Source organism: Dromiciops gliroides, chromosome 4 (assembly GCF_019393635.1).
Source record: "Dromiciops gliroides isolate mDroGli1 chromosome 4, mDroGli1.pri, whole genome shotgun sequence".
Taxonomy (NCBI): Eukaryota; Metazoa; Chordata; class Mammalia; order Microbiotheria; family Microbiotheriidae; genus Dromiciops; species Dromiciops gliroides.
The window spans coordinates 38,163,747-38,307,925 of NC_057864.1; the positions used below are offsets into that span (position 1 = coordinate 38,163,747).

General features: G+C 41.0%; 1 protein-coding gene and 1 pseudogene across 1 annotated transcript; both read right to left on the reverse strand.

Annotated features, from left to right (window-relative positions):
- Positions 1-4,900: 4,900 nt before the first annotated feature.
- On the reverse strand, positions 4,901-105,448 carry LRRC8C (leucine rich repeat containing 8 VRAC subunit C). Its single transcript, XM_043962638.1, has 3 exons — positions 105,137-105,448; positions 42,340-42,481; positions 4,901-12,606 (listed from the first exon to the last, which is right to left on the reverse strand). The coding sequence occupies exons 2-3, from the start codon at positions 42,475-42,477 to the stop codon at positions 10,333-10,335; spliced, it is 2,412 nt and encodes an 803-aa protein (XP_043818573.1). The 5' UTR covers positions 42,478-42,481; positions 105,137-105,448; the 3' UTR covers positions 4,901-10,332.
- Positions 105,449-129,180: 23,732 nt separating this feature from the next.
- LOC122752809 lies at positions 129,181-129,558 on the reverse strand (annotated as a pseudogene).
- Between the last annotated feature and the right edge of the window lie 14,621 nt (positions 129,559-144,179).

A 144,179-nucleotide genomic window follows, 5' to 3' on the forward strand; every position in this document is an offset into this window, starting at 1 on the left:
CAAGAGGAGGGGCAGTGAAGAATTCCAGGGGTCAAGGAATACACAAATTTGATACACAAATCAGAAGGCATCCTTGGTGATAAGCAGTTCAGTTCAAGGCCTTATTAGGAGAAATCTTCATAAGAAGATCTCTCAAAGATAAGGTTGTCTCCTAAAAGACCATAAACAGGATATATCCATAATTTCATATCCTGAAGTCAGATAAGTCTTTGTTTCAAAGCTGATATGAGCTTAATTGGCTTCAGAGTTACTGATTCTGTGCATGTCCAGATCCGTTTACTCTGGGTCACAGGAAAGGATTCTTGGTATGTTAGCCAATGCAGCCAGTCCTTATAGAGTTGTTCTAGTTACCTAGGTAATTGGAGGACTCAAGCAAATCAAGGTATCCATTTTCACTCCCCCCACCCCATGATAAAGAAAAGTCCTTCCTTATAACAAATAAGCATAGTTGTGCAAAACACTTTATACATTTGGCTTCATCTGAAAATGTATGTCTCCTACTTTACCTATAGTTCATTTCCAAGAGCTGGGAAGCATGACTGAATGGCATCAATCTTTTAGAGACCAGGTGTTCAATGAGTACAAGCCAGCAACACTCTCCATTACAGCAAAAAAAAAAAAAAATCAAAATTTAATTGGGAAATACTTAAAATAAATAAAAATACAATAAAATCTAGATAGAATTATTTTTGAAAACTAAGTCAATATGCAACATGAAGGGATGATGGGTGACCTTCCATTTCTTTTTGTTTGATACTGCTATTCTAGAGTCATAAATGATCATTGTGTCGATCATGGTTTTTAAGTCATTCACAATTGCTTTTCCTTTAGAAGATTGAAGTCATTGTATAAGTGGATTTGTTTCCATGTTTATTGATATATTTTACTTTTATTTCACTTACATTTCCCAAATTATCCTTGCTCTTATCCCTGTGGGGAATGGGTGGTAGGTGGAGAAACCAGTTGAGCAAAACCAACCAACTTAATAAAGAAGTAATAACACAGCATAATAATATACAACAAGCACTTACTTGTAGCTTGAATAACAAATTGAAAAAGTGTGACATTAGTTTTAGTGTTCCACACCCATAGTGTCCTACTTTTGCAAAAAAGGGAGGGAAGTGACTTCATCCTCTTCTTTGGAACCAAGCTTGATCATTACAATTTCATAGCATTCAGTTTCAATTGTTTTATAATTCTTATTCTTTCCTTTGACATTGCTATAGTTGTTGGGCATTTTGTTTTCCTGATTTTGTCTACTTCACTTTGCATTAGTTCATCTAAATCTTTCCACAATTCTCTGAATTCACTATTCAGAATTTCTTACACCATAGCAATATATTATTTATGTGATACTTTTCTCAGCCATTCTTCAATCAAAGGACATATGTTTAGTTTTCAGGTTTTTTGCTAGTAAAAAAAGTGCTGCTTTAAATATTTTGGTGTCTATGAGACCTTTTTAAAAAATTGGCCTCTCTGAGGCATAATATACCCTACCAATAGAATATTTGTATCAATAAGTATGGACATTTTAGTCACTGTGTTTTTAAGAATAATTTCAAATTGCTTTTCTCTAGAATGTATTATTAAAGATATGACTAATTATATCTAGGAAAGAAAAGAGTGTTTTAAAAGAACTAGCATGTCTTCAAGAACGGGTCAGACTAGACTAAATTTCCATTTTTTTGACAGTTACTCAGCTGTGAGATCAAAGGAATGGGGTGTGTGTATGTGCATGCACACATCTATCTATCTATCTATCTATCTATCTATCTATCTATCTATCTATCTATCTATCTATCTATCTATCTATCTATCTATCTATCTATCTATCTATCTTCCTGAGTTCAAATCTGACCTCAGATACTTTCTAGCTGTGCAGCCCTAGGCAAGTTACTTAGCTCCATTTGCCCCAGTTTTCTCATCTGTAAAATGAGCTGGAGAAGGAAATAGCAAACCACTCCAGTCTTGTTGCCAAGAAAACCCCAAATGAGGTCACAAAGAGTTGGACACTACTGGAAATGACACCAACATACTTGAATTTTGGTAAGGTGTTTGATGAAGTTTCTCATGAGATCCTTATGGAAAAGATGGAGATAGGTGGGCTAGATAATAGTACAATTAGATGGAACTGGTCATGGTTCTATGCGAGACTCAAAGAATAGCTATTAATAGCTTAATATCAACTTGGAAGATTCCCAGTAGAATACCCCAGAGAGCTGCACTTGAACAGTGCTGTGGAACCTCTTCAATCAATGGTTTGCATTAAAGATGTGGATAGTATACTCATCATTTTTCCAGATGAATCAGAGCTGGGAGGATAGCTAACACATTGGATGATGGAGTCAGGATTCAAAAAGTTTTTTTAAAAAATAAACTTAGGACTTTGGACTGAATAGAATAAGATAAAAACAGAATAAGGATAAACATAAAGTATTATATTTGGGTTTTAAAAAATTTAACTTCACTAGTGCAAGTAACATGGAGAAGTTTGTCTGAAAAACATCTTGGGGGCAAGGAGATGCTTAGAGGAATTTTCTGATCAGCCTAGGTAGCTTACAAGGAGGCAAGACTTTGTTTGGGGCTGTGTCTTCCTTCGAAAGGTTCAGACATACCACTTGGCACCTCATGGAAGATGCGTTTCAGTGACTATGTTCAGTGGCTAGGACTTTTGTTAGAATTCCTGTTGTAGGAGAAGCCAACCCTCAGGGCTAATCTAGAAAAGGTACTCATTGCCAAAGACTTCTTTGAGGGGATATTTACTGAATTTTTTTCCCTGAAGAATAAGTACAAAACACAAAACAAATTGGGGGATCCCAGGACATTAGAACCATAGGATATATAATGGGCTAAGAAATTTGAATTCATGTGAGCAAAGGTTTTTGTTTTTGTTTTTACTAAGTTTCAAAAAAATTTTAATGAGGACCCTACCAGCTAAGAACACCAAACATCTGTGAAACAGCTGGTGAGCTTCTTAGTTAGAATTCATTTGGAAATGCAATCTGTACACCATTATAACCACATCAGCAACCAAAGAAACTTCTACTCTTGGTAGACAATTAGAGATAACAAAAATGTTTTCCCATTGTGAGTAACAGGCAGATAAATATAGGTGTAAATAAATGAGTACATATGGCCTATTTAGACCTCTTTGTTCTTTCCTCTTATTTGTAGGAATAGATACAGTGGAAATGAGTGAACCTGAACTCCAAAAATCCTCTTCAAAACCCCTCCACAAACACCAGAGCCAATAACCATTGTGCTGGGGCAGAAATGCACTGGTGTTTTGAGTCCTCATCCATGTGATCCCAGGGGCCAGTTCCTGAACCTGGGGACCAAGCCACCTGGGATCAAGCCCAGGAGAGGCAGTGGTTGAAGCATCCATACTCTCAGTCACATGACAGCCAAGGGAATAGGAACCATGTAGACTGAATGGTGGAAATTACTGAACTCCAACCTCCCTCAATAGAGAACTGGGGACTTTCAGGGCAGCTTGATCCCAGAATCCAGTCTTCTAGAAAGAAAAAGGGGATGTCCCGTGCAACATCTTGTGCAGCTTTGTCTCTCTGGCAACCACTAAGATGAGAATTCTGGGATCCAATCTTCTCCAGAGAGAAGGGCAATTCCCAGGCATCACCAGCTTCTTAGAGAGGATAATCACACACATGTTTCTTCCCACTCTGCCTCCCCAACCCTTGCTCCATGAAAAGCAAGAGAGTAAAGTAAAAATATAATTAAGCAAAAGACAGATATTCTGCCCCCCAACTATTACTGTAAATGATTAAGATAGTACAGACCTGAGGATAAAGAGGGTAGCCTCTCTTGTTTATTACTGTTCTGTGAAAGTTCAAGCCCTCGACATAATATATTAAGGCTCAGTGAGTGCCTAGAGCAAACTGGAATTCGCCAGAATGTTGAGAATTGCCTTGATAGCAATCCTCTTATTCCCCCTTTTGGGGAAATCCAAGTCCTCAGAGTTGTATCATAATAAGGCTGGATGCTTGTATTGGGCTCTGGGGAGGATCTAGAGAGGGAGGATCATGATATTGATGGCTTTTTATATGTTTTCTGCATTTCGGTGTGAGTCATAGAATTCTTTTGCCAGCATATGCACTGTTACCTTGAATGCTTGTGTGGGATCTAGACACCTTTACCAATATCTGGGGTATATGAGTGTTCAAGGAAGACTATCGCCTCTGGTGTGAGGGATGCTGGGCCCTTTTCAGGACTGCTTTCCAACTTTGGTGTCTACCTGTTATCCAATTCTCACCTGTGGATCCAAGAAAGAAGCTCTAGCATGTGTAGTGACCACATCATGGTAAAACCATTTTGGCAGACTCAGCTAAACCAGACTGAGGGCAACCAACAGGACTCAAACCCATAGGTGAGTTGCGAGTATGTAAAGACTTCCTGGGTGGAATAGGCAGATGGGAACAATTTGGTCCAATAGTCCACACAGGCGAGAGAAGCAGGCAACCCTTAAAGCTCGGTTAGACATAGACGATGCCAAGGTCACCCACTGCATCCTGAACCATTGCCAGTCACCTTGACTTCTGTCTCACCACTTGTTGGGTGTTCTGTAGTGAGGATTGTGTTTTCAGATCTCTAACTCTGAAATCCTGTGATTCCATACACCCAGGTCTCTTCTAGGATGCTTCACACTCTATCATATTGCCTCTTGCTATGAACATTCCAAAATGGTCCCCCATGTTCCAGTCATAAGTGGTTGTTTCCTCCTCAATTACCTTGCATTTACTTAAAGTACTTACTCATACTACCCTTCCCCTCTCACCACCTTTGGGAACTACAAATGCAGAAGACATAAACCTCCCCCATCTCCCCCCCCCCCAAAAAAAGACAGATCTCCATTTGAAATTAGAAAAAAGTTTTATTTCACTTACGTTGTTGGAACTGTACTGCAATATAATACAACACGGCCAATGATATTAAGACACTTTTTGCCATAGGTTTAAGATGTTTCTCCATCGTGTCAACTTTCCAACTTTTCTTGACAGTCTTAGAGATCTTTTTAGAATTTGACAATATGAACACACACTGATGTCTGGAGAATGCAAAGAAAGATAGAGCTCACCCAATATAGCACTTCAACAACAAAAATATCCCCTTCAAGGAGAGATTGAGTGGGAAAAGATGGATATAGAGGAAGCAGGAGGATTCATAGGATGTTACTTATCAAATAGTTGCCAGTCAAATAAAACCAAGACCACACTATCTCTATTCTTTTACAGAAATTTGCCATAAAAGTCATAAAATATGTTTTTACTTCCAAGCATTATCATTGATAAACTTTACTGGGAAGACCAAGGGCTAGTAGACACTTGGTGCCTAAGAACTATTAGGGAAAAGGGATAATGATGCTGGGCAAATATGGTATGCTTAAGTTTCCAGAGTCAGTTAGTCAGTAAATATTTATGAAGCACCTACTATATGTCAGGCACTGTGCTAAGTGCTGGGGATAAAAAGATGCAGAAGACAGTCCCTGCCCTCAAGGAGCTCACAACCTAAAGAGGTACTCACCTTCCACCAGTGAGCTTTATCCAGTCCAGAAGAACCAAAGGGAGATTCAGTCTATGGTTGCTCAACAGTTCTTCCCTAGTTTCTCTGAGTGGAAAGTAATTCTCAGTACCAAGGACTGTAGGTCCTCCGGGATACTGTTAATTTGGCAATCCCATTATGGATCGTTAATCTGAGAGGTCAAATTTTACCATTGATAAGATCATAATGAACTTTAAATGGGGCCTCAAAAAGTATGCATTTATGCTGAAATACATTCTGTTAACAACTTTGGAGTACTGGTAAAATTCTTTGCAATGATGTATGGTTTAGTTGGTTCATATCAGTAGATCCTTAGTGGTCACTTCATTTCAGTAGAATGTAAGCTCCTTGAGGTCAGCGAATGTTTCATTCTTGTCTTATTTTTGCCTTGTACAGTATCTGATGCGTAGTGCTTGTTAATAAATGGTTGTTGAATTGAATGAGTGCTTGATGGGTAATAGGGAGATCTATTTAGGAGAGATCATTTCCATGGAAGGAAGTTATTTAAAAGACTGTATTTCCTTACCTTAAATTTTGGCAAGTGAAGTATAGTAATACTTATCTGGTGAACTTTTTTAGGTGGTGGAAGAAAGTGTTGCTAAAAGGACATCCATAAATCAGTCAAGCTATTTCTGATTCTTTCATATTAGTAATAATGACAAATCCTAAGGGTAAGACAAGGGCCAAATGGTCCTTTTACATTTGTCTCATCCCAAGAAATCCACAGACTTAGTCATAGACTCTTGCTGCCCTAAGGGTCCCTAGAGGCCATTTAATCTATGAACAAGACTCTCGCCTTGACACCATTCCCAACAAGTGGTCTTCCACGAAGGAGGAGAAGTCCACTCACTCACTACTTATTGAGGTGACCCATTATGGTTTTGGAGACCTGATTGTGGGAAAGTTTTTTCCTTACTTACACAAAACCTAAATTTGTCCCCAAGCAGCTTCTACCCATTGCCCCTAGTCCTGTCCTTTGGGGTCAGGTAGAATTGGTCTAATCTCTCTTGAATGACAGTCCTTCAAATTCTTGAAGGCAGCTATGATGTCTCTCTGTGGGCATCTCTTTTCTGAGCTAAGCCTTCTTGGATATTTCATACCCCCTCCCCTCAGGTTAGCTAGGGCCCCAACACAAGAGGTATGAAAAAAGGTCACTTTTTTGGGATCTTTTTCTGGTCAGACTCAGTGTGGAGACGTCCCTCCCCACCCACAGGCACCTATCAGCAACTAATCTTAATTTATCATCTTAGAGTTTCCTGGAGGCACTGAGATGTTGAAGTGGCTTGCCTGTAGCTGCCAAGCTGGGGCAAAGGAAGGACTTGAATGAAGATCTTCCTTGCTCCAAAGCTGGCCCTCTATGTTCATAGTTCATAGATCTAGCACTGGGTTGTCATGACCTCCAAGAACCTCTAGTGCAATCCCCATATGTTCCAGATGATGTTACTGAGACCAAGGGAGCTGAAATGATTTGTCCCAGGATGTCCAGGCATTAAAGCCAGAGGCATCATTTGAATGCAAGTTCTCTAACAGCACAGCCAGGGTTCTTTCCATTAAACCACACTTCCTATCTAGGAATTAGCAGAGGAGATATTTATAACATTTTTTCCCTTTAGAATGAGTGTATAATAGCATGAATTGTGAGGACAAGTTTAGATTAGCACCATAGGTGAGTTAATGGGCAAGGAACTGTGCCATGGATAACAGGTGTGAAAATCGTGTTTATGTGAGTGAAGAGCTTTACTAATTATCCCCGCAAATCTTGTAGTCAGAGTCCATGGGATTAAGAACACCAAATTTCTGCAGAGCCAATGGTGAGCCAATTCACAGACAGGCTTCACTTAGAAATGCAGCCTGTGTGCCATTCTAATCAGTTCATCAATGAAAGGAATGTCTCCTCTTAAAGCACTACTCTATATCATAAAAATGTTTTGCCATTTTGAGGATCAAGGAGGTTTGAACAGCTGAAAAGATAGGGTGCCTGTATATTTACATAGGTAGCCTCTTATAGGTCCTACTGAGAGGAAATACAATTTATTATTCACTTCTAACAAGAGCACTTTAAAAATGCTGAAAATGGGGGCATAAATAGACCCCAAAGATGACTAAAGTGGCCTTAGGAAAGCCAAGCTACTTGTTTACCTGAGTTTTATTTAATAAAGGCCAAACTTTTTTTTAATTAACAAATGTGAACTGGGAAGTTAGAAAGCTAAAAAAGAGAAAATCAGGAAATATCTAAGTCTGTGTATTATATGTCCTCGGGTGGGACAGTTGCCTCCCCCGCCTCCATAGAAATGTCTAAGCATTTACTTTTCAAGCCAAAGATGAAAGGCTTTATGTAGTTTCATTTTAAAAACTAGTTTAAGGATTACTATTATTATGATGATTATGATTATTATCAGACTCATTTTGGCAGATAAGGGAGATGCTCCCTTACAAATGAAAAATAAGCTAGGCTGATTTGGCATTGCAGTTCTGCCAAAATTGGTGTAATAGAAATGTCTCACGCATACAGCAGGGACTTAATAAATGCTTATAGACCTAGAAAGCTGAATTGTTCTCTTAAATAAGCTTTGAAGCTTGATGGCACTTTTTTTTTTTGAAAGGGCTGCACATAAAATCAAACCTATGTCTATAATTCAGAAAAATACAGCCCATCCTTCCCAGGTTCCACTGAGGTCTTGATTTCTGGAATAGGGTTGGTTTGTTCTTCTCAGTGGCAAAACAAAACAAAACAAAAACAAAAGAAGACTTCTCCTGAAGTTTAAAAACATTCAAATCACAGAGTACAGCACATTTCTAAATACAACATATAAAATTCACAACCAGTGTCTACAGGGACTTCAACATTCTGAAAATGAATGGTTAATTGGGGAGAAAATGTAAACACAAGACCACTTCAATCACACAGGGTTTTTAACTCTCACTCCCAGCCTCACCTAAGTGAACTAGCCAGTTGGAGCTCAAAAACACTGAATGTTCAGCAGGCTTTGTAACACCACTTTGGTTATATCATTAGATGAATAGAACAATGCAAAATGTTTCTCCAATATGGCACCCAAGTGGAAAGTGGAAACAATGATACATATGCATGTTGAACAGTTCCTATTGATGCAGTCTACAGCACATTAACACTAAACCACTGACTTATTTGTTGAACAACTAGTTTTTAAAACAAGGCTTTTGAGGCCATCCATCACTTTCCTCTTTGACTTTGATGAAGGAGAAGTTCTATTGGACTAATGAGTGCTCAGTGCAATAAGAATTTGGTACTATGACAAAAGTCTCATGACCAATCACGATATATGCAAACACTATTTTTGTATCTTCTTATCACAAAGCTTAAGAGTCCATCGACACTTTTCACACAGAGATCCAAATATTTCTGCATTGCTAAGTGCAAGAATAGATAGGACCAATATTGACCATCAGGCAAAATCTGCTAAGTGAAAACCACTTAACAATTTATATTCACACTTAAAAGAAAAAAGTAATAGACTCATTTAGGACATGACCCTACTTAAAGTCAAGCATAGCAGATAGATTTCTTGTTCCTGAAAAACCAGCAGCTGTCAGTATGTTCACAGGAAAGAAAGGTTTAGAGGGAAATTGATTAATATATAAACAGAATGTTTTATAACCTTTCATTTATTTGGGGGCAACTGGCAAAACTTAAATAAATTACAATGGCCATACTGCCCAAAAGGAAGGAAAAAACAGTCGAGTTCACTGGCTATTGAGCATAGTAGGTCAAATGTCCTACCTAATGCACCCACATATTAAGATTTTACAGATGATTGAGTTACTGAAAAAGCAGGCTTCTAATTTCATGATTTTTAATTCCATTACCAGTTAGTATATTTAAAAAAAATGGAATCTATCAAAGGTTGTTTACCAGTGCCACACAGCAGTATCAAGATCCAAATGATAAACAAACCACTGAGAATTTCATTTGAAAATCTGATTTCTAAAAATAATTTTCAAAAAGTGCAAATCCATTCAACCCTATGACACCAGTAACTGAAGATAGCTTTCCTCTTTCACTAACAACCCTTTACCATTCAAAGGCAGTAATTGCAATTCTCCTGCAATCCCACCACCAACACTGTTTGGGGTTGCAGGGGGTGGTGAGAACTTAATGGCAACTTTATATCTGTGCACCTCTTGCTACTGGGCTCACTGACTTCAGTTTCATCTGAGGAGAAAGAGAACCAATGAATTTGGTTCTTAATTCTTTCTAATTCTTTATTCTTTTTTTCCAATTCTTTAAAGAAAGAGAATCAATGAATCCTATTAATGGAAAAGCCAGATGGTAAGAGGAAAATGACCTGCATTCCTTGCAAGACTACTTGATACATCAAACAACCGAAAGACCTTGGACCTATTATTTGCTCTCAGCCAAATACCTTCATCTATTGCAAATAATCCACAACATGGTGCATTTCTGAACTGCCTCCTTTCCTTGAGAATAAACTGAACTTAGAACAAAAGCAAAAATTAAAAAAAAAAACAACAAACAGCAGATGGAACTGTTTTTGCCAGTACAAAACAATAATAAAGGGACATTATTTTCCAGGACAAATAAAATTTTAAAATATTAACATTGAAAAAATACAAGTAAATTTTTATTAAAAATATAGGTACTCCTTACTTCAAATCTGTCTGTACATTTTGTTTTGTGTGAAAAAGAAAAAAAAATAGTAAAGGCATTAGACTACCTAATTATTTATAATGTATTTGGTAGAAGCATGTTTCAGTCAGACTTTGAAGAAAAATAAGTTATTCCGCTTTCATTTGCTCCCGAATATCAGAAGGGAGCGTTTCAAACAGTGCATCTTCCACAACAAAGCCAGATCGCTTCAGGGCCCGGCAGTCACCAAGTTCTGGAGGGAGGACCTCAAATTGATTGCCTTTGACCTCCAAAGAGGTGAGGAATGCCAAGTTCCCGATTTTGGGTGAAAGGACTGATAAGTTATTTTTCCCAATCTTCAAAGTCTTCAGTTTCTTACAGAAATACAGTTCATCGGGGAGGCTCTCCACTTTGTTAGAAGTGATGGAAAAATACTGTAAACTCTGCAGCACTCCTATTTCCGGCGGGATAAACCGAATGTCATTGAAAGACAGATCTAAGTGTCTGATTTTGTTGCATAGGAAGAGGTGAGAAGGCAGCACCTCTATTTTATTGTAACTAAAAGTTAGGCGCTCCAGGCTGGTGAGCTTCTTGATATGCTCAGGGATGTAGGTGATGCTGTTATGCCACAGTTTGAGGACTGTCAACTTCCGCAGATGTTGAAAGCTCATGATTTCTTCTATGGACTTGAGGTTGTTTTCCTTCAAGTCTAGCTCCTGGAGGCTGAGCAGGCTGAAGATGGCATGGGGGATCCGCTCCAGATCACAGTGGACCAGCTCCAGCTCCGTCAAGTTGATCATTTTCTTTAGGTTGTTGAGCATGACGAGCTTGGTACCATTGTTGTGGATGAACATCTTCTGTAGGTGGCTGGAAACATCCACGACCGCTTGAGGGATTTTGGAGATGTTGCTTTTGAGTAAGAGGACTTTCAGGTTTTTGAGTTCCCGCAGGGATTCGAGAGTGATGTTCCTGGAGATGTCATGACCCAGAGAGCCATACAGGTAGAGCTCTTCCAGGTTCCTGAGGCTGTACATCCAAGGGGGCAACTCCCGCAAGTCGTCGAATTTGACACTCAAGATCTTCAGGTTTTCCTTCAGGAAGCTCAAAGCAGCGCTGTGGATTTTGACAGAGCACTGGTGTAACGAGAGCTCTTGGAGATTGCTGAGTTGGGCGATGGTGGCTGGGATCATGACATTCTGGATGATTTCAAGTTTCAAAGACTGCAGTTCGGTGATATCAAAAACGGTGTCTGGGAGGCCGGAGAGCATGATCAAGGGCAACTCCAGGCGGTTCTGGGCATTCATCTGTAGCTTCTGCCTCAGTTTATCCACTGTCCACTCATTATTTAGGTTCAATTGTTTCAATTTGTTTTCACTGACTTCGGACAGGAACACGGCAAACCTCTTAGAGTAGAGAGGGTCATATTGATCGATCATGTGCAGCAGAAAAGCAAAGTCATTTTTTACATCTGGTATATCATCAATTCCCGTCTCCTGCCTGACATACTCGAAAGAATATTCCTTTAGGGACCGGTAGAACAGCCAATATAAAGTGTAAAGGCACGTTAGTCCGTAGATGCTTACAAAACATAAATAGCAAAAGGAAAGTTTTGAGAATAAGTGTGCCATGGTGTGATTGCAGGAGAAGTGTTTATAGCCAGTCATGTCCTGAATGTCAATGTCACAGCTGACTGTAAACTGGACTTTGGGAACCAGGGCGCTATTGTACCCAATGATGATCAGGAATTTGATCACTTTGAGGACAGTCTGCCGGACGTACATGCTGTAAAGGATGTCACCCTCCTCAACGTGCATCCTGAACTTCTTTACTTTTTCAAATAGGGCCTTGGCTTGCTCACCTTCCTTCTTATCCAGAGCCCCAGCAGAAGTCTTGTCAACCACAAACTTCTCAGGTATGGACTTCAATGATTGAGATTTGACCAAGGTGTTATCGGGAGCTGTCTGGGAGGGATACGATGCTTTTTGTAAGTTATTTTTCCTGTTGTCCTTTTCTTCAGAATCCTCCCCAGACACCTCAGATAAAGCCCTGGTGGTCCAAGGAGAGTCGAAACACTTCCCCAGGATGGAAATGAAGTGTTCTATCTTTGAACTGGAGCCAGGGAACTTGAACCAAAAGTTACTGCAAAGCATGAAGATGAGGGTGTGAATGAGGACGAGGTAAGGAAAGTACTTGGCATACCAGTGGAGGGCCTTCTCATAGCATATCTGGTTTATAAAACTGTACTGCTGAAGGTCCAAGTCAGTCTTTCGTCCCTTCATTTCCACAGTTGCAGGGCTGGTAGATGGTTGCGGTGGAGGCAGTGGTGTTGTTGTGTCCATGCTGTGAGATGTGTTGGGAAGGGAAGAGTGGTTCTGGGATGGCTGCGTGGTTTTGGGGAGGCAGATTATCTTGTCTTGCATAACCTGAAACATAGAAAGGATATTCTCAAATCATACTGCCCCACGGACTTGTCTGTATTGATAAAGCTGGGAAATTATCACACAAAACTCCTTAAAGGATCATAGATCTGGGCTGGGAAGGAATCTTGGAAGATATCAGATACAACCACCTCGTTTTGCAGATGGAGAAACTGAGATATAGAGTGGTTAGGTAACTTGACTAGAGTACCAAAAACCATGTGTCTGAGCTGGCATTTGAAACCATCCTGACTCCAACTCTAGGATGCCATCCACCATACCACCATTGTCTCTATTATCCAGCTACTTTTCTGTGACTCCCTGGAGGAGTTTATTCACTTCCATCTCCCATATTTACTCTCCACTTACCTGTGTGAGAAAAGGAAATGCTGGACCCTGATCATTACTGAAATACAGTATCTCATAGCTGTGCAGGGACCCTCAGAGGCTGGAAAGACAACATACCCAACAAGCAGCCATCTATTCCTTATTATTATCATTATTATTATTTTGGTGAGGCAGTTGGGGTTAATTGAATTGCCCAGGGTCACACAGCTAGTAAGTATTAAGTGTCTGAGGCTGGATTTGAACTCAGGTCCTCCTGAATCCAGGGCCGGTGCTCTATCCACTGCGCCACCTAACTGCCCCCATCCATTCCTTATTGAACATTTAGAGGGAGGAGGAACCTCTAATCCGCCAAGGCAGGTCATTATACAGGTGAATAGCTCCAGTTGTCAGGAAGTTGTTGTTCCTTAAAGCAACACTAAATTGGCTCCTTTGCATTTTATGTTTAAATTATAGCACAAAACAACCAAGTCCTTTGGCAAAGAAGTAAGCATCAGGAGCCTTTGTGTGGGAGGGTAGCTCCATCTCGGGTCTTTTAGCCACATGCCTCTTGCTCTCTAACTGGAAGCTCAGTATGTTTAATGCTTCTGGGTACTTTAGGAGGCTGAATGCCCCCATTCCTTGAATGTCTCCCTTATCCCCACCCTCCTGGCTTCCTTCGAGTCCTAGCCAAAAATTCCACCTTCTACAAGAAGACCTTCCCAAACCCACTAAAAGCTGGTACCTTCCCTGTACTGACTATCTCCAACTAATCCTCTATATATCTTTTTTTAAATTTTATTTTTACATTTTTAAAAATTTTTGCAGGGCAATAAGGGTTAAGTGACTTGGCCAGGGTCACACAGCTAGTTAAGTGTCAAGTGTCTGAGGTTGGATTTGAACTCAGATCCTCCTGAATCCAAGGCCAGTGCTTTATCCACTGCGCCACCTAGCTGCCCCTAAATGTTTAGTTTGCTTTAGCAGGTCATTTTGGGGGGGGGGCGGGGCAATGGGGGTTAAGTGACTTGCCCAAGGTCACACAGCTAGTGTCAAGTGTCTGAGGCCAGATTTGAACTCATGAACTCCTGAGTCCAGGGCCAGTGTTTTATCCACTGTGCCACCTAGCCGCCCCTATATATCTTATTTGTGCATGGTTGTTTTATTGTTGTTTCCCCTATAAGACTGTGAACTCCTTGAGGGCAAGGCTTTTTTTTTAACCCTTTCTTTGTATCCCTAGAGTTTAGCATAATGCCTAGCACACAGTAGGCTTAATAAATGATTGTTGCTTGCTGGTGGGTCAGCACATAGAGCACGGTGAGTTGGGACAAAGGACCCAAGACTCACAGAGGAGATAGCTGAAAGAGATGATTTCTCCATCAAAGACAGGCCAGTTAGGAAGACCTGGCTAATGGAATGTGATTTAGTCAGAACGAGGAAGGAGAGGATGGCGAGAACCAGTGTGACAACTCATCATTTTCCTTTCACTTACAGTAATTTTATAAATACAAAATATGTGATGATATTATAATTTACCCATTTCCATTCATTTGATCCATGACTGTTGTCTATGTATGTGTAAACATGTATGTCTACAAGGTGTGTGTGTGTGTGGGGGGGTTCCCCTCTGATTTCCTCCCATCTTTTTTCAGCACTGCTGATTTAATAAATGTGGAGAGCTTCTGGTGATGAAGCTCCCTTTCCTAACTGTTCTATAATTTAAGATCTTTGCTGCCTGGAACAGTAAGATAGAGGGCAACCTGCCCAGGGTCACATAGCCAGTGCGTGCCCTAGGTGGAATTTGAACTCAGGTCATCCTGACATCCTTAAGAAACACCTAGATGGCTCCATGGGTAGAATGTTGGGCCTGGAGTATGGAAGACTTGAGTTCCAATCCAGCCTTAGGGACATTTACTAGCTATGTGATCCTAGGCAACACTTAACCTCTGTTTGCCTTAATCCACCAGAGAAGGAAATGGCAAACCACTCCAGTATCTTTGTCAGGAAAACCCCATATGGGCTCATGAAGAGTTGGACACAACTGAATAACAACATCCTGACTCCAAAGCTGCCTTCCTATCTGCTAGGTCCCCCTTGCCCTGTCTCCTTTCCCCCCTTTTCCTCCCTCCAGCCTCCCCCTTTAAAAAACTTCTCCTACACTTTTAAATAAATCTCTAGAATACAGCCCATTAAAGGAATAACTTTTTTTTTTGACAGTCCCTGATAAGAACACATGTGCTATCTACTCCATACATTTTAAAAGGAAGCACTAGCTTCAAAACAGGCTACACAGGAAACACACAAGGGATAGGGAGAGCTCACAGTAGACAATGGGAGAGGTAAAAGGAAATACTTGTCATAGTTCTTAAAGTTTAATGCCAATATTGAGCACCAAATAAAGAGTATTGGGGCCCAGTTTTCTTTAATCTCCTTTTGCCTAATCTCCTGCTTAGTCTCCATATTAACTCCATTCTATTTCCTTTGCCACTGATTTGTCTAGCTAGGCCTTAGTTGTTAGCAATCTGCTTTTCTACTCCTCCCCTCTGCCCATGTCTGCTTCTCTTGATCTAAATTTGGGGTGTGGGAATGCCAGACTGGGCCAGGTTCTCTATTCCCTTCCCCACCCCTCCACCCTCTCTCAGCCATAGCTCATGCCAGTTCATTCTCATTTTACTGGCCACAACCTGGAAGTGTCTCCACCAACCAGCTCTAGTCAAAGAAGACTTTTCTCTAAAGGACCTCAAAGCCAGCCCCTACTTTAGCTTTCCGACCTCAAGCTACCTCAGCCTTACTCCAGAGGGTATCCAAACAAGCATTTCTTGCCTTTCCTCTTGTTTTCTATTTAGGCAAATGTGTCTGAATCAGATTTGACTTGTTGGACCCTCTGGGTTGATTTAGTTTTTGATGTTGAAATCTCTCTTTACAGCTAGGCCTCAGGTCCTAAGGCCTGGACCACTCAGTGTCTTTGGGCCTTGGGCCCCCACAACTTGCTCATAACATGACTTTCCATTCTGGACTGAATTTATCTCTTTTTAATTCTAAAACCCCTTGTGGTCCCACCCTCACTCTTCATTGTACAAGTTCAGTTGAAAGCAACACCCTGGGGCCAATGGACAGCCTTCTCCCTATTTGTAGTGCCCAACTTCAAATGCTTCCCTGCTTATATATTTTTTAAAATAATAAACATTTTTATTTATAGTTTTGGGTTCTAATTTTTTTATTCCAAGGTGGGGGTAGGAATAGGGACGGGACCTGAGATTTCACTGGTTTAGGGGACTTGTGGATGAAGAAACTCCAGCTACCAGTGGAGCTTGGTATCATATTTGTAAACATTTTTATTTATAGTTTTGGGTTCCAATTTTTATTCCTCTTTCCCTCTTTGTAATTGGAAGCCTTTTTTTTTTTTTTTTTGCCGGGGCAATGAGGGTTAAGTGACTTGCCCAGGGTCACACAGCTAGTAAGTGTCAAGTATCTGAGTCTGGATTTGAACTCAGGTCCTCCTGAATCTAGGGCCAGTGCTTTATCCACTGCGCCACCTAGCTGCCCCCTGGGAGTCTTATAGTTGCTCATATTACTGAGAGTTTTGGTGGTTTGCCGAGGTTTATGTGGTCAGTATATGTTGCTGAGACAGAACTTGAACCTAGGTCTTTCTGATTCCAAGGCCAGCTGTCTGTCCACTAGTCCACACTGCCTCTCTCACACTTCTTCTTCTTCTTTTTTAAACCTTAATTTTTTATTTCTTGGCCTTTTATGCTGCCTTCCCCGTGTCTGTCCCTCCCCCCGCCCCCCCCCCCCCCCGGGCAATGTGGGTTAAGTGACTTGCCCAGGGTCACACAGCTACTAAGTGTCAAGTGTCTGGGGCCAGGTTTGAACTCAGGTTCTTCTGAATCCAGGGCCAGTGCTTTATCTACTGTGCCACCTAGCTGCCCCCCTTTCTCACACTTCTAAGAAGCCAGGGAAGCAAGGAAGTGGAGGTGAAGAGGGGGAGAATTCCAGGTATGGGCAGCAGTCAGTGAAAATGCATGGAGTCTGGAGACTGAGCGTCTCATGCAAGAAACAGCAAGGAAGCCAGTGTCCCTGGGTTGTAGAGTACACGAGAGGGAGGAAGGTGTACAAAGCGTGCAAAGACAGGAAGTGGGTAGGTTATGAAGAACTTTAAAAGCCAAACAGGATTTTATATTTGATTCTGGAAGTAATGGGGAGTCCCTTGGGATTTCTTGAGAAGGGGAGTGACCTGCAATTTGACAGCTGAGTGGAGGATAGACTGGAGTGGGGGGGGGGGAAATGTGAGGTGTGAAGAACAATCAGAAGGCTATTGTAGGTTCAGCTAGGTGGTGCAGTGTATAGAGCACCGGCCCAGGATTCAGGAGGACCCGAGTTCAAATGTGGCCGCAGAGACTTGACACTAGCTGTGTGACCCTGGGCAAGTCACTTAACCCTCACTGCCCCACAAAAAAAAAAAAAAGAAAAGAAAAGAAAAAGAAAAAAATAAGGCTATTGCAAGTTTATGTATTGTATATAGGTGGATTTTAAAATAAATGAAAAAGAGGAAGGGGTTATATCTGAGTTGATAAAGGCAGAATCAAAGGACTTGACAGTAGATAGGATGGGGCTGGGGGTGGGAGGAGTCCAGGATGACACCTAAGCTGTAGGTCTGGGTGACAGGGAAGATGGTGGTGCCCTCCACAGGAATAGGGAAATTAGAAAGAGGAAATTTGTTTTTAAGTGTTAACTCCTGAATCCCATCTACTAAAGCACTGAAGCATTCTGGGAACACTCTATGCTGATGAGGTCCCTGATCCCTAAAATACCGATGGATGCTCTGTCTTTTTATACTAAATTGGGACACCTTGTATAAGCAAGGTATAGTTACAACACAGGTAGGTGCATTTTGTAGTCTTTTGAGCAATTACTGGGGCTTATAGCTGCAATTTTTTTTTTTGTTACATGTAATTATGCTTTCCTCTTACTAACATTTTTATCATTTTGATTGATAGCTTTTGTTTTTATATCACTGACATTTCCATACATCTCACTTCCTCTTCCCCTACCAAGAAACCTACCCTCCACAACAAAAATTCTGAAAGGAAAGGAAGCAACATATCTGGTTACATACCAGAGAAACAGGAAAACCAGCCAATATATCAACAAGCTGAAAATAAGTGCAGGGGACCAGATCTACTCCTACCCTTCCCCCACCCACCTCAGCAATGAAGAGGGAGGCGCACGCACAAGAGCGCGCACGCACACACACACTTTTAGTCATAGGTCATCGACACACCAAAGAGCTGTGTTTTCTCCAGAATAGGTCTCTTCCAATCCTCAGTCTAGATCTTCTTAGAGAGTCTTTATGAGTTGTGATGCAGGGGATAGAGTGCTAGGCCTGGGGTCAGGAAAACCCGAGTTCAAATCTGGTCTCAGACACCAACAAGCTGTGCTCCTATGGGCAAATCACTTAACCTCTGTCTGCCTCGGTTACCTCAACTGCAAAGTGAGAATAAAAACAGTACCTGCCTCCCAGGGTTGTTGTAAAATGAAAGAATATTTGTAAAATGCCTTGTAAACCTTAAAGCACTATAGAAAATTATATCATTATTATTATTTGGATCTACTGTAACTATCTTTTATTTGGTCAGGAATGAGAGGCTCAATCACAGCAATGCAGAATAAAATCTCCCTTACGTTGTACTTTCCAGGAAAACATCATGATCACAAAAAAAGGGGTGGGAATAAGTGCCAAGTTGAAAAGACAAGAAATTTGCTAAAGCGAGATGTTAATGGACTCTGTTAAAAGCAGAAAAGGAGCATCAGAGGAACAGTCTGAAATATAGACAGGAGCAACATAAAAGTATGTGGACCTATCTGGTTACATACCACAGACACAGCTACCTCAGGTCAGGGGTTGGAATGTGAGAACAGACAGGGTCTGATTGTTCCTTCAGAGAGAAGCAGTCAGACAAAGTCTCTGGGAGACTAGTAGACGCTTGAGGAAAGACTCTGAGGTCTTCCTCTTGTTTTCCCTTTTAGTTACCAATCCCTTCTCCCCAGTATCTAAGACTGTCCATTCACCAACTTTTTGTGAAGCACAATTAACTAAACACCACATTTGATTCTGTGACAAATACATAACTTGGGTCAAGGAGTGTCAGATGTTGAAAAAATACCAGGCTTGCAGTCAGAGGACCTAGATTCAATTCCTGCCCTAATTACACCCTAGATAAGTCACTAATTCCTCTGAACCTCAGTTTCCTCATCTATAATACTGGGAGTACTTATAATGCCTACTTCACAGTGCTTCACAGAAACTCTTTGTAATAAATAATGGGTTATAGAAATGTGATCCATTGGAATGATTAAGGGCAGAAGAGACAATATTAGCAAGGCCCCAGTTGGGTTCTTCCAACACAGATTTATGAGTTATTATCTAGAAGCGATAATTGGGAGGAAGCTGCCTTGTTTATGGTACAGCACAAAGGCAAAAACAGTAATTCAAAATAGTAACATGGCTATTTTAGGATTACAGATTTAAGCTAGGAGGGACTCTAGGATTCAGGCCTGAACAAACATCTTTTACTTGAAAAAATATACACAATTTGTGACCTATTTTTCCACTTCTCCTACCTCTTTAAACTTTCTTTATTGGATCATCATCTATCAAGCCCCTTAGGATAGACAGGCCACAAGATTCTCTCTCTCTCATCCCCCTTTTCCTGAGAAATAGAATGTGCTCTTGCCCCAACAACTATAACTCCTAGGCAGCTGATACCCTCCCCCCACAATCTTTATCTTCAGTTCTTATTATCAGTTCTTAGCTTTTGAACCATGGGGTTTTGGGGATAAAAGACCTGTGTTTAAACTCCAGTTCTGGTGTGTAATTGTATAATCTTGGGCGAGTCTCTTAATGTCTCTGAGCCTTAATTCCTCATCTGGAAAATGAGGCTGTTGTGCTCAGTGGTCTGATTTAATCTCTAAATCTATGATCCTGAGATACATGTAATTTCAACAGGTGACAAATGTATCCTTTTGGATGGTAAGACGAGCCCCAGTAAATACAGGTTTTGTTTCCGGCACAATGCTTTTAGTGATGTTTGGATCCAGTAAAACTTTATAGGAAGAAATGAAGCTGCAAAAAGGAGGGCAGAGATAGCACCTGGGAAGCTGGATATCATGTTTTCATTTATGGTAAATGAGTCCTGCCTCACCAGAACTAGTGTTTGCATCTCTGCTAAGGCAATGACTGAACCACTCTGACCTCCACAAGCTGCCTCTGTCAACCATGGTACAAGGAAGGACCTTGCCTTCAGTGGGGAAGAAAAAGCAACCCCTTGCACATGCATGAGCTGCTACAGAGGGTTGTTATTGGCACTGTTTCCTGTCTGTTGTGGGCAGAGTTTTTGTTTTTAATAATAAAGTTCAGAACTTTGTTACTGTTTGAAAATAACACAGAGGGTGTGAAGAGAGGAACTGTGGGCTAAATATTGAAAGATGTGCTTCCCTCCTCCCCCATCAAAGCAAACAGCTAATCGTTTACCCCACAAAGGTATAACTCTGAGGGGAAAAATGTGGACCCCCTCTCAGAACAATATTTCTAAATGTATAAAAAAAATAGAAAAGATTACAAAGGAAACCAGTTACATTCAAATGCAGCTAACAAAAAAGAAAGCCAACAAAAAACCAAGTTCACATATTCCAGGTTATGATCCTCTGATCTATAAATTCACCGAGAGGAGAATGATTTTTTTTTAAATGGGGCACTAGCACTGTGGTTATTTTGTCCATTTAAATAAGATTATTTTACTAATCTTTCATTTATTTTAGGGTAATGGAAAAAAAAAAACCTCAGATAGATTACAACAACCATATTGGCAGGAGGCAGGCAGAAAACATCAGGGGAGTTTTGCGGTTACTTAACATAGCTTCCACAGGTAAATCTTGCAAGCTATGCAGAGCTAAAGAATATTGTAAAATCAAAACCAGACTCGGCCAGTGAGCACAAGATATCAGCTTGGCTTGGGCAATATTTTGCCTTGAGTCACTCCAGCTTCCTGAGATAAAGCAAATTCTTTTCTCCCAATACTCATTCTCCCTCTTTCTTCCCCGCTCTGTCCATCTGCCCAAGTGATAGCAGCCTGATAATGCCTCCAACAGAAAGCCAAGTGCTGACTCAGGAGAGACATAGAGGGAGGATCTTGCCACTGCTGGTGTCTGCCTTTGGATTCCAAACAACGATGAAATAATGGCCACTTTACTGGAAGGGATGCCCCTCCCACCCCTTTGGTCTTCTCTCATTCTCTTGTCCAAATGATTCTTTAGCACCCTGACTTCAGGGAGGGGGAACTTAGGAACAGGATATGAATAGATTTGTTGATTTTATTTACTTCAGTTCTGTTTAGTGGAATGATTTCCAGTCAGTAAAAAACTCAACAACTATGATCTTGCTGAAGTTAAATTTTAGTCATGGAGTAGGATCCCCATCTTCCCCCCTTGGGAGAAGGTGGAGTAGAAGGAACATGGAAAAAGAACAACTTAATAGACATAAAGGAAATTTCCAAACAATCACCTCCACCCTCAGACTCATGGCCCCTTTCCTCAACCAAGTAAAGTGTTGGTCCTAGGAGGTTTAAAAGATTTCTTGGTTGGGAAAACCTGTTTCAAAAGTCCAAATTACAGAAACAGGTTCGATGGCAACAGAGAAGTAAAAATTTTTCTAAAGTAATTACGTACCTGAGCAGGGATGCTGCATATAAGTCATTTGAACATTCTGAAATACATTTTTGTGATGATGCTTTTAAAATAATGGCTTTATAGCAAGCCATTATAGCAGGAAAATAGGGATTGAGATTTCTGCCCAGGATTCGAATGGTGTTTTAAGAACCCACTAAAATACTTAGCAGCAGAATCCAGAAAGGATGGTGTTAGTTTCTGCAAACAGGAGGAAGGCAAGCAAGGCAGGGGGGAAAGCCCAAAGTGGGGGGATCATGTCTACATTTCATGGAATGAAAGATTTGGGACAATGACTAAAATTCTCTAGCAAATTTCAGGTAAATTTGTCCAAGTCAAGCCCACCTCTCCAGATTATTCTAGAACCATCCAACTACTCCAGGGCACACAGAATTGGCCTGAGGAGAAGGGATTTGAGACATTATATTAAATAGCTTGGATAGCCAGATGTTACCTACTGCTTTTGGTCAGTTTCCACTGTGGAGAAAGCTAAAAAAGGAAGATAGTTGGTTAGTAGGGTTGGTGAGGAGATGGGAGATAGAAGGCATCAATTAAATAAATCAACAAGCATTTATTAAGCACTTACTATGTTGCCTGGGGAGATGGCACAGATGATTTCCCCAACTCTAGAACTCTCTGGAAAAGAGAGGCCACCCTTCCTCCCTGGAATTTCTGCCATTGAGGGTATGGCCACTGCAGTCACTGCCTCTAGCTAATAGCTTTGTCTTAGAATCAGAGAATCACTGAGTTGGTGAGATCATCCACAGTACCCCATCCCTTACTACATTCCCAACGGGTGGTTATGCAGCCTGTGTTGGAAAGGTTTAGTGATGGAGACTCAATACTACACAAGGCAACTTTACCCCCTCTCTGCTGGCTCCACCCTTTCTGTATCTTTTCTCTGCCCTGGACTCTCCTTCAAACAGCCTGACCAATCCTTTTGAGTCTTCCTTGAAGGCTCAAAATCCATACACTTCCTCCCTCATGTGTGAGTGAATGTCTGTCCTGTCCTGTCCTCTCCCTCTCCCTCTTCCCTCCTCTCCTCTCATTCCCTCCCATCCCCTCCCCTCCTCTTTATACTCTCACTTTGCAATCTCATTAGCTACCATAGGTTCCACCACCAGCCTCATGCAGATGACTCCCAAATCTATAGGTCAGCTCTTTATCTCTCACTTGAGTTTCAGTTCAGCATCTCCATCTGGATATTTCAGAGGCATTTAAAATTCAACATTTCCAAAACAAAACTCATCATCTTTCTGTCCACACTTTCACATCTTAACTTTCCTCGTTCTGTCAAGAGCGCCACCATTCATTCCTCCAGTCATCCAAGTTCCCAACCTGGCTGGCATCTTTGACGCTTTACTCTTTTTTTTTTTTTTTGGCCAGGCAATTGGGGTTAAGTGACTTGCCCAGGGTCACACAGCTAGTAAGTGTTAAGTGTCTGAGACTGGATTTGAACTCAGGTCCTCCTGAATCCAGGGCCAGTGCTCTATCCACTGCACCACCTAGCTGCCCCAACTCTTTACTCTTACTCACCTCCATATTCAATCGGTGATTAAGACTTATTGACTCTACCCCTACTACATCTCTCATGTCTGTCTGCTTTTCTCCATTGACAAAGCTACCACTGTAGTTAAGGTCCTTATCACATCTCTCCTAGATGACTTCAAAAACCTCCTAATTAGTCTCTCTGTCTCCAGTCTCTATGCTTCCCCATCCAAATGACATTCCTAAAGTACAAGTCTGACAAGTCTTACACTGTCCTGCAAAGGAAGCAAGGAAGGAAGGAAGGAAGGAAGGAAAGAAAGAAGCATGTATTAGGTGAGTGCTTTACAAATAAATCTTACAGAACAACCCTGGGAGGTAGGTGCAATTATTATCCCCATTTTATAGTTGGGAAAACTGAGGCATCCAGAAGTTATATGACTTGCTCAGGGTCACACAACTAGTCAGTCTCTGAGGCCACATTTGAACTTGGGTCTTTCTGACTATATATAACACTTTATCTGCTGTGCCATCTTTCTCTGCCTCAGAAGCTTCAGTGGCTCCCTCTTGCCTCTTAAAATTAAAATACAAACTCATTTGTTTGGTACTTAAAACTCTTCATAAACTGGTTCTATCCTTGTAGGGTAATTACATATTACTTCTCTTTCTGAGCACACATCTTACATTCTAGCCAAACAGGCCTACCTGATGTTCTGAGTAAATAATAGCCATTTCCTATCTGTCCCCCAGGCCTTTTCCTTATCTTCTCAACCCCTTGGAATCCACTTTATTGATTCATCAAAGTTACTTTATATTGATTTTTCTTGCTTTCTTTTTCTTTTCTTCTACTTTTTAATTTTTTTTTTTTTTTGCAGGGCAATGAGGGTTAAGTGAATTGCCCAGGGTCACACAGCTAGTAAGTGTCAAGTTTCTGAGGCTGGATTTGAACTCAGGTCCTCCTGAATCCAGAGCCAGTGCTTTATCCACTGTGCCACCTAGCTGCCCCCACTTTATATATTGATTTTTCTCTATATCTTGTATTTACTTAAGTGTGTGTGCATGTGCACTTTTGCTTCCCACCACCCCAAATGCAAGCTTTTCTATCATGTTTTGTGTCTTTGTTACTCAGTCCCCAGCACACAGTTGGCACTTAATAAGTGCTTGTCGAGTTGACTAAATCACATAATTTGAGTTGAATTGACTGAATCACATAATTTGAGAAATTGAAGGATATTTGATGTGGCCATTGAATCCAATCTAAACCTGAAAAGAATCCCTACCAATACAAACCCAGGAAAAGAATTCCATCCTCAAAACCTAAAGACCTCCAAGGAGGGGGAGCACACTACTTGTCCAGGCAGCTCATTCTGCTTTCAGAGAGCCATCGTCTGACAGGAAGTTCATGGCAAGCAGGAAGTGGCAAAGTAATAGAACAACATGGCAAACCTTGTTTCCTTTGTCTTCTAGCAGAGAGAATTTTAAATACTCATCTGCAATTATTAAGCACTTAATTGTGTGAGGTACCTAAGCTTTCCAGGATCAAAATTAAAAGTCACGACTTCCATTTTCTAGAAATCATTATTTTTCAACAAAAGACATAAAGTGGGACATATATTAGAAAAACTCAGATAACTTTAAAAAATACTCTAAGGCTTACAAAACACTTTTCTTATAGCCGTCTGTGGTAGGTGGAAATGCATTATTTTACCTATTTGGGGATGAAGAAAGTGAGGCTCAATGAGGTTAAGGGATCTTTCCCTCAGTATTCATATCAGAGTCGGGGTTCAAGCTCAGCTCTTCTCATTTCCAGGGCGGTTACACTTGGGCTACTAACAGATTGTCTTTTTAATGAATCTGACAAAAACGTAATTATAAAACTTCCTATTCCCATAGCCAAATACATGACAAGTCTATTGTTGGGGCAGAATTTCCTGAGAAGTTTTAGTATTGTATCATACTACATTTAAGCCAGAACAACGTGTACCAGAGGCTGGGGTTAGTTTCTGGTCAAGACTGTTCTCAGAAGTGATCGATCTCCTCAGGTGCTTTGAGTTCCCCTAATGGTCTTGGGCAGATGACTCCCAAACCTATATATCCAGGCCTCATCTCTCTGCAGATCTCCAGTTCTCTCGAGATGAACCACAGACACCTGCAACTCAGTGAGCTTTCCTAAAGCCATAAGACAAAAGGGTTGATGGGATTAGAGTTCTAGAGACCCCTCAGGAGTCATCTAGTTCAGGGTCCTCATTTTACAGATTAAGAAACTGAGGCCCCCAAAGGCAAAGTGAGATGGCTAAGGTCACACAGGTAGTAAGTAGTGGTTTATCCTAATTAAGAGACTGGAACAAAGCAAGCATAAAGGATAATATAAGGGGGTGTTGCCAACCATCCTCACGATTTGTTCATTTTTGGCTGAGCACAACGCTTTATCAAAGTCAATTCAACAACAGAAGAGATTATATTAGAAGAATTATCAGAAACTATTGTGCATGGTTATATGTAGGAAATCAGAATTTAGAAGTAGAGGTTTTTCTACCCCTAGAATGTCTTAAACAACAGGACAACATCTAGAAATCTTCAATAACCCAATGTAAATTGAACTAGGTATAAATGAACTTCAAAAGGCAAAATCCCTGGTTGAGGTTGTTTACAGGAAAATTAAATCAAGATTTTTCAAGAATAATTGACACCCACATCTATACTATACAAATTATTTACAAAACCTAATAAACAGTCTATGAGACATCTTTTATGAGACTTTTATGGACCGAACACCTAAACAGAGGAAAGCAGGGGATAATGGACAGTGACCCAGCATCAAGACTGGGAAGATCTGGGTTTAAGTCTCATTTCTGAAATGTGTTATTTGTGTGACCCTGGGAGATTCACTTAACTGTTTAATATCCTGGGCAAATTTCTAAATCTCTGAGAGAAGGCAATGGTTTGCCTTGATAGAAAGAATTTCTTCATGAGGGAGTTTCCTATACCACTGAAATTACAGGTCCAAGTCCCCAATCCTATACTTAAGCCAGGAGAGGAAGAAGCAAAGAGAGTAAATGATTGGCTAATAAATATTAAAGCTATCTCAGTCAGTTTTGGCTTCATAATTTCCTCCATCCAATATTTGGTGACTTGAGATTCCCAGTCAAGAAAGCAGATGATAAGAATTACTGACCCTGCTCACATCTAGACTTGAGATTTAGCAGGGTGAAATAATGGGTAGAAATTTTTCAGTGGTGGAGGGGTCAGTGAGCCAGTATATTGGCTGCCATAGAGGTCTGGAGAGTGTGTTGGAGAGTAGATTCCTATTCAGGTATGGGTTGGGCTGGATTGGAAGGGCTCTAAATGCAAAGTCCAGAAGTTTGCCAAGTCACCAAGAAATATAAAGTATCTACCATGTACCAGGCACTGTGTTAAGTGCTAGGGGTACAAAGAAAGGCAAAACCAGTCCCCGACCCTGAGGAGCTCACAGTTTAATGGCAGAGAGCAAGAAGGAACAGCAGGAGATCTCTGAGCAATCAATTAACGAACATTTCTTAAGTGCTTACCATGTGGCAACCATCATACTAAGCCCTTTCAGGTACTTTACCTCAAGAAGCCTACATTTTAAGGAGGTAGACAACATGTTAAAAAAATCTACCTACAAATTACACATAAAGTGGATGCAAGGTAACCTTTGAGGGGAAGGCATTAGCAGACAGCATTTGAGCTAAGTCTTGGAGGAATCTAGGGATTCTAAATGGTAAAGCTAAGGAGAACATTCCAGGCATGGGCATCAGCCAGTGCAAAGGGCATGGTTAGATCCATGCTTCAGGAATATCACAAAATCGGAGTGAGATCAATTTGTTGGCTATCCGACTATCTTCTGGCAGGAGGTGATGAGGGTTTGAATTAGGGTGGAAGGGAGTGGAAAGGGAAAAGTTTGGAAGACGTAATTGAGGTAGAATTGAAAAGACCTGGCAACTGGATTAGATATGGGCTTGGGGATGAGGGAGAAAGAAGAATTGAGGCTGACTCAGAGGTTACAAATCTGGGTGACTAGAACAATGCTGGTGCCCCTCATAGATATAGGAAAATTAGGAGGCTTTACCGCCACATGGTTTAACTCAATCATTTCCCCATGTGTTAGTATTCTTTCCTCAGCTAGACTGTCGATATCATGGGGACATATTCCAAACCTTATGTTCTTTTTCGTTTTCTGTGGTGCTTCCTGCAGTTCTGGGCAGGGGAGGTGTTTAATGGGTAGTCATTGGTTGATGCTATGTAGGGACAGAAGTTTCAGTGTATACACAAATGAACCCTCAGCTTACCAAAAATTTCAGTGAGCAGAAGAATCTCAATCTTCAGCTACTGAGGCTTTAGCACATATTTTCCCACTTCTATCAGAGTCAGCTGACATGGGGAAATGGTAGATTTAGAGATGAAAAGGCCCTTGGAACTTATCTGGTCTGACTCTCTCATTTGATAAATGGATGGTCAAGTGCCTCCTCAACAGTCATGAATAGTATGTGGCAAAGAGGGCTTTGAATTTAGGTCCTTTGACTCTAAGATTAGTGCTTTCTCTACTGTACCACAAACAAATCCAGTTGCTGAGATAGTTAGTTTTAATTACAGTAAATGATTTGTTTCAACAATCATTAAGTATGTACTATCTTTAAGAGGCACCCTCAGCAGTATTCCTCAAATGACATATTGGTCTTGGTTCTTCTCCCATAGCTATATGATTATTTATTTCCATGTACTTTTTAAAAAATAGTACATCCTATATGTGTTGTTGTTATTGTTCAGTTGTTCATCCGTGTTTGACTCTGTTACCCCACAGACTTGTCCACAGGATGTTTTTGGCAAGGATACTGGAATGGTTTGACATTTCCTTCTCTAGTGTGTCTCCCTTTTACAGATGAAGAACTGGGACAATTAGGAGTTAAGTAACTTGGCCAGGGTCACACAGCATTTGTGTGTGTGTGTGGGAGAGACAGAGAGACACACACAGAGAGACACACTCAGAGAGGGAGGGAAAGGAAGTATGCAAGGCAGCTTCATTATATTTTAAGGTGGTGGTTGTTTTTCAGTCATTTCAATTATGCCCAACTCTTTGTGAATCCATTTGGGGTTGTCTTGACAAAGATACTGGAGAGGTTTGCCATTTCCTTCTCCAGCTTATTTTACAGATGAAGAAACTGAGGCAGACAAGGTTAAGTGACTTGCCCAGGGTCACACAACTAATAAGTGTCTGAGGCTGAATTTTAACTCAGGTTTTCCTGACTCTTGGCCAGGTACTCTAATCCATTGCACCATCTAGTTGCCCTGCAAATTATAAGGAGAGGCAACTAAAGGTTAAATACCATTATCCTAACTCAGACAAGGCAGGGCTGTTCAGGACTCCTATTTTTCTGTCTAGAATTCCAATCACTTGATTATGCTCTGCCCCACACTTAGTCTAGTATGGCATCAAGGGGGCTGGACTCCAAGCATGAGGAGACAAGTATAAGCATAAGCAATGGGAAGGAGGAAAAAAGACATGGTTCACTTGTGTCTAACAAGAATTCCTATACACAATTGTTTGAGGCTGATCTTCCCTAGAACAGGTACTCCCAAGGCAATCAAATGGTGAAAATACTTAGTCTTTAATGCATTATTTTCCAATAATTTTTTTATAACACTAAAGTTCCCCTCCCCCAGTATCCTTCCCTTCCCAAAGAGCTATCCCATATAATGAATCATATTTTTAAAGAAAAAAGAAAATTAAAAGAGGAAAAATCTGATTCTGATAATGTTATAGAAATTTTAAAAATCTAAAAAATGAGCAATGTGAAACAGTTGGAGACTTTCCTCTTTTACAAAAGGTAGGAGTTGGGAATACCTTCTCATCTCTTTTTTTGAGCCTTGCTTATTCTTTTTAATTTTGCAACATTCCGTTTTGATATTTCTGTGTGGGATTGTTCTTTCCACTTACATTGTTGTCATCATTATGCATATTGCTTTCTGAGCTCTGCTTACTTCACTCTGTATCAGTTTATGTAAGTCTTTCCATGCTTCTTTGTATTTACCACATTCATCAGTTCAATGACATTCCATTATATTCATGTACCAAAATTGTTTATCCACTCCCCAATTGATGGGCATCGACTTTGTTTCCAATTCTTTGCTACAAGGAAAAATTCTGCTATTGATATTTTGGTGTAGATGGGCGGGGGGCTTTCTTCTTAACAATGGTCTCTTTGGGGAAGAAGTCCATGGGAATAATAATGACACCTACCTCACAGGGGTGTTGTGAAAATCATGAGATAATGTCTGTAAAGCATTTTATAAACTGCAAAAGCCCTATATAAATGTTTATTATGATTGTTTTGGAACTCAGGTTTTTTTCAATACCCATCAAAATGCAATAGAAACTTTTCAATGAAAGTGTATCTAGCAGCTGGAAAGGCACCTAGATTTGAGTGGAGCAACTGAGTATGATTCTAGGAAGGAAAAGGGGGAAAAAAGTATATGCTAAATGTTAGTCCATGCAATGGGTGTGTTTGATACAGTTCTCACGTTTTGGGGGGGTTTTTGTGGGGGGATGGGGGAGGCAAAGTTAAGTTCTCTGAAATGAGAACTAGAAGTTTCAAACAGTATGAAACATAACTTGAAAATCAATTTCAATTTGCACATTTAGAGTATTGAGCCAAGAGTTAAAAGGCAGGATTGCTATTCCCAGAAAATCTGCTAAAGAAAATGTAAAATGGGGGAGAGGCTAGGTAATACTGCAGGAGTTATAGCTACTTTAGCCAGGAGGTCCAAGGGGAAGCAGCATACTACCTTTTTCTTGAAAGAGAAAAGAAACCTTAACCTATCAATCACCTGGAACAGGGGTTCTGTGTGTGTGTGTGTGTGTGTGTGTGTGTGTGTGTGTGAGTGTGAGTGTGAGGCAATTGAGGTTAAGTGACTTGCCCTGTTCCTTGTACCTCCTTGCTGAAGTAGCTGTAACTCCTGCAGTATTACCTAGCCTCTGACCCATTTTCTTTAGCAGAATTTCTGGGAATGAACATTAAAAAGTTTATAAAATATAACTGAGAAATTAATAAGATCAATAGAAATTTATTTTTCAAAAATTATCCTGAGAAGGGCATTATAGTCTTCAGAGTGCCAAAGGAGTCGACCATGACACAAAAGGGCTAAAAATCCATGACATAGAGGAAATTCGTGACTCTTTAAAAGAGAGAAGGAAAGAAATGAATGAATCAATGAGTGAATAAATGAACAGATAGAGAGATACAGCCTGGGTTCTCACAAATCCCCACCAACTGTTAGCACTACAAGGAAACTATGAATGCAGAGAAGGATTGAGGGAAGAGGAGACTGAGAAGAAAAGGTGTTGCTCAAATTAGCCTCTCTTGGAGAGATCCTAGGGTTGTAGGAAATTTCAGGATCAGGGGCTATAAGTGGATATAAAAGCCAGTTTCTGCCCTAGTTGGTTTTTAGGAGCCATGTGGGCCCTTAGGCACTGATTTTAAAGCATTCACACTCTTTTGTCAAACAGAGACTGTGGACCAGAGAAATCTCATTGGATCTACAAAGAAAATTTGCAGTATTGTATAGCAATGCCTTACATTATTAATGTGAAAGGGAGGCTATGTGTTGCTAAAATCTATAATGTCAACAAGAGTAGTGCAGAAATCCATAATAATGATCTGAGAGAACAAATGTGTTTCCTGTTAATTGCCCATAGTATTGAAATGGTGTCATCCGATGATGTAAGTCTTTTCAGAACCATATTGCAAAATCACAGAGATTGGAGGAAAAAAAGAAAGGCTCATTCATTCTTTTCTTTCTTTCTTTTTTTTTAAACGGGGCAATGGGGGTTAAGTGACTTGCCCAAGGTCACACAGCTAGTAAGTGTCAAGTATCTGAGGCCGGATTTGAACTCAGGTACTCCTGAGTCCAGGGCCGGTGCTTTATCCACTGAGCCACCTAGCCGCCCCCTCATTCATTCTTTTCAAAGACTGCCAGTCTCTACATGGAAATAGTCCAAAGCAGGATGAACGACAATGAAAAGTTTTAGGAAGATACAAAGCCAATGATTTGGCTGAGGCATCATTACCATAAGAATAATGTTATTTGGGGGCAGCTAGGTGGCACAGTGGATAAAGAACCGGCCCTGGATTCAGGAGGACCTGAGTTCAAATCCGGCCTCAGACACTTGACACTTACTAGCTGTGTGACCCTAGGCAAGTCACTTAACCCCCATTGCCCTGCAAAAACAAACAAACAAACAAAAAAGAGTAATAAAAGAATAATGGTATTTATTAGTAATGTTATGATAATAGCTAATAACAACATTTATACAGTGATTTAAGATTTGCAAAGCCCTTTACAAAGTTTATCTCATTTGAAGCTTACAACAACCCTGGGAGGTTTGTGCTAATATTATTGTTTCCATTTTACAGATGAGGAAACTGAGGCAAGAAGTGAAATGACTTGTCCAGGATCCCACAACTAGTAAGTAACTGAGGCCCTCTTCCTGACTCCATCCACTGCACCACCTAGCTGCCTTAGTGGCGGTTTAGCAGTACTATGGAAAGTGGGCTGGCCCTAGAGTCAGAAAGACTTAGGTGCAAGATTTTTTGTCTCTGGTACAAAGTCACTATGTAATCGTGGGCCAGCCACTTAATCACCCAGTGTCCCTGACAATTCTCTAAGTCAGTGTTTCTTGATGTGTGGTCCTATTTTCATAGTATTTTATACAGGGTTTTTAGTTTGCAAAGTGTAACCAGCAACATGAGCCAGTGGAAAGAACACTGACTCTTAAGTCAGAGGAACTAGGTTCAAATCCGGCCTCTGACACTTACCACTTGTGTGACCCTGGCTTCACTTCCCTGGGCCTCATTTTCCTCATCTGCAAGTTGATGAGGTTGGACCATGTAGGCCTATGATCCAATGACCTGGAGATGTTCCTAGAGCAAGTATTATGATTACCAGTTTAGAGATGGTTTTTGCTCACTGTTGCTCAATGAGTAATTGGCCTATCAGAGTTTTGAACCTAGGTCCTAACTGTGGGTATATTCATTTAAGGAGATGTTGATAAAGATTTCTTAAAAATTCTGCCTCCTGTAATATTCATATTCAAATATCGTAGCCTACTTCTTTCCACAGGCATGAGTAGAATGCTGAATTATCCTGGGCACAGAGAGGTTTTTTTCAGCATATGTATAAACCTGTCCTAGTTGAGGTTTTATTTTAAGCATTCCCATTAGCACCCTTTGCAATTTCATCCACACTCTGAATTCCAACATATAAAATATGCCCATGCACGTGAAAATTTCTGAGCATCCTTTCATGAGGCCCAGTATGATTTGGCAGAAGGGGAAAAAAGAAAGCAGTGAGGGTGGGTAAAAAAATGTGAGAGCCAACTGTCTTCAGGGTGTGGCGCTAGTTTCTAACAGCATCATCTTTTCAACTACTCAAGAGATCACTAATGGTCTGAACTATTGGACAACCATGAATACTTCCTCCCATTCCCAGGAATTTAGATTTAGATTCCAGGGCTTGGGGGTGGGGTGTCTATGGTGACTTATCTATCAGAGAGGTAGAAGCTGGCCTGGATTGCATGAGTATCTCTCTATTCATTGGGAATCAAAATCTCAGAGGTCACAAAGCTCCTAGAATGAACTATAACAGTGACCATCTGATAAATCACCAATGGTGGCCTTGAGTTATTTCAATGACATTTTTTTAATAAAGAGAACAGGAAATACCTTTCTTCTGTTGAATTCACAAGGGCAGGCCCTTTGGGGCTTCACAGGGTGGATGTCTCCTAGTTCCTGTTTCCATTTTAGAACATCTAGCTATATTTGGTAAGAGTCTGGGTTGTTTTGCATTTGGTTGTAAGAAGATAACCTGAAATCTCTGGACAAAGATGTAAAGCTAACATTTTTCCAGGAAGCAACAGGCTGATCTCTCAGCATTGGGTCTATAACATGGACTGTGGTTAGTTTCTGAATAATGTTTATATCACAAATCTGGGTGTTTACTTTATTGGTCTCGGGTATATACAGCCTCCCTGGAATACGTTGTGTGCTTGCTTGTCTGCTTTTAAATGAATAACAAGTTTTTGACTTAAAACGAGTGTGATTCTGGGAACTGTTTTCTATAGTAGCTTTGAAAATAATCCCTTGTCTAGAATAAATCAATGGAGAGGGGTTTAGATGTTTTTTTTTTTTTCTGCTAGGCCTCCAGAGAGCAGAAGTAGGAGCAGTGAGTGAAGGTTTCTAGGAAGCAAATTTAGGTTTGATGTAAGGAAGGATTTCCTAACGACTAGAAATAATCAAAAGCAGATTGGGTTTCCCCAGGAGGTAGTGGGCTCTGTCTCCCTGGAGGTCCTTTAGCAAGACTAGATGTAACCATCTGTTGAGTGTATTGTAAATGGTCTCTTATTCTGAAATGGGTTAGACTAGCTAGACTTTGAAGTCCCTTCTAAATCTGAAAATCAGTGAACAAGCCCATATATGAAGTGCCTTGTCTGGCAAAAACTAAAATGATATTAAGAAGTATCACAGTTTCAAGAACCATTCATAGATTGGATAAATCTTTATGGGACAGAGCTACCACCCACCTTTAAAAGAAATCTATCTTGGATGTGAATTTTATATCTTCATTGAATTACTACTTAATACATATCAAAAGGATTGATGAGGAAGTAGGTAGAGATACTTGCAGACAGGATCCAAAGTGGATTGACATGACACAGAGCGGGAAGTGTGGAGGGCATCCTTAGGGGTTTCAGTGGTTTGAATCTCAACTCTGCTATTTCCTACCTACATGACTTCAGACAAGTCACTTAACTCTTCTTAACTTCAGTTTCCTCATCTACAAAGCAATTGTGTTAGACTTGGTGACTTCTGAGTTGCCTTTCAGTTTTAAACCCTACAATTCTATACTCAAATCAATCCTTTGAAACTTTGTTATGTGAACATGGACAAGGCATCTCTGAGACTCATCTTCCTCTTTGTAGAGTTGGGATAATAATAAAGAGTTTTGTTCTTTAATGATACCTGTTGAACCTGCCCCAGTGTTGTGAATACTACTCTATATGAATAAAGAAATTTGATGATTCTAGTTTGTTTACTTCTGACACAAGCAAGCAAGAAAGCAGGTGGCCATTTTTAGTGGGCTAACCTGACAGACATTTTTTTACCTTTTATCGTTATCTGTGCAATAATAAATCTTGATGAATTAAAAAGTTTCATATATAAACCCATACTCCCAGAAAGAAGTAGTAAAGTCATTAATCAATGAGCAAGTACCTACTGTGTGCCAGTTACTGAGCTAAGTGCTCGCTGGCACTGTAGACAGAATGCTAAATGTGGAGTCAGAAAAACCTGCCTTCAAAGCCTACCCTGACACGTATAAAGTATGGTCATGAAGGTAGGTCATCTCTTGGAGCCTACCACTTTATCAATCATCAATATCTGATTTGTTAATGTTATAACATTCTAATGTTATTATGAACATGTGTCATTATTATATCATTTTAATGTTATAAAACACATATAATTATAACATTCTAATGTTATCATAAACATGTACCATTATTATAACATTTTAATGTCATAAACCATGTATCATTATCATATCATTCTAATGTTATCATAAACATGTATCATTATTATAACACTTTACTATTGTGTATTATTAGGATATTATAAAACATGTATCACTATAACATTCTATTGTTATAAAACATACATCATTATTTTATCATTCTACAATTATAAGACATGTATCACTATTAGAATATTAGAAAGCATGTGTAATTATAACAATATCTGATTTATTATATAACATTCTAATGTTATCATAAATGGATCATCATAACATTCTAATGTTATAAAACATGTATCATTATCCTATCATTATAATGGTATCATAAACATGTATCATTATTAAAACAGTCCACTATCATAAGATATATTAGAATATTATCATGTAACAGGTATCATTATCATAATGTTCTAAACAAGTATCATTCTTATAACATTCTAATATTATCATAAACACGTATTTTTATAACGTTCTAATGTTACCATAAAACATGCGTTGTTATTATAACATCCTACTATTATAAGATGTATCCTTGTTATAATGTTATTAGAAACCATGTATCATTATTATAACATCATTATTAGAATCTTATTATAAAACATTCATTAAACACCCTTCATATTCTAGCCTCTGTGCTTGTCATGAAAACTACAAAAACCTGTTGTTACGTTTACATTCTCTGGAAGGAAGCGAGACATTGACACGTAAGTATAAATAAGGCAAATGAATGGACTCATAACATAGGGACAGTATTTGTGCTACTCTGAGGCTTTCATGAGATAATGAATGTATGGTTCATTGCAAACTGTAAAGCCTACAAATGTCAGTAGTATTGTTATTGTTATTACTAGTTAGTGTTATCGATATACCGATACTGCCCTGGAAGGTATAATTTATCGAATGATACTTTATGTGAATTAGAAGGTAAGAATTTCATTACTAAAACAATATTCAGCCAATCAATAATTAGATAGCTTTGCCAAGCTTTTATTTAATAAACTTAATAATAATAATAATAATAGACCTTTACTTAATGCTTTAATGTTTGGAAATCATTTTACATACATTATTTCACTGGTATTCACAACACCCCAGTGAGGCAAGTTCAACAAGAGCAAAACTTTGTATTACTATCCCAGGAGAGGAAACTGAGTATTAGAGAGGCTAAGGGGCTTATGCTCATGGTCACATAGCTAAGCTTCAGAGGCCTATTTGAACCAGTTTTCCTAAGCAAATCCAGCACTCTGTTCACTATACTGCCTTGTCTCTTTACCTTAACTGACTTTAAAAATAAATCCTGAAAGTACTGCAATATTTCTATTTTTACAGATGGAAACATCGAGGTCCAGGGAACAACCTTGACTTGTTCAATAAATGCTCACCCAGAAATGGGAACAGAAGTCTAGCAGTCCAAGTTATGGTCTTAGAAAGGACTCCTTGTTGGCAAGGAAGGCATCAATCATTAAGTCCATTTTTATCAGATGATTTGGGCAGAAATAAAATTCAAAGCTTCTATTATTTATCTTCCCAATGGATACTGCTTCCTTCTGTAAGCATTTTAGGTAGTTTTCCTTTCCTTAGTAATTCCATATTCATTTTGACTTTATTCACTTATCCTTCTTGGTTCCATTATTCATGTAGAGGGATTGGCATTACATCTAATACAGTATGAATTGGCAAAAGACCATTCGCACCATTAAATGTTCCTTGCCTTTATATTATGAATATAGTATAATATACGACCCCCAATATACCACTGGGGCCACCCGTAAAGAAGACATGATTTGTTGTTCCCTCTGCAGCTTCATTCTAATAGGACAAGTGTGCAAATGCCCACATTCTAGTCCAAATTAGCCATTGACAACATTTGTTGGTTTGCATAAACAAGCTCCAGAACTACAAGAAAAATGACGGGAACTTGTCTGCTGGGCTGGAACACACCACAAAGGAGAAGACAATGTCAGTAAATACTTGGACAGGACAACACTGGCATAACCCTGGGGCAAAGGCAAAAAGAACCAATGGTAACTGTGCACACGTTCGGCTGATCGTTGCCATTGTCAATGCTTGCCCTTCATGAACATCTGCCTGCCTCCCAGCTGTCTGAAAAGAGGGGAAGAAAGGGGAGGCAAAGAGGCTTAGCGTTCCCACTTCCATGTTCCTCACTTTTACCCCATGGAACTAGTTAGTAAAAGTGAAGGGAAAGGTAAGGAACCTCATCCCTGCATCTCTAATACAACAAGCAAGTATTAAGGTACTTTTTACTAAGAGCTGGGAATAAAAAACCAAAAATAAAATAGTCTCTACCCTCAGAAAACATATATGCTATTAGATAATTTGAAGACTGAGAGAAAATTGAAAAGCTAGTAGGGCTCAGGAAAGGCTAATTGAATTTATTATCTCCCTGAACTGCAGAGAACTTTTCTTTTTAACATCTTTATTTCATACAATGGTCTCTCATTTAAGCAAAGTCAAAACATCAGTGTCACCTCTAAGTCCTGTCTCTCCCTTGCCCTCCCATGCCCAGTTATTACTATTTGATGATTATGATATTAGCTAATATTTACATAATGCTTACTATGTGCCAGGCACTGTGCTAACTGCTTTACAATTACTATCTTACTTGATCCTCACAACAACCTTGGGAGGTAGGAACTATTATTATCCCCATTTTACAGATGAAGAAACTGAAGCAGACAAAGATTAAGTGACTTGCTCTGGGTCAGACAGCTAGTGAGTGTCTGAAGTCAGATTTGAAATCAGGTCTTAGAAAGGTGGCATGGTATAGTGGAAAGAACACTGAATTTGAAATATGGAAGACCAAGGTTCAAATCCTACATCAAATATTAATTAGTCGGGTGACTAAAATTAAATTTTAGGTTTGTAATAATGTACATCACACATATGATTTTATCAACCTTGGAAGGCAAGTACTGTTGTTATCCCCAATTTGCAGATGAGGAAACTGAAACAAGAAGTTAAGTGACCAGTCCAAGGTCACAAAGCTAGTAAGTATCTGCGACCAGATTCAAACTCAGGTCTTTTTGTCTGCAAGTCCAATGCTCTTATCTACTGTGCCTCCTAGCTTTCCTGGCAGAATTATTGTGAGCATTTAATAAGAGAATGTACAATTAAACACTTGGCGAAGTTTAGAATTCTTATATTGTTGCCTGTCTGTTTTCAGAAGAGGACTGATGACATCATAGGGTGATATCTTGACTTGTGAATGAGTTGGGTTTCAGTGGAGTGGCACAAAGCCCTCTTTCCTCTTCTCTTTCTCTTTCTCCTCTCCTTCTCTCACTCTCTCTTCCAGAGTCATCAAAGCCCAGTGGCAAGACCAAAGCTAGGATAACTGGCGATGGCCTGGGATGCAGCGGATGACCGTGGCATCTTCAGTCCCTTGACCAAGCTCTACACACTTCATAGAACCTCCTTCAACCGCCTTTCAAGGCCATTGGAACTGATTGTTCCCATGTGCCCATACCTCCAGGGGAGGTCTTCACATGCTTGGGGTAGACATCCCTAACTCACTGATGGATTTGAGGTCCGTTAGTTACCATCAACTTGGTTTAGCCCATCCATGGACAGTTTTACCGGGATGTGGCCACTGCACATGCTACAGCTTCTTGGAGCCACAGGTGAGAGTCGGGTGAAGGTGGACACCAAGGGTGGATGAGCTGCCCTGAAAAGTGATCAGTGAACCCTCGCGCCAAAGGTGCTAGTTCTCCGTGAACACCCGATACACCCCGAGTGCTTATAGAGATGTTAGGTGGCAGCAGCACTGGCACCAGAGACCGTTTCTCTTGTTTTATAAGAGGCAACACTGCAGAGTGGAGAGAGAGCTGCTCTAGGAGATAGGCCCATCAGGGCTCTACCACATACTGGTCATGGGGCCCTGGGCAAGTCACTGACCTTCTCAGGGCCCTAGGGCACTTTCTGAGAGTTAGTTTCAGAAAAGAGGCTGACCTAGATTGGTGAAGGGCAATGTCCCAGTGTCCCCCAGGTTCAGCCCCTAGCTCACAAGCCCCATCCCCACTGTCCATCACAATACCTTTTATCCAGTAGGTCCCTGAATTTAGCTTTGGAGAGTGTGCTCCATACTACAAGTGCTGCCATATGACCTAAGGGACTTACACAGCCTGCCTATGTCAATGGGGATAATCAGAATATGTCCTAATGAGGCCACATTTGCAAGGGACACTTGAATGTACTCCTGGACCTAAGGGAGATCTGTCCTCTAAATCAATGCTTCGAACCTCAAATAGAACTGGGCCCATACAGAAGGATCCCTGAGGGCACAGACCGACTTATTTTATTTTATTTTTTGCAGGGCATCGAGGGTTAAGTGACTTGCCCAGGGTCACACAGCTAGTAAGTGTCAAGTGTCTGAGGCCAGATTTGAACTCAGGTCCTCCTGAATCCAGGGCTGGTGCTCTATCCACTGTGCCACCTATCTGCCCTGCAACTTATTTTAAAATGTAACCCTATTCACATTTTATTGTCTTTTTATTTATTTTGTTAAACATTTTTCCAATTAAATTTTAATGTGGGGGCAGCTAGATGGCACAGTGGATAGAGCACCAGCCCTGGATTCAGGAGGACCTGAGTTCAAATCTGGCCTCAGACACTTAACACTGACTAGCTGTGTGACCCTGGGCAAGTCACTTAACCCCAATTGCCTCACACAAAAAAAATTTAATGTGGTTCTGTGACAGTGTGGGATGTTGAGGGAAGCAGCTGCCTCCTCTTTGACAGTTGTTTTCAGTCATGTCCGACTCTTTGTTGACCCCATTTGGGGTTTTCTTGGCAACCACACTGGACTGGTTTGCCATTTCCTTCTCCAGCTTATTTTACAGATGAAGAAACTGAGGCAAACAAAGTTAAGTGATATGCCCAGGGTCACCCAGCTAATAAGTGTCTGAGGCCAGGTTTGAACTCATGAAAATGAGTCTTTCCTGTTTCCAGGCCTGTCAATCTATCCACTGTGTCAGCTAGCTGACCTCGTGTTTGACACCTCTACTGTAAAGGATACCCAGTAACTACTATTTTTCTAGGTAATCTCCTTGAATTTCACAGTATTTTCCCCAAAACTAGTTCTTTCTTATTTATAAGGTTTCTACAGTCTCCCCAGGCTCCATTTCACCCTCTCATAGGAAATGCAAACACTAGGGAGACTTGGAAAGATCCCTGGACTTGGATAAGTGAGACTTACTTTTTAATCCAAACTTTCCCCTAACAACCCCTTGACCTTGAACAAATCACTCAACCATCTCTGGGCCTCCGTCTCCTCATTTGTAAAAGGAGAGATCTGGATGAGATGACTGCTAAGATTGTTTTTAAATAAAAATTTCTACGACCCTGTCACATCTTAAGCTAGTTCTGTCCGTGTCACATATCTCCTGGTGGAGCAATATAGTAACAAAGGTATTTACAGGTGGTGCTGTTAGCACATGAATGGTGTGTAAGCTCTTGGAGGGCAGAGACTGCTCCTTTTTTTGTCTTTGTATTTCTTTTCTTTTTCTTTCTTTTTTTTTTTTTTAGTGAGGCAATTGGGGTTAAGTGACTTGCCCAGGGTCACACAGCTAGTAAGTGTTAAGTGTCTGAATCGTCTTTGTATTTCATGAGCACCTAACAAGGCCCAGGGATGCACTGGCACCCAAGGAATATTCAGCGATTCTGAGAAAGGCCTTTCTCCCACTGCCATCCCTCTATGGAGGTGTGGTAAAGGCGAGGGACCAGAGACTCTGATGCTGATTCGCTGTGTGACCATGAGTAAGTGATTTAACCTCTCTGATGTTTCTTCATTTGTACAATGGCGGCATGGGGGGTGGGGGGTGGGAGGGTGGAGGTGTGTGTGTGGGTGTTGATTATATGGCCTCCCAGGTCCTTTTGAGCTTTGCATCTGTAATCCTAGGATGAATGGGAGGACAAGGACACAAGGCCCATGGTTATAAAGAGTGGACAGGAGTTAATCTGTTGCCAGAGAAAGTGTCTATACATTGATGAGGTCACAGAACCATTTGAGTGTGGAAGCGCTCGAGTTAGTACTGTGATAGTATAATGTAGAAGGCTAATTTAAAAGTTTGGACTTAAAATTGACATTAGACAGAAAGGCATTCATCTGAGAAGCATAAAAAGAGAGATATTGGAGCACCAGGGTGGCACAGTGGATAGAACACTGGCCCTTAAGACAGGGGGACCTGAGTTCAAATTCAGCCTCAAACACTTACTAGTTGTATGACCCTGGGCAAGTCACTTAATCGTGATTGCATTCAGAAATAAAGAAAAGAAAAACATCCCATTTGAAGAAGGTAGTGTGGCATAGGAGGAAGTAAGTGAATATGAAGTCAGTCAATGAGACCTTGGACAAGTCAAGTCATTTAACTGTCCCAGGCCTTCACTCCGCACTAACAGAATGGGGTGGTCAGGGTGGTTGGACCAGATGGCATCTGAGGTTGTTCCCAGTTCTAAATTTATGATCTTATGACCCTGTGGCCTAAATTCAAGAAGTGAATTACTTTAATTTCATCGTCCAACAATTCTTAAGATCAGGGGCATTTTTGATATTTTCTTAAAAAACAAGACCAAAAACCCTGCTCAGCTATCAATCAATGCCTTTTAGTTTCAGCGAAAACTTAGAAGAACATTTATTAACAATCTCAGCGCCAGAGCTCCGAGGAAGCTCATCACAAAAAGCTCAGCTCCCTGCCATGCAACAAATAGGAATTGTGTGAAGAGCAAGAGCTAAAAGACATGTGTAAAATACAACTGAAGCGATTCTTTGAAATGGTTTCTTTTCATTTGAGAGAAACATGGGGAGATGCAAGATGAAAGAAGCAGAAACCAAAGAATAACCTACACAAATGACAGGAACTATGTGAGTGAAGGATGACTAAAAGTAAATGAAAAACTAACAATGATCCTGGAGAGCAGATAATGAATCATACCTCTCTTCCTTGTAGTCAGTCAACTAGCATTAAGCTCCTACTATGTGCTAAGCACTGGAAATAGAGAGTAAGGCGAGCAGAATAGCCCCTGCTTCCAAGGACGTCACTCACAGTCCAAGGAGGGGGATAACATGACAACAACTATTTGCAAACAAAACACATACAAGATAATTAGGGTGTAGTCTGAGAGGGGAGGTGCTAACTTGAAGGAGCACTTAGAAAGCCTTCTTGCAGCAGGTAGGAATTTAGCTGAGACTCAAAGAAAGCCAGGGAAATCGGGAGCTGTAGATAAGAGGGGAGAGCAGCCCAGGCAGGGGGCACAGCCAGTGAAAACACCCAGCCAGGAGATAGAGACTGGTATGTGAAGGGCAGCAGGAAGGTCAGTGTCACCAAGAAAGCAGAGTACTTGGAGGGGAGTGAGCAGAGAAGAGGGAGAATTTCTAAGGTTCAGTGCTATCACTTCATTGTGGGTTGTGGTCACTGCAGTGAGTTTTTGCTTAAATGTATTTGTTACAAGAAAGGGCTCAATTTTGAGGGAGGGAGAGTGGTGGAAAGAGAGATAATGACATATAAGAATATAAGGCATGGACACGACTTATTTAAAAGAAAAGAAAAGAAAAGGTTTCCTTTGCTCCAAGTCTCCCACCCCCGGACTGATGCTAAGGTTTTATTTACTTACTTGTAAGGTACAGCCAAACACACCGATCATTAGCATGACTACAGAGAGATATTCTGTAAACACATCCCACCAAGGTTTGAGTACTCGGAATGCAGGCTGCTGTTCAGAAAATTGCCTGAATTCCGTTACTGGAATCATGATTCTGAAAAAGAAGGAGAAGTACAGATGAGTTTAACCAGGAAATCCGTTTGCAACTAGGTAAGGAAAGCAGAGCGCCTGTGCTTTCAAATTGTGGTGCTGGAAAAGACTTCTGAGAGTCCCTTGACATCGAGGAGGTCATATCAGTCAATACTTAAAGATATTAATTCAGACTATTCACTGAAAGGTCAAATGCTGAAGCCTGCATACTTTGGCCACATAATTCGAAGACAGGACTCTTTGGGAAAGACTACTGTTGGGAAAAACTGAAGAGGAAAAGGAGATAGCAGAGGATGAGATGGATAGTGTCATGAAAGCAACAAACATGAACTTGGAGAGACTGCAAGAGACAGTGAAGGATAGAAGGGCCTGGGGTCCATGGGATCATGAAGAGTTGGATACAATGAACAACAACAAATAGGTAAATTTGATGTTTTTCATACATTAGCAATGAAAATTAAGCTTTGCAAAGGTCACATTTGTATACTATGTAGATTCAATTTAAATTTACCTTTATTTAACACCTACTTTGTATAAGACATGCACAGCTAGACTATTTAATTTTCTGCTGAATTTGGTCACACAGACCTACTGTTCAAAATCAGGTGGCAGGTAGGTACTATGATTTCTTTGGTATGGGGAATTCCTGGAAATAAAACTTTTACTAATACAGTCCTACAAGCTCTGGTCTTATCTAGCTTGGAAACTGAGAAGTTGTTCAAAAATATTCAATAATGTTATTACAAAAGTAAAAACATTAGGCAATAATTGCTGACATCTATGAAGTCCCTTTGTGGTAAACATAGTGCTTTATAAACATTAGCTTATTTGGCCTTTACAAACACCTGGAATAAGGCGAGTACTACATGTCTTATTATCTTCATTTTGTAAATGAGGACACGGGTTGTTAATGGTCCCACTGCTATTGAGTTTCAGGGCCAAAGATTTGAACTCAGGTCTCTCTCAATTTCCCAGCACACTGTTCTTTCCACATTACCTAAGGCATCATTCCATTTGGGCCTATGAAGACTTATTATTGGTTTTTTGATTAAAATATTTTTTCAGTAAACAAAAATCAATTTTCTCTCCCGCCACCGATAATCTCTCTCATTCATAGACTTAGAAATCTACCCATATCCACCCTGACCTCAAGAAGCACTTGTGTTTTCCTATAACCTCTAAGATGGAAAACAACCTCTTATTTTCAAATTTAAATAAAGCTTCTCACTGTCTTGACTCCAGCCTCCCTTTCCAAGCTTATTTCACATCATTTGCCTTCATGCAGTATTGGGCTGACAAAAGTGGAAAACTTACATTTTATGTTCAGTCTCTAGACTTTTTACAAGCTTGTCCTCAGACCTAGAATGTGTTCTCTCTCTTCCCACATCTTAGAATCCTTATTAAGGCTCAATTCCTCACCTTCATAATACTTATATTTATCTGGTATACATTTTGTATACAAACTTAACCCTGTTTGCCTCAGTTTCCTCATCTGTAAAATGAGCTGGAGAAAGAAATGGTAAACCGCTCCAGTATCTTTGCCAAGAAAACCCCAATAGAGGGTCATGAAGATTCGGACCTGACTGAGTCGACTGAACAATAATAACAATGAAATACATTTTGTATTGACATATCTGTGTCAATTTTTGTTTCCCTTTGATAGATTATAAGTTCCTTGAGGGTAGGTACTATCTGTTATGATATTTGTGACCTTGGGCAGCCAGCACTTAGAGCTTTGGGAAAAAAACCACTTTTTTTGAATGAATGAATGAGTCAACTGGACATTATTGATACTGTTCAACAGTCATATCAAATTCCAATTGAAATTGATTTAAGAAACCACAAATTATTGTTGCATTGTGTTTTTTATTTCATTATACATTTCCCAATCACACTTTAATTTGGTTCAGGCCCCACTTAGGTGTTTTGTATGGGCAAAGTTTGATACCTCTGCTGTCTGGCATACATTGTGCTGCGTTAGACACTGAGAAATAGAAATCCGAATCAATAAGCATTTATCAGGTACCTACTGTGTCCCAGGCACTGTACTGAGTGCTGGCAAGACAAAGGAAGTCAAAAGATGGTCCTCAAGGAGCTCACAATCTAACGAGGGAGACAACACATAGAAACTGAAAAGGGGAAGGGACGGGAGGTTCCCTCAGGTTGGGGGGAGGGAGCAGAGATGAAGTCAGCATGGGAAGTGATCTATGGAAGTGACTTTCAGAATTGATTTCATTTGGTAGAATGAAATATTAGCTACTTTATGCTCTTGTAATTTTACAGGCTTGGGAATTCCCTCCCCAGATCCACATAGCATCCTCCCAACAACTGAGCTGCCTCCCACAGCTGTGCAATGCTCTCCATCCTCACTTCCACTGCTTAGAAGCCTTACTTCCTTCAAGACGCAGCTCAAGTATCACCTTGTATATCGAGGGTTCTTAACCTTCAGATTGTAAACTCGATTTTAAAAACATAATTGTTTTCCATTGCAATTATTTGTATTTCATTTTATGCATTTAAAAACACTATTCTGAGAAGGGATCCATAGGCTTCAACAGACTGCCAAAAAAGAGGTTACATATAAGTCTTTCCTGATTCCCCCAGTTGCTAGTATCTTCCTTCACCCCTTCCTAACTTTCCTCATCTGCAAAGCACGGTCTCTCCCTAGGTGATTTCAAATCTATGATCCGATACTACGACCCTTTCATTTTTTGGTATCTAGTCTATATTTATTTATTTGTGTACACATTATCTCTCCAAATAGACTGTTGAGGGCAAGGACTGGTTCATTTTTTGTGTTTGTAATCACAATGCCTAAGTACATAGTAGGTACATAACAAATGCTTGTTGACTGATTTCTTTGAGAGTTCTATAGTGTCCTTTTAAACCTTTTATTTATTTTGTTTCTCGTCTGTACATATTTGTTTATGGACTTGTTTTTCCTGATAAAATATAGCCTCTTTGAGGGAAGGCTTTAATTTTTATCTGTGTATCCAGGATCTAGTACAGTGCCTTGTATACAGAAGCTTATTGATTGATTGCTCTTTTGAGAGTGGCTCTGGACAAAATATTTATCATGCTGTGACCAACCTGGTGATGAGTTTTTCCTAATTTACCTAGCCTGGTCCTTACATGGTTTACATTATAAGCCCACACTTGCCTTTCTAGCCCCCTTTCCAGGGAGTTTACCCTCCCTCTGGCTGAGTCTTCAATAATCCATGGTAAAAATTCCATGCCATCACTAGGCATCAAAGTAGGGCTTCGGGGAGGGGCTCTTAGAAAGGAGGGGGGTCTCTCAAACAAAAGGAATTCAAAAGTATATGCTTCTTTAAGATCAATGAGAATGATGCATTTCATCTACTCTTTCTCTGTCCCCATTAAGCTTTTCCAGAGAGGAAATGAAACACATTTCCTTTTTCAGTCTGAAACGTTTGTCACTGCAAAATGTCATTACGTACATGCAGCTTATTTTCTTCCGTTAAGCATAACAAAGCCCAGTCTCCCATTGGTAAACAAGTAATAACATTTTGTTACAGAAACTTGAAAGAGCTGAGGTCATTGTTTTAGCTCTTTCCCCACACAGCTCTACTTTATACACTACCTTGTCACTAAGACTTTCGCCCCCTTTTGGCCCAGTTTCTACACATAACTTTCTGTCACTAATGCTAATGCTACATAGATTGTAGGGCTTCTTCAAGGTGGGGGTGCAATTCACCTGGGCCTATTGCCTCTCTGCACTTCTACCTTAACCATAAATGATTTTCTGTATCCATTTTTGAGAAGTTTTCTGTGTTTTGCTGGGGGCCAGTGATATTATGCAACTGGGTAGTGGAGTGGGTATAGTGCTGATCTTGGGGTCAGAAAGACCTGAGTTTGAATTCTGCCTCTAACATTTATTATCTGTGTGAAGCTTGGAGAAATCACTTAACCATTCTCAGCCTCAGTTTCTCATCTGTAAAGTGGAATTAATAATAACACCTACCTTACAGGGTTGTTGTGAGATAACATATGTAAAGTGCTTTGCAAACCTTAAAGAAGTGTGTATATGTTATTGTTGTTATAGCTCAGTCTTATACATATAGGTCAAGGCACCAGCAGGTAACCAATTTCTTAATGAAAGTTATCCATGGCTTAAGTAGTCACTTACAGAAAACAAAATAGAATTTAGAGGAACAATCTATGGGTATGAGTAACTGCGCTTCCTTAGGTGAGATGCCCAAACATACAGAGATTTCTTCTAGACTAGGTAAGGCAGGTCTTTTTCATCTCTTTCGGGGCAGGGAAGGCAACTGGGATACTGAGATCAAATGGGTGACTTTATATTTAATCCTACTGACTTTCTCCAGATAGGAGAGCATGATGCATGCGCCAGAACAGCTTGTAATATGGTTACTGTCAGACCACAGAGCACATGGATAACTTGAGATATGTTTGTAACCTGTGGAGGAGTGTCAGGTTGGGGAAGCCTGTGAATGCTAGGGAAGGCGTATGCTCTTTTATCAGGAGCCAACAAAGATGTACTGAAGACTTTAGAGCAGAAGTAATTAGATCTATAAATCTATAAATAAATTAGGTCTATAAATATAACATAATCATGTATATTATATATAAAATATATAACATAATTATATAAATATAAGATAATTAGATCTATAAAATAAGACAAATTCTTTCAGCAGAGGTCACGAAGGACAGACTGAAGGATGCAGGGAATAGAGGCTGGAGGGCTTTTAAAGAAGCATTTGCAAAAGTCTAGGCAGGTAGTAATGAGACTTCATCTAATGATGTAATGTGGCTGGCAGTGGGAAGAGAGACAAAGGAACAGATGTGAGGCTGCAGATGGGATCGATGGGATCTGATTGGATGATGTTGTGTTTTTGTCTTTCATTTTCAAAGAGGACCGATGACATCAGGAGGGTGATGTCTTGACTTGCACCTTAAAGAAGAACCCAAGATTGGGGACAAAGAGATAATGTGATACAGTGGGGAAAAAAAATCACTGGATTTGGAACCAAAGATTATGGGTTCAAATTTCAGCTCTGCCTATTTGACTTTGGACAGGTCACTTAAATCTCAAATATCTCAAGGAGGGCGTTGAACCTGAGACAGAATGGTGGGGATAGAAGGAGCTTCCACGTGGGAGTGAGAGGGACTTAGGTTCCTATCTTAGCACTTCCTAGCTGTGTGACCCCTAAGCAAATCACTTTACTTCTCAACTTTAGCCTTGTAGAATGAGAGGGCTAGATTAAATGACCCCTAAAATCCTTTCCAATTCTAAACCTGTGTACTGAAGTGTTAGGATTTGAACCCAGGTTTTTCTGACTGGAACATTCTATTCCCACTTAAAGGATCACCAGCCATAAATAGTAGTAGGTGGTGTATTCCTTCAGGGACTAGACCCTCACTTTCTTCTACATAGAGATCTTTCAATGCGCAAACTCCCATTATCTATGCAAGATTGCACCAGTTTACACAACCCAATGGTTTAGGGAGTTGTCTGGGGTCACAGAGAAATTATGTAGCATAACAAGGGTCACAGCCAATTTGTATCCAAAGGACTTAAACCCAAGTGTTGCTCATTCTAAGGCTGGTTGTCTGAGACTAATACTAACAAAACAACTGCTGACATTCAGATAGCACTTTAAAGTTTGCAAAACATTTTAACAACCACCATCTGTCTCTCTTCTTATTAGCGCTCAGATTCCACCATTCTGGAGAAGCTCTGCTGCCATATTCCACCCCAGGGAGGCACTGTTGCCCAGGCAGGACACATTGACCTATGACTACCTTTGTGTACTTCAGCACAAAGGGACTTAAGAGGAAGGGAATGGAAAAGGGATGAAAAAGGAGACCGGTGAAGTGGCTGCTTTTCTCCTCAATTTGTCCCAGGCAATCCTAAAGACAGGCACAAGATGCCATCTTTTTTTTTTTTTTTTGTGAGGCAATTGGGGTTAAGTGACTTGCCCAGGGTCACACAGCTAGTAAGTGTTAAGTGTCTGAGGCCGGATTTGAACTCAGGTCCTCCTGAATCCAGGGCTGGTGCTCTATCCACTGTGCCACCTAGCTGCCCCCAAGATGTCATCTATTTACAAAAAAAGATCAAGTGTCCCCCTAACTCACCAGTCAAGAGCGAAGAAGAATGTCTTGGTAGAGATAGGGAATATGGACTCGTGGTGCACTGATTTGGGAACTCCCAAGTGAGGACACTCCTTCCACCAATGCAGGCTTGTACATTCTGTACAATTTAACAGCCTAAGTGAATTGCCCAGAGCACTGAGAGGAGTTAAGGGTCACACAGCCAGTAAGTGTGAGAGGCCAGACTTGGGTTTTCCCAGTTTTAAGGCCATCTTTCTATCTACTATATACCACACTGCCTCTCTAGATACAGATTGATTTACCTAAGAACAAACTACCCTCATTTGAAGAAGACAGAAATACATCTTATCCTAATTATAAATATATAATGCTTTATCCACTGTGCCACCTAGCTGTTCCTTAGATAACTCTTAAAGTATAATAAGTAACCAGGGCAGCCAGGTGGCGCAGTGGATAAAGCACCCGCTCTGAATTCAGGAGTACCTGAGTTCAAATCTGGCCTCAGACACTTGACACTTACTAGCTGTGTGACCCTGGGCAAGTCACTTAACCCCAATTGCCTTATAAAAAAAAAAAGAAGAAGAGAAGATGAGGAAGGCATGATGGGCCCCCTCACAGGTATACCACTTGGATACAGCCAATAACATGGAAGTCACTACCTGTAAATAACCTATTTTCATTGTCTGACATCTCTAGCTGAAATGAGCTGAAAATTGCCTCCCATAACTTACTCTTGGGTCCTCATTCTGCCCATTGGGCCAACACAAATTCCCTTTTTTTCTTCAAACATCTGAAAGATTTGCTCTTCTAAAACATACTATTTGACCGAACAACTCAACTCTTAAGTCTTTGCTGTCCTCAGCTCAATTAACTGTGCGTAGGAAGATGAAGTTTTCATATTCCTTATCTTTCTCTCCATCCTTCAGTGGATTCTTCCTCCAGTTTGTCACATGTTCGTAGTCTTCATTTCATTTATTCCCTATCCCCCTCAAAATTTCTGGAAGAATATTTATCATAGCACTTCCTGTAAAAACCTTCAAAGTCTTTTAGGATAATGCGATATTTCATCCTTCACATCACCAATATTTGTTTGAAAAAAAAAGCTGCTGGATTTAATGGATAAATTAATGGTTTGCTTTGCTTTTCAAATGAAGCAGGAAATGTGACTTTTTAAAAAAAAATGAGATTTTTCAAGGTACAAAATACATGATATAAGAAATAAAACAGAAAAGATACAAGTAGTCAAAGGCCCAAAGCTTTCCTTACTAGCAGTAATTCTTCATTTCTTGACACTGACAAATAAAATAATGTATTCTGTTGTGGCTTGACAATGGTCCATTATGATTTACACAAACATCCCCAAAAAGTGGTTGAGGAATAGATTGAAGAGGATCAGGAATAATTTATCATTTCAATTTTAAGGTTCACTGATATTTTGAAACAGAGCATTCTGCCACAGTCATGAAATAGACTCTTCTGATCAATATCATGTTTTATGTCTCACCTCAGGAACTAAGGAGAATGACACATTATCACTGCTTCCCAGGTCAGAAGCAATAGCCTATTAGGAAGTGATGGACAAAAAACAGATTCAAAAATAAAAGTATTATCAGCAACGTAATGGGCAGGGATGTTTCTTTTCTTGAATAGGGTGAGGTCAGAAAATGCTTTTCCTGTTTTGTTGGTTTAAAAAAAAAAGAAAGAAAAAGGTTTCAAACCTATGCATGGCTCCCTTCCTACAAATATTGCACCTTCATCCTGGATCCTTTATGTAAGATGACAGCTTCTACCATTTGGATTCAGAAGGAATGGGTAAGATGAGGTTAAGTCACTCCTTATTAGTCTAATCTAAGATAAAAAATTTTCAAATGAAAAGGATTATGACATCACACTATTTATTCCCCTCTCACATCCATATCTTACTTGTTCCTAGAATTCCTTTTATGAAATGGTGTCCAAATTCAATTCAGTGCTTTGTAAAGATTTTTTATATAAACATTTTACTAGTAAAGATGGTAAAATGAATAAATAAATTAAGGCATGATTCCTGTCCACATGGAGTTTATTGTTTGTTAGAAGGTATTATCTTTTTTTAACATTAAAAAAAAGTTTTGAGTTCCAAATTCTGTCCCCCTCCCTTTCTCCCTCTCTGAGATGGTAAGCAATCCAATATAGTTTATACATGTGCAATCATGTAAAACATATGCACATTAGTAATTTTGTACAAAAAGACTTGAATATGGGGGAGAGAGAGAGAGGAAGAAAAGAGAAAAATAGGGTCATGAAGAGTCAGACACAACTGAACAACAACATCTGGGTAGTAGCCTGGAAAACAACCTCTAATTTTCTGGCCCTGCCTTTTCTCTGAAAGGCTCTCTCTGCTCCAGAGATATCTCCCCTCTGCTTCCTTTCTTTCCACCCTTCTCTCTCTCTCTCTCTCTCTCTCTCTCTCTCTCTCTCTCTCTCTCTCTCTCTCTCTCTCTCTCTCTCTCTCTCTCTCTCCTTCTCTGGAACCTACATGTCTGGAATCATCTATGCCTAGAACCTTCCAGGCTGGATACTTCTAGCTCTCATGCAACCTCTCCTGACTGGTGTCTTCCTGCTTGTGACCTCAGAAATGGGAAACCATTCAGATGCTCCAGAATAAGTCAGACTCCCTGCACCTCACCCCCAGCCCCGACCTTCCTTTTGTATCAGGCACAGTTCTTTTGTTGGAGATTCCCTGAGTGTTTCAAACCAAAGAGCTGAAGGAGTAGCTGAAGACATGGGAAAAGTTGGGCTCTAAGGAAGGAGGGGGGGCCCCTCTTGCCTGGATCAGAGCTCCCTACCTTCTTCCTCCTCCTCCTGGGCCCAAAGATCATTCCACTCAAGGTGAGGGCCCTAAATAGCTTGTCTCCAGCAGGGAGCTGGTTGCAGCTTTGGTTTCCCAATGCCAGCGATCCCCATAGATCCTTGATCTTTCCTTTTCTTGTCCATTTCCTCATGACCCCCAAGCTCCCTTTGAGGAGATAAAATATGCCCAGAATAAAAGTGCTATTGCTTTTAGCTTCTTTCTTTCTTTCTTTCTTTCTTTCTTTCTTTCTTTCTTTCTTTCTTTCTTTCTTTCTTTCTTTCTTTCTTTCTTTCTTTCTTTCTTTCTTTCTTTCTTTCTTTCTTTCTTTCTTTCTTTCTTTCTTTCTTTCTTTCTTGGCAATGGGGGTTAAGTGACTTGCCCAGGGTCACACAATTAGTATGTGTCAAATGTCTGAGGCTGGATTTGAACTCAGGTACTCCTGAATCCAGGGCCGGTGCTCTATCCACTGCGCCACCTAGCTGCCCCCTTTCTTTTTTTTTCCTGGGGAAATCTCTAAGTTTCAAAAAAGCAGCAAGTGTGTGGGGATACTGCTTTCTGAGGCTTTCCACTTGCTGCTCCTGGTTCTGCCTTGCTGGATGCAAGGAAAATGAATCTAACCTTTCTTCTGATAGAAGCCCTTCCAATACTGGGAAGATAGATGATTACATCCCTTCGTAAGTCTATTTTCCTCCAGTCTGTTCTTCATTCCCACTTCCTTCAACCAATTGCCTTAAGACAAGACCCAAAGACCCTTCACCATCCTGTTCTCCCTCCTCTGGGTGGTTTTGAGTTTTTTTATCTTTCCTTATAAAATGTATCTATGGACACTTACTAGCTGTGTGACCCTGGGCAAGTCACTTAATCCCCATTGCCCTGCAAAAAATAAAATAAAATAAAATGTATCTGTGGGTAAATCAAATTCATCCCAGTAGAGCCTCAGCTAAGCTCCTTGTAAATCTGTGGGGAGTAGACTACTTTCCATCTACCTCGGCACTCAGCCTTACACACAGGAAAGCCTGAAAAAGTGCTTCTTAAATTGAAGGCTCTGTGGAAGGGGTCATATTTGACCTGCATTTTGACAGGTAGAGAGGTCTTCAATAGATACCACATTAGGTTGGGTGAATGATGAATGATATGGTGGGTGAGAGGCAAGAGATAGGCTTGGGAGATAATATAGAGAGAAACCAGGTAGTGCAGGCCTTTGAACTCCCAGTTTAGGAACTGTAGGCATCTATCTAGTGTTATTCTTTTCTTCCTCCTCTTCCTTACCCTATTCTACAGTTTAAAAATTTTAATGAACAAAATTAGAATTAGATTATATTAACAATTAAAAGGTGGCACAGTGGATAGAGTGACAGGCCTGGAGTCAGGAAGACCTGAGTCCAAATGTGGCCTCAGACACTTTCTAGCTGTGTGATCCTATGCGAGTCACTTAACTCTGTCTGCCTCAGTTTCCTCATCTGCAAAATGAGCTGGAGAAGGAAATGGCAAAACAACTCCAGTATCTTTGTCATAAAACCCCAAATGGGGTCACAAAGAGTCAGGCAGACTTAAAAATGACTCAACAACAATGACTTAAAAAAAAATCCAAATCTCCTGGGAGAATTGTTCTATTCTCTGGAGATGTCAGTGGGTTTATGTTTTCATCTAATAGGAATGTCTTTTTCAAAAGCATTTTGTTTGTTCTGGTAATTTCCAATTGTCATTCACATAAGGCTTCATGATCAATGCAGCACACTGCAAAAGGTAAGAACCCTGGATTTAGGATGAGAAGATCCAGCTGCATGCCCTAGTTTGCACATTCACTAGTTGTGGGAGTCTGGCTAAGTCTTTTAACTACTCTGAGCCTCTGTTTGCTCATCTGTAAAATGAGAATAATAACATCTGGTCAAACAGTGTTATTGTGAAAAAAGAACTCGTATATCCTAATGTACCATATAAATGTGAGTTATTGTCAGTCAGGTAAACAACTGGAAGCATATCATTCATCATTGAGTCATTGTTTAGATGCCATAGATATTCATTCTTTGGAAGGCAAAAGAAATTCAAGTTTACTTTAATCTAGCTTGAAACTTGTACATCCCATAGCTCTCCATGATGATTTCAGGCTACAGGAATTACTCCCATAGCCCAGGACAGAAAATTCACTGATAGACAGTAAGTAACAAATAAGGATCATGGATCTGAAGGCTGGAGGGACCTTCCAAAGCTCATCTGTAGTCCAAGTCTCTCATTTCATGGACAAGGAACCTTGGGAGGTTTGGTGAAATAGCAGCAAGAATTTGAGGAGTGCCTACTATGCACCAAGCACTGTGCCAAATCCTGGGGATACAAAGAGAGGCAAGAAATGGTTCCAAGGTGCTCAGTCTAATGGGAGAGGCGCCATCCGAACAACTGGTTAAAAACAAGATATATACAGCATGAATTGGCACTAATTAACAGGGGAAGAAAGACATTTGCATTAAGGGGCATTGGGGAAAGCTTCTTGTAGAAGATGGGATTTTAATGGGGAATTGAAGGAAGCCAGGAGATGGAGTCATTGTCTCACTGTAGTAGGAAGTAGTGGGGAGGGAATGAAGGAAGGGGGAGGGGGGAAAGAAGAAGGAAAAACAGCAGCAACAGTTATAGTTGTAGCAATAGGGACAGTAGTAATAACAATGAGTAATAATAATAGTAGCTAACATTTATATAGCACCTGCTATGTGCCAGGCACTGTGCTAAGTGCTTTAGAAAGATTATCTCATTTCATCCTCACAACAACCCTGGGAGGTAGCTCCTATTATTAGTCCCATTTTACAGATAAGGAAACTGAGGCAAACAGAGGAAAAAATGACTTAGCCAGAGTCAGGCAGCTAAGTGTCTGAGGCCAGATTGGAACTCGAGTCTTCCTGATCCCCAGATCTAGCACTCTCTCTACCATCAGAGGTATCCCTGGAACCCTGATCTTCTGACTCCAGAGCCAGTGTTCTATCCATAGTTATCAATTATGCAAGAGAAACTGTGTAAAGTCTACCAAGTAAGTTTGTAACTGAAAAAGAAAACGACAGGCTTGTCATGTAGCAAGAGTGCAGGGTAAGTGAGAGTCAGTCCCTGTGTTTATGTGAATCCACACGACTTTGAGAGAATACAAAGGAGGGCCCCTGGCACACTGGGTGGGTCCCTTGTGACACAGTTAGAGGAAGTCATGGAGGAGATTCAGAAAGGCCAGGCAGTCATGGATGAGCTGTTTTCTCCCCGCTAGAGGGGATAACAAGTCCATCAGGGTATTTTGTACACCGGTGCTCTTGGCACCAGGGGGAGGGAAGGAAAAAGAAGGGTCGAAAGGACAGAGAAAGTGCCAGCAAGTAACTGAAACTGTTTACAACTTCTGCATTGTAGAATTCTCAGGAAAGGCAAAAAAAAAAAAATGAGCCAAAAGAGAGCACAACAATGCAAATCTTTGCTGATTCCATGGGGAAAAGCTTCATCTTCTCTTTTTCCCCTAGGAAATCTGGTTCATTTTGTACATGGCCTGTCCAAATCCTAGAATGTGACTTTATTTCTCAAGCATCCGAAACTCACAAATGAAACATTTTCTGTTATTATACCTTCTCTTAAAGGAACACATCTCTCCTATATTAAGCAAATGTAAAAGCAAGCTGGGGAGAAAAAAAATTACTACCATTCAGCTAAACAGAAGTAATTGGGGAAATTAAAAAAAAATGAGTGTGATGATGGGGAGGGATCTATGATCGGAGTATGCAAGAGTAATCATGATTGCCATGGGATTGAAAAGCTAATGTATACTAAAGTATAGTTATTTTTCTTCTCTTCATCATCAATCTAGCCTCAATGGTTACTTGGTAATTTTTCAATTTTATATTAGGACCCAAGACCAATAGACTTGCCTTGGTGGAATTCTTAAAATCAACAGAGAAATTAGAACCAGTGAAAAGTTCCTTCAGATTTTTATTAAAGGAAATGCTGACATCCATAACATCTTTTGCTGTGGACTTTTTTCCTTTTGGATGTTACAAATAAAACCAAATGAGAGGGGCAGCTAGGTGGCACAGTGGATAGAGCACCGGCCCTGGAGTCAGGAGGACCTGAGTTCAAATCCAGCCTCAGACACTTAAAATACTTACTAGCTGTGTGACCCTGGGCAAGTCACTTAACCCCAATTGCCTCACCAAAAAAAACCCCAAACAAAACAAATGAGGATGCTTTGGATCTAGCACATGGTTACCCCCAATTAGAGATAATGAAAAAAATCACTGACACTTGATTCTCCCTTTATAGGGGACACTAGAACTGATGTTAGAAGAAAAAGAAGCATTTTTGTTTTCTAATGAACAATTTTTCAAATAATTAATAAGTACTTCTTTTCTCTACCTATCATGTATCACCACCTTCTTCATTTAGGGGGAAAAAAGGAAGAACAAGACTCGGAATAAATATTCATTCAACAAATTATCTCAGGGAAGCAAAAATAAACAAGCAAAAACCAAAACCCAAGATAGGTTCCAAATCTGATATTAATCTAATAGAATCTTTCTTCCAAATGAGCCATTAGATGGCAAGATTTGATTTCCTCAAGTCATTAGTTTGTCATTATGAAGTTGAATAAATTTTAATCACATCTGGTGCTTATATCAAATGAGCCACTCCAAGGACTGCTGTCTACGGGAATCAAATGCCCCCTTTGGGGAGTGCTGTGTTCATTATCTTCATAGAAGTGCGATTTCATGGCTAGAAGAGATCTTGGAGGCTCAACCCTTTTCTGAGCAGAAATCTCCTCTCTATATTATTCCCTTTACAATATCAGTCATCCACCTGTGATCATCCAGTCTCCACCTCAAGCCCTCCAATGAGGGGAAACCCCAGTACAGCCTTTGGGAAACTTCTACGGGTACCAAACCAACTTCTCTGCAACCTCTACTCATTGATCCTGGCTCTGCACTCTGGGCTCAAGAAAAACAATTCTCATCCCTCTATGAAGAGTCGTTCAAATGCTGAAGACATTTACCATTCCCCCACTGAGTTATTTTTTTCATTCCTTTTTTTCTTCTTTTTTTTTTTGTGAGGCAATTGGGGTTAAGTGACTTGCCTAGGGTCACACAGCTAGTAAGTGTCAAGTGCCTGAGGCCGGATTTGAACTCAGGTCCTCCTGACTCCAGGGCCAGTGCTCTATCCACTGCACCACCTAGCTGCCCCTTTTTTCATTCCTACAGTCCCCAAATGTCGGGTTTCTTCAAGTTCTATGCCTGGGGTGCTCTCCCTCCTTATGCCACCTCCTCATTTCCTTTAAGTCCCAGCTAAAACCCCACCTTCTGGAAGAAGCCTTTCCAGAATCCTCTTCATGCTCCTGTCTTTTGCCTATCCCCAGTATATCCTGAATAGATCTTGTTTGTCTGTGATCTCCCCTGTTAGACTTGTGAGAGCCTTGAGAGCAGGAATTGTCCTTTGCCTTTCTTTGCATGCCTAGCACTTAGTACAGTGTTTGAAATACAGTATGCACTTAATAAGTACATGTGTTGAGTTGACATCAAGTAATTCTCCAGCCACAGGCTTCTGTTATTGTCCATTGCCATGCTTGTTACCCTTCTCTGCACGTGACCCAGCTCATCATTGTCCTTCCTGATGTCTGGCACGCAGAAGTAAGCTGAGCCCCAGGTACTGATGGCGGGATTGAATGGTTGACTGCCAAGGGCAGAGAATACCAGGCTTACTACCTCCATAGGCCTGGACACTAAAATTACATTACCTTCTATAACCACAGATAGATCACACAGAAGATTCACATTAAGCTTGGCATACGTGACAACCCTAGCTATTTTTCAGAAATTTCTGTCTAGCCATTTGGATTCACCAAGTCAATTTCATGTGTATAAGACTATATTTATCCCTAATGTATTTTTTTTTAAATTAGATTAAGCCTGACATTTAGGCCTGTCAGAATCTTTTGGGATCCCAATTCTGCCAGGAGGTTGCTAGGTGGTATAATGGATAAAGCCCATTATAAAGTCCATTATAAATGGATAAAGTTTTTGTGACCTGGAGTCACAAAGACCTGACTTTAAGCCTGCTTGAACTTTCTAGTTATATGACCCTGGGCAAGTCACTTTGTCTGTCTCAGTCAACTGCAAAATGGAGATGATAATAGCCAGGTATGTTGTAAGGATAAAAACAGAGATATTTATAAAGTGTTTTGCAAACCTTAAAGCATAATATGAATGATAATTCTAGCTATCCCTCCTAGCTTTGTTATCTGCAAATTTGGGGAGCATATGACATATGCCTTTAGCCAAGACTTTGATGAAAATGTTAAATGTCACAGGGCTAAGCACAGATCCCTGGAGCATTCCACTAGAGATGTATTGCCAACCTGACATATAAGCCCTTTAACACTATTTAGGTGCCTGGCTAATGTGGAAATCTGTTTTGTATTTCTATGCATATTTGTAATGGACTTTATTTTTCATGCTTTCTCAATGGGTGGGGGAGAGGCAGAAGAAGGGAGAGGATTTGAAACTGAAAATAAAATTTAATTTTTAAAAAAGAAAAAGGGGGAACAGAAAGGAATATACCTTTTTCTCAGCAGTACATGGCACCTACACAAAAAATGACCATATGTTAGGGCATATAAATCTCACAAACAAATGCAGAAAAGCAGAAATATTAAATGCCTCCTCTTCAGATCATAATGTAATAAAAATTACATTCAATACAGGGCCTTGGAAGCAGAGATTAAAAATTAATGTGAAACTAAATAATCTAATCCTGAAGAATGAGTAGGTCAAATCATAGAAACAATCAATAATTTCATTAAAGAGAATGACAACAATGAGACAACATACCAAAATTTATGGGATGCAGCCAAAGCAGTACTTAGGGGGAAATTTATATCTCCAAACCCTTATATCAATAAAATAGCGAAAGAGGAGATCAATGAATTGGGCATACAACTGAAAAAAATCTAGAAAAAGAACAAATTAAAAATTTCCCAGTTACACACCAAATTGGAAATCTTGTAAATCAAAGGACAAATTAATAAAATTGTAAGAAAACCATTGAACTAATAAGTAAAACTAGAAGCTGGGTTTTTTGTTTGTTTTGTTTTGTTTGCAGGGCAATGAGGGTTAAATGACTTGCCTAGGGTAACACAGCTAGTAAGTGTCAAGTGTCTGAGGCTGGATTTGAACTCAGACCCTCCTGAATCTAGGGCAGGTGCTTTATCCACTGCACCACCTAGCTGCCCCCAGGAGCTGTTTTTACAAAAAGAAAAAACAATAAAATACACAAACCATTGATTAATTTGATTCAACAAAGAAAACCAAATCACCAAAATCAAACAAGCCAACAATGACCAGATAGATTCACAAGTGAATTCTACTACATTTAAAGAATAATTATATCAATAAAATTCAATATAATAGTATAAACTATGGAAAAATAGGCAAAGGAGGAGTCCTTCCAAATTCTTTTTATGACACAGATATGGTGCTGATATCTAAACCAGGAAAAGAAAAACTGGAAAAAGAAAACAATAGACCAATTTCCCTAGTGAAAATTGATGCACTTTACACTTACTAGCTATGTGATCTTAGGCAAGTCACTTAACCCCAGTTGCCTCACTGAAAAAAAAAAGAAAGAAAATAAGGAAAGGTATTTTGTATTTGAGGAAGCCATGCATGATAGCTCCCTGATAATCATTGATTCACTAACCACCCCAGTTTTTGTATGATAGGCCCTGTTGGCATTTCTCAGAATGTTTCATGCCTGACTCTTCGTGACCCCTTTTTGGGGATTTTCTTAGCAAAGATGAGGAACCAAGGCAAACAGGGTTAAGTGATTCATCCAGGTCAAACAGCTAGTAAATGTTAGAAGCAGGATTTGAACTCATAGAAATGTGTGCTCTATCCATTGCACCACCTAGCTTCCTTTGAACATGGCATGTACTTAAATACTGTACCAGACCTTGTTCTAAGCATTTTACAATTATTATTTCATTGGATCTTCATAACCACCCTGGGAGTTAGGTCCTATTATTATCCCCAATTTGCAGTTGAGGAAACTGAGGAAGACAGAGGTTAAGTGACTGGCCCACGGTCAACCAGTATTAGGGTCAAAGGCTAGATTCGAACTCTGGTCTTCCTGACTCCGGATCCAGTACTCTATGTACAAAAATTAGTACAGATTTTATTGTTAATTTTTATTTTTATATCACCTAAATTTCTCCCAATATTCCTCCCCCTCCCTGAGAGCCATATTATTAAATAAAAGAAGAGGAAGAAATAATCAATCAATTAATACAACGAAAAAGTCTCAAAAAAACAGCCAAAGTTCCACACCTGTGGACCTTCTACCTTTTGCAAAAAAAAGTAGGGAGAGGCATCTTTTCATCTCTCTTCTCTGGGGCCAAGCTGTTCTTTGTAATTTTGTAACATTCACTTTCAAATGTTGTGTGGTGTTTGTTCTTTCCATGAACACCCTCATATTCGTTTCCTATATCTTTTCTTGGCTCTGCTTACCTCAGGCTGCTCTATTTCATGGAAGCCTTTCCACTATTTTCTGTATTCATCATATTTGTCATTTCATGTAAGCACAGTAATTTTCTATTACATTCATGAACCACAATCTGTTTAGCCTTTCCCCAATGTGTGGGCATTGACTTTGCCTTCCAATCAGTACTACCACAAAGTGTTGCTATAAATACTTTGGTATATATTTAGTTACTTTTTTCCAATGACAAAGCAAGTGGAATTTCTGGACCAAAGGGCATAAGTACTCTAGTCATTTTATTTGCATGATTCCAAATTGCTTTCCTAACTGGTTGTACTGCTTCCCAACATCCCCTCTAACTAGAGCCCTTCCAACACTGATTATTCCCTGCTTTTGTCGTCTTTGCTGATCTGCTGGGTTTGTTACCGGCTCTTTCAGTGCCCTAGGACAGAGCTCATTAGTGCCTGGGGACCTGAGCATCTCAACATCAGGAAGATGCTTTCTTTTTGGGGGAGTTAAGTGACTTGCACAGGGTCACACAACTAGTAAGTGTCAAGGGTCTGAGGCCAGATTTGAACTCAGGTCCTCCTGAATCCAGGGCCGGTGCTCTATCCACTGTACCACCTAGCTGCCCCAGGAAGATGCTTTCTTAATAAGGATGTGGCAAAAATGAATTGTTTCGGAGTCCGAAAAGTAACAAGAGAAAGAGAGAGGAAAGGACGAAGTGAGGAAGAAAGGATGAAGTGAGAGGGGAAGGCCTAGGTGTCAACTTATTAATAACAATCTCTAACAAGACAGTGTACGGATGAGAATTAGTGGTCAAACTCGAATCCATAACCAGATATCAGAACAAAGGGAAAAGTTCAGTGGTTGTCAGAAAATTAAAAGACAAATTGGAACATTCTGTCAGTAATAAAACAGATTCACTTCCTAGACGAAACTACTTGAAGTAGAGTCCATAGACTGAGAGGCTTAGAAGCGATGAAGGCAGCTTAACAGCCATACAGTCCAACCCCCTCATTTTATAGATGGGGAAACTGAGTCGGTGAGAAATTAAGTGACTTGCCCAAGGTCATGAAACTGGTTAATGTCTAAGCCAGGATTAGAATCCAGCCTGTCTTGATTCCAAGTCCAGTGCTCTCCCCACTAAACCCATCTACAACAATTCACATTGATGTATCTGTGTGTGTGTTTGGATATATATGAAATAACCTACAATATATTACTGTTCTACATATTTATTCATAAATGCATATAATTGTATATATACATATATTAACATTATGCGAAAATATATATACATATGTGGATGCATGTATGTAGGTAGGTAGGTAGGTATGTGCCTTTACTTTCCTATATAGGGACTTTAAATTACCTGGGAATACCAGGTACTTCCTTTAGGCTTTTAAAACAGACTAAATAAAAGAATGAAAACAGTTATTTTACAGAATATATAAATATAGATATATACTTGTGAAACATATATGTACTTATACATATATATTTACGATACATAATTTATGACATACCATATATTTATATTTATTTCTAACATTCGTAACATATTTATACACATGTATGACTATATCACTATTTTATTATTTATAATCAGTTTTATTTTTCATATAGATACACACACATGTATATATGTATATATAAATATATATAGAGAGAGAGACAGACAGACAGACAGAAAGAGAGAGAGAATACTGAATATGGTATCCAGATGCTCAAAAATTAGCATTAGAAAACTTTATTTATTTTAGATTTATCTGATAACTTCATCAATAAGCTAGCAAATGACAAGGTGAGCAGAGGGATAAGTATCAGGATGTGTGAAGCATGTTATATTGGGAGGTGTCAAATAGACTTAATAGCAATTTCTTCCAAGTGTAAAGTCACCTAAAAGGATGGAAACTGGGCAAAAGTATGTGCTAAATTTTTTTTTAAAAGCATGACCTTTGAAAAGCCAGGAGAAAAAAGATTTAGGAGTCAAGGGAAACATTTTGGATGGTGGAAAAGAATCCCTTTGGATGATCTTGGGGAAGGAGCCTTGGGGTGGAGAAAAAGTGAGGTTTGGGTTTGGTTTTTGTTCCTGTCTTACTTAATTATGACAAAACAAAGTGAAGGAAGCACTTTGCTGGCACCATGGAGACTTAAGGCCAATCAATGGTTTTGTAAGAAATTGATTTATGGACTTTAGCCAAAAAAAAAAAGATCCTTTAATCAAATACAGAAAGGCCAACAAACTAATCTCTAATGCTACAGCTTATTACAGGGACGTTTACAATGAGACTAGGCAGAAAAAAATATCAAAAAGAAGGCGACAGAGGGGATATCAACTGATCTGTTTCTCAAAAACCCATCAAACGATCCTGATCCTGCCTAAAAGTCTCTTTATAGATGGCTGGCAAAGTCAACTTCAGATAACTCTGCTTCAGGAAGACTTTGCTTCTGGAGCTGCTAAGCATTTCACTGCATACTGTGATGTCACATAAAGCTTCCTGACCTTTGATATGCCCGAACCTACCTTGATTTGCCCAGGATTATTCATCCTTTAATCCTTCACAATTTATCTTGCTCCACAGAATCAAAGCCTGAAAGCTTTGGGTTTGAAAGGTGAGCAAACAAGCCCACAGTTAAGCTGGATCTAGAATCCACAAAATGTGGTTGTTCAAATTTTGGCACAAGATCTGGGCAGCGTCTGATAATTGTGCAATACAGGGATGGGGTGTTGGATAGACTCAGGGACTCCTAGGTTCAAGTCTTACCTATACTGACACACAGTGGTTTGTGTGACCCTGGTCAAGTCACTTATTAAATAGAAAAAAAGGGGCCACTAAACTGTACTTAAGGGCAGCTAGGTGGCACGGTGAAAAGAGTGCTGGGCCTGCAGTTAGGAAGACTCCTCTTGCTGAGTTCAAAATCTAGTCTCTAATACTTACCAGCTGTGTGACCCTGGCCAAGTCACTTAACCCTGTCTGCCTCGGTTTCCTCATCTGTAAAATGAACTGGAGAAGGAAATGGTAAACCACTCCCGTATCTCTGCAAGAAATCTTCAAACGCTGTCACAGAGTTGGACATGGCTAAGAGACGACTGAACTGAAACTATGCCTAAGGCTCTACAAGGGACACATATTGACTTAGAAAACTACATATTAATAATCACCTATGTCTTACTGTATTTTTTACTTTGTTAAATATTTCCCGATTACATTTTAATTTGATTTAGCCAGGGTTCTGTGTTTGACAGTCTAGACTAGTCTAAGACTATTAGGTGAGGATAAGTGCAGCTTTGTTGGTGTTTGCCCTTCGTTATCAAAGAGGACCATGATATCAGGGCGATGTCATGACTTGCAATGAATTGGATTGAAGTGAGGCAGGGCTGTACAATGTCACCAACCTCACTCTCTCCTCCAGAGCCATCTGGGTCCAGTGGCAAGATATACATTAGGACGACTGGAGATGGCCCTGGATGTTTAAGGCAAATGGGGTTAAGTAACTCACCCAGGGTCACACAGCTAGTATGTGTCTGGGGTGAGACTTGAACTCAGGTCCTCCCAACTTTAGGGCCAGCCCTCTATCCACTGTACCACCTAGCTGCCCAAAGCACACATATTCATTGATAAAGGAAGTTAATTATTGGGAGCTGCCTAGACTAATCAAACAACAAAAATGTTGTGTATTTTTATTTAAGTTAAAACAACTACAATAAATTAACAACAGTTATTTGGCTTTTTTTTTTTTGGCGAGGCAATTGGGGTTAAGTGACTTGCCCAGGGTCACACAGCTAGTAAGTGTTAAGTGTCTGAGGCCAGATTTGAACTCAGGTACTCCTGACTCCAGGGCCGGTGCTTTAACCACTGCACCACCTAGCTGCCCCTAGTTATTTGGCTTTTTAATGGCTTCCTAAAGATCAACAAGGTACAGAGAAAAGAGCCCTGGATTTAGAGTTCCAACCCCACCTCCTACCTGTGTGACCATAGGCAAGCAACTCTCTGGGACTCAGGATCCAAATGGGGAAGCTGAAATAGATGCCCCAGGGTATTTTCTGGCTCTAAATCTTTACTGCTATTCATTTTATTTGAAATCCCAACTCTTCGGTCTGGTTTTCCAGAGAATAACCCAACTCTATCTTGCTGCTCCCCAAACATGCCCTGCATTTCTTCACCTAAGTGCCTTTAATTATGACATTTCCCTCCAAGTGGAATCTATGGGCTTTCTGCACGTAGCTGAGCCAAGGACCAATGCAGAGGTCACCTCCATTGAAGACTTCATTCACTCTCCCCTCCTGGATAGGACCTTTTCTCTTAAGAAACCCAATTATACCTTGTGTTGTTTGTAGAATGAATTATAGATTTCTAGTTACACCCTAGTCTGGCTACTACCCCTTGGAGTTGAATAAAGGACTTGGCATGGGAAGATCTCCAGCTGAAGGGACTTTTTTTTTTTTGTGGGGCAATGGGGGTTAAGTGACTTGCCCAGGGTCACACAGCTAGTAAGTGTCAAGTGTCTGAGGCCAGATTTGAACTCAGGTCCTCCTGAATCCAGGGCTGGTGCTTTATCCACTTAGCTGCTCCTGAAGGGACTTTTAAAGAGGCTTTATGGGGCAGAAGAAGAGAAGGAAGAGTTTGCTCTGTAGGGACTCCTGAGGCTCTTAATGTGAAAAATCCATCCCATCTAGCTCAACTACGGGTCTATAATCCAGGATTCCACACTTATTGCCTCAGATTTGCTTGTTGGCTTCCATCTTGACCCTTGCTGTAGTTTTCTAGTAGTATTTCTGCATCTGACAGTGACACTAATAATCCCTTACCCACTTGGAGGCAAGTCAGTGTGGGAGTCTGGAATCAGGAGGAACAGAGTTCAAATGGCAGCCATCAACACTTAGTAGCTGTGGGACCCTAGGCAAGTCACATAATCTCTATCTGCCTCATATTCCACCACTGAAAAATGGGGATAATAAAAGCACCTACTTCCCAGGGTTGTTGTGAGGACCAAATGAGGTATTTGGGTTTGTTTGTTTGTTTTCCATATAAATATTTTATTATTTCCAGTTACATATAGAGATAGTTTTCAACATTTGTTTTTATAAGATTTCTAGTTTCACATTTTTCTCCCTCCCTCCCCCTTCCCCAAGACAGCAAGTAATCTGATACTGCATTAGTCATGTTATGAGAGAAGAATCAGAGCAAAAAGGAAAAACTTCAAAAAAGACAAACAACAACAAAAAAACCCAATAGAAATAGTATGGTTCAATCTGCTTCTAGATTCCACAGTTATTTTGTTTTCTGGATTTAGAGAGCATTTTCCATCATGAGTCCTTTGGAACTATCTTGGACCATTGTATTGTTGAGAAGAATCAAGTCTATCACAGTTGATCCACATATAATGTTGTTGATACTGTGTACAATGTTCTCCTGGTTCTGCTCATCTCACTCATCATCAGTTCATGCAAGTCCTTCCAGGTTTCTCTGAAATCCGTCTGCTCATCATTTCTTACAGCACAACAGTATTCCATTACATTCATATACCGCAAATTGTTCAGCCATTCCCCAATTGATGGGCAACCCCCAAATGAGGTATTTGTAAAGCACTGAGTATAGTGTCTGTACATAGTAGGCACTTAATAAATGCTTGTATGCTCCCCCCCCCTTTCCTCCCTTCTCCCAAATGAGCATCACAGACCCTGCCCTAGGCAAGGTCCTGGGTCCTACCCTACCTAGCCTGGCCCAATTTAGGGCTAGACAGAATGTATATACAAAGGTAGGAAAAATTTCCTCCTAACAAGGTCTTCTACATGGAATCTACTACACAGTTCAGCACTCTTCTCCTGATATACCAGAAAAATGGTGAAAGGAAATCAAAGAATTTAGAAGGAAACAAGTGGTTGAAAACAAATTAAACTAAAAAGAGAAATTTTCGTGTTGTTTTTTTTTTAAATGGTAATGAGTCAGCATGAGCACAAAAATCTTAATCATTCAAGTCCCATAAGGGTATAACTTCAAGAAGGAAGTGAAATTACTTAGAACTGTCCACAGTGTTATGTTTGGACAAAATAAGAACATGATAATGCAGAATGCACTTTCCTTAAAATTAAAAAACTTCATACTCTCAGAACATACTCTCCCATGACCACTTACAAGGTTCATTCAAAAAAACAGAGCAAATGAGGCATGAAATAAAATAGTCAAGGGAGAAAAAAGCCCATTATAATAGTGAGGGTCTAATAAATGTTCTGTGTGTAATTTACAGAAAGAAATGGGTGGGGGAGGAAGAAGAGGAAGAAGGGATAGACTTAGTTTGATGAAATTATTTTTTTAAATTAAGCTGTTACTTCCTCCCTTGAGATCTCTACCCATTCCTTAGGGCCGGCTAATTTACAGGAAAAAAAAACAACAAGAGGACAAAAACCATCCAACAGAAGAAACAGAAACATGCCTTTGTTTTATTTTCCTTGACTCTTATCCCCTTCCTGGGGGGAAGAGATAAGAGACCAGCCAATCTATGGCAAAAAAAAGCATTAACTCATTTCCAAGGAAAATGATGACACTTAAATGGTATGGTGGTGTTTCATACTTAGACTATAAGCTCTTTAGTGCTGGGATCAGGAGGTACTGATTCTGGGAGGGATCATTGGACAGTGGGCCAAGAGATGAATAATCCGTCACTCGGCAAGGAGTAGCACTTCTGTGAGGGAGTATTTCCAGTGTCCAGGGAAGGGAAAAGGAAATAAATTTTGAGGCTGCCATTGTGATTGTGATGGAATCCTTGGTAGCTAGAGCCACATCTCAGAGCATTAGTCATCTGTGGGCCAGATCAGATAAAGGGGAGCTGCCACCTGAAAACTATGGTTTAAAATCCAGCATGTAGGAAGGGGCACATTCTCACAAATTCTGGGGCTCTTTTCAAAGCAATGCAATGATTCAGGCTGTGGATGGCAATTCAGGAGATTGCTGCTTGTACTGGCCTTTATTTCATCACCTTCAAAGTGAGGGGGCAAGGAGTGGGTTCCCTTAAAGCTTAGATAAGAAAACCTCCTGGAATTCCCTGGCTTTGAATCCATAACAGGGTCTTTTGGAGAGAGGAAAAGCCGTGAGCCATTACGTGAATATGCATCTGTGAATATGCTCAGGAGGAGGACTACCACTGTCTGACTTTCCATTTCAACTTTAAGATGAGAGGCTAAAAGAATGCTCAAGAGATTGGAAATGCCCATGCATGCTCAAAAAGAGGCTTGACGGAGACAACCTGCCAACGGGGCCCTCCAGCTGTTTTCTAGCCTCAAGTCCTGGCATCCATCACCTGCAAAACACTATCTTAGAGGCTAGGTTAGGAAGGCTATTAACATAGAAACTTTCCAGACTCAGTTCCACTGCTACCTACCTTCTCAATGAGGATTTCTCCAATTCCTCATCTCTCTCTCTCTCTCTCTCTCTCTCTCTCTCTTTGTAAATTTTAAAATTTATTTTAGACTTAAATACGAAATGGGAAAAGGAAAAAAAAGTTGCCATGTATACAGCAGAATATAGGAGAGGATTCAATATAAAACAATACATTTCCTTTTCAAGAAAACCTATATAATAAACACCACATTGTTTTCAAATCTGCCCAGCTTTTCTTGCTTTCTTTTGTTCTCTGCTATATACTTTTTACTTTGTTATTTTTCCCCCTTCCTTCATCCCTCCACCATTAAGCATGAATATATATATATACATATACACACACACATATATACATGTACATAGATATCTATACACGTACACACACACACACACACACACACACACACACACACACACATATATATGTAAAACTATACTAAGCTTATTTCCACTCATCATCTGTTTCTCTGAAGGGTAGATAGCTTGTTCCTTCACAAGTCCAAATCTTTCCATGCCTTTCTTTCTAAGTCAACCATCTCTTCTACCACAACAATATTCCAATGCAATCATATCCAATCTGAGAGACTGTCTATTAAGATTTTCCCCCAATTTTCTGCATTCCTTCTATTCTTGGCTACATAGATTTAATTTATACAAGAAAAATTTAATTTAAAATAATTGAAATTGGGGGACAGCTAGGTGGCACAGTGGATAAAGCACTGGCCCGGGATTCAGGAGGAACTGAGTTCAAATCTGGCCTCAGACACTTGACACTTTCTAGCTGTGTGACCCTGGGCAAGTCACTTAACCCTCATTTCCCTGCAAAACAAAACAAAACAAAACAACCCAAATAAAATAATTGAAATTATCCATTTTACACTTCAACAATGCTCTCACCTTAAAATATAGTTTAAGGTCTGATCCTGCTGAAACTATTTTCTTTATATCTTTTTTCCTGGTTTCTTTGAAGTTCCTGACCTTTTGTTCTTTCAAATGAACTTTATTATTATTCTAACTCAGTAAAAAATTTTTTTTAGTAATTTAATTGTGATGACATTGTGTCCATAGATTAGTTAGGTAAAATTGTTATTTTAGAAATTATATTGGCTTTACCTACCCATGAACAACAAATATTGCTTAATTTATTTAGATGTTAATTTATTTGCATAAAAAGTGTTTTATGACTGTTCAGATAGTTCCTGTGTCTGTTTTGGCAGGTATTTTATGTGGTCTAGTTATTTTAAATGAACTAAAACAATATTGAATACTATTGCTGACACACAATGTAGTTTCTCTATTTTTCTCTTTTGATTAAATCTATTTTAAAACTTCAACTTTATCTGAAATCTTGATTACTATCCCTGCTTTTTTTACATAATAGATATTACTCTTGCCCTTTATTTTATCTTTGTGTGTATCTCTTGCTTTTATAATGTTTTCTGAAAGCAACATATTGTTGAATTCAAATTTTTATTTTGCTATTCATTTCTGTTTTATGGGTAGATTTATCCTATTCACAATCTAAGCTACAATTACTTGTGTCTTTTCCTCCTTCTTATTTTTCCTCACTATACATCTCACCCTAGTTTTACTCTACTCTTTCTCATGCCTCTGCTTTACTTCTACCTGCAACCTTACCTCTCTATTCCTTACCCTACTCACTCCTCTAAGAGTCCCTCCCCTATCCTCTCCGCACTCCCTCTCCCCTTTTAACCTATTCCTGATGAGAATTAGGTTCTATCACTAACTGCCCTTCCCCCTACTAGCTTCTTTTGTATCAATTTTTCCTTTTGTATGAGATATTTACTCCTTTTTATCTCTCCCTATAGTTTTATTTTTGGCTGACTCAGGTCAGCCAAAGCCTTTCTATCAAACTATCCAAATAATGACAATGATAAAAGTACTGCTAATATTTTCACATATAAGAAGCAAAAATGTTGTCCTTTTTGAGTCCCTTATAATTGGCCTTTAATGTTTACCATAAATTTCTCCTGGATGCTATATCTTGATTTTACCCTTAAGTTCTTTTTTTTTTTTGGTCACAAAAACTTGAAAGTCTTTCAATTTGTCAAATATCCATTTTTCCCCCTGTTCAGGATTATACTTAACTTTTTCTTGGTAAGTTACCCTTGTGATCCTTATTGTAGTTCCATTATATTTAAATTGTTTTTTTCTTGTTGCTTCCAGTATTTTCTCCTTAATGTGGGAGCTTTGAAACTTGGCTATGATATTCCAGTAGGTTTTTTCTCCTGGGATCTCTTTCAGGTGGTGATTGATGGATTTTCCCCCATTTTTGTTTTGCCTTTTTATTCTAGAACTTCAGGGCAATTTTCCTTGATAATTTATTGTAATATTATATCAAGATTCTTTTTTTAATCACAATTTTCAGGTTGTCTGATTACTCTGACATTATTTCTCCTCAATCTGTTCTCCAGATCAGTTATTTTTCTGATGACATGTTTCATTTTCTCTTCTATTTTTTTCATTCATTTGGTTTTGTTTTATTTCATGTTGTCTTAGAACATCATTATCTTCCTCTCACTAAATTCAAGTTTTCAAGGAATTATTTTCTTAAGTTTTTGGTTCTATTTCAAGTTGGTGGACTTTCTTTTCATAATTTTCTTTAATTCTTTTTGTTGTTCTTTTTTCCCCTATATTTCCTCAATCTCTCTTATTTGGTTTTTAAAGTCCTTTTTAAGTTCTTCCAAGAAGTCTTTCTGTTCTTGGGATCATTTGATGTTTCTCACTGAAAAAGGAGTGGCTTTTTTAGCTCCATTTTCTTCCTTTGGATATGAACCCAGATCCTCTCTGTCCCCATAATAACTATGTATGGTTGGGTTTTTTTCCCCTTTAGTTGCTAATTTTTATTTTTTTGTTTTGTTTTCTTTTTAGTACTTATTTTCTGAGGTCTATCTTGGGGCCTAACGTTGGGTTCTCCTCATCACTCCTAAACTATGGCTAGGCTAGGCTTCCAGTCACACTCTTCTGTAAACAATCCTGCTTCAATGGCTGCTAGCTACAGCTGTCCTCTCTACTCTTGGAACTGAAATCAGGGACTATGCTCTCCTGCAGGTGCTCACATCTCATAGGGTCCCCCTCCTCACTACTGCACTCAGTAGCTGTGTGCTAGCTAGCTGCTTCTGGTCAACTAAACTGTGTTTGACCTCCCTTGGCAGCCAAAGGTCTTTCAATCTTCTTCTACTCAATCCACTGGCAGGATCTGTGAGGTGAAAGTTTCTAAGGCTGAGGCTGCCTCAAAAACCAGCTGCCTCTAGGGTTTGATATTTGTTGATTCTACAGAGTTAGTCTGGAGGTGTTTGCACTTCACTCCGGCCCAATCTCCTTTACTGGGGTCTTCTCAAATTGTTTTAGGACGACATCTGCTTTACCCCATGTTTATTTCTGCTGCTCTGAAACACTGTTCTGTCTTTTTTGTGGAGGAAATTTAGAGAGCATAAAGTTTTCTGACCTACTTTGCCATCTTCCCAGAATTCCTCATCTCAAAAAAAAATACCTCATCTATACTCTGAATTTATTTATCTGTGTGTGTGTTGTACTCCCCAACTCCCTGTGCAATGTAAACTACTTGAAAACACAGACTTCCATTTCTGTCTTTGGTCCCCAGTGCCTAACACAGTGCCTGTCGTTTAGGGAGCCCTTGATAAATGCATATTAAATTGAATGACCGATATTGGTAGGAAATGCCTAACCCTTGCCCCCATGCAAGTTAGGCTACTTTTCCCTTGAAAGGCATTAAGAACACGTGGTTGGCTCAGGCTACTGTCACTGTTTTCATCATCACCTGAGAGACAGTCAATGAGGAGCTCCAGGAATTGACTGAAACTTGATGGTGGGGAACTCAGGTAAGGGATTACTTCACTCAGATGAATCAACTAGAAGTGCCCTCAATGTAGATATCCTTCTTGAATTTACTTCTCCTATTATGGTTAAGTAAATCTCCTCAACTACTGAATGATTCCAATATCAAATCTAAACTTCCAAGAAACTGGTCTGATTCAAGCCCAGCCCAGCACATTCCAGAGAGCAAGATCATCCCAACCAAATCCATTAGAATATACTCTTTTTGAGGGGAGGAACCCATCTTTGCCTTTCTTTGTATTCCCAGGGATTAACAGTGCCCAGCATACAGTAAATGCCTAATAAATATTGGATGACAGGCTGATTGACGCCACAAGGTTTGTGACTGGTGGATGGGAAGATAGCAACCCATCCACCAGTCATGCATAGATGAGATCACAGTTCCATTATCATACTGAAGTCCATTTTTTTGTTTGTTTGTTTTTTGCAAGGCAATGAGGGTTAATTGACTTGCCCAGGGTCACACAGCTAGTGTCATGTGTCTGAGGCCGGATTTGAACTCAGGTCCTCCTGAATGCAGGGCTGGTGCTTTATCCACTGCAACATCTAGCTGCCCCAAGTCCATTGCTTAAAATGCCAGAGAGAGAGCAGATGCAAGCTGCCAGCACTGTGTGAGGGGCTGGTGAAATCCTGGAATTGTGTAAAGCAGAGCCAAGGCAAACAAAGATGATATTGGCATTTTGCTCTTGTAATGCTATATCTTGTCTATTCAGCAAATCTGCTGTTACATAAACATCTTTCAACTTCATTTATTCTGCCAAGGTAGGAAGTGGATTTGAAAGCTCTGGGTCTGCATCCAATCACACTGCACCATACCAAGAAGACACACTGTCTCTTCCTCCAGGGAAGAAGCTAGACTGGTAGAGAGAGCATGGTTTTTATATAGAGCAGAGAGAGGACAGAATGCCCTTCTCTCTCCCTTGTGTGAAGCATTTGGCTTCATTTCAGTGAACTACATATAAGACTGTAGGGAATGGGAGTCAAGGCAACACAATTACAGAAATCTTAGGTCAGCCCAGGCCAACCTCCCCATTTTATAGGTGAAGAAACTGAGGCCTACAGAGGTCTCCGTTAGTTATTGGCAAAGCCTGATTCTAGAATCCCTATCTTGTCATTCCCTGAGTGTGGTTCCTTAAAGAATTACATAACTTTGGGGCTGGGATGGCATATTTCACAATGTCTCCATGACAGCAAATAGAGGTCTGGACTAAGAAGCAAGAGGAGGTGGGTTCCAATCCTGCACCCTTGATATTTACCAATTGCATGTATTAAGCAAGTAAGTGTCACAGTGGGGAGAACGCTGGGCCTGGATTCAGGAAGACCTTAGTTGAAAACCAGCCTCAGAACACATATGTGATGTGTGACCCCAGGCAAGTGAATTAATCTATTTGCCTCAGTTTCCTCAATGGTAAAATATGGATGATAATAGCACCTACCTCCCAGGGTTGTTGTGGGATCAAGCGAGATAATATTTATAAAGCACTTAGCACAGTGCCTGGCATTTAGTAGGTACTTAATAATGCTTGTTTCCTTCTTTCTCATACGTTTTGTGTGTGCCATGGACCCCTTAGACAGTCTGATGTATCCTGTGGACCCTCTTCTCAGAAGTGTGATTTTTTAATATATAAAATAAAACACATAGGATCACCAAGAAGAATAATGATGTTGAAATACAGTCATCAAAATGAGCATTTTTTCAAAGTCTACAGACTCCAGGTTGAGAATTCTTGCTTTACAATCCCACAATGTAAACAGACCAAGGATTATTACAATGATTTTGCTGATGAGACAATGGAGACTCAGAAAGTTTAATGTGACACATCACTAGCAATGACCTATTGAGGACTGAAGTCCAGACTCAAAGTTTTCTCACTCACTTCAAGTCTATCTCCTTGAATTATATAATATACTAAAGCCAACATGACCCAGAAATAAGAATCTTCGGGTCACATTCAAGATGTTTACGTTCCAACAGATTTGTTGCCAAAGGCAGTAGGTGGAGGTGAGGAAAGAGAGTGCTGTAGGCATGGGGGACAGCCAGAAAAAATGCCCGCAGCGGAAAGATGAAAGGTACAGGGGGCCACTGTCACTGGTTAGGGTAGTACGTGGTGGGGAGTAAGGCTGAAGAAGGCAGGAAAGGTGGACGGAAGGGGGAGGGGAAATTATGGGTTTTGAACACCAAAAAGAGGATTTCGCATCTGATCTTGGAGGCAACTCAGAATCACTGGAGTTTATTGAGTTGGAAGATGATATTATCAGACTTGCATTTTGGGAGAAAGCACCTTAGTAGATAAAAGGAGAACAGACTGGACTGCAGAGAGACTTGAAGCAGGCAGACCCAGCAGCAATAATCCAGGTGTGAGATGATGAGGGGCTACATGGGGGGTGGGGGGTGGGAATGGTCAGATAGGTAGGAGGAGAACTGGGAGAGAGTGATGTCTCAAAAACTTCGAGAGGAGCGTGTCAGAGAGGAGAGGGCAATCAACAGTGCCAGACTGCAGAGCTGGCAAGGAGAAAGAGAACTGAGAAAAGGCCACTCGATTTGGCAGTTGAGATCCATTGGTAATTTTGGAAACAAGATGGTTTCTAAGTGCCTTCCAGATTTAAAGCTGTGATCCTAGCATCTCATTAAGAATAAATATCTGGGGGCAGCTAGGTGGCGCAGGGAATAGAGCACCGGCCCTGGATTCAGGAGGACCTGAGTTCAAATCCAGCTTCAGACACTTGACACTTACTAGCTGTGTGACCTTGGGCAAGTCACTTAACCCTCATTGCCCAACCAAAAAAAAAAAAAAGAATAAATATCTGTTGACTAATGTAGAAATATGTTTGATGCGACTGTACATATACAACCTATATCAGACTGCTTTCTGTCTTGGGGAGGGGGGGAGAAAAGAAAAATGTGGAAGTAAAAATCCAGTGTAAACAAATGTTGAAAACTATCCTTATGTGTAATATGTAACTGAAAAATAATAAAAAAATTAAAAAGAATAAATATCTATTGATTAATTGGATCAATTGATAGAGTTCCCTTGATCAATCAGAGGCTCTTAACCCCTGGACAGGTGATGTTTGATAACAAAGGGTAGAATGGGAAGTCACAGAAAAGCCCGAATCAGACCTCTGGGCCTGGAGGTGGGAAGTTTACGGGTTAGTTTTATAACTCTGAGCTCCAGGTCATGCTTTGGTTTGATCTAATTAGTCCCAGCAATCAAGAACCCCCTCTCTTCCTCCCTCCTTCCAGGGCCCAGCGCTCTGTGATTTGAGTCTATTGAATGAATAGTTCAAGATGGCGAAGGAGTTCAGAGGTGTAGAAACGGCTCTGGATTTGGAGTCAAAAGAACTGAAGACTCATTTCTGGCTCTGCAAGAATCTGACCAGTTATTTCTTCCAACCTGAACAGGAAATAGGATCCTAAAACCATTAGTAGTTTCTAGCCCGCAGTCTGTGTCAAGAAGAAATCACAGGGGATAGAGCACCAGCCCTGGGGTCAGGAGGACCTGAGTTCAAATCCGGCCTCAGACACTTAACACTTACTAGCTGTGTGACCCTGGGCAAGTCACTTAACCCCAATTGCCTCACTAAAAAACAAAAACAAAAGACAAGAAGAAATCACAGGATGACTTTTCAATGAAGATATGCACACACACACAATACATACACAATAAGAATAAATATATCAGATTACCTCTGAGAAGGTAATCTTATATTCTGGAGACTGCAAAATGCTTTAGTGGTGCTACAATTTAAAATAAGGGAATTTTTTTTGGCTGAAATTTATATCGGCAAAGTTTTCTACTTCAGGAGGTGGCATAATGGATAAGAGTCATGAATACCTAAATTCTAATCCTGCCTTAGACACTTCCTAGCTGTGTGATCCTGGGCAAATCTATTAATCCCTCTGTGCCTCAGTTTCCTCATCTGTAAATGGACATAATAACACCTACTGTTCATAGGGTCCTTGTGAGAATCCAACAAGAAAACACACGTCCTTTACACTTTGTGAACCTTATAATACCATGTAAATACCAGTTATTATTTTTATTACCTCCCTCATTGTATCCCATAGTAGGAGAGTTACTATGACAAAGTATGTCACATTTTACTTCTTTGAGACTTAGTTTTCTCATCTGGTTTTGTTTGTTTGTATTGTTGTTGTTTTGTCCAGACTGGAGATTTTATCCATGTAGGGGGATCTCAGCATGGAAACGAGACATCTGTAATTTACATCTCAGGCACACACTATGTGTCTCAGAGGGAATTTTTTTTTTGGTGGGGCAATGAGGGTTAAGTGACTTGCCCAGGGTCACACAGCTAGTAAGTGTCTAGTGTCTGAGGCAGGATTTGAACTCAGGTCCTCCTGAATCCAGGGCTGGTGCTCTATTTACTGCGCCACCTAGCTGCCCCCCAAAACTTGTTTTTAAAACAATAAATTAACAAAGGAGTGGAAATCAATCTAAATGGAAAGGTCAAATAAGTTGGGTTAATTTAACCCGGAGGTAAAATTCCTCATTGGTAAAATGAGAAGACTGGACTAGAAAATATTTAAGATCCCTTCCGGGGCAGCTAGGTGGCACAGTGGATAGAGCACCGGCCCTGGAGTCAGGAGTACCTGAGTTCAAATCCGGTCTCAGACACTTTTAACACTTACTAGCTGTGTGACCCTGGGCAAGTCACTTAACCCCAATTGCCTCACTAAAAAAAAAAAAAAAAAGATCCCTTCCAACTTTAAATCCATGATTCTATTTATTAAGTGGACTCTGTGCCCAGTGCTGCACTAAGAGCTGTGGATGCAAAGAAAGGCAAACACAGTCCCTGCCCTCAAGGAGCTCACATTCGAATGGGGAAGACAACATACAAATCACCAAGGCACATGCAAGGTATGTACAGGGTAAATTGGAGGTAATAATAACCTGCCTTCAAAAAAGGTGTTTGTATAGAACGCTGACCTAGCTCAGCATCTGGTCTCCCCTAATGAAATAAGACAAGTGATCAATCTGCAGAGAGGAAGATTTGAGGGAGCCCTAAGGAACAACCAAAACGTTCTCTGCCTTTAGTTGCCGTTATTAGTGGATCGAACAAGAGTTGACTAAGCAGCTATTTTGGTGAAGCTGTGCAGCGTGCAGCTGTGGAAAACTTTAAGGATTGAAGACCAAAAGTCTTTTGTGGATGGTTTAGTCATTGGCGGGACTTAATTGTCTGGAAGAGCTAGCCCATGGCCATACAGCATAGAGTGGATTGATAACTAGCAATTGTATGGTATTTTAAGGTCTGTGAAGGACTCTGTTTATGTTTTCTTAATTGACACATCACTAAACTGGGAGAGTAAGACTGTTTATTGAAATGGATAGCTAACTGGTTCAGTGGATAGAGCATTGGGCCTGGATTCAGGAAGACCTGAGTTCAAATACACCTTCAGATACTTACTAGCTGTGTGACCCTGGACAAGTCACTTAACTCTGTTTGCCCTACTTTCCTCATCTGTAAAATGAGCTGGAGAAGGAAATGGCAAATACTCCAGTATCTCTGCCAAGAAAACCCTCAAAATAGGGTCACAGAAGAGTTGGACATGGATGAAATGACTAAACAATGTCAACAATAAGAAGACTCTAGTCCTTGCTCTGCTTCTTATTAGCAGTGCAACCCTGAGCAAGTCACTCAACTAACTTCTCTGAGCCTTACTTTCTTTACCTGTGAAATGGGTATTTAAATACCTGCTCAGGTCTCCCGATTCAGTCTTTTTGAATGTCAAGAGATAGTTAGCATGTGAAAACCCCAAAGAGGTATGTATAAATATTACCTTTTCCCACAGATATTAACCTAACATATTGTAAGAGGAGAAAGAGTGTGGTGTTTTCTAGAGAAATAAGTCAGAATGAGATGTCTTCTGGGAAAATAGCTACTGATAGGAGCTGAGCCCAGCCAGGCCATGAAAGCTAAAACAACATCTGAGAGAGGCCAAAATTCAGGGTCCGTGGACTTAGAGATGCATTGTTTTCACATGTATCTTAATCCTTCTGTAAAGGGTCAAATCTTTGCCTTTGAATGATCTCTCGAGAAACCCTAAACTACCTTTTCTTCTGCCCACAGAACAAAGAAATGTCCACTTGAAGGCACAGTTAGTTATCTTTGGAGGGAGGAAAACTGCTTCTGCCTTTCTTTAGATTCATGTAGCAATTGCAAATTTGTGCATAGAACTGTAGTGGCGTCAAGATGCAGGTTTCTGTGAAATGTGCCTGATTTGGGGCTGAATGTAACTGATGACTTTCCTTAACAAATGTCCCTAAGAACTCTGCCTTTGCCAACAGTAGGAATGAGGTCATCCCTCCATAAGCATCCTCTCTACAACAAACTCATCACGTCATCATTTGGATTTTGCTTGATGAGTCTAATGAGGCATATAACCCATACCCTCCTGAGGCATTCCAGGACATTTGGAATAGCTAGAATGGTTAGGATATTTCCTTTCATAATAAGTGCAACCTTCACCCTTGGTTCTGCCCTCTAGGGCCCAATACAATGAATCCAATTCCTTCTTCCACAAAACAGCCCTGCCCTTCAAATACTTGAAGATTGCTATCATCTAAGTTCCACCAACCTACCAAAATGTCCTCTTTGCTAGGCTAAACACCCTTAATTTTTTCAACCAATGAACTTATGGCAATGACTGGAGACCCCTGTTTCTCTTCTCTGTGTGCTCTCAGAGTCATCAATGCCCTTCCTAAATTGTCATTCATTCAATGGACCTGAATTCGATTGGGTCGTCATTGTTCATTGGTCACAATAAAAATAAGCAATTCACAACGGATGTGTTCCTGAAAAGATGAATTTCAGTGTTAATTAAAACTGACCATGAGAACGCCACTTAAATTTTGAAGGCTTTTTCTTAACTTTTTTCTAATTTTTATTGTCAATTGTTCTCACAGATTCGGTTCTCCTGATTATTGGAATTCCTGTTCAGTCAGTCAAAAATTTTTTTATTAAGCACTTACTGTGTGGTCAGGCATTGTGCTAAGTGCCAGGGATACAAAGAAAGGGGAAAAAACCCCTAACCATGGTTTCTTCCTTCAATTAGTTCACACTCTAGTGGGGGAGGCAATATACAAGTAATTTTACATACATGATATATATGGGATAAATTGAAGATAATCTCTGAGGGAAGGGATGACATGCATTAAGAAGTACTAGGAAAGACTTCTCACAAAAGGTAGCATTGAGACTGAAAAGACGTCAGACATTTCTTAAGGGTGGGAGGGCATAGGCATATTCCCCAGTACCCAGGGAAAGATTAAATATTAGTGAGAGAGTGGGGATGATAGGCAAACTACTGGAGAAAATTACATGGAATGAGATCAAAAGAACATGTAGAGGGGTTTGCTTTGGTAAAGAGTAGAGATGCCTCTTCACATTGATGTGGGATGGCAAATTGATCGTGAGGCGTCCCAAAGAATTACAAGACTCGGTATTGCAATACTGTGAGTGACCACCATGGAGGTTTCTCTCGAATAGGGAAAGGAAAGAGTTACATTTATAGTATGGATAAATTGATTATCAGTCTCATTATAATAATCTCTACCTTAGGGAGGTGCAGGGGTGGGGCTTATCCTAATTTGAACTTCCTGGGGTCCTAAGCCAACACCCCTGGCGCATACCTTATTCCGTGGAGGTGTGTTTTGGAGTTTACACATCATAAGGTGAACTGGGGACAAATTTGGCTTTTTCTGTGCATGTTACTTCAATTTGCCAAATCAGTGTCCCTGTGTTTTTCACTCTCAGGTCTAGTTTCTGGGTTTTAACATTTATCAGTTAGGAGTTCTAAAACCTGTCTCTTTACATTTTTGTTGTAGTTAAGGTCTCTACGACCTGCCTCTTTATGTTTTTGTTATGGGTGGTGATTAATGGGGGTAATTAATAGGAGCCGGACCTCCAGGTACCAGTTAACAAGAACCTAGGCCCTGACTTTGCTGAGGGCCCCAGTCTTAAATTATTCACTAATCCCTTTCAGAACTCTGGTCTGTAAGTTATAGCCCCACTTGGAGCTCAGATCTAAATTAGGGCTCGGATCTTAGGTTTGTCTGTTAACCCCTTCTTTACCTCCTACATCAACATGAGACAGGGGTGAAGGAGATAGCAGGTACCTCAGTGAAGCGGGAACTCTTAGAGAGTGAATGGCCTTAAATTTTTTCTGTGAAATATGAGACAAGAATTTCAGCTGAAAGGGTGAGAAAGGGGGAGCCATTTGCGGGGAGGTGTGTGTGAGAAGGAATAAAAAAGCTTTGAAAAGTGCTGTGGTGAGTGGTATGGTGAATCAATATGGAAGGTATAACAGGATTGCCTTGTCATAATAAGGGCCCAATTGAGGCTCTACAGCATGAATTTGTAATGGACCTAGTTAATGGTTTCATACTTCACTCCAGTTTCATTCAACATTGTGCATGCAAAGGCAGTGGATGGTAGGAGAAATCCCCGGTAATAGGTTGGCAGAATCAGACTGGTAATAGGATAAAGGGGTGGGGCCAAGAGATTTGAGAAAAGAGGGCAGTACTGGGTGAAATTGGCTCACCCAAGGGTTAAGATGATGGAGAAGGAAGGTGAGTATAGATAGCCAGTGCAGGGATAAGTAGAAAGAGACCTCAGAAGCCATCTCTTCCATGTAGTAGCTAACCAACCTAAGAATTCCTTCTATAGTATACCTGAAAGTGATCACTCAGCTTTGTTTAAAAACTTTTAGGGATGGGAAACCCAATGGTTCCTCAGGCAGCACATTCCACTTTCTGACAGCTCTTATTTCTCTTGAATGTATCTAATTATTTATGTTATCTCCTCCACTGGAATGGTTGCCCCTTGAGGGCAGGGAATATTTTTACCTTTCTTTGTATCCTTAGGGCTTAGTACAGGTCCTGGTACACAGAAAGTGCTTAATAATGGTTCTTTGATCATCTGATTGACCTCCAGCCAAAATTTGCCTTGATGACACTCACCCACTGAATCTGGTCCCTCCAGGGCCAAGTGGAAGTCTAAACCTTCTTCCACACAGCAGCCCTTAAAATACTTAATCACATATTGTGCCTCCCCTCACCCACTCCTCTTTATTCCTTCAACTGACCACATGACATTATCTTAGACTTTTACCAACCAGGTTACCCTTATATGGATGCTCTCTCCAGCTTAACCAAGCTGCTCCTAAAACGAGGCACCGAGAACTGAACATAATACATCAGATTACAGACTGACCAAGGCAGAGAAAAGCAAGACTATCCCTTCCCTGGCCTTGGACACAACAGCTCTCTTGGGGCAGTCTAAGCCTGACGTTCATTTTCTTAGCTGTAATCGATCACACTGCTGTTTCGTGTTGAGCTTGCCACCCACTAAGACCCCTGGATCCTTTGCAGATTCATGATTGTCTAGCCATGCCACCTACATCTGATTTTTTAAAAACTCAACTCTAAGACTTTACATATAGTCTATATCCTTGACATTTTGATGTGAGAAAATAAATGTCCCAATAGATTCTGATCTACAAAAGACCAAGGAATATGTTAACACAAGTAGAGAAAGAACTGACAAACAGACATATGTACAGCATGGTTTTACATATATATATATATATATATATATATATATACATGTTAGTGTCTAAGGGCAGCCTTCTCTAGGACAGGGGAGGGAGGGAAGAAGGGAGGGAGAAAAAAAAAGTGTACAACAGAGAACAAAAGAAAATTTAGAAGCCCAGAAAAACAGGAAAGCTAGTATTTATTGTCTAGTATTTATTACAGTTTTTAAAAAAGTAAACAGTATGGAATGGAAATTCATGGTTTCATACTGAATCCTTTTTAAATATTGTACTGTGTACACGGAAATGTTCTTTTTATCTTTTTGTATTTAAGTTCAAAATGAATAAATATTTTAAAAAACTTTTAAAAATTCATTTAATGATGAGGCAAATTTTGAACACACATCGAAGCAAAGTGCTAGAGAAAATCAATTCCCGGCTTCTGGATTGTGCTAAGTCACTGTAACCAAAAGCTGTCATGTAATACCCAGCCAACTTACATCATGCAATGATAGCTGAGTCTTTGTTTCAAAGCCCCATTAGAGCAGGTTTTGATAAAGAGCTTCAGGAGAGAAGGAAACAAAGTCAGGCAGACCTCTAGTTTAAATGGGTCATCTTCTATATGTTGATTTGAAAATGGCCAAGGAATTTTTCCAGAGAAGCCTATTTAAGCCATGATATAACTGAAATAGTATAGATCTTCTTCCCATCATTCATGGTAAAAAGAAAATGGACGTGAGGTTTAAGTGAAGACTCTACATCTCCTGTTTCCCCTCCAATCTCCCCCACTACTCTGAGTCTCTTAGCAGCACCAATGAGAACTGGGCTCCTGAAACACTTCTCATTCTCAAGGGCAGGAGGAGGCTCTTAGATTGGGCTCCACAAACCTCTGCCCAAGGAGCCCATGGATAATTGCAGGAGCCCTTGAACTTGGATGGGGAAATGATTATCTAGATGTTTGCTTGTCTTCAGTTATGTCTGACTCTTTGCAGCTCTTTGGGTTTTTGTAATTTTTTATTTTTGCAAAGATACTGGAGTTTGGTTTGTCATTGCCTTCTCTAACTCATTTTAAAGGTGAGTTAACTGAGGAAAACAGGGTTCAGTGACTTGCCCAGGGTAACACAGCTAGTAAGTATCTGGGCTACATTTGAATTCAGGTCTTCCTGACTCTAGGTCTGGAACTCTATCCACTAAGCCACCTAGTTGCCCCACCCAAGGTCATGCAAGTAACAACAAAGAGAGCCAGGATTTGAACCCAGGTCCTTATCCAATGCCTGTTTTGCTACTGATATATTTTTCTGAGGAAATAGCTTCAATACAGCTGAGTAAACATAATGATAGTCTCAGAATTACTCTTAACACTTCATGAAATAAGAGATGAGGTATTTAGTTAAGGGAGGCCCAGAATGAAATCATTCTTTTACCACTTTTCCTTCATTTCGGACTGTGATTTTGTCAGTGTGGGCACCCACTTAGTCCATAGACATACCCTCTGCCCTCATTCCAATTTAAAAAGAGGCTTCAAAAAAGCTGTTGTGACTGCTCAATTTACAGCTATGGAGCCATGCGGCTGATGAGTGAGTTCTGAATTTGGCTGGGATGCTCCTCAGACAAGAGCCACATGGCCCCTTGCTCAGCCTGTACCTGGAAGCCTTAACTGCTGGTCAAGTACCATCAGGACTTGGGATCTGCTAGCCCACTAGCACTGAAAGGAACTGGGGCTTTCCCAGGTCAGAGGTGAGGAAGGCATGGAATATAGGCATGGGGTTCTGGAGGGAGAATGTCATGGAATAATTATTGGGCCAGAATTAATAGAACAGAGTGTAGAAAGGGGAATAACATTAAATAAGACAGGGAGCCAGTTTTGGGAAGATCTTAAATGGCAGACTGAAGCAAGAGGGAGTCATTGAGGATGTGAGAGGGAGAGGGCACTGGAGAGGAGTGTGAAAGTACCACTGTGCAAGTGGCAGCCATGTGAAGGAAGGAATGAAGGAAGGAAGGAAGGAGGGAATTCTTCCACCCTTGACTTCCTTGCTGTTGACCACATGTTATTCTTGCAGGGCAAATCCTCAGTTCTGAGGAATTTCAGAACTTCCTCAATCCCTACTTCTCCACCCAGCCAAATGCTACTAGAGGAAGTCATGGCACTGTGCTGACAGCAAACAAATGTTATAGACCTCCAATGGGGCCCTCACTGCTGTGCTTCTGTGTGGATCTTTTTATTTAATTATCTCTTAGGGACTCTCCCTAGGACATCCCCCACAACAGCTATTCCAACCCTCATCTCCCAAAGCCCCTCCCTTCTCAATGGATGTATTTACTTTCTACTATATTGAGAAGCCAGAGGTCATCGGTCAACTCCCCTAACACCCTTCCTCCTCTCCTCTACACCCCTTCCTCATCTACTTCTCCTTGTCTCCAGTCTCCATCTCCCAACTCTGGGCATTTTCATTGTCCCTCCTCATCTCCACCTCCTGGTTTCATTCAAGTCTCAGCTGAAATCCCACCTTCTCTAGGAATCCTTCCTGATTCCCCTTAATTCTAGCACCTTCCTTTTGTTAATCATTTCCAATTTATCATATATTTGTTGTTTTTGTGGAGTCGTTTTTCAGTTGTGTCTGATTCTTTGTGACCCCATTTGGGGTTTTCTTGGCAGAGATACTGGAGTGGTTTGTCATTTCCTTCTCCAGTGCATTTTGACAGATGAGGAAACTGAGGCAAACAGGGTTAAGTGACTTGCCCAGGGTCATACACTTAAGTAAGTTTCTGAGGCAAGATTTGAACTCAGGAAGAGGAATCTTTCTGACTCTAGGCCCAGCATGCTATCTAGCTGCTCTTATCATATATAGAGAAAGCTTATTTCTATGTAGATATTTTCATGCTGTCTCCCCCACATCAGACTGTCAGATCTTTCAGGGCAGGGACTATCTTTTGCTTTTCTTTCTATCCCTAGAGCTTGCCACAGAGTCTGGTACATAAGAGGCAGCCCTCCCCCTTGTCTGAGAGGCTGAAATGACCCAACAACCACTACTTCCTCTACTCCATTCTCCTTGATTCTTTCCCCTTGCTTGACTTCTGTGATTCTTCTCTCCTTTGTCTTCTCCCACCTAAATGCTACTTCTCACTATTTTCCCCTAGTTTATCTATTCCCCCCTCTCCCCCGCCCCTTGTCCCTAAGTGGGAGTGTGATACATCGGGGACTCTTGAAGCAAAGAAATCTTTGACATGATCTAGTTCAACCCTTTCATTTTCAAGATGAAGAAGCTAAGGGCTAGAGAAGTACAATGACTTATCCATGGTCACACATAATAAAGCCAGGATCTGAACCCAGGTGTCCTGATTCTGGCTCTTGAGCCATTTTCACTGGACGCTGTTGTCCTTGGTCTCCCTCCCTTCCCTCTTTACTGTCTCTTCCCTGACTCACTCCCACAACTTCAGTCGCCTAAGATGACTCGGAGATCAGAGATGAAACCGAAAACCAGGTCTTCCTAATGTCCGGTCAGATCTCCACCCTCTACATCTAAGCCATGTCGAACCTGTTCTATCTTGTCTTACCAGGGAAATTTCCAAAGGAAGGAAAGGAAAGGAAAATAGTTAAGCAAAAAAACCAGCTGTCAAGGGCCAACTCATATGAGTTCTCCTCCAGGAAGCCTTCTTTGACTACACCATCCCTCCCCTCTCACCAGATGAAAGTGGCATCTCCCCCTTCAAATTTCTCATCGTGTTTTACCTGAAGCTCTCCTTTATATTCATCTGTCTCCCTCGCAGGAACTATTTGTGCTCATCTTTTTCCCCCCTATAGGTTGCAAGTGCCTTAAGAGCAGGCAGAATCTGTGTCTCCTCTCTCTTTTATTCCTCAGTACACTGCTGGAAGCTTAATAAATATTAGTTGAATCTGATTCAAGTGACTTACCTAAGGTCACCAAGTTAGTAATGAATGGTTTCAAGGTGCAACCCCTACTGTTGGGGGAAGTGTTTTTAAACTTTAAACCCAGTGCTCTCTTCGATACCACAGGTACCTTAATGCATATCTTTAAATGAACATTCTAGCTTGTCCTTTCTAAAGATGCTCAATTATTCAGAGATTCATGGTTTTTAAAAAAGGCCATTGGGAGCAGCTAGGTGGTGCAGTGGATAAAGCACTGGCCCTGGATTCAGGAGGACCTGAGTTGAAATCTGGCCTCAGATACTTGACACTAGCTGTGTGACCCTGGACAAGTCACTTAACCCTCATTGCCCCACACACAAAAAAACCAAAACCCCAAAACAAGAACATACAGAGGGCAATGGAGAGGTGCATGGTGAGTGTGAGCACACTGCAACTGATGACCAGTGAGGAAATGATCACAAATAAGGGGAAAAGGTATAATCAAAGGAAAGGAAGATAGGATGGTCCCATGGTGAGAGTGAAGAGGAACTAATGGACAATCATTGTGTTTTACTGGTACCCTCACAAGGCAAGGAAAGGAGGTGGCACAATGAATAGATCCTCTGGGCGAGTTCCTGGGAAGGTGTGGCTAAAGGTTTCATAGAATAAGCAGGTATGGATGTGTTAGGTCCTGACTAGGGAAAAGGAATTCTGTATTGATGAGATCAGACATGGAGCAAGAGTGAGTGGGGATAAGCTGGAAAAGCATGCAGAAGAGGTCAACAGGATGGTGAAGGGATGTCCACTGATGCTAAACAGGGATTGCTCAAGGGAACTGAGGATGCTTAACTTGGAGAATTGAAGACTAGAGGAGTGTGCGTGTATGTGTGTGTGTGTGTTTCATCTGACAGTGGATCATGTTAACTGCCTTCAAGTATCTAAAGAATTCTCATGAGAAAGAAGAAAATGTGTTCCGTTAGTCCCCACAGGGTCGAATGGGGCGGGGCGGGGGGTGGGGCTTAGGTGTCACAGTGGATAGAGCACTGGGCCTAAAGTCAGGAAGACCTGAGTTCAAATCCAACCTCAGACACTAGGTGCATAACCCTGGACAAATCACTTAAACTCTGTTTGCCTCAGTTTCCTCATCTATAAAATCAGGATAATAATAGCACCTACCTCCTCCTAGGATTACTGTGAAGATCAAATGAGATGATATTTCAAAAGTACTTAGCACAGTGTGGGCACATGGTAAGTGCTATGTAAGTGCTTATTTATTGTCGTTGTTATTAATTAATTTTTTTGCAGGGCAATGAGGGTTAAGTGACTTGCCCAAGGTCATACAGCTAGTAAGTTTCAGATGTCTGAGGTTAGATTTGAACTCAAGTCCTGCTGAATCCAGGGTCGGTGCTTTATCCACTACACCACCTAGCTGCCCCCCTTGTTATTAACCAAGAGCAATGGGTAGAAATGATAAACTGATAAATATAGGCTTCACATAAAGGAAAACTTCGTAACACTTAGCTCTTTAATAGGGGAATAGCCTGCCGGTTGGAGAATGCAAGGGAGGGTGTCTCTCTCACTGGAGGCCAGTCAGCAAGGTATGGAAGACCACTTAGCTATGTTGTTGAAGAGATTCCTCTTGCACAAGAACTGGTTGGATTAGCTACCCTCTGAGGACTCTGTCAACTCTGAGATCTTCTAAGTCTGTGAGATCCCAGTAAATCACAAATTGGTTAATAAACCAACCACTTGGCCTATTTTAAGCATCTGTTGTGGTGAATTCTGAGGTCTCCAAAACAAATGATGTTGATACAGTTCAAATAGTGTAGCAGGAAGAACACTTACACAAACATCCAGGCTCGAGGCAAACTCATTCTGGGACTCGAGTAATCCCATCATCTCAAACACTCATTAAACCCACCAATGCTGGAGCCAATGAACAAATAAGGATAGACCCCTGTGCCAATAAGATCAGAAGTATTGTCCCCTCTACATCCCCTCCACGTTCCCCCTCCCCCCGCAATGGATACCTACCTTCCAGAGTTCTATGAGGATCAAGTGAGATGATGTCTATATACAATGGCCTTTGCAAGCCTTAAAGTGCTCTTACAGCTGCCAATGCCCTCCTTAAAATGCTGACCAGCCCCATGCCCCCAAGGAAAGTCTCCAGTCTCCCAAGAAATCCCCACAGTGAATTCTAGAACAAGCAGCAGGGAACCTCAAACAGCAAGGCACTTGTTTGGGCAACAGAGGACCTCGAAGGTGTTCTCAGCTCTGCTGCTGCCATCCTCTCTGAGGTTCAGATGGATTCCCCTAACTGCCGGGCAAGCCCTCTGCCATTTGGAGCCAAAGAAAACTCCCCGAGTATTATCGAGTGCCTGATCTGAGAAAGGCTCTGTGCTTCAGGTATAAAGGCAAATAAAGCCCAGCTCCAGTCTAAAATGTTCTCAGTGACAGAATTTCCTGGATGTTTTACATCCAGTATTTCTTAGGCTGATAGTGTTTTGGGTGGCTTGAGTGCTGGATTTGAAACTGGGCAGAGAAGAGTTCAAATCCTGCCTCAGTCAGTTGGCTAACTAGCATTTACTAAATGCCTTACTACGCGTGGGGCAGTGAGGTGGCACAGTGGATAGAGCACCAGACCTGGAGTTGGAAGGATCTGAGTTCAAGTCTGGCCTCAGATTTGTGTGACCCTGGGCAAGTCACTTAACCCTGATTGCCTCCAAAAAATAAAAATGCCAACTATATTCCAGGCACTGTGCAGAACACTGGGGACATAAAGAAATGGAAAAGGAATACCTTGTTCTCAAGACAGTCTGAAGAGGGAGACAACAAGCAAATCACTGTATGCAATCAAGGTATATATAGGATAAACTGGAGGCAATCAACAGATTCCAGCCCTGTGACCAGGGGGAAGTCTGTCAGGCTTCATCTCAGTCTTAGTTTCCTATCCATAAAATGGGGATAGTAACAGCACCTCCTTCACAGGGTTGTTGTGCCATCCAATGAAATAATATTTGTAAAGTGATTTGCAAACCTAAAAGGGTTATATAAATGCTAGATATTATTATTATATAATTGAAACATTAAATAGCTATTTATTCAAATACAAGAGCATAAGACTTAGTTGAATGAGAAATGTAATCAGATGTCCATGGGAATTTGTTTCCTGAGCAGATGCTACATCGTCATGCATTTCATTGGGTGTTGGGGAGATACAACGGGCTGCAGTTTCTACTCTTGGGGAGCTTGCAATATGGATTAAGAGTTCATAGGGGGTAGCCAAACATCACTAAGATGCAGAAGATAAGTGCCATTAAGAGAGGAGCTTCAAAAGTGAGAGCAACCATGTCCAGTTGAGTAGATCCTGGAGGGCTTCCCAGAGGAGGTGTGAGCTCAACTGAGCTCTGAAGCCTTTTCAAGGTAAAAATGCCCAAAGGAACAGCATGAGCAAAAGCAAGTCCCAGGATCACAGATGTATGCTAGAAGGGACATTAGAGGCCATCTAGTTCAAGGTCCTCATGAAGGAGGAGAAACTGAGGCTTGGGCATGTTAAATAACTTACCAATGTCACTCAAAAGTAGTAAGGACAAGAGGCAACTAGGTGGCACAGTGGCTAAAGCACTGGCCCTGGATTCAGGAGGACCTGAGTTCAAATCCAGCCTCGGACACTTGACACTTACTAGCTGTGTGTGACCCTGGGCAAGTCACTTAACCCTCATTGTCCTGCCAAAAAAAAAAGTAATAAGGACAGGAGGTAGGATTTGAGACCCCAAGTTAACAGTTTTCCCCTTGTACCACGCAGGAAGTAATCTGCTTTGGCTGAAATTCAGGATGATCATGAAACCTGAGCCTAGAAAGGTAGGCTTTGGTTGTACTTTGAAGGGCCTTGAATGCCAGGCCCAAAATTGCAGCCTTTATTTAGTGAGTGAGGTAAAAAGCCTGAAATTTTGTAGCAGGGCAGCGATATCATAGCTCTACATTATACTGCCATTTTCTGAAGACTTTGGCATTTAAAAAAAAATCTAACAGGATTAGCAGATACTAATGCCCCCTACTTTGTCGATGAGGAAACTGAGGCTCAGAGAACTCAAGTGACTTATCCAAGGTCATACACCCAGTTTGTAGAAGAGCTGAGATTTTCTGATGCTTTTAATATTATACTTGAGGGGCAGCTAGGTGGCACAGTGAGAAAAGCACTAGCCCTGGATTCAGGAGGACCTGAGTTCAAATCCAGCCTCAGACACTTGACACTTACTAGCTGTGTGACCCTGGGCAAGTCACTTAACCCCAATTGCCTCACTAAAATATATATATATATATATATATATATATATATATATATATATATACTGGTCTTCTAGAAGTGTGAAGAACTGTGTGTGTGTGTGTGTGTGTGTGTGTGTGTGTGTGTGTGTGTGTTTTCCGTAGGGGACAAAGGGAGGACTGGAGAATGATAAAGGTAGAAAGCAAAAATGCTCAAGGCACTATTATGATAATAAAGGCAAAAAGCAATGAGGGTCTCTGCACCAGGGTGGGGATAGTGCAAATAGCAAAGATTTTGCAGGACTAAACCTCTGTAACTGACCGGATGAGTGTGTTGGGAGTAGGATGGGAGAGAAGCCAAAATTAAGTGAGATCTGAGCCTGGGAAAATGATGGAGCCATCAATAGAAATAAGGAAGTTAGGGACAGGAATTGGGTTTAGGGAGGTAGAGAAAGGGAGACCAAGAAAATTTAATATCAGAGAAATCAAGCGGTTTGCCATCATTTCTAATATTTCTAATATTTCAATGATTTCATTTGATTATTTGGAGGGAGCACGTTTTGTTTTGACATCGACTTCATTCCAATATTCATATCCCTCCGATTCCATCCTTGTCCAGGACACCTCTGTTACAAAGAATAAGAGGGGGTTTTTTTGTTTGTTTTTTGTTTTTTTAAGTGATTGAGGAAAACTGGCCAAAACTCACTGCTGACAGTAAATGCAACGTATTTATCTTTTTTTAATGAAATTTAACATCACTGAAATTGAGAGGCTTCCCATCATTTTTATCATGCATATCTACTTTTGATTCTTTATAAACTCCATCTCACAGCCAGCTAATCCATGACAAAGCATAGCCCTGCCACAAAAAACCATTTCTTGGTTTCCCACATTATTTATGAACTGTTATATGAGTTATATGAGGAAAAAAAATACAAACAAACCCCACTCCAGTAGTGGGTGGGTCACCAACAGAGGGTGGTGAAGCTCAGCTATCTCCTCTCTCCTGGAGTGTCTGGAACAAAGGCAAGTTGGCTTCCCCAATTCTTTCTATTGCCCACTTCCAAACTCTCTCCCTCTCTGTCCCACTCATTTCAATCCCACGCAGCTCTGTTCAGCAAGGAAAGGTCATCCTAAGTTCGGCAATATTTCTAACATTCTTCCCACCTTCTTTCCATTCCCACTGTTGTAAATTGACTTAATCTGGCTGGGCTAAAATAACACCACCATCAGAGTAGCATGATGGCTGCCTAACATTTCAGAGAACATCTGGGAAACACGGGTTGAATAGTTGTAGGAGTCAGAGCAATGCTGTTAAAAGGGAACCTGTCCCTAGAGCAGGGGCAAGCTTATTTTTGTGCCATGGACCCCTACTGGCAATCTGTCAAATATTCTCATAATTCCTGAAACAAAAAGCTAGGAGAGCCAAGGAAACCAAGGAAGTTGAAAATACAGCATGTCCCCAAAGTCTTAGTGCAGTATTAAGTTTTAATGATGTCAGAAGGTAAATGTCACAAGCTTCCAAAAACATCATCTTTAAGATTAATTACTTAAATTTCTTTTTCACTTAGGTGGTTTTGTGAATTTTGATGACTAAATGTTTAACTCATTTAATTTTCTGGACGGTACTTTCTCAGACTGGGGGATTGGTAGAGGGACTTCCTCTTACTTGGTCCCCTCAGTCACCTGATCTATTTGCATGAACACTTTTTCTTCTAGGATCAAAACTGTTAAGTATACATCAAAGCCTTGTTCTTTGAATGATCTTAAAGCTAGGATCACCAGTGCAATGTTTTCGATCACTGAGTAGTGGTAACTGAGAAAAGTTTTTACAAAATTCAAAAAGCAGTTTTTACAAAATTCAAAAATAGCTTAAGACTGTGGAGATGGTGAGTTTTATTTATGCAAACCCTTTTTATTTGGATACAATCAAAACTACCCATTTTATATTTCAGAATGCTCTCTATCTCTTGCTTGGTCATCAATTCTTCCCATCTCCATAGATCTGACAGGCAAACTATTCCTTACCTTCCTGATTTAATTAAAAAAAAATTTAATAGTTTAAAATTTTAAATAACCTTTCAAATTTATTTTGTAAGTTTTTAGGTTTTATTACTTCTGGAGTTATTGAAGCTCAAAAGTGCACTAAGACTTTTGGGATATGCAGAAGAAAGAGGAGGGAAGAAGGGGAGGAATGGGAGATCCAGGTTAATAAGGTTAATAAGTCCTAGACTAGAAAGAGAAATAAAGCCAACAAGTGCATCTGGGTAGACAGGGAGAAGTGCATAACAGATGCTCTCAATGTCCACTCAATGTTTGGCATCATTTCAATTGCTTACATCCTTTGGTGATGGTCCTTTTGCCCTAATTCATTCTCCCCAAAGCATGGTTTTGGGATATCCTGTTGATACTTGATAAATGAATCAACAAGCATTTATTAAGCAGCTAATATGTACCAGGCCCCAGCTGACAAGACTTGCAGGACTGAAGGTGTTTTAGATCTGAGATGGGCAACCTTTCAGAAGTATCCACAGCCCTGTTTGTTAGGGAACTCATAATAAGAAGAAAACAAGAAAGCTATGAAGTCATATAGGAAATCTTATTATGCCATTTTCTAGGGAATCAAATTTTAGCATTTATCATTAGGACTTTTGAGTCAAAGGATTATACATTTAGAGCTAAAAGAAACCTTAGAGTGAAACCTCTTAGATGTGTTGTCTCTCATATTGAAATGTTGAAAGATTTTCTCTGCCTTTCCATTTGTATCTTAGCAAAGTACTTTTTTCAATTCATGCTTTTTCATTCATTCATTTAATTCATTCTTTCATTTTCATTCAGAGGATTTATTTAATAAATAGGATGAGCATGTACATACACAAGAGGCAATGTGGCCTCACGTTTAACTCCTATTCCACAAAGGAAAGACACAGAAGAAAAACTTCCTGGATTTCAGAAGTATCTGCCAAAAATCATAAAAATTTCTGATGACTTTTTTTTTTCAAGTCAGCCAACTTTGGGGTGGTCAAAGATAGATACTGACTTTGGTAAAGATAAAGGGACTAGGGGCAGCTAGATGGTGCAGTGGATAAAGCACCGGCCCTAGATTCAGAAGGACCTGAGTTCAAATATAAAGGGACTGGTCAGAAGAACAAGAAGGTTCTAGTTTCCACCTTTCTCAGTATTACCAACACCGACCTATGGCCAATTTTCACCAAAAGGAATGTGAACACAAGGGCCCCAGCCTCTGGTTCCCAGATCATTATCCTTCCAAAGCTATGCCTGTGGACGTAGGACCAGGCAACTGCCTCTGCAGGGCTGAAGCCATACTTACTCAAGGCCCAGAAGAATAAAAAAAGTTCTCACCACCAAAGTTCTTGGTGCTGCCAAGTTGTTCAGCATCAGAAATGGATATGATTTTATCAGTGGAAATGACATCAAAGAAGAGGTAGGACCATCTGCTTTGATATTGCATCCTAAGGATCTTTCCATCTGACTTGCAACTGATACCTCTTATATGTGTGATCTCCATTACAATGTGAACTCCAACGAGGGCAGGGACAGGGTCCACTCTTTTTGTATCCCCAGTACTCTGAACATAGGCAGCCTTAATTAAAAGCTTTTTAATTCATCCATTCAGAGGATTTGCTAATGGAATAATTATCATGTACACTTAACATATACAAGAAGCAATGTATCTTAGTGACTAGAGGATCTACTTCAGAATCAGGAATATCTGGGATCTCCCTTGGTCACATACAAGCTATGTGGAATTGTTCAATTTCTCTATGCCCTTGGTAATTAATCTTACAAGTGTCAGACAAGTAGCTGATTGGTGGAAGGGGTTTTCACACCAATATTATAGTTTTAAGGACCCCCCTTCCAAACTGCTCATATATACAGTTACATAATTTTCTCATGTCTCATATTTCCCACTTGAGATTATCAGCCCTAACTGCAGGATTCTTTTGCACTTCTCCCTCATAATGACCTTGCCTGCCTCTGACTTCCTAGATATCGCTAATGGTGATTCAGGTCCTGGTACAATCCGAGTTTAGCTAACTCAGCTTCCTCCTCTTAGACTCACTTTTTCATGGGTAGGAGGGAGCTTTTCTTTGGGTCCTTACTGTGTTGTTCCTTAAGGAACAGGCAGTTCTCTTGGATGCCTCTGACCCTAAATGTTTCTACCCTGTGGGGCCTTTTAGATAATCCCTTAAGCTTCTTGAAATATGCTTTGCTGAAATTGACTTTTTAATTAACTCCTTCCTATTTCTTTTCTGGATTTTTAATCAACAAGCATTTATTTTTTTTAAGCACCTACTATGCGGAACTAGTCTGCTCCCCAAACCTTACATTCCATCAAGGGAGCCAATGGGTACGTGTAGAAATTATATATAAAGTAGAGATACAAGATGGGAAGATTAGTAGTTAGCAGTTGAGGGAATAAATAAAGGTGCTATGTAAAAAGATGGCCCTTGAACTGAGTCTTTTTTTTTTTTTTTGGCTGGGCAATGAGAGTTAAGTGACTTGCCCAGGGTCACACATCTAGTAAAGTGTCCAGTGCCTGAGGCTGGATTTGAACTCAGGTCCTCCTGAATCCAGGGCTGGTGCTTTATCCACTTCGCCATCTAGCTGCCCCCCTTGAACTGAGTCTTGAAGGAAACTAGTCAGTCAACAAACATTAGGCATGCTGTGCTAAGAAATGGGGATACAAATAAATGAAAGGACCATGGTCCCTGCCCTCAGAATGCTCACATTCTAGTTGGGAGAGAGAACATGTAAATAATTAGGTATATGGAAGATATATAGAAAGTAGATGGCAGGCAATATAAGAGAAGAAGACTTTAATGGCTGGTGGCAGGGTGGGACTGGGAAAGGCTTCCTACAGAAAATGGGCTTTGAACTGAGTCTTGAAGGATGCCAAGAAGGTGAGGAGCAGAGCATTCCAGGCTCAGAGGACAGCCACTGCTATGGCATGGGAATGGGACCTACAAAGTAGGGTGGCATTTAGCAGCATCACAGAATTGTTGGAAGAGAAGAGAGTATAAGAAGACTGCAAAGATAGGAGAGGGTGAGATTATGAAGGGTTTCAAAAGCTAAATGACTTTCTCTTTGATTTTGGATGTCATGTAGAGCCACTGCAGCTCACTGAGCATCAGAGTGACTGTCAGACTTACACTTGAGGAAAAATCACCAGCAATTGAATGGAGGATAGATTGGGGTGGGGAATAATGGAGGCAGAGAGATCATTTCAAACTAAGCATTCTAAGAGGCAGGGATGGAGAGTGAGTGAGCTCTTACTCTTTCATTACCCTTTTCCTAAACTGCCTTTATTTTATTTTATCTTTTGGAGACAATTGGGATTAGGGGACTTGCCCAGGGTCACACAGCTAGTAAAGGTCTGAGGCCGGATTTGAACTCAGGTCCTCCTGCTCCAGTGCTGGTGCTTTATCCACTGCACCACCTAGTTGCCCCCAGCATTCAATTAGCTCATATATTGAATGCAAAAAAGTGTGATGACCTAAAAGCAAACCCTATCCCACTTTGGGTATTTGTAAGACAGTATTGTTATGGGCCCATAGCACCCCAGAAGTTCTCTGGGGCACATCAAAGAATCTTCTCCTTGAGAAACTAAACGAAAGGACAGACACACCTAAAGAGATAAGTGGAACCCGATCCAGTTGAGCTAGCTTTGGGACCCCCACCCTTCATTCTAGTCTCTCTCAACCCTGGGGAGATAAGATTAGGTGTGGCTGCTTCCTTTGTGTCCTGAGGAGATGGCTTCAGAGATCTGCAGCCACCCCTCACCCAATTCCCCCAGCCACCACCAGTGGGGGATGGTCCTCCCTCACTAAGGGGACTTTCCACAGTCAGATGGTCACCCCCATCAATTCTCTATATAAGTACCTGCCAGTCTACTGCTCGAGGAGATTGGTATCTCAGAGCTACTCTCACTGTGTGCCATGCATTCTCCTCATAAGAAGTCCAAGGACTTCTTTCATGGTTTCCCTTCCCTTCCCCTTCCCCTTCCCCTTCCCCTTCCCCTTCCCCTTCCCCTTCCTCTAAATAAACTACCAAACCCCAAACCCCTACGTCCTATCCCAAACCCCTACCCCTTTCCCTAACCCCATGCCCCATTTTCCCCATGACATGGGGGAAAATAGGGTAGGGGGTTTGGGAAGGGGATAGGGGTTTGGGATTCTTAGGAATTCCTCTTTAAAGAATTACACCCTCTTGCACACAAAAGCAGTTAGAATAAGATGGTAGTTTATTTAGACGAAGAGGAAGGGAAGGGAAATCATGAAAGAAGTCCTTGGACTTCTCATGGGGAGAAAGGCACAGTGCGTTGCTCTGAGATTCCAGTCTCCTCCAGCAGGAGACTGGCAGGTACTTTTATAGAGGACTGATGGGCGTGACCATCTGACTGTGGAAAGTTCCTTTAATGAGAGAGGACCATCCCCCACTGGTGGTGGCTGGAGGAGTTAGGTGAGGGGTGGCTGCAGATCACACCTAATCTTATCTCCCCAGGGTTGAGGGAGACTATAATGAAGGGTGGAAGTCCCAAAGCTAGCTCAGTCCGATCTGGTTCCACTTATCTCTTTAGGTGTGTCTGTCCTTTGGTTTAGTTTCTCAAGGAGAAGGTTCTTTGATGTGCCCCAGAGAACTTCTGGGGTGCCCTGGGCCCATAACAGTATGACGGCCTTGCATTTGGGAGTTGAACATCCGCTTCTCTATTCTAACTCAGTGCTTTCCCATCTGCCCCAAGTTGCATCCCTAGGAATGAGGCAGATTTGAACTCAGGTCCTCCTGAATCCAGGGCCGGTGCTCTATCCACTGTGACACCTAGCTGCCCAGATTGTCTTTATTCTTGAAGACTACATACCTTCTACCTTTCCTTATCTAACCAACTTTTCTGCTCAGTGACTTTCTTTTCTTTTCTTTTCTTTTCTTTTCTTTTCTTTTCTTTTCTTTTCTTTTTGGTGGGGCAATTGAGGTTAAGTGACTTGCCCAGGGTCACACAGCTAGTAAGTGTCAAGTGTCTGAGGCCGGATTTGAACTCAGGTCCTCCTGAATCCAGGGCTGGTTCTCTATCCACTGCACCACCTAGCTGCCCCTCAGTGACTTTCTTCATCTCACACTTGCTATCCCTAGTCTCAGTTTAGGATCATAAAATGTCAATCTGGAGGGAGCTTTAAAGATCTATTAGTTCTATGAGTGAATTCTCTATCTGGCCTGTTATGCCACATTAGTCATAAAGCAAGACATCCTGTTTTCTTATTCCCACCTTTATAAGTGGAAGAAATTGTTCAAAGTTTTGTTCTTCTCTTTTCCTTCCTCTCTCTGTCTGTGTCTTTTTCAGTTTCTCCTACTTCTACTCAGAAACTCAATTGTTTTTCTAGCCCTCCTATTCCTTGGGTTTTAAGCACACTCAGGCCAAATTAGAGGGTAGAGCCAAAGTGTGTTGGGGAAGAGATCTTTCACAAGGGACAAAGGATTTCCTACTGATGAGAGGCATTCCAACATTCCTATTTGCAGATGGTGTCATACTAATTGTATCAAGCCTGGGAACAGCGCTATACAGAAGAGGGATTAGATTTTTCCTCCTAGGTCCAAGGAGCAGTGGGTGGAACTTACACTGAGCCAGAAGTTGATTGTAAGAAAAGCCTCCCTACCAACGAAAGCAATCTCTAAAGCACAATGTGCTGCTTGGGGAGATAGCAAGTTTACCAGCACTGAAGTCCTTCAAGCTAAGGCTGGATAACATATGTTTGGTATGTGATCGGGGGGGATTCCTTTTCCATGTCCTGGTTGGGACAAGATGACTTATGAGGACCCTTATGAGGACCCACTATGCAGATGTTGTCTGTGAAAGCCTTCATAACTCCAAGAAGGACAAAAGAGACTGGTTTAGCCAGCAACAGTAAAAAACCAAAGTGAGTGGAAAGTTCGTCTCGAGTGGTTGACCATATACAACAAACAGTTCAGTGGGAAGCTGGTTCAATGAAGTCCTCAGGCTGTTAAGGTGGGAAGGTATCTTCCACAAGTGCTGTAGGCAAATGGCAAACAGGTCTTGGAATGGAGGGTAAGAAAGAAAGCACCTGGCATGTATTTTGGAAAGTGGGCTGTGCTTTCAATGCTTTTAAACTGCTGACTGCTAGGGAAGTCTGTCTCTTTCACATCAAAATTCTCCCAGTCCTATGCCATGGCTGAGAATCTTACCACACCAAGAACAAAAGAGGAATGAAAAGTGATAACTCAGAGGACATGGGAAGAGGCATATGGGAAGAGGCATGACAGATAAAGGCAGATTGGCATATGATGCAGATACAAAAGGTGCGAGTGGACAAAGGAGGGACATTCATGTATGAAGAATGAGAAGCAAGGAATAGTCAGCTCAAATGGCACACAGAGACCCCCCTGCCAAATTCTCAAAGAACAAGCAAAGCCTCCATTGTGTTGCATAATAAATTCTCTTCTATAGAGGGCAAAACAATAAGAATTTCACAGGCTAATACTATGGAGAGGTTGTTCTGCACACCGGAAGAAATGGAAGGAGTGACCACTTTGATAATATCGAATCCAACCCAACACAACCCAACATGAATTTACTTAGTGTTAACTAGGTACAGGACACTCTTACTAGCCTCTTACTACAGAAAGACAAAAGATAGATAGCTAAACAAACAAAAACAAATAAGCAAACAAATAAATAAAGACAAAAGATGAAGTCCCTACTCTCAAGCAGCTTTATGATCCTATCGGAGGGCCTACCTCTTGTAAACACAGAAGTATAGAGATGAATATTTGGGGGCACAGAAAACACTAATATTTAGGGGGATAAGGAAAGGTTTCTCATAGGAGGCTGTACTTGGGCTAGGATTTGTTTGTTTTGCTTTTAAAGAAAATAACATTTCCCCCCAGTTATTTATGAATATAATTTTTTTTTGCAGGGCTATGGGGGTTAAGTGACTTGGTAAGGTCACACAGCTAGTAAGTGTCAAGTATCTGAGGCCAGATTTGAACTCAGGTCCTCCTGAATCCAGGGCCGGTGCTTTATCCACTGCGCCACCTAGCTGCCCCCATGAATATAATTTTAACATTCATTTTTTTAAAAAATTTGAGTTCCAATTTCTTCCCCTTCTTCCCCCTCCCTGGGATGATAAGCAATTTGATATAGGTTAAACACGTGCAATCACAGAAAACATATTTCCATATTAGTCATGTTGTGAATGACTCAGACAAAAGGGGGAGGAAACATGAAAACAATAACATGGGAAATGATATGCTTCAATTTACATTGAGTACTTTCTCTGGACGTGGATGGCAGTTTTCATCATGAGTCCTTTGGGACTGTGTTGGATCATTGTATTGCTGAAAAGAGCTAAGTCATTCACAAGTTGATCATCGTACAATATTGCTGTTATTGTGTACAGTGTTCTCCTGATTCTGCTCATTTAACTTTGCATCAGTTCATGTAAGTCTTTCCAGATTTTTCTGAAATCAACTTTTGAGATGGGTTTTGAAACAAGTTAGAGCTTTCTAAGAGGCAGAGGTAAGAAGGGAGGGGGCATGTATTCCAGTCATGGGAGGGGGAGGGTAGAGATATTTCAGGGTAGTTGATGATGTTGAAGGTGATGGTGATGACGATGACACACCAACGACAACAGCTACCATTTATATAGTGCTACAGGGTTTACAAAGCGCTATATATATGTCATCTCAATTGATCCTCAAAACAGCCCTGTTAGGTAGATCATATTATTGTCCCAATTTTACAGATAAGGAAACTGAAGCAAACAGAGCTTAAGTGACTTGCCTATCGTCCCACAACTAGTAAGCATCTGAGTCAGGATTTGAACTTAAGTCCCTGATTTCAAGTGCTCTGTACAATGCCCCATTTAGATTCCCACCAGGCCATGTCCTTTCCTGGTTTCAACCTATCTAATTTAAAACTTCCTTTGCTTGATCATTCAAATTCTAAGCTAAGTTTATTCCTTTCCCTATGGAGTAAATATGGTTTCTAAGCTGCAGATGTTCCTCCTGAAGCATTACTCCCTACAAAGGATGCTTAAACATTTGAGAGCTGTTGACTTACTAAATAAATAATATAAATTTGTACTGTAACCCTGCAGAAGATACTCTATTGCCAAGGGAACTATATGAAACATCTTAACAATAACAAAATATATATTAATCTCTGGGAGTACACCTTAGAGAGAAAGACTTTGATTATCAAGGATATTTAAATAAAACCACAGGCATTAAGCTAAGCACAAATTGGGGAATTTAGGTTCCAAGCAAATTCACCACTCTATTCAAATTAGTGGGTGAGCAAGCACATATGGAAAAAACAATTCTCAAAATACAGAGGAAGGAAAGCCCAGTATGTGACCAGCAATATTCACAGTTTATAATTCACAGCTTCTTCCTCTTAATTAGGTTAAATAAGGATGAAAAAACTGAAGTTACTTTTTTCTTTCATGAGTTATTCATTCGCTTAATATCTAATTTGAGTGACTGTATTGATTTAATATATATGTGAGCTGTGACTAGGGCAGGACAACTGAGACTTTGCCCCAAGGTACCAAAATACTGAGTATACAAAAATATTAAATGATTTTGAGATTGTGTAGTTTGAAAAATGATTTCCATTTTCATATTTGCATTCTTTCAACAGATTTAATTTTATTTTTTAAAATTTTTTCTTTCTTTCAACAGATTTTAGCACCAAGTTAGCAAGAATAATTTATTTAGCTAAGAAGAAACCATATATCCAGCTTCTCTTAATCCTCCCCCAACACACACATACCAGGGAAGCTCATGTCTGAATTAAATGCTCTCTGATCCCTCTGCCAAGTGGCAGCCAGCATTCCTTTTGCTCAAAGGAATCTGTCATAATTGCTTCTTTTTAATTTTAATTTAATTTTTTCATAATTGCTTCTTGAATTATTTTCATGGGGCAGCTACTAGGTGGCACAGTGGATAGAGTGCTAGGCTGGGGGTAAGGAAGACCTGCGTTCCCATTTGTTTCCTCCTCTCTATTCCCACTGCCACCAGTTCCCATTTGTTTCCTCCTCTCTATTCCCACTGCCACCAGTGAATTTCTTTGTCTCTGAAGGTTGTTTTTTTCTTTTAAGCATATAATACATTCATCTTGTAACTTGAAAAGCTGTCCAACTTGTCAGTGATTCTTCTTCACCTTCCTTCTGTTCTTTTATATGCATTTTAAAAAATACTTCAATGAGTTCTTTTCTTCCTTTTCCTTTTCTTTTTTTTGGCCTTTTAGTGCTTTAGGCCTTTTGGCCTTTAGTGCTCCTTTCCCGCTTATATCCAATATTCGAAGTGCAGGGAAATAAGTTTCTGCAGCAATCCTTTACAAAAATATGTTTCATTCTGCATCTTGGTTTCATCACTTCTGTCAGGAGGTACTACCCTAATCTGTTATAGTCCAGAAAACTTCACCTCCTCCATGAAGCCTTCTCTGATCCCTCCCCAGTCCATTCACCTCCTCTCATCTCACAAGCACTTTGTTTATAAATATTATACTTCCTTGGGCATGTAACTAAATGCAATTCAGCTAAAAATAAAAAGTGTATGCTTACCATGTATAAATATGCCATCTATATTGTGTCCTTACTATGTATATTTAGTGCTATGCTAAAGCCAAAGACACGGAGACAAAAAAGCCCAAACATTCCCCGACTCTAGGAAGCTTACATTTTGCCATCACAGTCTCCTAGGAGACTATAAGAAGACTATAAGCACAAGGTCAGTGCCTTACTGAACTTATTTATCCTACACAGGGTTCTCTCTAACAGTTATCTATTAAAGATTTGTTGGATGAAACTCATAGATGTATGTAGCACAGTGGGTTTTTGGCGGGGGGCGGGGAGGGCACACGAGGGACCACCAGGATGCCATGCCATTAGTATAGAGAAGAAGCAATAGGATCCTGGTATTCAATTCAATTAATACAGATTCATTTCCTAAGTGCAGGGCACCATGCTAAGCCTTGGGGAAGATACATAAAGAAAATGGAAAGGATAAGCCAATGGTAAGTGGCCATGCGGAGTAATAATTATGGTATCTCATTTAATCTTCACGATAACCCAGTAAGGAAGGTTGAAATTATATTATCCCCATTTTACAGATGAGGGAACTGAGGCAGAGAAAGGTTCAGTGACTTGCTAGAAGTACCTTTTTGTCCTCATAAAGGGCAGCAACTCATTGCTCATTTTTTATAAATGACACTATCACGAATATCTTAGCAACTGCTGACTAATTTTAATGTAAATTTTAAAATTTCAAGTGACTTCCCAGAAGTATCTTTCTGGCCTCTCATAAAAGGCAGCATTTCACTGCTTATTTTAACGAATGACACTATCATGTGTATCTTAGCAACTGCTGACTTTTTTTTATGTCCATGGCAACTGAAGACTGAACTGCCGAAAGAATATTTCATATTCAGAAGCATTCAATTTCCTCAAATGTGATTTTCATAAAATTGTGAACTAAGATGATTTATCATGAATTCAAGAATTAAATAGACTCAAAATATGGCAACTGAAATAGGGATTAAATGATACAATCATCAACTGAAAAGAATAAAAAAACAAGAGAAAAAACAAAGTTAAACAAACAGCTAAAGAAGACTAATCTCAGGTGCTGATACAATCTATCCAGGGTAGGTGTTTCGAAATTTCTAATTTTTAGATTACTTTTAAGGTTTCAGAGATATATACAAAATGACAAAAACTATGTGTTCAGCGGCAGATTTTTTTAATCCTTGGTATGCCGAAAGGGTGATGAAAATTGGAATGAAATAAAGTCAAGAAAACTTTTATAGGAATCAAGGCTCAAATCCACAGAGAAAAATACTTGAAACATCTTAGATTTTGTTTATAATGACCTCATCATTCGTCAGTGACAAAACTGAATCACTGTACTGATTAGTCATCAGGCTGTGAATATATACAATGTATATTCACACATGTGTAACATATAGTAATATAGGAAGTATCTATGATTTCATCAATGTGGAAAACTCCCTCTACAGATGACCACATTTGAGTGATATAGCAGATGTCTTATGGAGTTGGTAATGAAGTGGGGATTCCAACCTAGGTTTTTCTGATTTCAAGTCCAGACTCAATCCACTATCCTGCCTCCGCCAAACAGTCTGCTGTTACATAGTAGTGATGTGATTATGTCACACATGTAATAGAAACAGCCGGTCAGTTTCAAGAGAAACATTTAAAAATTAATTTCACATATGACAGATTGTTTAAATATTTGGTACAATTTGGAATCAGTTTCCATCTTTATTTCATCTTTATGAGTTTCAATCTCATCTCAGATACTTACTAGCTGTGTGACCCTGGGGAAATCACTTCACCCTCTTTGCCTCAGTTTCCTCACCTGTAAAATGAGCTGGAGAAGGAAATGGCAAAAGCACTCCAGTATCTTTGCCACGAGAATCCCAAATCTTGTCATAAAGAGTCAGACACAACTAGGTACAACTGTTTGAGAACAATAACAATTTGAACAACTTAGAAATTTAACTGTTTTGCATTTCAGCTTTAAAGCCGAAGGAACCCCAAGGTCTAACCAGTGCTAAAACCAAGTCCACAAGTTATCATTTACATAAAAAAAATTAGTCAGTAGTTACTAAGATAAACGATACTGTCACTTTCAAAGTAAACAGTGAAGGGGCAGCTAGGTAGCACAGTGGATAAAGCACAGGCCCTGGATTCAGGAGGACCTGAGTTCAAATCCGGCCTCAGACACTTGACACTTACTAGCTGTGTGACCCTGGGCAAGTCACTTAACTCCAATTGCCTCACTTAAAAAACAAACAAAACCAAACCAAAACCAAACAAACAAAAAACTCCAAAGTAAACAGTGAAATGGTGCCCTGTATGAGGACCAGAAAGGTACTTTAGGCAAGTCACTTCAACAGGTGACATGACTCACCCAAGGACACACAGGTAAATAAGGAACAGAGATAGGATTTGAATTCAGGTCTTCAGACTCCTCACTGCTTTTTTCCTCTGTATTACAGTGGATACTATTCGAAAGCTTTGGAATTTGGCATCTGTTTTTTGAAGAAGAGCTTCCCATAAACATCAGTAATTGATCTATTGTAATAACTAACAAGTTATGCATCTCTCTGAAAGCATTTTCTTTGTCAAATGTAGTAAACTAAATATTAGATGGTTTGGAAAAAAGAGGCTCCTACAAATAAACAAAGAAGACTGTACATTGGATTAGTAAGGTGTTAGTTCAATCGACTTGATGTCAGTTAAAAAGATTTTGAATTAGACTAGTTTCTTTGTATGCTACACATCATACCCCAGACTATTTGCAACAGCCTGGACAGCCATTCTAGGAAAAAAACCTACCCCCTTTTTTTTTTCTAAACTAGATTTAAGGCAGGGTATTTAATTTAACCCCTGACCACAAGAAAACACATAAGCTTCTCATCTTGGGCCCTCCTACCATCTAAAGCCAGACACCTAAAACACTTCTTAAAGTACAAATCTCTACTATTTTTCCTTTTCTATTATGACATATTGACCTCAGCAAAACTTCTGAAATTCATCCTATTTTGTGCCCTTCCAAATCTCATAAAAACTTGAATTCATTAACTTGGTTTCTTCTGGGTATTTTGCAATATACCTAAACAAGAGCACACCTTTTGCAGATACAAGCATTATTTCTAGGGCACGGGTCCTACACCTAATTATGCCATCAGTTTCTGCAAGTTGACACATTAAAAGAAGTAGGCTTGCTGGTGTCTTATTTCTTTGGAAATAATTTGTTATTTACCAGGAACCACTGACTGTTAGCAATGTATAGATTTCTTTTTTTTTTTTCCAGGGCAATGGGGGTTAAGTGACTTGCCCAGGGTCACACAGCTAGTAAGTGTCAAGTGTCTGAGGCCGGATTTGAACTCAGGTACTCCTGAATCCAGAGGCGGTGCTTTATCCACTGCGCCACCTAGCCGCCCCCAATGTATAGATTTCTTAGACTGAATGTCTTTTAGGGAAACAATACCCACAGGAGACACTGATATATTAAGGCCTCCAACTGTCAAAATCTGAACTGACCACTCCCTCCCCCAAAAGAGCTTAAGCTAAGAAATGAGAGATCATTCTTTTCTCATACTCCCAGACTTTCTTGCAAATTTTAAAAGCCTAAAGAATCATCTTCAACACCCAAGTAAAGTTTGGCACCAACGTTCTGAAAGACCCACACGGGAGGATGTGGGATAGATATTTAGGGATGCTCTAAAATTGAACATGGTTTTGTGAGGATGACTTGGAAATGGATTCGAAAAAAAGAGATAGCTGTGATGAAAAGAGGGTGTAATTGAAGAACTCCCTCTGTAACCACCTTTTCATTAGTATTTTTAGAGAGAACAACTCTTTAGAAGCTACCGAAAGAACAAGTTAGCAAGAGGAGTGATTTCTCTCACAAGGCCGGCGGTGCTGGTGGGAAGGGGTGAGCAGCCCCTGCCTCAGAATACTGGACGTTTCCCCACCCCCATGGGTCCTGTTACCTATTTCTTCCTGCTGGTTGGGGAAGCAGGTGAAGTGATATCTCTCAGATACCCCCTTGCCATCACTGATCTTTAATTCCTAACCTCTTCTCTTCCTCTTAGTGAGTTCCAACTTCGGACTTCCCATAGGTGTGGGGTAAGGCTGATGGGTGAGAAGGCAGTTGCTATTCCCTGGAGGGAAGTGCCCAAGGTGAGCGAAAATGATGCTATCCTCCTCTTCTCATCCCTACCACCACCTTTCTTCCTCCTCCATCTTCCAGTTCCCAGAGCCTGCAGCCCACAAGCAGAGTGCACAGCAGGTTGGGGAACGGAGGAGGGGGGGGGGGGACGCCAACCCAGCCGGGGTGAAGGGGCGATGCCAAAGAGGCTGAAGCCAGCTTTTGGAGCAGCCACAGCAAGCGGCTGGCTGGCTGCAGCTGCGGCACAGTCACAGCAGAGAGAGGCTGGGCGGAGGAAGGCGGTGGCATGCTGCTACCCAGAGGAGTAAGCAAGGGAGGAGGAGGAAAAGGAAGGGAGGCGGTGGTGGAGGTGGTGGCAAGTTCTTGTAGTAGTCACACGTTATAACGGAGCCCGACTAGTCATCCCTCTCCTCCTCCTCCTCCTCCTCCTCCTCCTCAGTCCCCAGGGCCAGGAGGGCGGTGCTGGGGCTGCTGGGGCTGGCACTCCTCTCCATCCTCTTCCCCCTCCTGCGGTGCGACCCCCCCCACCCCCCCGGTTCTGATTGCCCCATAGCCTTTACCTTGGGGTCCTTGGGCAGGCGGGAGAGCTGATGAGGCTAGGCGAGGGCGCTCCGAGCTGGACTCACAGGAGGCGGCTGTCCTCCAAGATGGGAGGGTCGTCGGTGGGGCCACGGGGAGGCCGCCGAGAAGCGCGGTTCATGGCTTGTCTCAGTGGTAGCAATGCGGCGGCGGCGGGGACAGAGGCGGCTTCCTCCTCCCTGTTCCAGAGCAGGACGCAGCTAACGCCCCTGCCCCTTAACAGCCCTCCCCCTCCTCCTCCTACTCCTTCCTTCTCCGCCTTCTCCGGCTGGCGCTGCTGCTGCTGCCGCTGCCGCCGTATCTGCTGCCGCTGCTGAGGCTGCCTCCAGCGCCACCCGGCGCCCGGCCCCGTGCCGCCTCTGCCTCTGCTGCTGCTGCCGCTGCCGCTGCCTCTGCTGCTGCTGCCGCTGCCGCTGCCGCTGCTGCTGCTGCCGCTGCCGCTGCCGCTGCTGCTACTGCGATGCCGCTGCTGCCGGCTCTGCAGCTGCTTCTGCTGCTGCTGCCGCGGCCAGCGCCGCCCAGCGCCCGGCCCCTGGGAGGGCGGGCCGCGCCTCCCGCCCCCTGCCCACCCGCGGTGGCGCGCTGAAATCAGCGGGACCCACTCCTGGGCCCTGGCCGTAGTGACGCAAGCCTGCGTTCCAGGGGGATCCTTCCCGCTCGCCCAAGCACCCCTACCTCCGAGCTGGGAGCAGGGTAGGCGGTGGCTGCGGCGGGCCGGACGGGCGCGAATCCCACTGGCCTGCGGGGCTGGACTCCCACTCCACTGTGTGTCCCCCTCCCACGGTGGGGGCGTGTGTGTGTGTGTGTGTGTGTGTGTGTGTGTGTGTGTGTGTGTGTGTGTGTGTGTGTGTGTGTGTGAGATTAGGCTGCGGCTGATGGCAGCGCAACGTCCCACATCCCCCAACAATGCTAGGAAAAGCTGGGGGCTCCTTCGGGTGGCCGCCCCGCCCCGCCTCTCCATCCAAAGGAGAAGCGAGCGAGGGAAAAGCTGGGACTATAAATAGCCATCGTAGGAACTCCTAGGACTATCTCAGGTGGGAAATGGCGATAATTCTGCCCCCCGCCCCTGCCTTGCCTTCCATCCTGGCCGAGCCGGCGCCTCCGAGAGAAGCAAGGGTTAAGAAGGGCAGGGCCCACTTGGGCCGGGATGTTGGAGCAGGATGGGAGGGGGGTGGGGAGAACTGCAGTTTCTTGAACCGCCTGTCCCCCTACAGTTCCCCCCTCCTCCCATGTAGCCCCTGGCTGAGCCTACTCAATCTCTACTTGATGAGCTAGTCGCTTCCCTGAAGGGACCCCCACTTTTCCTAAAGTTGCTGTCTAATTTACTGTGCGCACAGCCAGGTCTAACCTTCCAGCTCTCCGACGCCCTAGCCACGTCGGGGCTGTGCATATTGGAGCTGAGAGCGACCACATTAAACGCGACCTGGTAGCTAGTAGACACTTGGAAAACCTTTCTTCCTCTGCCCACACTCTTTTCCATCTTTAAGGCCACCATCTGTATGGAAAAAGTCTTGGGTCCAAACTGCAGACCTGGAGAGGTCGTTAGGAGACACTTCTTTCTGAGGAGTCATCAATAAAACAGGGAATCTAGAAGAACAAAACATGAAGCCACAGCTCTGGCCTGGCAAACTGTGTGGGAAACAGACAAGCAGGACGGGTATTCGGAAGCCAGAGGACTCACGCTAGGGGGCCAGATCTAACAAACAGACCTCTAGAAAATAGGTCCCGCCTCTTCTTCCTCCCCCTACTTCTGTCTCTCAGACTGGATGCGAATTATTCAACGGTTGTTCGACGCCTTTTACGGCTTCCAGGAAAGAATGGATTCATAAGTTCTCCTCCTTTAGTCCCTTCCTTATGAATCCATTCTTTCCTGGAAGCCTACCTCGAATGCCCTTAGAGCCGCTCTGAAAACCTCTCTAACTCCCACGTTATTAACCATGCCAAAACACAAAGCTGGACTTCCTCCCCCAGCACCTGAAAGAAATTCCGAAGGTAACAGATGAATGCGTGGAGCATCTGTGGGTGGAGCTTCCTAGAGGATGTTACTAGGTACAAAAAAGAGAAGAGATCATAGACATGGAGTTGGAAAGGACTGTTAAGTCACTTAGTTATCATAATCTACGTGGGCTCGACAATACCCCTGGCCCCTAGAGAAAGCCCTTAGAGACTGGCCTTTAGAGAAAGCCCCTTACCTCCCCTGGGGCAGCTCATTCTTTTCTAAAAGTTAGGAAATCTTTTTTACAGACTTAAAGCTGCCTTTGCATTTCTGCCTTCTGGGACCGACCAGAAGCAGTCCAGAGTTACTTCACAGTGGAGTATAAATTCCAGGAGGGTTAGGGTTGAGACATAATTGGATTCTGTCTATCAGTCCATAAAACACTAGAAGACAGCTCTCCTGATCTGTCCAACTCTTTTCTTCAGGCTAAACATGTCCAGCTCCTTCAAGTGATCCTCCTGTAAGCCTGGTCTCCAGTCTTTCCTGGATCATGTTCCTCTATGAGGGGCTCCAGTATATTGGTGCCTTTTCTAAAATGAAATCCCCAGAACTGAAAACAGTTCGCTTTGACCGATGGACTTCAGTTGGTCCACCCTAGGAAAATTATAGGTCCAAGTGATCTCCCTAAGACACTGGTCTGACCATGTCACTATCTAACTCAATAAACTCCAGTGACTCTCTCACTTTCAGGATCAAATAGAAAATCCTCTGGTTTGGCATTCAAAGCCCCTTCATAATCTGTCCCCCGACCCATACTTTCCCAGTCTTCTTATATCTTTCACTCCTCCCCCTTCCCACTATGTACAGTTATTACTTCCACATGGAGGGGATTAGGGCTTTGTGCCCCGCAATCTGGACAATCCAATAAAATTCTTTGGCCTTCCCTTCTTACTAGAGAAGTCAGAATTCTTATGGTATTAAAAGATAAGATGTGTTAATATTATACAATAATATACACATACATATTCTGTGCACTTCTGAGTTTCTAAACTTCTTCTGTGTTGTCCCAGGGTCCGGCAGAACTACCCCCCAAATTCCCATTTAATTTCTTCTGCTGACCTGCCATATATTGAAACTGAGACAGGGAAAGTCGAGATGGGAAAGGGATAACTACACCCTGCTTCCATCCATCCAGACTGGCCCTCCTTGCTAGGTCTCTCCACTCTAGGCATTTGTTTGTTTTTGTTTTTGTTTTGTTTTGTTTTGGTGAGGCATTTGGGGTTGACTTGCCCAGGGTCACACAGCTAGTAAGTGTTAAGTGTCTGAGGCTGGATTTGAACTCAGGTCCTCCTGACTCCAGGGCTGGTGCTCTGTCCACTACGCCACCTAGCTGCCCCCACTCTAAGCATTTGTACTGGTTGTCCTCCATGCTTGGAATTCAATCCCTCCTTATCTCTGCCTCCTGGCTTCCTGGCTTCCCTCATGACCCAGCTAAAAATCCCACCTGATACAGGAAAGCTTTCTCAATCTCTCTTTGTTCTAGTGCCCTCACTCTCTGTTGGTTTTCTCCATTTTAGTCTGTCTATAACTTGTTTGGACATAGTTGTTTGCTTGTTGTCTCTCCTGTTAGACCATGAACCCCTTGAAAGCAAAAGCTGTCATCCATCTGTCTTTGTATACCCAGAGCTTAGCACAGAGTGGTTTGTCCTTTGTTTTTTTGTCAGGGCAATGAAGGTTAAGTGACTTGCCCAGGGTCACACAGCTAGTAAGTGTCAAGTGTCTGAGGCCGGATTTGAACTCAGGTCCTCCTGAATCCAGGGCCGGTGCTTTATCCACTGTGCCACCTAGCTGCCCCCTTGTCCTTCGTTTTCCAAGAGGATCAATGACATCACAGGTGATATCTTGACCTTCAAGTGAATTGGATTTGAATGAGGCAGCGTGGTGAAAAGTCACCAGCCTCACTCTTGCTTCCAGAGTCATGGAAGTCCTTCGGCAAGACAAAAGTCAGGATGACTGTTGGTGGTCCAGAATTCAATGGATGGCCCCATTGTCCTTGATGTCAGACCAAGCTCTAAGCCCTCCACAGCACCTGCTTCAGTCGCCTTCATGGCCTGTGGAACAAATTGGTTCTCATCTACCCATTCCCCTGGGGGAAGGCTTCAGGTGCTGGGGCAGATATCTCCCAATTCACCAACAGGTTTGAGGCCTGTCAGTTACTCTTGATAACCACAATTTACTGACACAACTGACTGATCCTCACCTATTCTCCATTCCCAGGCCAATGAATTGCCTGTGGCTGACCAGTCTTTGTCCATTTCATACCCTTGATTGTTTCATGGATCTCCCAAACAAACTATCCCCTCCCAAAGATTCCCAGGCTTACTTCCTGGACTTTAGGTTCTTCTGCAAAAAGACTCATTTACATTAAGTATTTTCTATCAGTGAGAAAATTACTTTTCCCAAAGGCAGTCTCATAGCTCCCTTTGTCCTGTCACCTCTTGTAAACTCTATCTTCAGTCCCCATCTTTGGGTATTCCTAGCAATCTGCCCCCGTTAAAGCCCTCAATTCTGTTACACTGAATGTTTCTTTAATCTTCAGGTGGGCACTCTCAACATGATTTAGCCCACGGTGTGACTGATGCAGCAGCTGCAAAGGCTACAACTTCTTGGAACTACAGGTGGCAGTTGGGTGATAGGCAGACGCCAAAAGTGGATGAACAGTTTGAAAGGTCTCGGCAAGCCCTTACACCAAGGGGGCTAGGGTGTAGGTGTTTAATACATGGTTGTTCACTGACTGAAGTCCCCAGATAAATGTGGCCCAATGTCTTCTGAGGTAGCTCCACTTGGTAGGATCCTACTTAGGCTACAGGAGCCTATTATCAAATACTCCTAGCTCTGCTCCCTCACTTTTTACTAAATAATTACTGACATCTGTCCCTTGAATGGTGATGACAGCTATTGTGGCCTAGGATGAAGTCTTGTCAAGACTTTTATCTCACGTTAACATCCCCACAACCTTGGTGACACTGAGGTGCCTTAATGGCTGTCCAGCTACTATGGAAGATCAGGATACTAGCCTACTATAAAACACAGACCCTCTCAAGGTTTTGTTTTGTTTTTTTTTAAACGTATCTGGGCAGCGAGGTGGCACAGTAGATAAAGGGCTGAACTTGGATTCAGGATGACCTGAGCTCAAATCCTGCCTCAGGTACCAGCTGTATGACCCTGGACAATTCACCTAAACTCTCTAAACCTCAGTCTCCTCATCTGTGAAATGGGAATAATAACATCTACCCTCATTGGATTGTGAGGGTCAACTGAGATAATATGTGTGTGGTGCTTTGAGAGCCTTAAAGAGCTCTATCAATGCTGCAGTATTGAACTGCTGGCAGTTGGACAGCCGAGCAGGCATTCAGCTTCAGCTGAGATTCACATTCTTCTCAGCACCATCAAAGGACTCTTCATATCAGACACCTCTGAAGCCCAGTTAAACTGCCCTTCTCCTCCTGGCATGAATCAAGTTCATTCAGAATCTGTGCTTGCCCGAGCCTCCTCAAAACCCCTGCAGCAGGGTAATGATGGAAATCAAGCATCTGTTTTCACCTACAGCATCTCTTGGATGCCCTGGCTTCCTTCAAATTCCAGCTGAAATCTCACCGTCTATAGGAAGCCTTTGCTAATTCCCTTTATTTCTAGTGCCTTTCCTCTGACGTGGGGCTTAGGATGTCAGAAGAAGTTTCTCCCGTGAGAAGCAAAACCAAAGATAGCCAGATAACAGGACAGATGTATGGAGGGATCAAGGGACTATTAAAGTTTCGACTGACCAACTAGATATCAGGACAGACACACCTAAGAAGTAAGGGGAGATAAAATTCTATAGCAGGAAAGTCGCTTAGGTGTTGCTACTACCTGACTGGAGCTAAGAGACAGAGATAACCCCAAAGGTCAGGACTATCATTTCAAAAAAATCCCCCTCAACTCTCAGGAATATGACAAGCATCCAAACTTTCCCCACCCCATCCAAAAGGGAACTTTCCAGTTTTCAAGTGGACACCCCATCTTTCCTCTATAAAAGCTTTTGCCTTCCTTCTGTTCTGGGAGGAAGATGTTTTTAAACCACCTTCTTCCTCCCTGATCCCCAGTGAAGTCCTCGGAGTTGGTCACTTTCTCTATCGCCAATTAAAAGACCATTTTAATCCTAATTGGACTGTGTACCAAAGTTTAATTCTTTATAGAGGAATACCTAAGGAACCCTGTGACACCTCTATAGACCCTGACATGGAGGTTGGGACTATTAAAGTTTAAACTGGCCAACTAGCTATCAGGATGGATATACCTAAGAAGTAAGGGAGATAGTCCCATTAGACATGGCTGCTGCCTGATCGGTGTCAAGGGATAGAGATAATTCCAGAAGTTAGGACTACCACCCCTCACTCAAGCTTTCCCCACCCCAAAAAGGAACTTTCCATAGACAGGTAGTCACCCCATCTGTCCCCCACCATCTGTCCTCTATAAAAGCTTTTGCCTTTCTTCTGTTTGAGGAGAAAGGTATCTCAGAGAATCACATCTCTGAACCATCTCCCCTTGAGGCAAATTCTTTGATTTCCCTCTCCATCACTTTCTCTAAGTGCCCAAATATTTTATTCTAATTGAATTGTGTGCCAGAGGTGTAATTCTTTTTGTTTGTTTTTTGTTTTTAGTGAGGCAATTGGGGTTAAGTGACTTGCCCAAGGTCACACAGCTAGTAAGTGTTAAGTGTCTGAGGTCGGATTTGAACTCAGGTACTCCTGATTCCAGGGCCAGTGCTCTATCCACTGTTCCACCTAGCTGCCCAGAGGTGTAATTCTTTAAAGAGGAATACCTAAGGACCCCCACCACCTATTTCCCTCCTGACATATTTCTGGTGCCCAATGTGGGACTCAAGAAATTCCTCCTTCCTCTTGTCACAAAACTCTGAATTTGGGAAACCACGAAGGGCCTTCTGAAACCTGAAAACTTCTATTTTGATCTTTGATCAATGTAGGGAAGAACTTTTGTGTTTGTATGTCTCTATTCCTTGCCAGCCCATGGCTTTTCGGTTTTGCTTGTTTTTTTGCGGGGCAATGGGGGTTAAGTGACTTGCCCAGGGTCACACAGCTAGTGTCAAGTGTCTGAGGCCGGATTTGAACTCAGGTACTCCTGAATCCAGGGCCGGTGCTTTATCCACTGTGCCACCTAGCCGCCCCCCAGCCCATGGCTTTTCAATGCAATGGGCAGTCGGCGTCTCCCTCCCTCTAGAAAAGCCCAGCCTAATATCTGAACCATGTTCAGACCATCAGATTTAATATCTCTTTAGAAAGGATGATATCTGGGTAAAGATTTAAACAGCCTTATGCCAGTGGGGCAGAGAGTGTCCTGAAGGATTCCACTTTTAGGGTGCATTCTGAGGAATTGGACTAAATTTGACCTTACAACCTTGAAAAATAAATGCATGTTCATTTACTATAACACTGTCTGGCCAAAATATCAGTTGGAATCCCAAGAAAATTGGCCAATGCATGGGACTCAACTATAATACCATTTTGCAATTGGACCTTTTTTGCATGCGGAAAGGGAAATGGACAGAAATCCCATATATATTGGCTTTCATGACCTTAAGCTGGAACTCAAGGGGAAGGAACAAAGCAGGATATGTCTGGCAAAACTAACAAAACCTAAGGAGGCTATCGATACCCCTAAAAAGCCTCCTTCCTCACAAGACCTCAATGATTTATTAGATGACTTCCTCCTGTTGTTAGAAAGCCACAAGTCCATTCGACTAGCAAATCTTTCTGACACCTGCCCCCCCCTCCTCTGAGACTCCATCCCCTCCTGCTTCTCAGCCTCCCTCCTCTCCCTCTCCTTTTGCCCCCTCTTTCCTGTCCACTCCACTATATCCTTCATTCCCTATAGTTCAACCCCTGTCATCCCTCTTGGGTTTATCCTGAATAAAGCTTGTTTGTACATAGTTTGTATGTTATCTCCTCTGGGAGATACTTGAAAACAGAGATTTTTTTTTTTGGTCTTTTCTTAATATCTCCAATGTCTCGAACACTTCTGGGCATGTTTAGCACAGTTCTTGGCACATAGTAGGTATTTAATAAATGTATATTGACTGTACCCCCATCCACAAAGGTCAACCCTCCTCTTTCAACTGTTGCTCATATTGCTGGCTTAAGGGCACACAAGTGTGTCTTCCAGTGGGAGATATGTTGGGAGTTCTCCCAAAAGCACAGTTTCCCATACAAGCTGAATGGACTGATTATTGCAGGCTCAAGTCCTTTCTCCTTTCCCCACCATGGATTAAAAACAACAACAACAACAACAATGCTCTTTCCACTGCATGATGGTGGCCCCTTACAACCGAGGAAAAAAATAATAAAAAATAATAAGCTGGCATTTATGTTCCTGGTTGGACTCTTTCAGCCACACCTGGAAGGATGCCTTACTGGAATGAAACCTTTGGCTATGGAAGTGACAAATTATACATCATCATAAAACTCAACCCAGTTCTGGCTTTTAGACTTAAGCCTCCTAAAAAAATGATTCCCTGGGAAAGGGTCCGATGATGTGTTGCTTGCTCATTGTGCTGCCTAAAGAGGGGGAGATAAGGATAAAGTTGAAACCAGGGACCATTCTGGCATGGGGGACTCGTCTGGATTTCCTCTGCTATATTACTCATGTTGTGGTAAATTTCTGTGGCCAATGTACTTCCAGCCCTTTCTGGTAGTGCCCTTTACCACTGACTGACATAGAAGGCCAGAAGAGTCTAAGACTTACTGATGGTGAAAACATTGGCTATAGTGAAGACCACCATTTTTAGAAATGTTTTGATAGAAAAGTTTGTTTTGATCAAATTGTTGAAACCAGAATCCTTTTCCTATTGATCCATAATTTCAAGGATACTTTATCTTAATTGATTATGACTCTACAGTTAGCAGTGGCTGCCATGAATTAACTTTGGTTTCTCTGGGAAAGACCCTTCCTTTCCTTAGGTCTTTCTGTTAATTAATAGCTTATAAAGGAACACTTATAGGTTACTGGTAGGAGGGAAAGAAGAAGGGAGCTCCAATTTCAATGAGGGCTGTAGGGCAGAGTCATTTTTAAGCAAGGATCTTTTATGACAAGAGGATGCAAATTAGGGACCTATCTGTGAATTTGTCATCATTGTCCTGAACTCCTGGTATAGGAGTTCCCAGGACAGTGGTAGATCAGAATCCTTCTATGACTTGGTAGATGAAGCTTAGTTTCCTGAGGCTCAGAATTTAAGGAACTTAGTCCACGGTTAAGCTGAATTTGAACCCAGGTCATTATAGTTTTGGTCATCATAGTATTATTGAGAGGCAAAGAAAGAATTGGCCTTGAAGTCGGGAAGACCTGCAATTGATACATGCTGACTGTGTGACCTTAGGCAAGTCACTTAACTTTTCAATGCTCTGGGGAGAAGGTTCTAACCCACGTTGGTTGGAGTGAGTTTCTTTCCCTGGGAGTTACTTCCACCAGTGAAATCATAGGTCCAGCCCTTATTTCTAGTCATGGGATCACAGATACAAGGCTGAAAGGGACCTCAGAGGCCATTTTTTTTTTGGTGAGGCAATTGGGGTTAAGTGACTTGCCCAGGGTCACACAGCTAGTAAGTTTTAAGTATCTGAGGCCAGATTTGAATTCAGGTGCTCCTGAATCCAGGGCCGACACTCTATCCACTGCACCACCTAGCTGCCCCTCAGAGGCCATTTTGTCCAACTCTTCCATTTTATACATAAGGAAACTAAGTCTCTGAGAGGTTACATGGAAGAGCTAGGATTTGAACCCAGAGAAAATGCTTTTTAGATGGAGGCAAGCCAGGTAGCACAATGTATAGAGTATCAGACTTGGGAATCAGGAACACCTGATTCCAAATCTTTCCTCAGATACTTACTAGCTATGTGACCCTGGGCAAATGATTTAACTGATATCAGGCTCAGATTCTTCATCTGTGAAAGGGAGTAATCATTGCACCAACTTCGTGAGGTTGTTGTGAGAATCAAATAACATACCATATGTGACATGGGGCTTAGGATGACCAGATAACAGGACAGACATATGGAGGAATTAAGGGATTGTTAAAGTTTAAACTGGCCAACTAGATATCAGGTTAGACATACCTAAGAAGTGAGGGAAGATAAAATTCTATAGCAGGAAAGTCAGCTAGGTATGGCTACTACCTGATGGAACTAAGAGACAGAGATAACTCCAGATGTTAGGACTATGATTAAAAAAAAAACACCCCCTTCTACTCTCAGGAATGATAAGCATCCAAGCTTTCCTCACCCCACACCCAAAATGTGATCTCCTTCCTTCTGTACTGGGAGGAGAATGTTTGAGCCCTCCCCAGGGGTAAAATTTTTGACTTATGCCTTGATCACTTTTTCTAGTGCCAAATAATAGACCATTTTAAATTCTAATTGGACTGTGTGCAGAGTATAATTCTTTACAAAGGAATACCTTAGGACCCCCACCACTATTTCCCTGTGACAATATATGGTACTTTTAAAGTTTGTAACCTATGTAAAGTACTTTGTGCTATATTGATGCTATTATTATTTTTATTATTCTCAAGGGTACCATGCTTCCTTACTCCTGCACCGGAAATTCGACAACACTGCCTCTAAGTGACATGGCATGACATGAATAATCCCCTCTTAATTAATCTGGTTTTGGTTTGAACATTTTAGGTATTCCTCTACTGTATTTTCTCCAAGAGCTGGAAGGGAATACACACACACACACACACACACACACACACACACACACACACACACACCCATATACCTGTCTACCTGGAAAATAGTGACATACCGTATGTGACAAATGGATGATGATTCCAGAGGACATGCTATCCAGAGGTAATAGACAAAAGTAGAATGAAACATACATTTTTAGACATGATAAATGTGGGAATTTATTTTGCTGAATGATGCCATATTTATTATAAGAGTTTTGTTTTAACGTTCAGTGGGGAGAGTGGGAAAGAGAAATAATAAAGACTTGTAATTTTTAAAAAAAGAACATTTAGTTGGCAAACTTTGTAGTTATTTAATTAGTCCCAACTTTTTAATAAAATCAACATTCTATATTTAACTTTGAAACTATGTACACACCCAAACTCTAGACCTCTTCTAAATTACTCAAGCACCAGATTCCTGAGGAAGCCAGTGTTAAAACTAGGCTTCTGGATATTGCTTACAAATAGCCATTCTATCTTCCCCTAACATTCATTCACTACCAAAGGTCCAAAGGTGGTTAAACTCTTGACTTTTCAATCTAGGATTTTCACTAGTACTTTACTGCTATGAGGCAGATTTATGGGAGAGCACAGACACAGAACACAGGACACAGTTCTCCTCAGAATACCCAGACACGAATAGGCTGCAATCTGTACATTGGAAGGAATAGCCGCATCAATTAATCATGGATGTGTCAAAGTCAATATTTTTTTTTTATGTATGAGGTATTTTATTTTTTCCATTACATGTAAAGATAGTTCTCAACTTTTGTTTATACATGCTTTACAATTTCAGATTTTTCTCTCTCCCACCCCTTCCTCCCCCCTCCCCTAGACAGCAGGTAATCTGATATAGGTTATATCTATATAACTCTATACATATACATATAGATATATATATATACACACACATATATACACATAATAACATTAATCCTATTTCTGCATTAATCCTGTTACAAGAGAAAGAATCAGAGCAGTGATGCAAAACCTCAAAGTAGAAAGAAAAAAAAAAAACCAACAGCACCCAAAACAAAAGAAATAATATGGTTCAATCAGCATCTATACTCCACGTCAAAGTCAATATTGCCCATCATGCTGTCTGAAAACTAAAACTAACGTGGATTCCTTTGTAAAATGTCGTTGATTGCACCCGATAATAATAACAAAACTAACACCTCCACCCAACCCATCCTGCCCTACATCCTCTAGCTTACACATTCTGAGACTTTCTGAGTCTCGAGGGTGTGCCTCTGGTAGAAAAGAGTATAAGGCTGTTCTGAGTTCCTCTTCTTTACTACATCTGCACCAGTTAACACTTTCTGAATAAATATTGAGCTAACATCCACCTTTTTTGCATGTTTTGAGACTGAAATCCTTGTTTTTAAAAATGCCAAGTGAGGGCACGTTAAAAGGTTCCCTAGAAAACTTTCTATAAACTGAGAGTTGCCTTAGAGGTGAAAAGCCCTGTCTTGAACCTAAAATAACAAAGCTGGTTTGGTGCCAGAGGATAGGGTGGAGCCATGGGCCTAAAAATAAGCCCTCCTGGAGACTTTACTTCTAATTCTTCCGAAGGGAGCAGCGTGTCTTTGCACACTGAGAAATGAGAGGGTTGGTTGTTCCCACTTGCATGCTAGGCTTTTCTCCAGGCAGGCAGACAAGGTTCACTTTAAATTTGTACTTGCATGTTCCACAAGGTTCCTGAGGCCCTTCCCCCAGCAGTGGGAGACAGTCTAGCCATCCTTGTCTTCCACAATACGGTATTCATACCCCAAACACGCTCCCTGAAAGTGGCACTTGTTCTCTCATAGTTTACTCTTTAATTCAAAAGCATTTCATGGCTGAAAGCAGGACTCTTAATTAAAAAGATCGTAAAGGGAATGGCTGTTCTGGGCTTTGACAATGGCGAGCGGGTACATCTGGGAAGCTAATGAGGCGCTCTCAGGGAGAACACAGCGCACATCCCGAGGATCTATGGCTTGCCTTGGTAACCAGATCAGAGAGGTAACAAGAGGAGCTTAGAAAATGCACATCTCCCTCCTCACACCTCTTTTTCTCAGAGTCCCTTGTTCCCTTTTCAGAATTAGGTGCCATCACCTAAAGTAGATCTTTCTTTATCTCCACCCTAATTCCCATTTCTTAACATTCTCCTCTGCAAAATTAGTTTGCAATCACGTTATATTGTGCATTTTAAATGCCTGTGTGTCATTCCCCCTCAATGGCTGGGCACTTAAATGGTTGTTGGAATTGAATCTGGGTGAAATGCCCTCCATCTAGGGCAGAGGCTGTGGTCAAACATTCTTAGCAGTGTCTTCTTTTGGTGATGCCCAAAACATATCACCACTACTACTCTGCTGGAGTCCTGCTCCCTTGCTGGAGAATTGAGATACTTATATCCGTAGGGTTAAGGGGAAAAAATTAATGCTAACATTTCCTATAACATTTGAAGGCTCACATTATTTTTTTCCTCAATCCTCCCCACCAAGTACTATAGATATAGCACAAATATTATTATTCCCATTTTATAGATGAGGAAGATGAGGCTCAGAGTAATTAAATGACTTGGTCCCTATTGCCAGGTTGTCAGAGCTGGAATTTCAATCCAGGTTTTCTGGCTTTGGACACTAAATAGCTATATGTTTTTCCCTAATTTCTGCATTATACCAGTGGATAGATGTGTGGCATCTGACACTAAATGCTATGTTTACCTTCTTTCTGCATCATCTCAGTGGATAGATGCCTACTCCTAAGCAAGTTATCTGATTATTTCTAGGAAGACTCCAAATAAACAATGTAGTCTTGCTTTCCATCAGTAGCTGGCTGTGCGACCATGGGCAAGATACTTGTCTGGGTGTCTCAACTTGAACATCTATAAAATGGGGAGGGGGAAGGTAAGACTTAAAGCCTCCTATGTCTTCTAGCTCTAAATCTATGGAAATGGGAAGGGAGAAGAGAAGGGGCAATGGAGGTGGGGAGAGGACATGCTGTTGGTTTAGATGACCAGCAGGACCCAATTGAGCTCTAACAAAGGCTAGAACAATGCAGGACTGATTTAGAGACTTGCTAAGGAGCCTACTTTTTTTTTTTTTTTTTTTTAGTGAGGCAATTGGGGTTAAGTGACTTGCCCAGGGTCACACAGCTAGTAAGTGTTAAGTTTCTGAGGCCGGATTTGAACTCAGGAACTCCTGATTCCAGCGCCAGTGCTCTATCCACTGCGCCACCTAGCTGCCCCAGGAGCCTACTTTTAAAATACAGAAATGTGGTTCTGGTGCCTTCTTTGCTTCTGAGACCTGGTGATCACTAACCCTGGATGGAAACCTTAGCAAAGGCAGCATTACTGAGGCTACTCTTATTTCACACATAAACTTGATTCCATTGCTAGAAACTTACCTGTAAAAGTTCTTCATTTCAGAAAATACTTATGAACAAGCCCAATTATGCTCTCTCTACATTGAAAACAGGATGCATTTTCTAGTGCTCTTCTATATTTAATGTCTCTTAATTTCATTGGTTTATAATGTTCTCCTTTAGCAAGAAAAAAAAAGGCAACTTGGAATGCCTATTTGACTTTCCCAGTATGGGGGTAGGAGGGAAGGGGAAGTCTTTAAGACCTTTGGCTCTATTTCTTGGAAATTTTTAGGTAAGCGGGTGGTCACATGAGTTAATTTTGCAGTTGGGAACATTGCCCATTTTATTTTATTTCATTTTACTTACTTTTTGGGGGGGCAGGCAATGAGGGTTAAGTGACTTGTCCAGGGTCACACAGCTAGTAAGTGTCAAGTGTCTGAGGTCATATTTGAACTCAGGTCCTCCCAAATCCAGGGCCTGTGCTTTATCCACTATGCCACCTAGCTTCAGTCACACAAGTTAAAATGTGATAGCCTCATCACTGGTTTGGAAGTCAGTATTGGTGATTGTGGCTTGGTTTTGATGGATTTTTTTCCTTTTTATTTATGCTGTCATAAGAGATGGCTCACTGGGGAGGGAAATGGAGAAGTTGATACATTTGGATATGAAGGGGATTGTAAATGCAACTTGTGGGTAGCCAATGTAGGCCCAGTCCTTGAAGCAAGCACAGTATGTTTCCTGCAGGCAATCTGAATGGAGGCTTGGTGAGTGTATGGTGGGATAACCATGGAAGAACCTTTTCAATACAGAGCATGGACAGGTAGGTACCTGATGATTGTTTCCTGTTGCCTTGTTAATATGAAGACAGAGACCCATTTGACTACTGAGCTGGAACTGTGTGCTTACAAAACGCAAGGACAGACAAAAGATCTCTGTCTGTCTCTCTTCCTATCCCTTTCTTCCTCTCTACTCATTCCTCCCTCCTTTTCTCTCTCCCTCCCTCCCTCTCTCTTTCTTTCTGTCTCTTCCTCTTCCTCTCCCTTTCTCCATCTCCTTTCTCCTGCCTTTTCTCTCTCCCTCCTCCTCTCTCTTTCTCTGTCTCTCTGTGTTTATCTATCTTTCTGTCTCTCCGTATGTGAGGAGGACACAATGCTCTTAGTTTTCAGGTGGCAGTCCCTTTCTCACCTGGTCACCACTAACCTCAAACAAACACATGGTACTTTTGTTTCTTTTCTGTCTGGTGTGTTGATTCTTTACTGATCCTAGGTTAGTATACACCAGGGAAACAATGACATTGTGAGCTTCAAAAGATCATAAGCTCACCAAAGGAAGATAGGAGTCCACAGTAATCAAATTTGATAGCCAATGTAGCCTTGAGGAGTAATCTTCTTGACCCAGCTCAGCAATACAAAGGCTCAGCAGCTGAGACATTGTGTCTTGCAATCAAGACAGTGCCTAGGCTATCAGCTGTACTGTACCCAGAAGTGAACTTGTTGGGAGGACTAATTTGTAGATAACTCCCTCCCCCCTCTTAAATTTAAGCCCAATCTCTCCAGAGACTGCGATGGTAGAAGAGAGTATACCCCCTTTGGGGGGAATATTTTGTAGGGTTATTCTACTCTTCTGGGGCACCAAAGTGTAGAGGAGAAAGGATGAGGACGCAGGCCCTGGTTTGCTTTGCTGAGACATTTTTATGATTACTTGTGTTCTTTTATTTTCTCAGTAGACAGTCCTTTGTAAAAGCTATTTGGTTTTCATTTATATCAGGATGTCAACTGGCCAAAATGCTATCAGGGTAGTAATCTCCGGAGATCCAATTGGGAGCTGAAAAGATATCTCAGACCCTATAGGGATACCTATAGGGAACCCTATAGGTTCTAGTAGCTGAACTCTGGGAACTAGACCTCTGTGTGTGTGAGTGTGGGGTAAGAGAGATGGGAGAATGGACTCTGAGCCTATTTGCTACATAAAAATTAAAATTAAAAACAATTTAAAAAGACTTTTAATAAGTAAACATTTTTATTTAAACTTTTGAGTTCCAAATTTTATCCCTCCTTCTCTCCCTTCCTTTTCTCCTCACTGAGGTGGTAAGCAATCAGATATAGGTTATACATATGCAATTATGTAAAACATTACCATATTAGCCATTTTCTATAAGAAAACATGGATAAAAAATGAAAGAGTGAAAAATAGCATGCTTCAGTCTGTGTTCCATCAATATCAGTTCTTTCTTTAGAGGTGGATAGTATGCTTCATCATTAGTCCTTTGGGATTGTCTTGGATCATTGTACTGCTGAGAATAGTTAAGTCATTCATAGTTTTTCATCATACAATATTTCTGTCACTGGGCACAACATTCTCCTGGTTCTGCTCATATCACTATACATCAGTTCATACAAGTCTTTTCAGGCCTTTATGAATTCATCCTGCTTGTCATTTCTTATAGCACAATAATATTCCATCACCATCATATACCACAGCTTGTTTAGCCATTCCCCAATTGATGGGCATTCCTTTGATTTCCAATTCTTAGCCACCACAAAAAGAGCTGCTAGAAATATTTTTGTACAAATAAGTCTTTTTCTCTTTTTGGGGATGTCTTTGGGATATAAGCCTAGCAGTGGTATTGCTGGATCAAAGGGTATGCACCATTCTATAGCCTTTGGACATAGTTCCAAATTGCTCTCCAGAATGGTTGGATCAGTTCATAACTCCACCAAGAGTGGATTAGTGTCCCAGTAAATTTTTTAAAAGTCAGCGTCTGATATATCACATCCCAACCCTGCAAAATCCTCAGTGGTTCCTTATTTCCTCTAAGATAAAATAAAACTTTTCAGTCTGACATTCAAAGTGCTTCATAATATACTCCTCACCTGCAGTGGTCACTCAGGAGCCTGATCCCAGTACTGACTGTCATGGCAGCTTTAACCTGCTTCATTTTTCTGTCCTGTTCCATATTGCTTCTTAGGCAGCCTAGTATCCTCCACTCCTGAGGGCTTCCCATATTGGTGCTGGGCCTCAGCTCTTCTAGAGCTCAAGCAAGCCACCAGCCACAGCCTTTCCAGCATCAAGGACTACAGGCCTCTACCAATACACCCATCTTAACAGAACTTTAGATTCCCCCTCTGTGATTCTTCAGGTTTGGCTTGATTATTCTCCTCATCCCTGCCTCCAGGAATTTATAACTTCTTTCAAAACACAGCTTAGTTTTCAACTTTCTGCCTGAACTCCACTCCAGTCCCTCTTAGTTAGGACAGACTCAGCTTCATTTTGTTTTTAACTTTGTATCCCCAAGGCAGTGTTTTGACACAAGGCAGGAGTGTAACAAATGTTTACAGACTCAAATTCTTACATGTTAGCACATGACACAGCCCTGTTTATCAAGAGATGCCTAGCTTGGTAGACCTAGAAGTTAGTTATTAGTTGAATAACATGCCATGGCTTTCTTAGGCATTCTTATTTTTGTTTGCCCCCTGACGTTACATAGTCCCAAGCTCTTAAATGTTACTTCCTACAGGTGCCATTTTGTGTGTGTTTGGGGGGGCAGGGATGGATGGGGGGACAAGTCTGGATCTGTGATAATTGGCTAGAGAGCTCAGGTGAAGAAATTCATTCTACCAATGGAGAGATGCTACTCTTCTACAACTTATACTCTTTTTTGGTTTTGTTTTGTTTTGTTTTGTGGGGCAATGAGGGTTAAGTGACTTGCCCAGGGTCACACAGCTAGTAAGTGTCAAGTGTCCGAGGCCGAATTTGAACTCAGGTCCTCCTGAATCCAGGGCCGGTGCTCCATCCACTGTGGCACCTAGCTGCCCCCCTACAACTTATACTCTTAAAGGCTTGCCTTGGAGCAGTGGGAGAGTAATTCACTTGGCTAAGGTCACACAAGCAGTACACATCAGAAACAGGACTGGAACTCAGGTCTTCCTCAGGTTTTCTCTCAACCATTCCACATTGATTCTTCAGGCACACTTATAGGCCTATATACCATAATCACACCAACACTCTCCATTCACATTTCTGGATATTTTCAGAATAGCTCTATTAATAATGATGATAATATTAATACAAATACTAAGAAATATACCGTTTCTAAGAGGACCTGCTTTAGACTCACTCATTTTACAACATGATGAGTGAAATTTCTTCTGAAATTAGAAAACATTTTATAGCATCCTGTTCTTTTTTATTTAACTTATTTCAAAATAAATTCCTGTAATAAAGAAGAAAAGCTGAGCTCACTCATCAGTTCTCATTAAGTTAATGTTGAAAGTAGAATGGACTTTAGAGGTCAGGCAAGATTAAGTATACCATGTGACCACAAGGCACAACATTCTTTGTGTTGTTCTTACTGAGTCATTTTTCAGCTATATCTGACTCTTTATGACCCTATTTGGTTTTTTGTTTGTTTATTTGTTTGTGGCAAAGATAATGGAAACCAATAACAGCAATAGCTTTTGTTATAGTCAGTTAACATTTGCAAAGCACTTTCTATTTATTCTCTCATTTGATCAGCACAACTACTGTCTTAGGCAAATTCAATGATTACCTATCTCCATTTTCACAGATGAACAAACTGAGGCCCAGAGAGGATGATTTGCCAAGGGTTTAAAAACTGGTGTCTGAGATGCAATTTAAATCCAATCCTCCCGGACTCCAAAGTCCTGATCTCCCTATCCATCCGGCTCAGTGCTACCCCTTAAACTTCTGGTCTCATTTAGATGACTGACATTCTTTATTATTCCAATGTTTTCAATTATAAATGTTTCAGGAAAAATCAGTAACAACACACACATAGATACTCCCTATCCCTCCACTGGGTCTCATAAATAGGCAATGCACACTATAAGTCACATCAGGTAAACAAACCACTGACTCTGGCTGGTCTAGGGTGCTTGACTCCAATGCTTTCTGTAAGTGATTCTTCTGATTATTTGTTTTGTAATTACTTCAGTTACCTTGATTGAAAAGACTATGAAACATTAGAATGATATGTTACTAGCAGAGACTGAAGAACATCTTGCTCTGGAGATGGTAAGAAGAAAGTAGATTTTTTTGATAATTTCATTTGTTTTTTGTTTTTTTTTTGGTGAGGCAATGGGGGTTAAGTGACTTGCCCAGGGTCACACAACTAGTAAGTGTCAAGTGTCTGAGGCCGGATTTGAACTCAGGTCCCCCTGACTCCAGGGCTGCTGCTCTCTCCACTGCGCCACCGAGCTGCCCCCCAATTTTTTTTTTTTGTGGTAATTTCAATACTAGTATCAGGACTTGGATGTTTAGTTTTCTAAACTTTAACCCTATAATTCTATTCTGCAAATTCTCATTTTAAAAAAGCTCTGAAAATGTTGTCTTTTTGGAGAATTAGAAAGGGGAGGGGGAGGAATACTTTCTTTTCTCTTCTTACTGGTAAACCTTATGCCAGAATTTTTACCTGCCTTGTGATTTATGTTTTCTAGTTATAAATTTAGGAGTTTGCTCCTCATCCCCTCTTGCATTTCATAGATATATGAGAGTCAGTGTTAGGAAATCAGAAACACCAATGAAGGCAACTTGAGATGGAACAAGGATTGGTATTCTGAAGCATCCCAACTTTTAAATACATCTCTTTTCATGAGTCTTCCAATTATTCCCACAGAAATCTCCACAATGGATGCTGATTTTAAACCTTTAACATTTAAAGAAAGATGACAATTCTTTACCTGGTGAGGCTTACTTTATCCATGGTGAGTGAAGGTTGTCAGATCCAGCCAAAGAGCCGATAAACTGGATTGCTCTGCTATAAGTACTTTGCATTATGACGTTGCCTGGGCTAACTAACCTCACATCACAATGCTTTCCTCAGACCAGACTGTCAAACAATGAAGACAAAATCCCAGCTATAGATAAAAGCCCAAAAAAGCCAGTGGGGGAAAAATGGTCTGGGGAAAATTTTGAAGATTTTTGTTACTTTTTTCCCTGAAAAATGAAACCATTTGGGAATTATTGTTTACATGAGAATTTGGTGTTTTTTGGTTTTTTACCATGATGAACAAAATATTTAAATTACCTTATTTTTGTTTTGCTATCTGACCTTTATTCCTTTCCAAATGATTTCTCACAAGTAAACAGCAGGAAAGCTTTTATGTAAAACCAGTCTAGGCTACTATAATTTACTGACTGGGAACATGTAATCTCGTACAACTCTGAAATGCAAAAGCAAGTAGAGTTTTGGTATGGAATGACTAGATGGGCCTTTGATGGGCTCTATTCCAAGTTGGGGAGTCTGTGATTCTCTGACAGCTGCTTAAAGAGGCCATTGATATTTCCATGAGAGAAGGAAGAAAGCTTCAGTACATTTATTGCTCATAGACTTTTTCTTTCTAGTATGAATGAATGAAAGCAGGAATCAATGAATGAAAAAGCATTTATTAAGGGCTTACTATGTGCAGCATATTGCTTTATGCACTGGGAAGGGCAAGACAGACCTGCTGTCAAGGAGCTGATTATGTGACACAGACACAATTTGAATTCATGTAGAAGAGCAAGGTCTCTGCTCTCAAGGAATAAACATTCTAATAATAAGTAACAGATGCAAAGTTTGAACTCAAGTCCTTAAATTCAAAAGTCAGTTGTTGTTGGGTTTTTCCTTTTTTTGTTCAAGATTAGAACTCAAAATGAATGTTGAACATTTTCTGCCTGGGTGTCCATTACGGATTTGCAACTTCTCCATGTCCCAAAAGGAAATCTTTTAGATTGATATCTGTTCTGTTATCCTGGCTTGCCCTCAAAGAATGAGGATTGGCACAGAGTTGCTGTAGCATTCCTTTACTCCTATACTGATCTGATGGTTCAAAGGGATATTTCATTGTTGTTTAGTTGTTTAAGTAGGATTCAACTCCTTGTGAACCATTTGGGGGGTTTTCTTGATAGAGAAACTGGAGTAGTTGACCATTTTCTTCTCCAGCTCATTTACTGATGAAGAAAATTAAGGGAAAGTTAAGTGACTTGCCTAGGGTCACACAGCTGGTCAGATATGAAATCAGGACGATTGTGAAGGACTTTAAAACCCAAACAGAGAAGTTTGTATTTTATCTTAGGAGCTAAAGGGAGCCATTGGAATTTCTTGAGCAGGGGCATGTCCTGGTCATATCTGTGCTGTAGGGACATTACCTTGGCAGCTGTGTGAAGAATAGATTGGGGAAGTGAGACAAAAAGCAGGAAGGCTAATTAGAAAACAATTATAATAGTGCAGCTGAGAAGCGGTAATAGATTAAAGTAAGGTTGTAGATGGTATTAGTAGAGAGTAGAGGGGATAGATATGGGAGATACTCTGGAGGTTAGAATCAATAAAAGTTGGCATCTAGTTGAATTTGATGAAGGGAAGGGGAAAAAGGAATTGAGAATGATACTGAGGTGGTGAACTTTGGGGACAGCTAGAAGAATGTTGTTCTTACCAGAAACATAAATGTTCAGAAGAGGGCTGGGTTTGTGGGTGGTGGTGGAAAGATGAGTTTTGTTTTGGAAATGTTGAGTTTGAGATGCTTATGATACATCTAGATGGAGAGATCCATTGGGTTGTTGGTGGTACAGGACCAGGGGTCAGGAGAAATACAGGAGCTGAGAATGATTTGGTAATTTTTTGTGCAGAGAAAATGGAATCCCTGAGAGCTGATGGGATCACTGTAAGAGAGTGGAAAGAGAAAGAAAAGACCAAGGACAGAGACCTAAGATGCAACCATGGAACATGAAAGATAATCTAGGAAAGTAGATTGAGAAGGAATAGTCAAGCAGGAAAAGAGCAATGTCACAAAACCCAGAGAAGACAAAGTATGTAGAAACAGAAGCTGGTTAACGGTTTGAAATGTCTGTAGAGAGGCCAAGAAGAGTGAGGACTGTGGGAGGGCTACTATATTAAATAACTGCCACTTGGTCACTGGTAACCTCCAGAAAAGTTTCACTTGAGTGATCTGAAACAAGATTGCAAGGTACGGTTGGACAGTAACTGGGAGGTGAGAAAGTGAAAACAGTGTGTTTGGTATATCCTTGGGATTTCTGCTCTGTGAAGGGTTTCATTATGATGACTCTGTATGTGATCAGCAGCAGCAGCTATGTTGTTAACATTTTGGTAGTGAATTAGTGGGAGGGAAAAGAGGAGGAAAGATCTCAAATGAATTACTGTGTGTGATTGTGGACAAGCCACTCCCATTCTGTGAGACTTCATTTTTTTATCTTTATGATGCAAGAAGTGGACTATATTACCTCCAAGCCAAGGGTTCTTAGCTTGGGGAGTCTGTGAACTTTTAAAAAAGATATTTTAATAACTGTTTCAATATGAGTCATTTCCTTTGCAATCTTATGTATTAGTTTTATTCACTTAACAACATTACTCCGAGAAGGGCTCTGTAGGCTTAACCAGACTGTTAAATCTCTCTCTCTCTCTCTCTCTCTCTCTCTCTCTCTCTCTCTCTCTCTCTCTCTCTCTCTCTCTCTCTCTCACACACACACACACACACACACACACACACTAACCCTTGCTCTAAGCTCTTAGTAGCTGTGTGTCCCTGAACAATCATTTAACCTTTCTCTGCCTAAGTTTCCTAATCTGTAAAATAAGAGGTTTGACTTAATTGACTCTAAGGTCCTTCTGTCTCTAAATCTCATGATTCCTGAGAGTTCTAAACCCTATAATTCTCTGAGCTTCATTGCCCCTTGCTTGTGCTTGCCTACAAGGCTCTGAGGTCCTGGCTGGTACAAGGGGAATAACTCTGACACCAGCTTTGAATTCACTTCAGTTCAGTTCAAATAAAAAAAATCATTTATTGAAAGCCAACTATTTGCCACATATTGTGCAGGGCCCTAGGCAGAGGGATAGAAAGTTAAAAAACAAAACAAAACCACCTAGTCCCTGCCTTCAGAGAGGTTATATTTTGCTAGGAGTGGTGTATGGTGGAAACAACATGTTTCCAGATAAATATAAAATAGATATAAATACTTTGAGGGCAGAGCAATAACTCCTGAGGGAATCAGTGAAGGCCTATACTAGAAAGGGGTACGAAGTGGGCAGGCCACTTAACCCCAATTGCCTTAAACATCTGGAACCATCTCTAGTCATCCTGATGTATAACTTGCCACTGAACCCAGATGGCTCTGGAGGAGAGAGTGAGGCTAGTGACTTTGCATAGCCCTCCCTCACTTAAAAATACAATTCATTGCAAGTCATGACATCACCTCCCAATGTCATGGTCCTCTTTGAGAACAAAGAACAAACAACAAGGGAAAGAAGATAAAAAACAATTTATAAATTTTAAAAAATCTAGAAAAAGGGAAAACAAAGTTTTTTTTTAAAAGTGTACTGCTATATGCCTGTGCATTAACTGGTAAAGCATACCCGTATAGTGTTCTGTATCTTGTTCTAGAATGTCCCCTCCAATAAGATAGGCCTAGGGTCTCATGTATCTTCTTTCCAATGCCTTCTACTCATGGGGGATTAATAATTACTAAGTGATGAAAGGGGAGGGGGAAAGTAAGATACAAGAGGCTCAGGTTCCCTTGAGCTCTGGGAACAACATTCTGTACTGTTTCCTCCTTCCTTTTTTCCACATAAATACCCATCCCTTTCCCACTATCCTTTGTACCAGATCAACTTTCATCCTCTTAAAAAACTCAACACCTCCCTCCTCTCCTCTTTCCCCATTACCAAATGAGGGTGATAATCCCAAGGCTGTCTTCCCTACACTGTTTGGGAAGGAAGCTCACTGAGGCCTCTCTGGTATACTAGGAAGTTCATAGGACCCTAAATCCTGTGAGTTGGATCAGATGACATTCAAGATCCTTGCCAACTCTTTTTTTTTTCTTTCCAGTTTTGAACCTTTAATGAGGAAAAAAAAAAATAACAGCTCTGTGTGGTCTGGAGCTCAGCGATGGATGACAGCTCCGCCTGGATGATAGGGGGGAAGGTGTGTGTGGGGGAGCTCCGAGGCCTAGGAAGTGGTCTCTTCACCACTCAGCAGCATGTTGGGGATCCCTCAGCTGATGGGGAACAGGCATCCGGATTCTAGGCACTGCAGGGTGCCCTCGACCACCTCCACCTCTAACAAGACGTGGGTGCACCTTCTTCAGAAACTCTTCATCCTTTTCTAGCCCTCCGCCAGCTGCCGGGCAGCTCAGACAGGTGTCCCAGGCTCTTGGCCACTTCCACTAGTGCCGGCCACCCCATCTTGGGAATCATGTGCATCACGAAGTTCCAGTTGAAGTCCACGGGGTTCACACAGATCTCGGTGGCCTGGACATGCAGCGGGAAGCCCTGGGGCCCCACCCCACACATGGGAGCTCAGCAAGTTGTGGGTCAGCAGCTTCATCCCGGCATCCTTGCCAACTCTTGAGATACTATTCCCTAGATCCCTATAGTTAACATTCTTCCCTTCCACTCAGCTGAATTTTTCTTAATTACCTCTTGTGTCATTTTCACATCACTAATTACAGAACTGAGTTGAGGGCTGCATTCTCATGTTATTTGCCCCAGGCAGTGTTTGCCCCAGGCTTCAAATCCCTAGTTGTGTTTTGGCTCTGTCTGTACCATTGCGGGGTAGGTCCTTGGAATATTCCCCTGGCAGCCCTCAGAGTTGCGGGGGGAAAGGGGGGTAACCATTGCTTTACAGAGGATGGTAGAAATGCACCCAGATTACTGCTTACCAACTTCAGCAATTCACCATAAGGACAAATATTATCCAATCAGCCATGGAAGGAATTATTGGAGTTGAGGTCAAAGTGGAGGAAGAAAAAGAGCACCTCATTTCAAAAGATATGCTCATTTAAGCACTAATAAAGGGTAAGTGGTCTTTGGGGACATTTTTATTGGGGGAAGATGGAGATCCCTGTATTTTAACTTAATCTATCATTCCTACGATTAGAATAATCTTATATTTATGACAGCATAATAAAGGTGACGAGAAAGAGTTCCATAATAATACTGAATGTTTAAACATGCTACTAATCTCTTGACAAAGACATTGATTTTATTTGGCTGCAGATGATAAGAACCAAGAGTGATGGGTCAAAGTTGTAAAGAGGCCAATTTAAATGTGACTCTCAAGAGTCAAAGAATTCCACTTTCTTGGAGGTCTTCGAGTCGAAGCTGGATGACCACTTGTTCTGTATGTTATCCTTTGTGTGTGGGATGGACAAGATGGCCCCTGCAGTTCATCCAACTTATACAGTCCATGATTCTGAATTCTATGAAGACTAAGATACTCTGGCTCTCAGGCAACATCTCTGGATATCTCTGTTCTTTTCCCTTCCTTTTTCTGTTTTGGAATTGTCAACTATTTCCCTGGTTTGGGGGCTTAGCTGTTGCCCCAATTTTTTAGGGCGTCTGTGCCATTTTATGTGAAGCTAGGTGGCTCAGTAGTAGATAGAACCCTGGGTCTAGAGTCAGAAAGACTCTTCTTGAGTTCAAATCTGGCCTTATCTACTTACTTGCTGTGTGAACCTGGCAAAGTTGCTTAACCCTGTTTGCCTCAGTTTCCTCATTTGAGCTTGTATAATGGCAAACCCCTCCAGTATCTTTGCCAAGAAAATTCCAATGGGATCACGAAGATTGGGACTCACCTGAACCACTGAATGTTCTCTCACTATTCTTTCCTTGTTGCCCCTGCCTCCCCCTAGTGGCTCTCTTGGGTGTTTCTAGTTAAAATACATGGCTCTCCCTTAGTTATACCAAATACATTCTCTGTATTGCTCTCATCAATGACTGACTCTGTTGACTTCATCTTCAAATCCCCCTTAAGGCACTAAGGAGTTAGGTGACTTGCCCAGGATCTCACAGCTAGTAAGTATCAGAGGCAGTATTTAAAACTAGAATTTCCCAATGCTGAAGTCAGTGCTTTCTACCCATTATATCATACTGCCTTTCCCATATTCAATAGTCCTTTTTGGTGTGGAGCCACCAGTCAGAGACACTGAGAGAAGGTTCACACAGTTTCTGAGTAGCAAATGCAGCCAACTGCCCAAGAGCACCCAGCAGTTCCTGTCCTTCTCACTTTACCTTTCATTGACTTGTAGAGTATTAGAAATGAAAGGGATTATAGACCATCTCCCTCATTTTACAGACTAGAAAACAGAGGTCCAGAGAAGGGAAGTTACTTCAAGGTCATACAGTTAGTCAATAGCACATCCTCCATTTTCAGATCAGTAAATTTCCCATGGAAGCTTGAAAGAATCTTTTTTTCTTAATCATCTGGCGTTTTTATCTTCCTAATCTGAATAGGAGTCTGGAGATTCAGACATACGCTATAGTCAGTATCCTGCGAAAGTACAGCCAAAAGCAAAATAGGATCTTAGATGCTTCAAGCTAGACACAGTGACCTGAAATATTACACTTTAAGTTTTATAAAGCACTTTACAAGTATCATCTTATTTGATCCTCACAACAACCCTATTCTTAGTCCATTTTACAGTAGAGGAAACCAAGGCAGGCAGGGTTATGTGATTTGCCCAGAGTAAGTATCTGTGGCTAGGTTTGAACTCAGGTCTTGCTGACTTCAGGACTTGTGCTCTAGCCACTATGCCCTCTGTCTGCCCATTGAGTCCTACTTCATTATGCAGGTAAAACCTTGAGGCCCTGGAAAGAGAAGAGGCTGGCCTTCTCTCCCCTCCCTTTCCCATTCCTCCTTTCCCTTCTTCTTCTCTCCTCCCTCCTTCTCTCCTTTCCTTTTCCCTTTTTCTTTTTGGGAGTGGACTAGAACAGTGAGCCTGAGCCTATTATGAATAAGCATAGGAGTTTTGAACTGCCTTTTCCCCAGCCTTAACTGCTTAGCCCCTTCTTTGGTAGTCTGGTAACCTCCACTCCTGAGGGCTTATCATATTCTATCCGGACTTATTTCAGACACCTGATCAGCTTTAGGCTATTGTAGCTCAGATTTGCCAAACTCAAGAAATCCATCAACTTCATTCTCCCAAGCAGTAGGGATTATAGGCATGCCCCGCTGTGTCTGGCAAGTGCCAACTTTGTGATGAACATCTCTGAATCTAGAGCTAGGCTAGCTTTCAGAGGACAGACACATATTTGGGCACTATGCCTATTGTTGAAGCTTGTTTAGCTTGGTAGGCCCTTGTGAGAGCTTTTACTCCATTGGCATAATGATTAAGAATGTAGAGTCACATGGGTGCAGCTAGGTGGCACAGTGGATAAATCACTGGCCCTGGATTCAGGAGGACCTGAGTTTAAATCTGGCCTCAGACACTTGACAATTGCTAGCTGTGTGACCCTGGGCAAGTCACTTAACCCTCATTGCCCAGTCAAAAAAAAGAAAAAAAAAGAATGTAGAGTCACCACCATCCCATGATGGTTTGATCGGTTTCCCCTCTCTGATGTCCCAGGCAGGGAGGAACCAATTGGCGAGGATAGACATTCCCAACATGGAAGATTCCTGAAAAGTGATTGCTTGGGCCCAGTACTAGGCAGAAGGGAAAGGGTATGTGGAAAGCAGAGACATCCTGCCCAGTCCTGGGCCCAACCAGTCACACAGTTCAACAAAGGCCAGAGGTTTGGGGATTATCATGACAGTCCCAGGAAGCCTCAGTAGCCAGATTCTCCCTGCAAAGGAGACATTTTATTATATTATTATTATTATTTTTATTTTGGTGAGGCAATTGGGGTTTAGTGACTTGCCCAGGGTCACACAGCTAGTAAGTGTCAAGTGTCTGAGATTGGATTTGAACTCAGGTCCTCCTGAATCCAGGGCCAGTGCTCTATCCACCGTGCCACCTAGCTGCCCCCAAAGGAGACATTTTAGATGTCGTCAAGACCTATTTATTTTAAATTAAAACCACTGGGAAAATGGTAACATGTAGACCTTTTAGAGTTGCCACCACTCAGTAACTTGGTAGCTAACAGAGCAGAAGAAGGGCTGGGCAGGGGAAGCAGGAAACCTAATTTTAATTCCATGTTGCCACTCACCAGCTCTGTGGCATGAGGCACTTACATTCTCTACTCCTGGGTGTCCTCGAGGGCAAAAGAGGTACAATACCTGTGTAGACCTCTGGCAAAGGGTCATGGTGAAATGGAATCAGGAAGGCTTGGGTTTGAGCCTCTCCTCTAACACATAATAGCTGTGTGCCCGTGGAAAAGTCACTTAACCTCTCAGTGTCCCCAGGGAACTTTTTATGATTTGCTGATCCTTATTAGTAGAGAAAGTTTATACACCCATCCACACCCACACCCACCCACATATATATATCAATATAACATGTAATATATCAAACATGTGTGTATGCATACATATGCAATGCACATAACATAATACATTTATAACATATACATTAATATAACATTAAATGTACATGTACATATGTATATATGCACATGTGTGCACATATATTTTAAATAATAAACATTTTATTTATAGTTTTGGGTTCCAATTTTTATCCCTCTTTCCCTCTCTCCCCTCCACCCTCCGTGAGGCAGCATGGGTTATATACATACGATTATGTAAAACATTGCCATATTTGTCATTTTGCACAAGAAAACTTGATTAAAAGGAAAAAAATGAAAAAAGTAAAAAATAGCATGCTTTAGTCTGTTCCATCAATATCAGTTCTTTCTTTGGCGGTGGCTAGTCTGCTTCATCATTAGTCCTTTGGGATTGTCTTAGATCATTGTATTGTTGAGAATAGTCAAGTCATTCACAGTTTTTCATCATACAATATTGCTGTCTCTGTTTACAATGTTCTCTTGATTCTGCTCACTTCACAATACATCTTTTCATACATGCCTTTCCACGACTTTCTGAAATCCTCCTGCTTGTCATTTCTTATACCACAATAATATTCTATCACCATCATATACCACAGCTTGTTCAGCCATTCCCCAATTGATGGGCATTCCTTTGATTTCCAATTCTTAGGCAGCACAAAAAGAGCTGCTATAAATATTTTTGTACAAATAGGTCTTTTTCTCTTTCTTGGGATGTCTTTGGGATATAAACCTAGCAGTGGTAGTGCTGGATCAAAGGGTATACACCATTCTATAGCCCTTTGGGCATAGTTCCAAATTGTTCTCCATAATTGTTGGAGCTTTTTATATGTGCATATATTGACATGTGTATATATGAACACATACCCACTCATAAATGAAGACAAAATCCACATTCACTTTTTTTGCCTGCTGTATTTCACTGTGTGGAAATTTATTTTGATTTGGGGACCCTACCTTTGGGCTGAGATTAGAAAGCCTTAGGCCCTCAGGTTTTTCTTCCCTGTGTGGGAGGGGCTAGTGCCCCTCCCCCTCAGCTTCAGCTGAGCCAAAAAGCCCTGTGGGCTGAAATGCCAGGACAGACAGCTGGGGGGAAAAAGCCCCAGCTCCCTCCACCCTGAGAGGATCTATCCCAGAGATCCCAGGCTCCTCCAGGCTGGCCTCTGGTGTAGCCTGTGCAGAGGTCCCTGGGTGCACAGCACGGGGCATGGGCCCCTGGAGCCCTGGGTGTGGTACAAATGGGACTTGAGCATTCCCCCCCCCCCCAGCCACAGCCCTAGTGCAGTAAGCGGATTAGCTTGATGTGTGTGGGGGCGCAGAGAGCCCAAGATTTGAGGGGCGAGAAGGAACATATAAAAGGAAAATGCCAAAGGACTAGGAGGAAGGGGGCTGACAAGATTAAGGAGGATTGTAAAGACTAGAGACCCTAGGGAGGAAGGGAGAGGCCGGAAGGGTAAGAGGTTGGAAAAGAACGGACAGAAAGGGGCCAGAGGACCAGGAGACAGTGGAGAGCACAGAAGCGGTCAGCACAGGGTACAGGTTGGGGAAAGCAAGGGGCGGGGGTGGGGAAGGGAATGCTGGAACACTAGGGGAATGCTAGAAGAAGGTCTGTTGGTACGCAGGAGGAGGCTAAAAATGTTCCAGGCGCAACAGGTGGAAAGAGATGTGCCGGAATGCAGTCAGGTTGTACATTTTATTTCCCTGTATTGTTAATTTAAAATTGTGTCTTATAAACAAACCCTCTGCTGTTAAAATGGAAGAGGCTTCTTATTCTTTTGCTTATAAATTTGGGAGCAGTGTAGGGAACTTTTTAAACGGCACATATTAAGTTAATAGCAGTCAGCCAGTGAGTCGAGGACACAGATTAGTCCTCCAGTCAGATTAGTCCCCCCAAATTAGGCAGTAAGTTAATAAAATATTCTTACATTTGAATGGTGACCCACATGGGACTTACGGCCCAATTATAATTTTTCTAAACTTATAATTTTTCATAATTCCAATTATATAATTTTTTTCAGACTAGCTAGTTAATTAAAATTTTTTTTACAACTGTTGACCTATAGTGAGTTTATAGTCCACTAAGACCTCAAGATCTTTTTCAGGTAAAGTGCTATCCAACCATGCTTCCACTATCCTTTAGTTATGAAGTCAAATAAATACAAGACCTTACATTTATTGTTACTAGATTTTATCTGCTTCCCTTAGCTCTAGGGTTTCATGCTGTCAAGATCTCTTCGTATTCTTACTCTATCATCTGTAGTCAGTGATCCCTCTCAGCTTTGTGCTTTCCATAGATCTGATACTCATGGAATGCATGGCTTTAACCAAGTCAGTGATAGTAATGTTAAATAGTGCCAAGTCAACCACCCGACTCCTTCCAAGCTGAAATGGAACTAACAGTGGTCCTCTAGTTTGAATCAGTCAACCAGTACCAAATGGTACTATCACTTAGTCTATATATATCTATTTTTTTCCACAAAAGTAGCATGCGATACCTTCTCAACTAGTTCATTAAAATCTTAGTAAGTTGTACCCACAACATTCTTCTGATCTACCAGTTTTATTAATGCTATCAAAAAAGGAAGAAAGGTTAAGCCAATTATGTTCAGTCACCTTGGTAAAAGTAAACAAAATATTTGAGCAGCTCTGTTTTTTCCTGTTGTTCATCACCACCAAAACAAAAACAAAAACTTGATTTTTTAAAAGCTTTTCTCACCAGCCTTCACTCAACACTCTTGACAGCTGCCATATTCATCTTTGGTTACCTACTCTTGTTCCTATCTTCTATATATGTCTGTCTTTTAAAAATCTAAATTGATTGGAGAGTTCCCTGTGCATCCACATTAGTATATTTGAACAATTCCTATTTTTCCCTTCCTGAAAGACTGTAAGCTCCTTGAGGCCAGGGCATGTTTAATTTTTGTCCTTGTCTCCCTAAATCATAGCATAGCATATAACTATATGGGTATATTGATTGATAAATTTATTGATTCCTCTTTTTGTTTTTTTGCAGGGCAATGAGAGTTAAATGACTTGCCCAGGGTCACACAGCTATTAAGTGTCAAATGGTCAGATTTGAACTCAGGTCCTCCTGACTCTAGGGCTGGTGCTCTATCCACTGCACCACCTAGCTGCCCCCCATGTTAGTTTTGTGGAAGCCATAGACCCCTTCTGAAAATAATGGGATTTTAGCAAAATTTTATAAATATAGGAAATACCAAATTTCAATTACAGATTAGTGAAAATAAAGAGGATTTTTTTCCTCCAAATTCAAAGACACCCTGAAATCTCTTTGCAGACCCCTTCCAAATCAAAACCTTTCATCTAGATAAACACAGTTGTTATGTTGGATTTTGATGTGAGAGTTCATTCTAAGGGGAAACAGAATCTAGAAGATTATTGATCAAAGTTACTGTAGAAATGACTATGTGAATACAGAATAGATTTGCACTTTCATGTGCAATCAACTTTTTTTTTCTTTTGCAAGGCAATGAGGGTTAAGTGACTTGCCCAGGGTCACACAGCTAGTAAGTGTCAAGTATCTGAGGCTGGATTGAAACTCAGGTCCTCATGAATCCAGGGCAGGTGCTTTATCCACTATGCCACCTAGCTGCCCCAGCAATCAACTTTTAAAAAATATATTATGTTATGGAACTGCTTGTTTTATTCCATACATTAAAAATTAAATAAATTAAGAATAAAAAATAAGCAAATAAAGAAAAAAAGAAATGACTGTGACATTAGTCTTTGAGTTGGTGAGGAACTATTTTTTCCCATGAGAGTTCATTTCATATGAAAAAAATACATTTTCTCTCTCATCCCACATTTTTCTTCAGCCAGTAGGCAGAGTGTGACATTCAGGATTCAGTGTCTGCTGAAGTAGATGACCACAGTGGGTTATGATGCAATGGTTACTTAACTTTATTCCTATAATATGTACCATCCTGGGCAGAATAGAGGTCTTTGTGCCATGGAGAGCCATTGGAAAGTTTACTGGGACTAAAAGGGTAACTGGTCACTGAATTCAAAGATACAGAAGCTTTTTGTGAACTCAGCCAAAGTCTGTTGTACTTTTTTTATTAAGGCAGATTTTGATTCCTTATTTAGGAAGGATTAACTAGGCATCTCAGAAATGACATTCCATTTTAAATTTTGCTTGGGCACGAGAAGGCTGCAGATCACCTGCAACAAATACTTTCAGAGAGTACCCTTAATCACAGTTGTTGGCACATATGATCAGAGAATCTTAGAGCTAGAAGGGATGTCAGCAGTCATCAATTCCAACTTGTACCTGAACAGGAATCTCTCCAACCACATACCCAATAAGTGATCACCAAGTTCTTTCTTGAAAACCTGAAGTGAGCAAAATTACCTACACATTCTTGCACCAGTCCATTTCGCTTTTTGAATGGTTTGATTGCGGGGAAACATTGAATAGCAGATAGAAGGCTGGCCTTGGAATCAAGATAGACGGGTTCAAACCCAACCCTGATATGTAGCCAAGTGCTGATTAGTGCAAATAATGACTACATTAATTGGTCAAATTATTTGAATTCACATTGTATATTTTCACTGGGTTGGAACCAAGGACCATACTTTACCTAATTATAACTCAGATTAGTAAGAATTCAAATAAATATGACTACTTCACAGGATTAATTATCTGTACTAATTGAGACCTAGCTGTGTGATCATGGATAATTCAATTAACCATTCAGTGAGCTAGAAGAGTATAAGTTGCAAATAATTATGTCGATCTATGTTGGTAAAGAGAATTTCCATACTGGGAGTGCCCAAAATGATGAAATTAAAAAATTCAGTTTTTCCAACCCCTTTCCTTGGTCTCTAAATCACTAGGATTTTTTTTCTTAAGTTGAAATTTTCCTTTTTGTAACTTAAACCCATTACTCCTAGGTCTTCCCTCTGGTGTGAAATATTATACATTCATTCCTTCTTTCATATGAAAGCTCTTCAAATACTAGAAAATGACTATCATGTCTCCCTTAAGTCTTTTTGTCTTAGGGATAAATATATCTATGTTTTTCAACCAATTCTCAGATGACATGAATTCAAGGACCTTCAAGATCTCTTTGCAAAATAGGCCCCCAGAACTGAACACAATGCTCAATCAAGATGATGGTTTGACCAAAACAGAGTATAGCAGTATAATGGCACCCCCCCACCTCCCCACCCCCAAGTTCTTGACAATGTAAGACTGCATAAGCTTTTCTGGCTGTCATAAACATATTGATTCATGTTGTGTTGGAAGTTCACAAAAATCCCAGATATTTTTCAGACAAACTGCTAACTAGTCATACTTCTCCCCTCTGGTACTTGTGAAGTTGATTTTTAAAAAACTCTAATGCAAGTATACCATGACACAATAGATAGAAAGTGGAATCTGGATTCAGGAAGACCTGGGTTCATGTTCTTACACTCATTTACTTTGTGACTCAAGTTAGGTCACTTAATCTTTGAATCTTATTTTCTTCATCTACAAAATGGGCATAATAATACCTGTTGTGAGGCTCAAATGAGATAATATATTTGTAAGGGGATATCTGAAGTTCAGCAAAGATGAAAGTTGGAAGGGACAAAAGACAGATAAAATGAAATGTAAAGGATAAGGCCTTTCAGTTAAAAGAAAGCACTGCACACCATAGTAAGAATCTGAGTCTTGAGTATCTTGACCATGTATGGAAAGTCCAGCAGGGACAATGAACTAACTTGCCCCTAGAGCACAGATTGCCAGACACCTTTGTTGTCAACAACCTCTCCTCTTCATAAGACCCAACAAAAATCTAGGAAGTTTATCTGGGATATTGACTATAAGTAAAGGTGGGTGGGGTTCCTCCCTGAGAGAGCCCCAATCTGAACCAGAAGGTTTGTCAAACAGGGAGTCCCTACATGAGTCCCACCTGCTGTCTGGAGGTGACAAAACCTCAGAGCTAAAGTTCTGAGATAGTCAGATAGGTGAGACTTCTTAATCAATCAATTAATAAACATTTATTAAGCACTTACTATATAATAGGCATTCTGCTAAGCAGTGGGGATACAAAAAGAGGCAAAAACTACTCTTGTCCTCAAGGAGATTACAATCTAATAATGGAGACAACATGCAAAAAATATGTACAAAGCAAACCACATACAAGTTAAATAGGAAATAAATAAAAGAGGGAAGACGCTAGAATTAAGAGCAGTTGGGGAAGACCGACCCTAGGCTGTAGCCTTTGATGAAAAGACCATTGCAACAAACAGCCATAGGCTAGAGGTGGGAAACACTGCAATTACACATTAAAAGCAAGTCCCCAGGGATTATAGCAAATTGTCCCAATCTGCAGATACCATGCCCTGAGGGGAGACCAGAGGCCAAGTATTCTGACCAACCCAGGATTGAGCAGTAGCCCAGTTGCCAAGTGACCGACTCAAACCTATTTGGTCACAGACCACCTGGGCCAGGCCAGGCCAGTTAACAGCATTAGCCAATGGCTGAGCAACCTTCCTGGTCCAGGCCAAGTGAGGAGCTAGTTTAATAACTGGGCAACCTCCTTCATGCATCCCAGCAGTAGAGTAGCCTGTCCACCCAAGATAACATGACCTGAAAAGAATCAACCAACTCTTCAATGCCCTGCCCTGCAATGAACTTCATGAGGACTCTCCAGAGAAAGAAGGCCCTGATGTTCCAAAGTTGTGAATTATTTTGACCAGTTGTGTTCCTGACATGTGTGTCTCATGACCATTAAACTTTGAACTTATACCCTCTCTTCCCCTCTGGACTGGTGTATATTTATGGCAGAGTATGCACCAGGTTTTTCAGGGAAATGCTTTATAATCACTATTCTTGCTATGCTATTTGAGTAAAGACCATTTCTAATAAGCTAATTGAATCTATTGGCCGATCATCATTAGGGAGACACACTAGCAAAGGCTCATAAAGTACAGGGTTATGCTTAAAATGCAAAAGAGGAGTTGTTTATCTGGGGACCCAACTTACCAGTGCTAGTGTGAGTTGGGGAAGGTAATGCAGAGAGGGTGATACATATTCGATGCATTCTTTAATCTCCAAAGTGCTATATGTGTGTCAGCTTTTGTTATTGTCCTTAACTATTATGTTTATACAGGTTTGGAATGTGTATAGGACATGGAATGAGAGACTCACAAGGCTCAAAGGAATCTCGGTGATCTTATATTTCATTATATGGTTCTTTTCTCATTAGCTAAGGCACTTCATGTTCTGGCCAACTCATCTGGCAAGTATCCAAAATGAAAATTCACTTTAGGTCTTAGATAAGCATTATAGAATGACCAAAGGAAAGGAAAAGAAAGAATCCTTTAAAATTATTTTTTAGGACACAATTATCATCTTGACACCTAAATCAGGGAGGGACAAAACAGAGAAGGAAAATTATAGACCAATATCTCAAATATGACTATTGCCAAAAAAGTTAAATATTAGCAAAAAGGCTATACCAACACATCATACATTCTCACCAACAACCAGATCTGTTGTGAGCCAAAACACTCTGGAGCAGCCCGGGGGGCTGTTTGAGTTAAGGTAATTCTTAGGTAGATTGACCTAACACCCAGCTGTGGATCATTTAGATGAGGCTTATATAAAGGTCAGGTAAGGGCCCTTTAGGCAAAGCATATATAGAGAGCAAGGAACTCTAGCTGTCTGTTAGGAAGCTCTGTTGACCCCAGGTGAATTCCTTATAGCCTACCTTTACCTTCTAATTAGCTTTTATCTCCTTTTGGACTTTTTTTTTACCTGGGGGTTACTGCCTATATATATATATATATATATATATATATATATATATATATATATATATATATATATATATATATATATATATATATATATATATTATTGCCCAGGGTCAAACAGCTAGTTAAGTGTTAAGTATCTGAGGAAGAATTTGAACTCAGGTACTCCTGATTCCAGGGCTGGTGCTCTATCCACTGCACCACCTAGCTGCCCCTACTGCCTATATTTTTATTAAAGAAATTGTATAATCTTTTTTTTTTTTTTTAGTGAGGCAATTGGGGTTAAGTGACTTGCCCAGGGTCACACAGCTAGTAAGTGTTAAGTGTCTGAGGCCAGATTTGAACTCAGGTGCTCCTGACTCCAGGGCTGGTGCTCTATCCACTGTGCCACCTAGCTGCCCCGAAATTGTATAATCTTAATCTTGGGATTGTTGCTTTGTATCAGATGTGAAACCATGGCAGATAGTTCATAGATGTATTCACAGAAATCTGGAGAGACTTATATGAACTGATGTAGAACAAAGTGAGCAGAAACAGGAGGATAGTTTATAAAATGATTACAACATTATAAAGAAAAACATGTTTGAAAGACTTAAGAATTCTGATTGAAGGCAATCACCAATCATTACTCTAGAGGATTGAAGCATGCTGCCCACCTTCTTACAAGGAAATGATGGGCTGGAGATGCAGAATGAGGAAGATGTTTTCAAGCATGGTCAATGAACAAATTTATTTTGTTTGTTTATGTATGTTATTTGAAGCTTTTATTAATTTTTTGGTGGGGAGAATAGGGAGAGAAAAGAAGATGTGATAGGGAAGACAAAAAACAAAAGAAGAAAGAAAAGAGCATCAATGAAGTATTTTAAAATGCATAGAAGAGAAGAGAAAGTAGTTTCAAGAACAACATGGACAAGAAGGATAGCTCTGAGACCAACGTGCCTAATTATTATGTACTTTTTAGAAAGTTAAGCTATAGGCAATAGGGATTTACAGTTTCATATACAACCTTTTTTTCTGGTTTTTTGTATATTAAAATGTTTGTGGTTTTTAGTGTTTAAGTTCAGAATATTTTTTTAAAACAAAGAGTAGTAGTTTGTTGTTTTTCTGTCATTCCAGTTGTGTCTGACTCTTTGGTGACTCAATTTGGGTTTTTCTTGTCAAAGATATTGCAGTGGCTTGCCATTTCCTTTGCCAGCTCATATTAAAAATGAGGAACTGAAGCAAACAGTTATTAGTGTCTAAGGTTGGATTTGAATTCAGGTCTTCCTGTCTCTAGGTCTGGGGCTCTCTCCACTGTGCCACCTTACTGTTAGTGCTTAATAATGGTACATTGAATTTAACTTATTACTTACACTTGTCATATGTTCCACTATTGCCATCTGCAATTTTGATTCTTTCATGAAATCCATTTGTGTGTGTCTGACACACACACACATTTACTTATTTATTTTTTCATTTACCTCTTTGTCTTTCCCAATAAACTGTAAGTTCTGTCAGGGTCTGGGCACTGTGTCTTGTACTTAATAAATGTTTGTACTCTCCCTCCCCCTCCTTACATTTCAACTCTTGGCTTTGAAACCCAACCTGGTTTGAACTCGTTACAGTTTATGGCACTATCTATTAGTCAGTATAATGAAATTTCCAACAACAATAGACTGACTGAAGCTTGAACAACTACAGAGAATTCCATTCTATAGATTTTCCTATCTGATATAGATTAACAGGGTCTACAATCTGTTTCCGTTCACAGTATGATGCAGTAACCATCTTCTTGTTTTTTGTTTTGGCTTTTTGGTAAGGCAATTGGGGTTAAGTGACTTGCCCAGGGTCACACAGCTAGTAAGTGTTAAGTGTCTGAGGTTGGATTTGAACTCATGTCCTCCTGACTCCAGGGCCCATGCTCTATCTACTGCACCACCTAGCTGCCCCAGTAACCATCTTCTGAATCTGATTCTCTTTAGTGAAGCCTCAACTCAGAATGGTTATTTTAATATTCCAATTGCTGATATTTTTATTTTTGCATTTATCCCAATAATGCAATTTTGCATTTAGTTCCTGAGCCTGGATTTGGAGAGGACTTGGGTTTAAATCTCAACTTTCTTCTTTACTAATTGTATGATCTTGGAAAGTAATTTTAACCATTCTGGACCTCAGTTTCCTCCTCTGAGTAAAGTGAGAGGGTTGGACCATATGACCTCTGTGGTCTCTGGCTCTAAATCTGTGACACCATACTTCTTCATCAGTCAGTCATTTAACAGTCAACAAGCATTTATTAAGTATTTTCTGTCTGTCAGGTACCATGCTAAGGGCTGGGGAAACAAAAAGTCAAAAATCCAGTTTTTACTCTAAAGGACTTCACATCCTATCAGAGGGAAAAAACATTCCAACAACTATGTATACATATACATATACATATATGTACATGTATACAAAACATATAGAGAATAAGTGGGAGGCAATTCTCAGAGGGAAGGTACTAGCAGTGGAGGACACTGGCAAAATCTTCCTGCAAAAGGTGGGATTTGAGCTGAGTCTTGAAGGAGACCAGGGAAACCAGGAGGTGGGGTGAGGAGGCAGAGCACTCCAGATATGGGAGGACAACCAGTGAAAAAACATGGCAAGGAGACCAGTGTTACATGTGTGGAAGGGGTAAAGTATAAGAAGACTAGAAAGCTCCTAAGGGGCCAGGTTATGGATGACTTTAAAAGCCAAACAGAAGGTTTTATATTTAATACTGGAGGTAACAGGGAACCACAGAAGTTTAATGAGTAAGGGTGTGACATGTGAATGTCATAAGACCTGTACTTTAGGATGGGTCTTTCCTGTTCTGTTCTGTACTTTCCTAAAAATCCATGCTTTTGGAAAATTGGTGAAAACAACAAGCAGTCTATTGTAATAGTTCAGGCATGCAGTGATGAAAGCCTGCACCAGGGGTGGTGGCCATATGAGTGAAGAGAAAAG

Bases quoted from the DNA above. Each gene is read 5' to 3' on its own strand.
- LRRC8C (XM_043962638.1), bottom strand. From the start codon at position 42,477: ATGATTCCAGTAACGGAATTCAGGCAATTTTCTGAACAGCAGCCTGCA. The intron at 12,607-42,339 runs GTAAGTAAATAA...TCTATGTTTCAG, and splicing joins TGTTTGGCTGTACCTTACAA to GTTATGCAAGACAAGATAAT.